At 47.0% G+C, this 133473-nt stretch overlaps 1 protein-coding gene, 1 long non-coding RNA gene and 1 pseudogene across 2 annotated transcripts; 1 reads left to right on the forward strand and 2 right to left on the reverse strand.

The window, feature by feature from the left end:
• Nucleotides 1–5732: 5732 nt before the first annotated feature.
• LOC129528718 (NADH dehydrogenase [ubiquinone] 1 alpha subcomplex subunit 8-like) lies at nt 5733–72894 on the reverse strand (annotated as a pseudogene).
• Nucleotides 72895–73155: 261 nt separating this feature from the next.
• On the forward strand, nt 73156–80056 carry LOC134757713 (uncharacterized). Its single transcript, XR_010132094.1, has 3 exons — nt 73156–73180; nt 78865–78964; nt 79911–80056. It is a non-coding gene; the product is annotated as an uncharacterized lncRNA (long non-coding RNA).
• Nucleotides 80057–103376: 23320 nt separating this feature from the next.
• Nucleotides 103377–126174, reverse strand: LOC101142376 (double C2-like domain-containing protein beta). The gene is made up of 7 exons (XM_055370915.2): nt 125767–126174; nt 120377–120451; nt 118280–118389; nt 117614–117740; nt 111885–112042; nt 104334–104415; nt 103377–103487 (listed from the first exon to the last, which is right to left on the reverse strand). Exons 1-7 carry the CDS (start codon nt 125884–125886, stop codon nt 103377–103379), a joined length of 783 nt encoding a protein of 260 aa, XP_055226890.2. The 5' UTR covers nt 125887–126174.
• Nucleotides 126175–133473: the final 7299 nt, after the last annotated feature.

Below are 133473 nucleotides of genomic sequence, written 5' to 3' on the forward strand. Positions count from 1 at the left end.
CAGGAATGAGCACATGATGATGCCATTTACAAAAACAAGGAAGATGGGCAAAACAGTTTTTGGATGTGTGAATTCAACAATTTTTGTGGATCTTCTCAACTTGAGATGCTTGCAGAGGAGGCAGAGGCAGATAGATAAATGAACCTAGAGTCCAGGAGTGAAGTCAGGGCTGAAGCTACAGATGTGGTCATTATTTTGCAAAAGGAACACTTCCTAGAGAGAAGGGGCAGAGAAGGGGAACCTGGTAAGAGACTGAGGTGGAGTGTGTGGGATCCTGGAATCCTGGAGAGGAAGGCATTTCAAGCAGGAAAGAGATGATCCATGCTGAAGGTGTGAAATAATGCTGACTCCTGCAAGGTAGTATTCAAATGTCAACCACAAGGGACTCCTTGAAATGGGAACTGAGTGGATGGCACAGCCAGGAAGGAGTTCCAGAAAGCAAGAAGCTACACAGAACTCCAGGAGAGGATGCTCAGCTGTAAGTTCAGGTATCATCAGGGGTGGAAGCCCAGGACAGTGTCTATAATCCAGTGGCTGAACCATAAGCCTGCCCTTCTCTTCTTACAAAATGCTGAGGCTCTTCCCCCTTCCTGCCAGGATTCAGAGACCTGGGGAGACAATTCTGGGGAGAGGGAGCTGCCTCTGTCCCCAGGGCTTTGAGAATGGGATGTCTTAGCTGAGCCTGGGCCTGCTGAGTGAGCCTCCCTGGGCCGCCAAGGCCTGGAAGTCCCTGGGAGACAGCTTCTTCTTCCTCCAGGATGGCCATTTCTCCATAATAGCCCAGAAGAGAAAACTCTGGACCTGTGTGTGATGCACCTCCAGGCTCAGGTTTCTCAGTGGCTTTGACTTCCAAGGCAAGCTCACACTGCCTTTCTCCTCAATCCCAGGTAAAGCAATTATTGTCCAATGGTGGGGAGGAGCTATCTCTTTTCAAACAAGTTAAAGTGGAGCAAGGGGAACAGAAAAGGTGATTTTGGCACTGGTAGGATCTAGAACATGAATTGATCAATACAGTGAGAGAACAGAGAGCAAGAGTGGAAGAGGAGTGAGTGATGTTTGCACATGTCAGCTTTCTCTACGTACCCAGCAGGGGCCATATGTCCTGGCAGGTGCAGCCTTGGAGCCATCTTGTAAATGGTGTTGAGGGCATAAGGGTCCTTGCTTCAGTAATCAGAGCAGGCCATGGGCTGGGAGAGACCCCTCCCCTCCACTACACTGACGAGACCTTTACACTCCTGTGGCAAGAGTCACCCATTGTCTTCGTCTGCTCTGGATGCTATAACAAAATACCATAAGCTGGGAGGTTTATAAACAACAGAAATTTATTGCACACAGTTATGGAGGCGTCAAATCTATGACCAAGTCACCAGCAAATTCGGTGTCTGGGGAGGATTCACTCCCTAGTTCATCGATGGTGCCTTCTTACTGTGTCTTCACGTACTAGAAAGGATGAAGGGTCTCTCTTGGGCCTCTCTGAAGAGGTCACTCATCCCATCCATGAAATTTCCACCTCCATGACCTAGTCAATTCCAAAAAGCCACAACTCTTAAACTCATCACTTTGGAGGGCATTAGGTTTCAACATCAGTTTGGGGGAAACAGGACCATGGTACCCATCTTTCATAGCTACAGAAAACCTAGACTGAACTCCCCTACCACCTCAACCTCCACTGTTTCAGATCTCTGCCCTGAAGATGTGGAGAATCCATAACTATGAGGGGGGAGTTCTGAGGGGAAAAGGAAAAGGGGAAGGAAGTTCATGCTGTTGATCACTTCACTGTGGCATGTACTTTAAAAAAGTATTCAGCTTTAATCCCTCAAACTGTATTTTTTTACAGAGGAGGGTATCAAGGCTTAGAGATTCAAAGTAACCTGCAAGATCACCCAGTTATTAGGAGAAGGCAGCGCTGGAGTGCACACTCCTGTCTTCACAGCTAAGCCAGTGCTCTGGGTGCCACCCCAATGTCCAGGTTGCAGGAGGTTCAGAGCAGCAGAGGGGTGAGGTTTAAGTGATTTCCTCCCAGACCTCATCCCTGAGTCGGCCTTCTGGGCCTTGATGCTGTCACTTTAGATGCTTTCATTCCCCCAGGCACTAGGATTCAAAGACTTTTCCCCAGGAGACTTCACGCAGGAAAAATAGCCACTTCCTCTAGGCGTTTGAACAGGCAGGGCTGAGGCAGTGGTCAGGAGACAGGAGGGAGAGGTCACCATGGACAAAGGAATCTGCTGGACATCAAGCCTCCAGTTGCTCTTGTGAAGGCTGCCTGGGGCCTCCTAGGGCTTCTCCTTCACCCCTGGGGTTCATTCCACGTTGCTCTTCGCTAAGCTTAGAAACACGCCGTTCATGGTGTTTTCTCATCTGATCATGAAGAACAGACTACATAGAGTGTTTTGAATCTGTGTACCCTCTTCACACTTTTCTTAGAGGAAGGAATTTGAGTCCCTGAGCACCGGGTCCCCCCACTGCCTTGCTGGGCAGCAAGACAGGACAAGCCTTCCACTAAGCCTGTTTCCTCCTGTCATATCAATGAGGACATGACAACAGTCGCTCACGTAGTTACTCTGAGCCTTTGCTATGTCTCCTTTCCACATCAGCGCCTGACCCCCAAGAGAAAAGAGGAGTTTAGAGTTTCACTAATCTGCACAAAGAGACACCAGCTAAGGAGTGGAGGAGCTGGAACCAGCTCCAGGTCTGTCCGGTGCCGCCATGTGTGCTTTCTGAGGCCTCCTATTATCCCTGGGGACAGATGCTAACTCAGCCTCAAAGGGGTGTCCTGAAGGTCGATGGGGCAATGCGTGTGAATGATACAGAGGTGGCTCAGATATTGATATGGTTTGGCTCTGTGTCCCCCCTCAAATCTCACCTTGAATTGTAATAATCCCAACATATCAAGGGCGGGACCAGGTGGAGATAATTGGATCATGGGTGCGGTTTCCCCCACGCTGTTCTCATGATAGTGGGTGAGTTCTCATGAGATCCGATGGTTTTATAAATGTCTGGCATTTCCCCTGCTGGCACTTCTCTCTCCTGCCACGATGAGAACAAGGACATATTTGCTTCCCCTTCCACCATGGTTGTAAGTTTTCTGAGGCCTCCCCAGTCATGGGGAACTGTGAGTCAATTAAACCTCTTTCCTTAATAAATTACCCAGTCTTGGGCAGTTTTTTATAGTGGTGTGAGAATGGACTACTACAGATATGATCCCTGCTTTCAGGAAGATTTACAGTCTAGAAAGGGTGGCAGTTGCTGAGGAGAGTAAAAGTCACCTGGTGACCACTGAACAGAGAATGGAGTAAAAAACTCCTAATTTGCGGAATTTGGAAGGGAGCAAAGACCCCCTGGTGACCATCAAACAGGCCATCCAGAGGCAAAACTCCTTCCCTGGGAATAATAATTAAACTTCTCTAGTATCTAAAGTCGGCATCTGGTTCCAGGCCTCGTTCAACTTTTATAAGTAACTAAAATGTCCATACATCTCTGAAATGCCATGTGGAAACTCATTTTGCAATGCTTGCTTACATTAAGGCACCAAAACGTCTACAAATGTAATCATTATTATAACCTACGTGGCTAATGTGTCCCAAATTACCCTCAAGCTCCCCTCTTAAGCTCCATAAATGCTCCTAAGGAAAATTCACTGCGGCATGCTGAATCCTCTCTCAATAAGGCACCCCACTGCACCCTTTTGCAGTGTGATTCCTTTCTAATAAACTTTCCTTTTTCAAACCTATACTATTGTTGGTAAATTATTTTTACCAACCCATGAGTTGACCACTTCCCAATGCCAGGGCTCTGACTCTTCGCCTGGCAGATGTAAGTTAAACAGTCAAGCAATAAAACGAGGGGCAGACTGTGAATAGAAGAAAGGTGGCCGGGCCCAGTCGCTCACGCCTGTAATCACAGCCCTTTGGGAGGCTGAGGCAGGTGAATCACCTGAGGTCAGGAGTTCAAGATCAGCCTGGCCAATATGGTGAAACCCTGTCTCTACTAAAAATACAAAAATTACCTGGATGTGGTGGTGCGTGCCTGTAACCTCAGCTACTTGGGAAGCTGAGGCAGGAGAATTGCTTGAACCCAGGAAGTGGAGGTTGCAGTGAGCCAAGATGGTGCCGCTACACTCCAGCCTCGGCAACAGAGCAACACTTTGTCTTAAATAAATAAATGAGTGAATGAAAGGTGACCAGTGCCTGGGACTCTGATTGTCAGGGCCACCAAGAACAGAGGGTGACCTCAGGCAGAACCGTGGGTGGTCCTACTGCTTCAACTCCTGCTGAGGGCAGCAGTCCAGAGTCCTGGCAGCTCAGGAGGCTGGAGTGCAGAATTCCAGATCTGGACTTCATCCACCTCCCTCCAGAGCCTCTCTCAGCCCCACAGGCACCCCCAGGGGGACTCTGGGCTCATTTTTTCCTATCACTGATGAGGCTAACTCTCACTGTCCATCAGCTTCCAGATGCAGAGTAGCTCTAGGCCAAAGCAGGAGGTGGGTTGCCACTGTGGAATGCATGTCGGCTTTGCAGCCTGAAGATTGGGGTGAAAATCCAGCCTCAATGCTGGTTACAGCACAGCTGGGTCTTCAACCAAGCTCTGGTCACCCAAGTGGGTGTGTTCCCTGATGCTCCCAAGTGGCTCTGAGTGTACTCTGGGGGCCCCACACCCTCATGTGGGACTTGGTTCACAGGTTATGCCTCAGTGGACATAGGTGCAGGGCCCTTGTGGGTTTCACCTGCTTCGGTGCAGGCCCTTGGGACAATGGGAGCCACCAAGCTGGGAGTTCCTTTGGTCACCGTATGCGTGGGCTTGACCCCATGTTCGTGTCTCTCACTGTGTCTGTGCCATGCTGCCAGGGTTCATGTGTGGTCAGGCGTGTAGTTTAATCTTGCATGTCTCTTGATTCTGTGCTGCGGCCTCTCTGTGTGTTTTTTCCTTGCGGTAGTTAGGATTTTGGAGCAATGAAGGAGCCGGAAGTTGAAAAGTCAGTGGAAGGTAAACATACCTGACCACAAACCCTTTTGCCTGAGACCGTGGGGGTGGAGGGTAAACATACCCGACCCCAAACCCTTTCGCCTGAGACGGTGGGGAGTGGAGGGTAAACATACCTGACCCCAAACCCTTTCGCCTGAGACGGTGGGGAGTGGAGGGTAAACATACCTGACCCCAAACCCTTTCGCCTGAGACGGTGGGGAGTGGAGGGAAGTATCCTACATAGGTGTATCATTTTTCATCTTTTATACAGTATTTTCCCCTTTCTATGTTTAGATACAAAAAAGACTTACCAATATTAAGTCCAGTACCATGCTATACAGGTTTGTATCCTAGGAGTGATAGGCTATACCATATAGCCTGGATGTGTGGGAGCCTATACCATCTAGGTTTGTGTAAGCACACTCTATGGTGTTGGCACAATGATGAAATCACCCAATGACACTTTTCTCAGAATGTGTGCCCGTCAAGTGACTCATGACTGTAGTTGGATGCAAAGCTGGGAAGGAAAGGTATTCCACATAGCAACAACAGCATGAGCAGAGCCACAGAAGAGAGACATTGGGGGGGGGGTAATTATGAGGAACAGCTGAGAGTTATCTTTTAAAATTAACTTTATTGAAGCATAGCTTGCATACAATTAAATGCACCCATTTTAAGTTAATAGTTCGGTGAATTTTAAGCAATGTATATAAACCCATGTGACCACCATCTCAGAGAAAACTTCCTTTAAAAATTATCACTTCAAGCTGTTTTTGTGTTTAGTAAATGATAATTTTATTACAAGTTTTATAATTCAATATTAAAACCAAAACAATACAGAGGCAATAAAATAGACTATAGAAAGCATATGCCTTGGAAATAGCTCTAGGTTTTAAACCTTACTTCTCAAGCAAGTTGCTAAATTTTTCAAAGCCTCAGTTTCCTCATCCATAATATGGGGATAATAATAAAACCAGCCTCACAAGATTGCTGTGAAGATTAAAAGAAATAATGTGGGCTGGGCGTGGTGGCTTATGCCTATAATCCCAGCACTTTGGGAGGCTGAGGCGGGCAGATCGCATGAGGTCAGGAGTTCGAGACCAGCCTGGCCAACACGGTGAAACACCATCTCTACCAAAAATACAAAAAATACAAAAAAAAAAAAAAAAAAAGAAAGCTGGTGTGGTGGCACCCGCCTGTAGTCCCAGCTACTCAGAAGGCGGAGGCAGGAGAATGGCTTGAACCCACGAGGCGGAAGCTGCAGTAAGCCAAGATCGCACCACTGCACTCTGGCCTAGGCAACAGAGCAACACTCCATCTCAAAAACACAAAAATAAAAATAAATAAAAAATGTTAAACTTCTAGCACAAAGCCTGGAACATAGCAGGAACAGTAAATGGTGTTAGCCTTATCACAATTAGACAGGCATTGGTTGTATAGTTACCCCAGAGTTATGGGACAGACTGTGAAACTTGTACACAAAGGCTTTGAAGGGATCCTAAATGAAACTGTTAAAAGGCTAACAAAAATGGCAATTCTGAGTTCCACTTCACAATCAGTGGTGAGGGCTCCAGTGTATTACATGCTCAAACCTGGTGCTTCGAGATGGAATGGGTCACTTGACAATTGATTCTGGAACAAGTTTAAAGCAAAACACTTAAAAGGTTCCCCATGAGTTTGTCAGACCTGCTCCCTGGCCTTTAAACAGAGCCTGACCTCCCACATCTCAGGCCACAGGAAGCCGGCGAGGCCACGGCTCCAGGATTCCCCCAGCGGCCCCATCCTACCTGGGGGCCCAACCACCTGCTCCGGCTCCAGCTCCCCGGCTCCCCAGCGTCCTGACTCCATGATCCAGCTCTGATATCCGCCTTAGGGCTGTCTCCTTGTGTCAAGACCCGTTTCTTCAGTTTACCTACCTGTCACCCTACTCGTTCAACTCTGCAAGCTGTTTTGATAGCCGCCAACACCTACTGTGTACTGCTAAGATGTTCCCTTAGTCGCAGCTCCCTGGGACCCCCTGTCCCAGCTCCCAGCACACAGGACCCAGGACACAGTTGCAACAATAATATAATTCAGGGGTCATGGGGACGGAGTGCCATCTACCTGAGCAACAAAGAGCTGGAACTCGTCAGGCAGAATCCATGAGCGAGGGTAGAAGTTGTACTCCTCAGGAAAGAGATTCTGCATGGTTCTCACTGCTCTGCTCAGAGTAATTTTACGCACCATCTCCGTCATGCCTGGGGAGAAGAGACGCTGTGAGGTTTTAACAACAGTGGGCTACTAGCTATAAAACAGCCATTATTCGGGACTTTTAAAACCACCCACCCGACATATTCTCTTTTTCAGGCAGGATTTTTAAAAAAGGTCTGAGTTGTTCCCCACAGCGGTGACTCATGGTTTGGAAAGAACTACTGAGTTAATGAAAAACTTGAGGTAACGGACGGGTGTTCTTTTCTCTTTATAAAAATGAAGCATCAGTTTGAAGGAATGAGTTTTCACCTAGTTTATTCTTTTATTCTTTGTCACCCCCTTAGGTAATGAATAGGGAAGCATTTATATCTTGCACTTAAAATTTAATACCTTCTTTAATTTGGGGCCACCTTACGTGCTTCTGGGATTCCTTCCATTTTGTACCCTAGAGAATATCATCTAGTGGACTCTGGTTACATTATGAGAGGTTTAATTAAGTTTATTTCTTTTACTGTTTCATGAGTATTAAAGGCATGGAATAGGAAAATACACATCTTTCAGCATAAAATCTGTCTCCTTGAATGAAGGACAGGAAATAAAAAGAATACCATAATTTATACTTCAAGGGAAAAAATGCAATCTGTAGGAGTTCCTCAGTTATAAGGACTGACACTGACATTGATCCTATCTCATTAATTTGCCCAGAGGGAATTGAAATGTCTCACTGTTATAAAACATTAAAAGAATGGTGGGGGCGTGAACCTGGGAGGCAGAGCTTGCAATGAGCCAAGATCGAGCCACTGCACTCCAGCCTGGGCAACAGAGCAGGACTCCGTCTCAAAAAAAAAAAAAGGTTGGTGGATTTTCTTTCTTGTAACATCATTAGTAACTCTGACAAGAGAAGAAACTGAGTACTATATATTGTAGCAAATTTTAAGCAAATAGGTAAAAATTATTATCAATTTTAGCATGTTTATTTCATTTTTTCTTTTTTTTTTTTTGAAACACAGCCTTGCTTTAATGCCCAGGCTGGAGTGCAGTGGCATGATCTCAGCTCATTGCAACCTCCACCTCCCAGGCTCAAGGGATCCTCCCACCTCAGCCTCTCGAGTAGTTGGGACTACAGGTGTGTGCCACCATGCCTGGCTAATTTTTGTATTGTTTTTGTTTTTGTAGAGACAGGGTCTCACTATTGCCCAGGCTAGTCTCGAACTTCTAGGCTCAAGCCATCCACCTGCCTTGGCCTCCCAAAGCCCTGGAATTACAGGTGTAAGCCACCATGCCTGGCATCATCCTTATTTCTTTTTCTTTTTCTTTTTAGGCAGAGTTTCGCTCTTGTTGCCTAGACTGGAGTGCAATGGCATGATCTTGGCTTACTGCAACTGCCGCCTTCTAGGTTCAAGCAATTCTCCTGCCTCAGCCTCTTGAGTAGCTGGGATTACAGGTGTGCACCACCATGCCCAGCAAATTTTTGTATTTTTAGTAGAGAAGGGGTTTCACCATGTTGGCCAGGCTGGTCTCGAACTCCTGACCTCAGGTGATCCACCCACCTCGGCCTCCCAAAGTGCTGGGACTACAGACGTGGCCACCGCACCCGGCTATCATGCTTGTTTCTTAAGACAAATATCATTGCCAAAAATGGCGGCTACAAATGGCCTTTACCCTGAAAGAGACCAAACAGTTCCATTACTGATACTAGAAATGTGCTTGGCAAAGCTATTTTTAATAGAAAATACAAAGTTCCATGTCAGCTTGGCATGCCCAAATTATCACACATTCCAAATGGGCAGTCAGAATGAATGAGTTTCCTCTAAATTCCCACGTTCAGGAAGAAAAGGGTAAACATCTGGGAAGGAAAGTTTTAAGAACCAACTTCTTGCTTCCATCAGCATATTAAAAAGTGCAATAAATCTAAAGATCCCAGCTTCAAGACATCAGTGCCCAGGTCTTAGTTGTTGTTTAGAAGGATGTAGGGAAGGATTAAGTAAGAAATAAAGGAGCTTAAAAAGCACTAATAAACTGTGCTCTAACACGGACTGTTCAATAGTCAAGAAAACTCACTGAGGACACTGTTCTGAGCTTCCCAAGAAGGGAGTCTGGAAAATCACAGCTATTTCCTTTTATTCTCCCTCAAAATTAGAATTGTTGCATTATAAACACTAGAGCTGACCATAAAGTAAACAAAGCAAAACTTCAACTTTTTTGGAATCCTTTTGCTTGAGGTTTACTAACATTTTAGTTACCGTATTGAACTTAAAGCCTTCATAACTAACTGTAATACAGCACCTTACTCCACGTAGAGGATGCCTCCTGACCAAATAGTGTTGTGGTATTTTCTGCACTTTAAAGTCGTTGTGCCGGGGGAATGTTCTCTTCCAAAATCCCTCAGCAGGTCAGAAGGGCTCACACAACACAGAGAGCTGTGGGTACTTGAGGGCAGTCTGGGTGCTCCAGAAAAGTTTTGTGAAAATCTATGTCCAGCAAATTCAGTCAATATTCATTTACTATCGGCAATGGCTCCTTCTGTAATGTGCATCATCAGGCCCCACACCAGCTAATAGATGTTTCCAAGTTTACCTTCATGTCTCCAGGCAGTTTTCTACTGAAAATGGCCAACTTAAGAAGCACCCCTGGAAGCCAGGCACTTCCTGCCTGCAGGCCGGAGGCAGCTCACTCCAAACCTGCCTGAATGTCTGTCTCCAGGAGGGACGCGTATAGACTTCTCTCAATCCACTTAGCACCAAACCTTTGCTCCTCCATATCTAAGCTGTACTCCTATCCAGTGCCACCGGGGAAAGAGTTTCTGGCCCCTCACTAGAACCCACATGGAAGCTTCTGGCATCTCCACCTCTGGAGGTGGCTCAGAGACAAGTGTGGGAGTGGCATCTTCTCCATTATGACCCTGACAAGCGTAGCAGGGTTTCTAGCTGATCCAGGGCATGCGTTCCCAGAGTAAATCTGTGAGAAGGAAGGTCATGGCCAGCTCTGCTGACTTCAGGCCCTACTGGCTCCAGGCCCTGTCCCCTTTCCCTAAGCAGCTGCAGCACCTGACCCCTCATCACCTGTGTCCCCTCCCTGGGCTCTAGGACCAATTCTGAACTGAGATAGAAGCTCTAGGTCTAACCCCCAGCTCCCTTCTGCTAAAAGTCTGACCTAGACTTTGTATTCCAATCAGATAAGAAGGATTTTACCCATTTTTCCGGTGTTCTATTGCTTGTATCCAAATATTGGTGACCTTATCTTTTGCTCCTGGAGCCTGAGTGGCTGCCTTAGCAATGCAGAGCTGCGTCCTTTTCTCTGTTCTCTCCAATGCCCCTCCTCTCTCCAACCTCTCCTCTGTTCCCCTCAAGCCCACCCTGCAAGGGCTGGAATCCTCCTGTCTGTGACTTTCGCCCAGTGTCTGGGGTCCTGCTACCTAACAGCTCCTTTTGAGGTTGACTGCCCACCTAGGTTTCTCAATAAGGTCTATCCCTAGATGTCCCTATGAGGGCAGTTCCCCTATCGATTGGGAAAACCTCCTAATTCAGGTGGGAGTTTCTGACACCAAGGGCTTACCTCCTGCCCCTCCTTCTGAGGCCTGGGCTTTTCTGTCTGCTACGCTGGAGTCTCAAGGCCTGGTGGGTCTCATCCCATTCAAGTTAACTGACAGCATAACAGTTCAATCTCAGGTTTGCCCATGCAGCCCTACTTAACCCAGTTAATGTAAAACAAAACAAACTAAAACTGAGCTATACTTGGAGCACTATTCAATCAAAATATTATTTATAACAATAATTCTTGGCAAAAACACATTAGAACCACCAAACAACAAATAAATCATTTCAGATCCATCCTGTTCTCTCTATTCTGATTGCCACTAATTCATTCATCTCTTGGGTGGATGCTGCAGCAGACTCTGAGCTACATCTCTGTTTCTTCTCTGAGCCATCTCATTTCTAATGTGTCCCTCTGGCTGATCTTGCTAACATGCAAGCTGATCCGTGTCACTGTCTGGCTTAAAAATTCCTCAGTGGCTCCCCATGACCTTCAGGCTCTAACAATGCTGTAGTTGGGTTCCTACTCATCACCCCTCCCCTGCCCTGCTCACCTGATGCCCTCTAACCATGGTGGGCCACTTGCCCTTCGCTGAACGAGCAATATGCTGAAGGCATTCTGTCTTTGCACCAACTCTGCTCCCTTGTTTGGCATGGGGATCAGGCCCATCCATCCTGGAGGCTCAGTTTCCATGCCAGTCCTGTTCTCCAGGAGCTCTCACCCTGCTGCTCCCTGGGCAAATCTGGGTTAGGTTGCCTGCCCTTGCTCCGGACCCCCACAGCATTCCAGCTTCCTCCAGCATAGCCCCTAGGCTGTACTTGTCTTCTCTCTTTACATGCCTTTCTCTGTGTCTTTATAGCCCCAGAGCCCAGACCAATGCTTGACAGATGGCTGTCCCCACAGGTTCCTCACTGAAGCTCCCTCCCTCTCCAGCAGAAAGCCCCCTCCTCAGGTGGGCTCTCAGGTACCACCTGCCATGTGATGCCATACATCTCAGACCCTGAAACTCAGCAAAAGACCTGCTCAGAACCTGAGAATGGACAGTTTTGGACTTTCTTAAAGCTAAATCTGATATGTCTAATCTGACATGTCTGATTTAGATACATCTAAAGAAAGTAGACATATCTAATAATCTACTTTCTTTAGACGTATCTAAATCAGATTATTTTCATAGAAAGTCTTAATTCATCAGCCAAAATATAATAATGTAATTTGAACCAGGAAATTACCCACAGAAAAGTGACTAAAATCTAATGTGCTGACACAAACAAAATTAATCACTTCCATCTGTATATATCCGTTCTCAGTTGACCCAGCACATAAAGCGTTTATACTTGCCTGGGATATCCACTAGAACTTACCCTAAGTAATATACAATGCATAGAAAGTGCATTTTAGAATAATGAGATATATGAGAGACAGAAGATAAGCTTGGACACAAACTGGTATCAGAGGACAGACTGTTCTGGAATTACCGCTCTGCTGAGGATTACTACCTTTCACAGGGTAGAGGGTGTGGCAGCACTGTTCCTCTGCCTAGAGGTTCAAGAGCCTGCTTTGTCATTAGAACTAATTAATTTCTGTTAGTAATGTGGAAAAGTCTATGTTCCAATCACCGGCATGTGGAATATGGGATGGGGCAAACTTGCTTCTTTGGAATGAATATCATTCTATCACCTTTATAAAATTAATCCTTTGTGGGTACTTCATTCTATATTTCTAATTTGTATTCCAAATGTAGATCTATAGCTACTTCTTTCCTACTCTGAGCCACTAGATGAGGCATGAGCAAATGGGGAAAATGTAAATGAAGCCTCATTTGATGATTCATGTCTTAGGAACTCTGTCCTCATTCAAAGCGTTTTCTCTTCCAAACTGTATTCTCCCAATATCCTAATAAGTCCTTTAAGTGGCATCACAAAGCATCCTTTTCTGAGCAGCAAGACACAAAAAATAATAGCTATCCCATTAAACTGTTGGGCAAGAACTCTGGCTGCAAGAATTACTCTTGTTCTGTAACAAAACCCTTTCTCCTTCTCTAAGGATAAATTTGACCTTGGGTTAACTTTCTATCTCAGTTCCCCTAGAAAACAATGAAGGTAGAATGTTAGCTGAATTACTAGGCAACAAAGCATATGGTTAAAATGATCCCTGATTTGGTAAATTGCATAAATATCTAGTAGAAAGTCATAGCTCTAGGCTTTTCTGAGTGCAATGATTCTTGTAACTTAATATGACCCTTGCTGGGACCTTAGAAGGCATACTATGGAGCAGTTCTAAGAGATACTGGCTTCTTTGGGGCATCTAAGCCAAGAAAGACTCATATCCACCAATGTGGATCTTGTCCTTTTGCACCCGAGCTTTCACTTGAGGAGCCAGAGACTAGTCTCTGGAACTCTTGCAAATACTCCACTGAAGAGAAATGCTTGACACTGACTGTCCAGCAAGCCGTGTTTCCTGCCCTGTATCCTTCTAAGGGAATCTGAGCCAAGTGTGGCCTATGGTAGTGAACTTGTAAGACTGCATGCTTAGGTGAAAACCCCTAGTGGATGTGGCATAACTACCACCCCGTGTATAACGTATGGCTATTGTGTTTTCTGCAATGCGTTTTCTTAAAGATGTGGGATAGAATTTCAAGGAAAGAGTAAATTGATTCTCCCTTTAAAATAGGTAAAATTGATAAAATACTAAGAGAAAACACCGTATATTTAGGCAACTACACCAGGACTGCAACCATGCAAAAAGGATGAGTAAACTTGCTTAAGGTTTGGGAGGAAATATAGAAATATTCATATTGCTGTTTTGTTAAATGAGATATGGGATTCAGGGTGATGTTCTTTTTAGAAAGTATTTATTATGGCATTATAATATGGTCTGTGTAATATATTAACATTTTAAAAAATAAGTGGAAGGCCCTTTGACTGCATCATACCCAGCTTAATCCAGTGCTCCTTCTCCCTAAGCTGTCCTACCATCTTAAATATCCTCTTCATTCAGCCATCAAAAATAATGAAGAGACCCAGTACAGTGGCTCACGCTTGTAATCCCAGCACTTTGGGAGACTGAGGCAGGTGGGTCACTTGAGGTCAGGAGTTCGAGACCAGCCTGGCCAACGTGACATGGCAAAACTCTGTCTCTACTAAAAATACAAAATTAGCCAGGTATGGTGGTACAGGCCTGTAATCCCAGCTACTCGGAAGGCTGAGGCAGGAGAATTGCTTGAACCTGGGAGGCAGAGGTTGCAGTGAGCCAAGATCGTGCTGCTGCTCTCCAGTCTGAGTGACCAAGCGAGACTCCATCTCAGAAAAGTGGTAGAGATTAAAATGCAAAACAAAAAAGTTGTACTGGGAGGTTGGTAGTGGAGTGAGAGGGATATCTTAGTGCTGGCTATGATGCTTTTCTAGCACTAAGATTTCTCCTTGCAGGATAAGTCTTGCTGAGATAATGTCATTAGGTAATAGGCAGAGGCTGTGTGCAGCCTGTAGTACTTAATATGGAGACCAGTATATTTGGTTTTAAAAATGGTACCTCCAAATATAATACTTAAAGAAAAGGGAAGCTGATACCCCATTTCTATGACATATGCCTAGAATTTTGGTGCTTTTGTTTCCCGCAAGAATGAAATGTTCTATTATTTTTTCATTTTCAGAATATATTCCTCTCATTAGAACCCCATATTATATGTATAACCCAAAAAGTGGAAACCATGTTCTTCCACCAGTGGCATTAGACCAAGAAAGCCTGCCTTTGAACCTTTAAAAGCCTGTCTCCAATCCTTAAACCCTTAATGGCTAGTGAACACAGCAATTCCCAATTAAGAGTCCTCAAATCTGATCTCAAAAATAACTGTCATGTTTTAGTAGAAGAGTGTACCTGAGACTTGGCCCTAGAAACATGTTTAAATGTCAACAATAACAGCAGATACCTGGAAACTTGTTCACTTGACCGGAGAATATGTCATTGTCATGAAATGAAACTCCATGCCAGTAGATGTCACAAGGCAAGCGCCGGCCAAATGGGAACTAGAAGAGAAAAAATGTGACTCACAATAAGAATAAGAAGAGCAGCGACCACACTGAGTATCCATTATGTACAAATTCCTGGCACCCTGGTGTACTTACCATGGTTTAATCCTTATAATACGCATATGAGGTAAGTGATATTCTTTGCCATTTTACAGATGAGGAAACAGATTCAAACCGGTTTAATAACTTGTTCCAAGTGGTAGAGCTCTGATTACATGTGGCAGATACTACACTCCTGGCTTTGCAGGCACCATTTCACTTTAATCCTTATAACTACCCTATAAAGGATTACTCCCATTTTGCTGATTCAAAACTTGGGGCTGACAGAGGTAATTTAACATGCCCAAGGGTCACACAGAGCTGGTAAGGGGAGGAACCATGATTAGAGTCCAGGTCTATCCAAATTCCAAGCCCATACATCCCTTCCTCTGAAAATTACAACCCTCAACCGAGCCCAAAAGAATAAGCTTTCAGAGTCCCTCTTCCTTTATCTCTCTCTCTCTCTCTCTCTCTCTCACACACACACACACACACACATACACACACACATATGCTCCATGAGGGTAAGATGAATCCCAGTGCCTGAAACAGTTCCCAAAACTCGTAAAGTCTTCCTGAATTAATAAATGAACAAATCAGAAGTGGTCATCTGACTCAAGATGAGATAATCAGATTCTCTCTTCCAGGAATCTGGAAATCAGAGATGCCAGGCAGCCTCTGCTGGCCCTTGAACTGGCAGGGATAAAAAGCCAGGGCAGGGCAGCTGTGCTTGGCTATGTGCACAGGAGCAGAGACAGCCAGTCTGCTGAGAGACAAGAAAGGAGCAGGTGTGGGAGGGAAAGCAGAGATGAGACAACATGGCCCTAGAAACTCAGAATGAGTGGCCTCAGACCTGCGTGAGCCTGTAAGATAGCCTTGTATCCTGAGAACACATTTTTGGTCTTCTAAAATCTTGTTTGGCACAAGCTATAGAGTTTCAATTATTTGCAGCCAGAAAATTTCTCACCGAGACAAAAGGGCCTGTTCTTTCCACTACATCCTGCTGCTTCTCAAAGTTATCAACAAGCTCTGCATTTAATGAACATATTTTTTAAATCTGTAACTCAGATGACCTTGTTAAAGGAGAAAAGGGAGGCCATGTTAGTTCATATTCAGAATTTGCTTGTTAAAAGTGCACACGAATAGATATGCCAACATATTAAATAAAAACCTTTTGATTTTCCCATTCTAGGACTATAGGTAATCAGAATTTTTATCTACTTCAAGTTGAGGGACCAAGGTCCAATGGAAGAACATAGCCTTACTAATGAAATGGTGGTGACTCAATGCTTTCCATCCATTCCACATTAAAATGAAGCCAGCCTCAAGTCATTTAAATCAGTCACATTATTTCAAAGCCGTGCACAGTGAGGCATATGTTGTACACTCTACTCACATTAACAACTTCTATCTATAATTTACAGCATTTTGCTCATTTTCTTTTTATGCAATGGGCTGTAAGTTATTAATTCAGTACTCATAAATACAATGAGATACAACATATGTTATTTTCTTCTAGCTGTTAAGTGCTAATATAGAGAAGGAGAAAATAACCAGAATTAAGCAGGCTATCCAAGCAAAGGGTAAAGTGGCTTTGCTTTGTTGCCCACAATGAGGAACAAACACCTTGTCAGTGGGCAACCCAATGACTCTTATCTCCTTTTTCATCACTCTTCAATGCTTACCACCCTCATGAATACCAAATTGCCCCTCCTTTTAGAGGCACCTGTAGCTCATTCAGTTTTGAGAAACTACCATTTTTTAAAATGTGTCCATTCACTCAGTAATTATTATATGCCAGACTAGGTGCTAGGAATATGGGGGATATAATTTTAATTAAGTCCCAGGATTTCACAATCCTACCTCTTTTTAAGCTCCTTTAAAAACTGTCCGCTTACACAGCTAACATCATACTCAGTGGTAAAATACTAAAAGCTTTAAAGCTTTTCCTCCATGATCAGGAATAAGACAAAGATGCCCACTTTTATTTAACATCAACATAGTATTATAAATTCTAGCCAGAATAGGCAAGAGAAAGAAATAGAAGGTGTCCACATTAGAAAATAAGAAGCAAAATTATCTGTTTGTTGATGACATGATCCCATATGTAGAAAACTCTAATGCTTCCACAGAAAAATATTTAAAGTAATAAACAAATTCAGCAAAGTTGCAGGATACAAAATCAACACATAAAAATCAACTGTGTTTCATACATGATAAGGAACAATCCAAAAAGGACATGTTTTTAAGAATTCCATTTATAATAGCATCAAAAAGAATAAAATACTTAGGAATTAACCAAAAAGGTGAAAGACTTGTACACTGAAAACTATAAAATATTTGTAAAAGAAATTAAAGAAGATATTAATACAAATAAACAGAAAGATATCCTATGCTCATAGACCGGAAGAGTTAATATTGTTAGGATGTCAATACTACCCAAAATGGTCTACAGATGCAATGCAGTCTCTATCAAAATCCCAATAACTTTTTTTCAAAATAAAAAAATCCATCCTAAAATTCATATGGAATTACAAGGGACCCCAAATAGCAAAAACAATCTTGAAAAAAAAAAAAAAAAGAACCAAGTGGAGTTCTCATACTTCCTTTTTTTTTTTTTTTTTTTTTTTGAAACAAGAGTCTTCCTCCGTCACCCAGGCTGGAGTGCAATGGTACAATCTCAGCTCACTGCAACCTCTGCCTCCTGGATCAAGTGATTCTTTCTCTTCCGCCTCAGCCCCCCGAGTGGCTGGGATTACTGGCACATGCCAGCGCACCCAGCTAATTCTTGTATTTTTAGTAGAGGCTGGGTTTTGCCACGTTGGCCAGTCTGGTCTCAGGCCATCCACCTGCCTCGGCCTCCCCAAGTGCTGGGATTAAAGGCGTGAGTCACTGCGCCCAGGCTGGAGGTCTCACATTTCCTGATGCCAAAAACAAAGCTACAGTAATCAAATAGTGTATACAATAACAATGAGATGCCACTAGACACCTATTACAATGGCCAAAGTCCAAAACACTGACACACCAAATGCTGGCAAGGATGTCGAGCAACAGGAACCCTCATTCCTTTCTGGTGGAAATGCAAAATGGTAAAGCCACTTTAGAAGGCAGTTTGGCAGTTTCTTACAAAACTAAACATACTCTTATTATATAATCCAGCAATTAGTTCTCCTTGGTATTTATCCAAATGGGTTGAAAAACTTATATCCACACAAAAATCTGCACATGAATGTTTATAGCAGCTGTATTCATAACTGCCAAAACTTGGAAGCAGCTGAGATGTCCTTCAGTAGGTGAGTCCTTCTGTAGGTGAGTAGATAAATAAACTACAGTATATCCAAACATTGAAATATTATTCAGTGCTAAGAAGAAATGAGCTGTCAAGCCACAAAAGACATGGAGGAATCTTAAATGCATATTACTAAATGGAATAAGTCAATCTGAAAAAGCTACATGCTGTATGATTCCAACTAAACTACATTCTGGAAAAGGCAAAACTACAGAGACAGTAAAAAGATCAGTATTTGCCAGGGGCCAGAGGGGAGGAAGAGATGAACAGGTGAAGTACAGAGGATTTTAGAGCAGTGAAAATACTCTGTGTGATACCATAATGGTAGATACATGTCATTATACGTTTTTCAAAACCCATAGAATAGCACCAAGAGTGAAGAGTAATGTAAACTATGGACTTTGGGTGATGATGACATGTCAATGTAGTTTCATCAGTTGTAAAAAACACACCACTCTGATTCAGGATTTTGATGGTGGGGGAGGCCATCAATGCAGGTGGGGGAAAATCTCTGCACCATATGCTCAATTTTGCTGTGAACCAAAAATGCTTTAAAAATGAAAATAAAAACAAATGAAAAAAATCAGTGTGGTACTGGCATAAAGACAGATATAGAGGACAGTGGGATAGGATAGCTCAGAAATAAAGCCTCTCAGGTGTGATCAAATGATTCTCAACAAGGATGACAAGACTATTCAATAGAGAAAGGGCAGTCTTTTCAACAAGTGGTGCTGGGAAAACTGAATATCCACGTGCAAAAAGAATGAAGTTGGACCTTTACCTTATACCATATACAAAAATTAACCCAAAATAGATCAAAGGCCTAATCATATGAGCCAAAACTATTAAATCCCCTAGAAGAAAATATAGGAGAAAAGCTTCATAACACTAGAAATATAGAAAACATAGGAGAAAAGCTTCATAACACTGCATTTGGCAATGATTTCTTGGATATGACAACGTAAGCACAGCCAACAAAAAACAAAATAGGTAAATCAAAGATAAAAATCAAAAACTTTTTTCATCAAAGGACACTATGAACAGAGTGAAAAGGTAACCCACAGAATGGCAGAAAATATGTGAAAATCATATATTTGATAATAGATCAATAGTCAGAATATATTTTTTTCTTTTCTTTTTTTATTTTATTATTATACTTTAAGTTTTAGGGTACATGTGCACAACGTGCAGGTTTGTTACATATGTATACATGTGCCATGTTGGTGTGCTACACCCATTAACTCATCATTTAGCATTAGGTATATCTCCTAATGCTATCCCTTCCCCCTCCCCTCACCCCACAACAGTCCCCGACGTGTGATGTTCCCCTTCCTGTGTCCATGTGTTCTCATTGTTCAATTCCCACCTACGAGTGAGAACGTGCAGTGTTTGGTTTTTTGTCCTTGCGATAGTTTGCTGAGAATGATGGTTTCCAGCTTCATCCATGTCCCTACAAAGGACATGAACTCATCCTTTTTTGTGGCTGCATAGTATTCCATGGTGTATATGTGCCACATTTTCTTAATCCAGTCTATCGTTGTTGGACATTTGGGTTGGTTCCAAGTCTTTGCTATTGTGAATAGTGCCACAATAAACATACGTGTGCATGTGTCTTTATAGCAGCATGATTTATAATCCTTTGGATATATACCCAGTAATGGGATGGCTGGGTCAAATGGTATTTCTAGTTCTAGATCCCTGAGGAATCGCCACACCGACTTCCACAATGGTTGAACTAGTTTACAGTCCCTCCAACAGTGTAAAAGTGTTCCTATTTCTCCACATCCTCTCCAGCACCGGTTGTTTCCTGACTTTTTAATGATCGCCATTCTAACTGGTGTGAGATGGTATCTCATTGTGGTTTTGATTTGCATTTCTCTGATGGCCAGTGATGATGAGCAGAATATATTTTTAAACTCCTACAACTCAACAATGAAAAAACACTTACAAAATGGACAAAAGTCCTGAATAGACATTTCTCCTAAGATATACTAATGGCCAATGAGCATATGAAAAAATATTTAACATCATTAATCATTTAAAAAATTGCAAATCAAAATCATAAGAAACTGCTTCATACCCATTAGGATAACTATTATCAAAAACAGTCTGGGCGAGGTGGCACACACCTGTAATCACAGCACTTTGGGAGGCTGACGCGGGAGGAGTTCAAGGCCAGCCTCAGCAATGTAGCAGGGCCCCCATCTAACAAACAACAACAGCAAAATACCTGAAAAATTAGCTGGGCATGGTGGCATGCCTGTAGTCCCAACTACTCGGGAAGCTGAAGTAGGAGGATTGCTTGAACCCAGGTGTTTGAGGCTATAGTGAACTATGATTGCACCACTGCTCTCCAGCCTAGATGATAGAGACCCTATCTAAAAAAAAAGAAAAAAAAAATCACAGGACCTAAGTGTTGACAAGTATATAGAGAAATTGGAACCCTTGCACATTAAGAATATAGAAAGCTGTGTAGTTTAAAAAAAAAAATTACTGGCTGATCGATCTAGCAATTCCAGTTCTGGGTGTATCCCCAAAAAGAAATGAAAGCAGGCTGGGAGTGGTTCCTCACCCCTGTAATCCCAGCACTTTGGGAGGCCGAGGTGGGCAGATCACCTGAGGTCAGGAGTTCAAGATCAGCCTGGCCAACATGGCGAAACTCTGTCTCTACTACAAATACAAATATTAGCCGGGCGTCGTGGTGCGCCTGTAATCCCAGTTACTTGGGAGGCTGAGGCAGGAGAATCGCTTGAACCCAGGAAGCAGAGGTTGCAGTGAGCCAAGATCACGCCACTGCACTCCAGCCTGGGCGACAGAGTGAGACTCCATCTCAAAAAAAAGAAAAGAAATGAAAGCAGAAACTCAAACAGATATTTATATACCAACATTCATAGGAGCATTATTCACAATAGCCAAAATGTAGAAAAAGCCCAGGTGTGCCCATTAGTGGATGAAGAAATAAACACAGTATGGTATATAAATACAATAGAAAATTATCCAGCCTTATAAAGGAAGGAAATTCTGCTACAACATGGATGTACCTTGAAGATGTGATGCTAAGTGAATAAGCCAGACACAAAAAGACAAATATCGTATGATTCTACTTATCTGAGGAACCTAGAGTAGTCAAATTCATAGAGGCAGAAAGTAGGATGGTGGTTGCCAGGGGCTGAAGGGAACAGAAATAGGGAGTCAGTGTTTAATGGGTACAGAGTGTCAGTTTGGGAAGATGAGAAACTTCTGGAGATGCATGACGGTGATGGTCGGACAGCCGTGTGATTGTACTTAAAGCCACTGAACTGTACACCTAAAAATGGTTAAAATGGTAAATTTTATATCATGTATGTTTTACCACAATAAAAACAAAACACCATCTACTTAAGCCCCCTGATAGAGTTTGGATTTGTGTCCCCGCCCAAGTTTCATGTCGACTTGCAATCCCCAGTGTTGGAGAAGAGGCCTGGTGGGAGGTGACTGGATCATGGGGACAGACTTCCCTCTTGCTGCTCTCGTGACAGTGAATTCTCACGAGATCTGGTTGTTTAAAAGTGTGTAGCACCTCCCCCTCTTCTCTCTCTTCCTCCTGCTCCAGCCATGTAAGACACCTCCTTCCTGTTTGCCTTCTTCCATGATTGTAAGTTTCCTGAGGCCTCCAGAGCCATTCTTCCTGTACAGCCTGCGAACCATGAGCCAATTAAACCTCTTTCCCTTATCAATTACCCAGTCTCAGGTAGTTCTTTATAGCAAGAACAGACTAATACGCCCCCTGCAGCTGAGGGGCCATTTGTGGCTCTACTCTGAGCTGTCTGCAGCGTAGAATGCTGTTCAGATTGTCATGGAGCATTGAAAGCTGACAAATGGTTCTCAGATCCCCATTCTCCATCTTTTTCCAGTCCTGACCATCCTCCCAGTTTCCCAGGTTCTAAATCTGGTAGTCATCTTTCCTTTTCTCTTCTTCAGACACTTTTGGAAAAAGCACTGGATTTGGGATCAGCAGACCTGAGAGTCCTAGACTTGTCTCTGGCACTCACTGTGAGATTGTAATTAAGCCTCTATCCTCAGGAGATAGAGATGAGGAAACGTGGCAAGACAGCGAGGAGAACCAACCAAGATATGGAAATGGAAGGGCTTAGTACATGCCACAGAACAACAACACAATCTGAGTTCCATCATTGATTCAGGTACTCATTAGGTGTTGATTAAGTACCTCCTACGCACCAAAGGGTCTCAGGAGCCAACAACACAATGGGAAATGTCTGCCTTTGGAGTATACGGTCCACGGGGGAGAAGATGATAAGCCAGATGGTGCTCAAAGGTATCACTATAAACCATGGTAGGGGCTGTGGAAGGAATCCCAGAGAGCAACGAGGGCACAGGAAGACCCAGTCACATCTGGGGAGCCTGAGAAGGCCACCCCGTGTCAGGTGACCACCTGTCCATTTGTCCAGAAGGTTCCAGCGTATGCCTGTTGTCCTGGTGTTATTATTCATAACACCCATTGCACTTTCAAATGTATCCCAGTTTGGGTAATAAATAAAATGGTCAACCTTTTCCTGAGGATGGGCAATTTGAGCTGAGATCGGAAGGAAGAATGGGAGTTGACTAGGAGATGAGGGAAGAAGGGTGTTCAGACAGAAAATAAATGTGTAAAAGCACAGAGGTAGGACTGTCATTGGCTCAAGGCAAAGCCTGATGGAGGGTCAGGGTGGCTGCAGCAGAGAGGACAAGAGGGAAGTGGTGGAGATGAGACTTCAGCAGGGGGCAGCTCAGGTAGGGCTGCACCCTGTGCTGGAGCATGCCCCCGCCCCCTCTCCCCAGAAGAGAATGAACCCAGCGAGCCAGCTGGGAAAGAGAGACCACAGAGAGAGAGAGTACATGTTGTAAAAGCAAGGGAAAAGTGTTTCAAGACTAAAGGAGTGGTGGGAAGCTGAGAGATCAGACAAGATGAACATTAAAAACTGCTCATTTGATATAACGCCACAGAGAGCTTTGGAACCACTCCAGTTCACACCATCACCTTCCTGATTCCCTTACTATGCTTAGGATGTGCCTGTGCTGTTCTTTAGTTATTTCATGTGTAATCCTTATCTCCCTCATTAACACTATGCACTTCTAGGGCTAGGGACAATTTGATATGCATGTCTCAGGTCTCCAGTGGGGTGTAACCAGGTATCTGGCAGGTCCCAGGCCCACAGGAAAATTAGAAGCCATAATCCTGAGAATCACCCATGTCACCTTCTCCCTCCTCAACATCCACTGGTCAGCAAGCCCTCTGGCTGATCTCCTAGCTTATTTTTAATTTCCTCTCCTTCCTGAATCCCCACTGCCTCTGCCTTACTTCAGGGCCTCATCTCTCACCAGCCTCCTCCCCCATCTCCCTTCCTCCAGGGTCTCCTCTTTAGTCTACCTGACACACAGCAGGATGAGAGACTTTTATTTTCATTATTTTTATTTTTATTTTTTCAGAGATGGGGTCTCACTCTGTCAGCCAGCCTGGGTGCAGTGGTGTGATAATAGCTCACTGCAGCTTCAAACTCCTAGCCTCAAGTGATCCTCCTGCATCAGCCTCCCTAGTAGCTGGAACTATAAGTACATGGCACAGCACCTGACTATATCTTTTACTTTTTGTAGAGTCAGAGTTGCGCTATGTTGCCCAGGCTGGTCTCAAACTCCTGGCCTCAAGCAGTTTTACCATCTTGGCTTTCCAAAGTGCTGGGATTATAGATGTGAGGCACTGAACCCAGCCCAGATTTTTATTTTTAAACACAGCTCTGACCATATCGCTCCTTTGCTACAACTCTTCAATGCCTCCCCGTGGACCGACCACAGGATCAAGGCTAAGCTCCAAGCCTCATCTGAAAGACACTTCACAGACTCCCCTCTGCCAACCTGCCCACCTCAAGTTGGGCCACTTAACTCTTGGGCACTTGCACTGTCACTGTGACTACTTTCGATCCTTTAAGGATACAGCACTTTATTATTTGGTGGCCTGGGTTTCTTCATGTCCTTCCGCCTGGGATCTCCTGACTGGGCTTGCCCATCCACTCCCCCTCCATGATGATGATCTCTCAGCTCTCTTTGTCTGTGGCCTCTGTCGCTACACCCATCACAGGCCATTCTGCAACATCTTGTCTGTACATCTGTCCACCTGGCCACTTTGCAAACTCCTTAAGCACAAGGAAAGCCCATGATCATCAGTGTATCCCTAACACCAAGTCTTCAGCACCCTGTAGGCTTTGTTTTTAACCTTTCTGAGGTCATAAATTCCTTTGAGCTTCTTGCCAGAAAAAAAAAAAATGCACGCACATGCACAAAATCTTCCACATGAGCTTAGGAGATTCAAAGACTCCCTACAGCCCCTAGTTGTTCTCAGATACCAGTGTTAGCAATGCCTGCAGTAATGTTTCATGAATAAATGAACTCACAAAGAGCAGCCACTCAAATACATGTCATCATCATCACCACTAACATTAGCATTTAGGTAATGCTTGTTCCTATGTCTATGTGTTAAACACTTTACATGTATTACCTTATTTAATCCACAAACATGATAAAAGTGCTATTAACCCTACAATAAAGATTATGATATAGGTGCTACTATTAACCCTATTTGCAAATGAGGGCACCAAGTGCTAGGAGAGTAAATAACTTTCCCAAGGTCACAGAGGTATTATATTAAGGGCAGAGGCAGGATCAAATCCAGGTCTGCGCAGTTTCCAGGCCCATGCACTTAAGCACTACAGATGTCTTTTTGGAGACTGCTATAGTCTTATTTACTAGTCACGCGTGAATAACTGTAACCCTCACCCTACATGCTACCATCTTTGTCACAAAGAAAGTTCCTCCCCCAGAGTATACACCTGGATGGACCCGAAATCTTTTCCCTCTTGACCAGAAGAACTAAAAACAAACTTGCAAAATAGTCACGCTCAAACGAGAACCGAAGCTGTTAAATGTTCTTTGAGCAAATCTGTGTTTAAGGAATTGATGTTCGGGTCCCTCTTCTAATGGCCCAAAGAGAAATTTCAAGTCCCCCGGGGGACTTTGCAAAATGAAATTTTACAGTGAATGCTGATGAAAGCACAGTTCACATTTCTGTACTTTGTGAATGATTTTCTTCATAAAGCTTCTCTATGAACAGAAAGCATTTCAACTGACTGAGGATAAAGGTGGCAAATAAGCTTTGATATAAGCAAGTCTGTGTGCAATGCATCTGTAGGGGGGAAATGGTCCAAATGGCTGCTCTAAGATGAGGGGTCCAAAGTACTCAAAGGAAACACAGGGAAGGTGCTGTCATGGCTAAGGTACCAAGCGTGGACCAGCGAGACCTCAGCTCAAGCCCCAACCCACCACACCCCACTCAGAGACTCCAACAGTGACTTTGCTTCCGCAGCTCAGCTACAACTGAGAAAAACAATAGTAATAAAACCTGTCCACCTCCCAGGGCTGTTATGTGGACTGCGATAACACATGGGAAAGCATTTTGTAAACAGTACATTGCTGTAATATGAGACAAGTTATTATTTTTAATGTCCAAGGAAATCACCTCAACAAGTAACTTCAATTTAAAAAGACGCCAACCAAATATCGTGTGTCATTAGGACAGCTCTTGAGTAAGGACACTGCGGTGTGCGTGCACTTGGGCAACCTTCCATGATGCCTTCAGGCAGGTTAATAGAGTTCTCTCCAATGTTCCCCTGGCATTCTGTTGGTGCCAGTAATATAGCCACTGTCTTACGGGGCATTAATGTTTACATGACGGCCTCCCTCACCTGACAGGATGCTTCAGGGGAGAGACATTTTATTCTTCTTTCTATCCTCTCCCCTACCTGTGGTCTGCAGCCTCCAAGATGGTCCCCAGTGATCCCTGCCTCCTGGAATTCAATCCCTTGTGTGTCCTCTCCCACATTGTCACAGGCTTGGTCTAGATGACCAATGGCATACAGCGAAAGTGATAAGCCGTCACTTCTGATATTTAGGATATTTTTATAAAAAGACTACAGTGTCTGCCTTAGTCTCCTCACTCCCCCTTTCTTTGGGAATGCCTAGGGAGACACCCACGTGGTAAGCAACCGAAGTCACCTGCCATCAGCCATGTGAGTGAGCTTGGAAGTGGATCCGTCAGCCACAGTCAAATACTCAGGGTCTGCGGCTCTGCCCAACAGCTTGACTGTAGCCTCATGAAAAAGCCTAAGCCAGAACCACCCAGCTAAGTCACACTCAGATTCCTAACCCTCAAAAATGGTGTAAGATCATGGATGTTTTTTTTTTAAGCTGCTTAGTTTTGGGGAAACTTGTTACACAGCAATAGATAATGAATGCACCATTTCAGTTTCAGAGCAAGGTCCCAGAGAAAGAACATGTTCTGAGAATGCAGGAATTTAAGATTAATATATCCTTATAATATAATGAATATAGTAATTACTATTGAGTACTTAACAATGTGCCAGGTATCTTACATAAATGCCTCCATTTTGCAGATAAAGAAATATAATCCCATTGCTAATAAGTGACAAACCCAGAATTTGAAGCCATGTTGGTTTATCTCCAAAGACTGCACTCCTTCAATTCGACTAAGGGGGATGGATGGATGGATGGATGAAATGAGCACATACAGCAGAGATTTGTGACAAACACTTCAAAGAAGATATCATAAATTTCTTTAACATACCCTGCAGTTTCTGCCTTGACATCCATTTTGTGGTCTAGCATAAGTTATTTGAAACCCAGTCATACCACATCGCCTTTGGCCTAGTTAAAACTTTTCCTCCCATGTGGTTGTTTGTGATACTGCCTGCTTGTTGCTCATCCCACGGACCCAAAACCCAACACACCCACAGCTGCTGACCACAACAAAACCTAATCACCAACACCAGAGTCTGTCTGTCTCTCTTCTCTCTCTCTTTCTCTCTCTCTTGCTCACTCACTTGCTCTCACTTCCCACTCGCTGGTTGAGCTCTCTATCCCCTCCAGACTTCCAGAGAGTCCCCAGTCAATGCCCCTAAACTCTCTGGATCCTCTGAGTAATAAATTTCTTCTGTTTCACCTCCTCATTGTGTCTCATCTGACACACACCCAAACCTAACTTTCCCCTTGGTCAGGGCTCTCCTGGAGACTGGCTATCTTGGCCTGTGGCCACGCTCAACAGAGAGACCTCGAGACCAAATTAGAAAGAACCCATAACAATAAAAATCATAAAAGAAAAAACATAGCACAGAAAAGTCCAGAAGAGGCCAATTAAGACAAAGAAAGAACTAAGCAACTGCCCTTCGAGAGTGGACAAAAAAAAACTATCACTCTTCCTCAATCGAGAAAAAAAGCAGACTAAGAAAATACTGGTGGAAATTGATGAAATCCTGAAGGGTGTGACCAGATGGAACACAGTTCTATCTGCCAAATGTAAGCACATCAAAAGAAGGCATGTCCCTTTCAGGCCTGAAAGAGGGAGGCCCGCTCACTTCTCTGCCTTGCTGCTCACATCTCAGTGAACAGCATTGCTCCCCAGGCAGAGGAGAAATTCCACCCCAACTGAGGGGCTCAGGACGATTCCAGGCTCACTCTTGCCTATGGAAAATGGAGCTGGTGAGAAAAGGTTTCCCCATGCCAGCGAGGGACCAGACAGCTTCCCGACTGCAGTGTCTTTGGATGGGGCTGGTGGGGAAGCCCACCTGTGGGAGCAACTCCAAGCCTGTTTCCTCGATGGGAACAATAATGTCGACTTGATTGGGTTATTACAAGGATTAATAGTATGTTTGGACCACCTAGCACGGGGCCTGGCACACAATGCTTGATGCATAGCAGGTGTTCAAAAACTGCTGGTTTCTTCTTCTCTTCCATTCTTTCCTATCATTCTTCACCTCATACTTATTGACTGATAAGATTTTTAAAAACTCTTCCTTCATCCATCTTTCTGTTACCCAAAAGAGCTAGGAGATGGGGGTGTTTTGCAGGACTAGCCTAAGTTTAAATGTGCACATGGTACAATCAGGGTATTAAAGCCATGTGAGTCTTCATGGGTAGGCAAGTAACCTCTGGAGAAAGCCCACAAGTGCAGAAAGGCTCCTTCCCTCGAGTTCAGGAACTTGGATTCAAATCTCAGCCCTGCCAACTATTAAGGGCCTGGGTTTCATCATCTGAGAAAGATGAGTAGCAGAGCCTCCCTCACAGGGGATGTTGTAAAGGTGAAAACAACCGCATAGGTGAAAGTCTGTTTGTGAATGGCCTGGCAGACAGTAGGAGTCAAATTAGTCCAATTAGAGAATATTGAGAGCAAGCCTCCTGGATTATTCACCTAATTAAGTCCCTTGGTGAGAAAGGCAGAGAGGAAGAGTCCCCAGACATGCCTGCTGGCAGAGAAAGCAGAAGCTGGCCCTCCACAAACCCACCTCAGGAAACACAGTCCATCAAGCATGGCTCTGGTCCACCAGGAATCCAGGAGCTGGGTCGGGGTAGAGGCAGATGTGTCGACAGATCTGCAAATGCACTCTGCGTGTCAAAGTGCTGTGTGAGAGCCCAGAGGGAGGAGCAGTGGTTTACTGGTCTAGATGAGAAAAGCTTAACCAAGGAGGGGCCACTGGAGCGGGGCGTGAAGTAGGCCTTCGCAAAGGAAGAGACAAAGGGAAATCAGGCAGAGGACTATAGGACAGCAGAGACGTCCCACGTGCCTGGAGCCTGGGGGGCAGGGGAACAGCCAAAGTTGGAGAGGTCCACGCAGCCCACACAGCCCACACAGATCACGGTAGGCTCACAGGGCAAGCTGCGGAGCTGGAGCTTGACTCTGCAGGTGGAGGAAGTGCCCAAGCAGGGCTGTGTCAGACCAGGGCAGAATGGAGAGTGGATGAGGAGTAGAGAGAGACTGAGAGCCGCCAGGACCATAAGGAAGCTGACCTAGGCTGGGAGAAAGGGGAGGGAGCATGGGTGGGGACTGGGCCCAGAAAAAAGTATGCGCAGGGAGCAGGGCTGGGGGAAGGCGTGGGAGAGTAAAGGCAGTCATGGCTCCGCGTGCAAGGACTGCTCTGACAGTTCACACACTTCACAGTGCCCTTCCCTACTGCCCGTGGGCTACCTTCCTGTCTCACCTCCGCCAGGTTCCTAGTCGTTTGGGAATCTGAAGGGAGAGGCTCCCACGGAGATAACTAGCGCTCTGAAGAGCCTTCCCATGTAATAAAGGCGCCGTCTGGCTCCAGTGGGTTTCCCGGGAACACAATAATTACTCATCCTCTAATAGAGCCAATAAATATAGCAAGAGGATAAGTAATTAACAACCTTTTGCTGGAAAGTAGCAATTCTTGTGATCTATGAAGTTTCCTTTTCCTGTTCACTTCTTCTTCATTATTGCAAATATGATACCCCGGGTAAGCGTGCCATTCATCCTTCACTGAGTTAATCACCAAAGCATGTTGTATTTTTTATTAAATCCATTCATTATAATTGACTCATATGAATGGAAGCTGGAAGAGCGGTGGTGAGGCCCATCGTCCGCCTTGCTTCCGCTTGTGATTGCAATACTTTTAATGAGATCAAAATTGTTACCAAACAATTTAACAATGGGGAGGAAAAAAACCCATTAGTAGGAGAGGAAGATAACCTTGCCCCTTTCATAATTTCAGCGTACCATAGCAATCTCCTCCAGTTATTTATTCTGCTATCTAATTTCCCACCCATAAAGAATCTTTATTAGTAGTAATTATATTATTAGGCAACAGAAAAAGAAAAACTTCACAAACTTCTAAAGCGATTTACCTCTTGGCTTGCAGTTTTAATTAAAATTCCAGTTTATTTAGCAAATAGCTCTGAAAAGATTAGATACCAATTTAGCACTATGTTCTCTTTCCACTTTCCAATTCATGAGGGTGATACAAACAACAAAATAATCTCTTTAAATGACTCTTACTCCATTCCATCATAATTCAGCCCATGGAAAAGAGCTCCAATATCAATTATAAATTATAAATGAACTCCATTATACCCTACAAATTATCAACAGTAATCTCCCAGTTCTCTACTTTCTCACAGTTGGTAAATTACATCAATTCACCACTAGGCCTCAAATTACCTAGACTCTTCCACATCAAAACTTTAAATGGTTTATTAACTGAAATGGAAACAACGCAAATCAGGTTTCCGTTTCAGCAACACTTACCTCCCACCCAGGATATCAGACAACTTTATCCAAAGTCGCACCTGACTTCTCTTAGGGCGGCTATTCCCCAGCTATCCAGGAACCCAGTCCAATTCAGTACTTTCCCCAATAAAAAGTCCCACCAGAGCATTGGTCTAAAGGCACCACGGTGTTGTCAGTCCATAAATTCATTTATTCAACACATAAGCTAGTCATGCCTTTGAGCCAGGCAGTATGCTCGGGGAATGCTCAGACATTCCACACACAGGAGCAGAGGGTTAGTGGTGACAGGCAAAGCTGAAGGGGGGATGTATCAGTCTGGGTACTCTAGAAAGACAGGACTAATAGGATAGATAGATAGATAGATAGATAGATAGATAGATAGATAGATAGATAGATAGATAAAGGGGAGTTTATTAAGTATTAACTCACATGATCACAAGGTCCCACAATAGTCTATCTGCAAGCTGAGGAGCAAGGAAGCCAGACCGAATCCCAAAGCTGAAGAACTTGGAATCCGATGTTCAAAGGCAGGAAGCATCCAGCATGGGAGAAAGATGTGGGCTGGGAGGCTAAGCCATTCCAGGATTTTCACATCTTTCTGCCTGCTTTATATTCTAGATGCCCTGGCAGCTGATTAGATGGTGCCCACTCAGATTACGAGTGGGTCTGCCCCTCCCAGCCCACTGACTCAAATGTTAATCTCCTTTGGCAACACGCTCACAGACACACCCAGAATCAATACTTTGCATCCTTCAGTGCAATCAAGTTGACACTCAGTATTAACCATCACAGGGGAACATAGGAAGATGAATGAACCAGTGGACCAGTCAGATAAATAAGGCCTGCAGTCACCATCTAAGCCAAGCTTTTTACCTATGCTGTCAAATTTCCAGTCAGAGCTCCACACCACCTTGTAAATAGCCATCATATCCTCATTTCACAGAAGGAGCAACCAAGGCTCGGAAAGGTTGAAGCCATTTGAACTGACTCTTGATGAAAAAAAGGGAAGTTACCAAAAGACTGGGAGGGAGGGTGTTCCCTCAGGAGGAAGCAAACCGCATGGGCAAAGACTGAGCAGCGAGAAGCCAGGAGCCCAAGTTGCTGGTCCTGTGTGTGGCCACTAACTTGCGGAGCTGCCTCGGGCATTCACAGACCTCTTTAAGCCTATTTCCCCATTTGCCATACGCAGGATATCCCCCATTCTGCAAATCTGCAAGGGGCTGCTCTTCTTTTCCAGCAATCGACAATGACTTGTGCTGAGCCTGATGTATCCACTGCTGCCAAAATAACGTACCCAAGGGAGAGAGAAGAGGTCTCCTAGAGGACTAACTAAAGGTGACTGGGCTCTGCCCCCTCCAAATTCATTTGCTCCTCCTGATCCCAAAACCCAGCCTGAAATTCCCAGAGATGTGCCACTGCCACAAGAGACTCGAGTCATACAATCACATATTAACAAAAATTAATATTGCACCAATAATTTCTGTAATAATGAAAATGGTAGCTAATATTTATGTGCTGTGTATATTACACGTGCTATCTCAATTCACTCTCACAACAACACTACGAAATAGGTAGATATATTATTTTCACTTTACCTAAGTGAAAAACCTAAACTCAGAGCAATTAAATAACTGGTTTATTTAACCCTCTGGTACTGCATCCAGTAAGTGGTAGAACAAGGACTAGAACCCAGCCTCATTAAATCCTTAGGCCCCATGGAACTGAGCCTAGGAGAAATGGATGAGATTCCTTTAACTGTCATAGAACTGCGGTGATGATGGGGTGTGTACTGAGTTCCTAGGCCCATTCTTGGGAGAAGAGTCAGGGGAGGGACCTGGCCCCACCTAGGAGCTCTCCAGAGTGCTGAACAGACTGCCACAGCATTCCCACTCAAAGCACTGCATCTTCCACCTGGGTGTCCATGCCTGTGTCAAGCCTCACCTCCTGATATCAGTGACCAACAGAACCGCTAATGCAATAGTGTTGGGAATGGGAGTATAAACGGGAGAAAAAATTAACTTTTAGAAGAACTGAGCTAGAGAGGATAACAGGACATCAATCAGAGGTATCCCACAGGAACTGGAAATTCAGGAATGGGAGTAGAGAGAAGCCAAGGCAAGAAGGGCACGTGTCTGCTTCACAGAGGAATCATAGAGGAAAGAAGTGCTGAATGGGTGGATGTGTTCTTGGAGTGATTGCTGAGAAACAGCAAAGCCAGAGGTGGGAAGGGAAGGAGACTCCTTTCAGCTGCCCTAGACAGTGGGCACCAAGAACAAATATTGCATTAAACCCCACTATTGTATTAAAGGTGTTCAGGGAGGATGGCATTTTACTGCCTGTAGATTTAAATCGGTGAATAAACTCCCACTACCACTCCTAAACCTCCAGTAAGAAAGAACAAGAAATGACAAAGTGTTCCAGGGAAAAATAGAAAATAGAAAGTGATCTGCTGTAAGGTGACACGATTCAAGCTCAAATCCACTTTTTTTTTTTTTTTAACTGAATCTCACTCTGTCACCCATGCTGGAGTGCACTGGAACAATCTCAGCTCACTGCAACCTCCAGCTCCCGGGTTCAAGCAATTCTCCTGCCTCAGCCTTCGGAGTCAGTAACTGGGATTACAGGCACCCACCACTACACCTGGCTAATTTTCATATTTTTGGTAGAGATGGGGTTTCGCCATGTTGGCCGGGGTGGTCTCCAACTCCTGGCCTCAAGTGATCCGCCTACCTCAACCTCCCAAATTGCTGGGATTACAGGTGTAAGCCACTGCACCCCGCCAATCATATCCACTTTTAATTGAAGTAAAAACATCTTAAAATTTTGAGAAGTCACTTGGAAAGGCCCTGAGCTTCTCTTTGGCCTTGAGACCACAGAACCAAAAGGCTTACATAAAGGGATATTTATAAACACACCTCTCCCTCTGGTGGTAACAGAGGTATTTAAAAAGCACATTTATTCTCTGGCTCCATCCCCACCTCCACCCTCCTACAGACCTTACATAAAAATAGTTATGCCCTTTTATGAACTTAGTCTCTCATTCAAGCCCACTTTATTATGCATCAACTCAGTGTCAGGCACTGAGGGGTTCAGAAAAGAATAAGGCTCAGTCCCTGTCTTCAGGATGGACTTGTAAACAAATGATAATGCAAATTCACCCACGTCCTAGCAGGTGAGGGCCAAAGGGCTACAGGAGCATGAAGCAGAGCATGAGTTATTCTGCTGGAAGGAAAGGTGTGGTTTGGAAGAAATGTCAAAGGTGAGGTAGAATTTGCCAAGTCTAGAAGCCAGGAAACTGGTGTGGGCACGGGACCATGAGGAGCATGATCATAGGTTTCCTCGAGGCAGGAACACCTTCATGATTTCCATACTGCTGGTGCCTAGCCCAGTGCCTGGGAGGGAGTAGGCGTGAAACAGATGCTAGAGGAATTAATGGCATGTAGCTCCATGTGGAGGGAGGAAAGCCTGCCCACGGGGCTTTGCAACAGACAGGGAACTCAGTGGAGACAGAATCCATAAGCCTCAAGACCAATTTCAATGTGAAACTGCTCAAGCCTACAGCTGTCATGTTCAGATTTGGTCCTTCATTTCTCCAGGCAAGGATTTAACAATAACATTCATGTCCACCTCACCACAGGGGAAAGGAAATATATGACTACAGTGGGGTCTAATTTCAAGAGGGATGGGCCAGCTCCCGGCTGCAAGAGGGAGAGTCCACTCTGCTGTTTAGAATTTTAAAAGGTATCATCAGCAATAACTGCTCAAATATGATGGGAGAGGGGACTAGCGCGTATGGGCATCTTTATCAAATTTTGGAGCCTCCTTTTGCTTCTGATGTTGAGCTATAAGTTCCAAATCTTCTCATTTTTCACAGCTCAACACAGCTAATAGCTGTGGCCAAATCCAGTGCTTTCACTAGCTCCTTGAGATGAGAGCTGTTACTCCTCTACTAAGTATTTAAGCAATACCTTTTAATTTACTTAATGAACTCAGAACAAACTGATTGATGGCCCAGCTCAGTGGGCAATGACAGCTGGCATTTCCCTGGTGACCAGATAATGAGGCAGTTGCATTAAGTGTGTGTCACCCTGATCAGCTGGCGTGGTCTATTAAGGCAGAGCTAGGCCACGTACGGCTTTCAGTCAGCATCCACAGCCTGCAGGTCCTTAAGCACTCTGGGACTGGCTCACACACCTCTGCATTTCCATGCTGTGATAAATCTGATGCTTTCTCACTGCACCTTGAAGAAACCAAGCCAGTCAACTTAGCTTTGGAAAAGCCTGTGTCCTGTTGCAAATAATGATTAATAGAAACATTGTGGGATCAAGGCTCAGGAAACTGAGATTCCAGTCCTAATTAATTCATTCATCCACTTGACAAACATTAATCGAATGCCCATCACATGCTAGCTACTGAGCTAAGTGCTGGGATATAAAATAAAATCACTATTGCCACGTTTGCTGAGCATTTACTATGTGCCAGGCATGGCTCTAAGCACTTTCAATGTATGAAGTTACTTAAAACTCCTAACAACCCTACAGGTAAGCGCTATTATCATACCCATTTAACAGATGAGGAAACTGAGGCACAGAGACGTCAAGTAACTTGCCTCAGTTTTCAACCTCATAAGTGACAGAGCCAGGAACAAACCCAGCCAAAATGACTCTAGAGATGAATGAGATGCAGCTCTAGCCCTAGAGAAGCTTGAAGTTTCTTGGAGGGATACACAGACATGTACACATGTGCACTTAATGCTCTGTGATCCAGAAAAAAAATGTGTAACCTGTATTAGCTTTCTCTTGCTGCACAAAAAAATTAATACAAATGTGGTGCCTGAAGACAACACCTATTTATTAGTTCACAGTCCTTTAGGTCAGGAATCCACCATGGTGTAACTGGTTTCTCTGTTCCCTGCTCCGGTTATCACGAGGCTCAAATTAAGGTGTTGCTGGGTTTATGGCACTCATCTGGGCTCAGGGTCATCATCTGTGCTCACTGGTTGTTGGTAGAATTCATCTCCTTGCAGCCACGGGACTGAGATCCTTATTTTCCTTCTAGCTGTCAGCCAGCGACCACACTCAGCAACTAGAGACTGCCCACAGCTGCTTGTCATAGTGACCCCCATAGGTAATTGATAACATGGGTATCTGCTTTCTTCCTGACTGGCTGGAATGCATCTCTCAGACTTCCTCTTCTGCAACCACCCAGAGAAAACTCTTCCTTGAAAGGGCTGGCCTGATTAGATCAGCCCCAGGGATATCTCCCTTTTGCCCTACACTGTAATATGGTCACAGGGGCGATGTCTTATCATAGACACAGGGTCCACCCACACTCAAAGGGAAGAGGATCATACAAGGCAGAGTATCATTCAAGGTCATCTTAGAATTCTTCCCACCACACTTGCTGAGTTTTCACTTTCCTGAGGCTAGACTAGATGACAATGACGATAGCTACTATTTGTATAGTGATTCACAATTTAATAAATACCTTTTCACATGTAGTCTGTTATATGAGCCTTACCATCCAGAAATCCCAGTGCTCTAGGAGAAAAGGTTAGCTTCACTGCTCAGAAGAGGAATATAAGGGTTAGAGAAGTTACATAGCCTGCTCCCTGCCATGCTGGTAGAGCATGGGAAAGCCAAGACGTTAACTTAAGCCTTCCAGTTCCAACATCTGAGCTCCTTCCTCTAGCCCGTGCTCCCATATAGATCCAAAAGGAACAGACACAAGCTAGTGCCGGTGCCTTGACTGAAGTGGGAAGAACACAGGAATCAGACCTTGGTTTGAATCCAAGTTTTGCCGCTTGGATTCAAACCCATTAGTTCCAGGTCTTGTGCAAACCACTTCCTCTTTCTGGGTATCCTCATCTGTAAAATGGGGGGAGAAGTTGGACTACATGGTCTCCAAGGGCTCTTTCAGCCTCAAATCAGGACAAGACTGTTTCAACTACACTGTGGGAGATTATTAGCTCCAACGGTCCATTTTCTTGTTGAAGAAGAACTGTATAACTATGCCCTCTTCCAGGTATTCCTGGGGTATGGGAGAAGATCAGTGTATTAGTTTCCTAAGGCTGCCATAACAAATTACCATGAACTTGGTGGCTTAAAACAGAAATTTATTCTCTCACAGCTCTGCAGACCCGACATCCAGGATCAAGATGTCAGCAGGGTTGATTTCCTCTGAAGACTCCAAGGGAGAATCCATTCCATGCCTCTTCCTGGCTTCTGTTGGATGCCAGCAGCCCTTGACATCACTTGCCTTGTTCACACATCACTCCAATCCCTGCCACCGTCTTCACATGGCCCCCCTCTCCATATGTCTGTCTTCTCCTTTTCTGTCTCTTATAAAGACACTTGTCATTGGATTTAGGACGCACCCTAAAACCAGGATCATCTCATCCCAAGATCTTTAATTACATCTGCAAAGACTATTTCCAAATAAGGTCATATTCACAGATACTGGTTAGGGCTTGGACATATCTTTTTTGGGGGGGGCACAATTCAACCCCTATACATAAATTGATGTATGCATCCCACTAGTGATGGAATTTCAGTGCTTTCCAATTTTTCCATTACACAGAACACTGTAATAAGCATCTTTATTGTATCTCATTGAGCACATGGACAAGAATTTCTCTAGAAGTGGAATTTTTGGGGTTGAAGAGTAGATACATTTTTAACACCACTAAATATTGCTAAATATTTTTGCCAATTTGATGGATGTGAAATGGTAGCTCATTGTTATTTTAACTTGCATTTCATGATTAGACTAGTAAGACAAAATGTTTTTCTTCCTTTTTTTGTTTTCTTTTTTTGAGATGGAGTCTCACTCCGTCGCCCAGGCTGGAGTGCAGTGGTGCTATCTTGGCTCACTGCAACCTCTGCCTCCTGGGTTCAAGCGATTCTCTCACCTCAGCCTCGTGAGTAGCTGGGACTATAGACACCCACCACCACGCCCTGCTAATTTTTGTATTTTTAGTAGAGATGGGGTTTCACCACATTGGCCAGGCTGATCTTGAACTCCTGACCTCATGATCCACCCACCTCGGCCTCCCAAAGTGCTGGGATTACAGGTGTGAGCCACTGCGCCCAGCCGAATTATCTTTTTCAAGTGTCTATTAGACATTTGGGTTTCCTCTTTGAATTTCTTTTGAAAATTCTAAATAGGTGGTTCTCTGTCAGGTAATCCTGTCAGGGAACTAGGAATCTGAATGTTAAAATACTCACCAGGGGAGTCTGAGACACAGCCCCATGGGGGCACACCCTGGGCACATCCCGCTATATTAAATATAGTAGCCAATCTCATGGGCACTTTGTTATTATACCTCAGAGTGCACTGAGGGGCTCGATCTCTTACAAAACCGTGACGCTGCACTGATCAGAGGAGGCTGTTGGAGGATGCTATTCACCACATCACACAGGGGCTCTTTTATGAAGCCCTCTGGGGGAGTTTCTCCCAGCCTCAGTGCTAGGAAAAGCCAAGCTTCTCTTCAACATCTTCTATTTGATCTGATAGATATGACTTACGACTTGGTACATTTCTGTTTTTCCTTGGTAACCAGAGAGCTCCAAACCAAATCTGTATCCCATTATAAGAACTGTGCAAGATCTTTATATTATGCTTTTTTTTTTTTTTTTTTGAGATGGAGTCTTGCTCTGTTGCCCAGGCTGGAGTGCAGTGGCATGATCCTGGCTCACTGCAACCTCCATTTCCTGGGTTCAAGCAATTCTCCTGCCTCAGCCTCCCAAGTAGCTGGGTTTACAGGCACCCACCACCATGCCTGGCTAATTTTTGTATTTTTAGTAGAGATGGGGTTTCACCATCTTGGCCAGGCTGGTCTCAAACTCCTGACCACAGGTGATCCACCTTCCTTGGCCTCCCAAAGTGCTGGGATTACAGGCATGATATATTATGCATTTCTAGATATTAACTTTCCCCAGATTTTTTTAAGAGATGGAGTCTCACTCTATTAGCCATGCTGGAGTGCAGTGGCACAATTACTGTTCGCCGTAGCCTTGACCTCCCAGGCTCAAGCAATCCTCCCACCTCAGCCTCCACCATAGCTGGGACTACAGGTGCATGCCACCACGCCTGGCTAATTTTGCTTATTTTTTGTAGAGACAGGACCCTGCTATCTTGCCCAGGTGGTTTTGAACTTCTGGGCTCAAGAGATCCTCCCACCTTGACCTCCCAAAGTGCTGGGATTACAAGCTTGGGCCACCGCACCTGGCCTGAGTTTATCTTATTATATCATCTTAATTGCTCCTTTGCCCGAATTTTTTTTACCTGAATGTCAAGAAACCAAAAACTTATAACAATGTGTGTCTTTTTGAAAGCCATTTTACATACTTTTGGGGAACAAAATAGGCATAAGTACATATTAAAATAATTTTACATTTTACCTTGTGAGATTTAAATAATATAAAATTTAGGTGAGTTAAGACCCTTACTTCAAAATCGACCTATTTGAAGATCCATATATGATAACATCAGATCTATTGTTGATTTTTAACTGGAAGAAAATACTTCAAACATGAACTATTCAAAACATATCAGTGAAAATTATATTAATGCTAGAAAACAGGTCACTAGCTGTAGCCATTCAGGTACAGAAAAAATAAGATTGCATTTTAAAATACAATACTATTTATTTTGAAATCACTATTATTGAGTTCAAAAATGGTGCAAAAACCATTACATTTATTTAAGATCACCTGTATTTCGTTTAGTGGCTTTAAAAGCAAAATTTATTTTCAAAAACTTTCACAGAATTTCTTAAAGGCAATTTTAACTTCTTATGGTTCCTGTTTTTTTCTTAAAACAACAGAAAAGCATGCTAATGCTTAATTCACTGTTGCTCCAATTCTTTCTCCAAGAACAGGATGGCCAACCAATTCATCCCAGTTTGCCCAGGACTGTCCAGGTTTTAAAACTGAAGTCCAGTGTCTTAGGAACCCCCTCAGTCCTGGGCAAACCAGGACAGCTGGTCACCCTAGCAATGGGGCGGCCTCCTTTTGCCAATGTATGGAAGGAAGAGCCTATTAACAGCAAGTCTTTCTCACACCCTTTAAATTTCAAAGGCAGTCATATATCTGAAAGGTATTCCTAAGTGTTAGGAAACAATAAAATTCTGAATTTAGTTCACTTAATATCAGCCTGGATTTCATAATGGATTAGAGAGACTCTTCACACATCAATGTTCTTATTCTCTTCTAAAGAATTCCAGGAAAAGAGATTCCATAAAGCTATCTTTCAAATCCATTCTGCCATTCATAATCTTTTTAAAATATTAAGTTTAATCTACAATTATATCATTTTCCTTCTCAGCACCAAACTGAATAAAGAAATCTTAAAGATATGCTATCCACAGGAAATCAAGTAAAATTATTAAAGACCTCAAAATGGGTCACCAGAACAAAGTTAGAAGACAGTGAAAAACTTTCTTTTGACTTAGGGGGAGGGGAGGAAAAGAAGGCTAAATTCTAAAATGTTAAAAATACTGGAAACTTTTTAGGATAGCGGGTCAAGCAAAGACCCTCAAAGCCTTGGTTATAATCCATTCTATTCAGCACAATAATCATAAATGAGTTCCTCAAAAGAAGGCAAAAACTAACATTTATTAGATGCCTACGGTATATTGGTTGCTCTCATGCTCAGTATTTTAATCTCCCTATACGCCTGTTGTAAAATAGCGTTTATCCATTTTACAGATGAAACAAATTAGACTCTGAGTCATTCACACTGCACTGTGCTAGGTGTTGGGTGTGCAATAATAAACATTAGAGCCATGGTTTCTGCTTTTGTTGAGCTTAGAATCTAGTGGGGGATGACAGACACAAGAACTCATGACAAAAATAATTACGAGTGACCCAGCTTGGGAGGAATCAAGGAATGCTTTCCTGAAAGCTGAAGAGTAAGAAGACAAAGGAGGAGGGAAGAGGTGGGGAGAGAAAGGAGAACAATTTTTTCTTTCTAGGCAGAGGAAATGGCACACAGAGGTCTTAAGATTAGAACACTCAGTCATGTGTCCAAGATTAACCCAATTTATAAGGGGCAGCTTGGGGTTCTCAGACCTGTGCTTTCTGACTCCAAAATTCATGTTCCCTCCACTGTAAGACAATGTGAGCCTTGGTGCTTCAATTCTAAAGAGGATGGTCCACAAAGGGGACCAAATTCCCAGTGGTGACGCTCAGTGTCTCCCAAACTAGTTGATCAGAAGAATCACGTAAAGGGGCTTGTTAAAAAAAAAATAAATAGTCCCTAGGTCCCATCCCTACTGGGAAATCACATTTTAACAAATGCCCCAGGTGATTCTTAGGATCAGACAAGTTTGGGAGATGCCAAGTTATGGCTTCAGGAAACCTAAAACCCAAAACAATCGTTTACTTAACTGCAATCTCCTGGCCAATTTTAAGAACTGGGTAGAGTTCCTCAAAGTAATTTAGCCTTGCAAGAAGAAAAGGAATGGGTAAAAAATAAAAACCTCTAGAGGTCAATCAGCCAGCCAGTCAAATAAAAATGCTGCCCCTCCTTTCTTCCAGGTTTCCTATGGGTTTTTACAGTCTCTCATTCTGGATTAAGTAATGTCTCCTTAGTATAGGTTATGTGACTTCTGTCAAAACAAAACTGATTCCCACACCAGGAGGCTCAGTAACACACTACTAATTTCCAGTCATCACTAATTAAGGACTTGAGTAGACTCACGGAAGCAGCAAGATAATAAGAAACTACAAGCCTTGGCTTTCAGCTGGGAGAGGTTATGGATTTAGAATCCAAACAACCCGGGTTCAAATCCCAGACCTACCACTTACTAGACAAACATAGATAAATTAATGAACCTCTCTGAGCTGCATTTTCCCAAACTGCACATGGGGCTAATGATTACCTCCATCATAGGCTTATTCTGAGGAATAGGTGAGATAATGGAGGGGGTGGCCTGACACTATCAGGTCATTAACAAATGTTTGTCAATGAATAATAAAACTAGAGTGAATTTATAGCCCAGCAAGAGAGGGACTGTACTAATATGCAATCAGCAGTTAATAAAGACATATTAAATCTTAAAAAGAGACATTCACAGCCACAAAGTACAGATTCTAAGCTATACTGCAGAAAAACAGGCCCTTCCCAGTGTAGAGTGGATTGAATTACAGTTTGGTTCTCTGGGTAGGACGTTCTTAAATGGGGGTGGAGTAGAAGGAGGGGGAGCGTTAATGTGCTAATTTTGTTCTTAGGTAATAGATTTCCTGGAAGCTGTAAGAACTGAATGCATGTTCCAAAAATGATAGCAGACTACAGACTGAAGTGACACCAGCTCAAAGGCTGGTGGACTGGGGAGCAGAGTGTTGTTGTTGGTGGTGGTGGTGGTGGTGGTAGGGTTGTAGGGTTTATAGGTCATCTTAGTAATAATAATGTCATCCAATTTAAAAAGTGCTTTAAATGATTTCCCTTTACTAAGAGAGAGAAGACACAAGAGAAGTTTAATCAAAGCTGCAGGGGGTGGAGTGGGAGACAACAGGGAAGGACAAAAAAAAATCACTGAGCCAGAGTCCAGGGTCATATAGACAGCAATCTTGCCTTAGAACTAAGGGGTGGAGACCATGGAAAGATGGAAACCAGCAGAGCTGACCATGAAGACAGGACTGGTCACCTGAGAATTGCTGGATCCATGACTTTAGGACTAAGCATGCTAAAAACCAAGTTTGGGGCCATAACAGACATGACTCCCTTTCTCCACTAAGCTTAGAGAGGCCACAGAATCTCTCAGAAGCACTGCAAATCAGCAAATGTCTACACAATCGGTAAAACTTATTTGATATCCGGGAATGTTCTGCTGAATCCCCTAATTAAGTCCAGAGTAGTATGGTCCGTTTTCCTACTGTTATCAAGAACTTCCCCAGACTGGGTAATTTACAAAGGAAGAAGGTTTGACTCCCAGTTCAGCATGGCTAGGGAGGCCTCAGGAAACTTAAAATCATGACAGAAGGGGAAGCAAGGCACCTTCTTCATAAGGCGGCAGGAAGGAGATGTACCAAGCAAAAGGGGAAGAGACCCTTATAAAACCATCAGATCTCATGAGAACTCACTCACTATCATGAGAACAGCATGGGAGAAACTTCCCCCATGATTCAATTACCTTCACCTGGTCTCTCCCTTGACACATAGGGATTATGGGGATTACAATTCAAGATGAGATTTGGGTAGGGACACAAAGCCAGCCCATATCATAATGACATCAAGACTTGAGTTCAAATCCTAGTTCTGCATACCTTGGGCAAGTCACTCAAGCTTTGTGAACCCATCCCCTTCTTTGTTTGGAAAACAGGAATAATAATTGCACCTCAAAGGATTTGCAAGAATTAATAAAATAACCTATAAAAACTCCCTAACACAGAAAAGTCCCCAAATGTGTTTGCTTCTCTACCACTCAAAACAAAAACAAAAGAGGCACTTTGTTTCTATTACGGTGAATCCGACTTCTTTGACAGGTATGGGCTTTGGAAAGCTGGTAGACAACTTATTCATGTGGGAAGATAAACTCACTAAGAGTAGGTTTGCATTGGTTTATAAATCTGCCAATATTACTGCTGCAGAATCTGAATCCAAGGCACCATGAGAAGAGGATACAAAACTCTATGTGAGCAAAAGATTTTTTATTTATTAATTTATTTGAGACAGAGTCTTGTTCTGTCACCCAGGCTGGAGTGCAATGGCGCGATCTCAGCTCACTACAGCCAAGATCTTCTGCCTCAGTCTCCCAGGTAGCTGGGACTACAGGCGCCCACTGCCACGCCCAGCTAATTTTTGTATTTTTAGTAGAGACAGGGTTTCACCATGTTGGTCAGGCTGGTCTTGAACTCCTGACCTCACATGATCCACCCACCTCTGCCTCCCAAAGTGCCGGGATTGCAGGTGTGAGCCACCATGCCCAGCCTGAGCAAAAGGTTTTAAATGTAAACAATGTACTTAATTTCCCACTTCTTATGACAAGCCAAATCTCAAGTCCTAATTCTTTCACTCCACAATAGTTACCAGAGTGAAAACATTCCAAATTTTATACCTTAGTTTTGAAGAGAATTAAATGTATGATGTCATTCCTAGATTTTCATCCTACGATATTGTTACACAAGTACACAAAGACATATATACAAGGATATGGTCATTGCAGCTTTACATACGGTGGTAACACCCTGTAAGTAGCCAAGGGTGTGTCAATAGGGCATTAATTAAGTAAATGATGGTACATTTGTATTATGGAATGTGATGTAGCCACGAAAAAGGATGCAGTAAATCAATATATAACGATATAAAACAATAGCTAAGTTATGTTACTAAATTATATAAAAGGTACAGAATCGAGTGGATTATATTAAAACATTAGGTACATAAAAAGGGCTATTTATACAATATATACCTAGATATGTATATCTCTGGAAACAGACCAAGAAAACTGCTCCAGGTGGTTTGCCTCTGAGGAAGGGAACTATAGGTGGGATGTACTGGTCTACTATGTAAATTCATTATCACGTGCATGTTATTAAATTGCTAATCAATAAAACTGGGATATACAGTAATAATAAAGATAAAAGTCCACATAGTATTAATAGTAATAGTTATACTGTTGGATACTTATTATGTACCATTGAGACTGTTCCAACATTATCTCTCAACCCTCCTCTAAGGTGGGGGATATTATACCCCATCACTCAGCTGAGGAAACTAAGGCTCAAAGAAGTTAAATCACTCACCCAAATGCACTCAGCTAGTAAGAAGCAGAGCCTGGGTTTGAAGGTGATTTTGGCCGACTCCAAATCCTGCGCTTTTTCTACACTGCATTGTGGCAGATACTGGGGGGTGTTCACCGAAATCCATTTCCTCTTATTCCTGGACAAAACACTGGGCTACATTCCCCAGTCTCCCTGGCACTTGGGTGTGACCAAGTGCCTGAGTTCCAGTCAGTGGGATGGGGACAGAAGTGACATGCACCACTTCCTGGGCTCACTTATAAAAACCTCCTGTATGTGCTCCTTCATGCTCTGTCCCCTTTTGCTGCCTGGGTGTGGGTGATGCAGAGACCCCAGAGAATGACAGAGCCACAGATGGACGGATCTTGGGCCCCTGAATGATGAACCTGCCAAGGTGAAAGTGGCGCATATCACAAGAGTAAGAAATAGACTTCCAGATGTTGAGACCTTACACATTTGGGCCTACTCGTTACAACTGTTTATCCTACTCAAGTGAATACACACAGTGAACAAAGAAAACAAGAGACCAAGAAATGCAAAACCCCTTTGTGTTCAACAAATCATCATTGAGCAACTCCTGTGAGTCAGGCACTGTTCTAAGGGGCTGGGAATACAGAGATGAATAGCATGGTCCCTACCTGTGCAGTGGGAGACTCCCCAAGTACTTAAGCCCTACCTCCTCAGGCTAGGTCAGAGACATTTCAAAGCAAAGCGTGCGTGTCCAGTTTTCATTTGTTCACTGCTAGTCAGCCAGGGGTTCAGGACAGAAGACAAGAAAGGCTGGAAGGGGCTGGGCATGGTGGCTCACGCCTGTAATCCTAACACTTTGGGAGGCTGAGGCAGGCAGATCACCTGAGGTCAGGAGTTTGAGGCCAACATGGCAAAACCTCGTCTCTACTAAAAATACAAAAATTAGCCAGGTGGGGTGGAGCATGCCTGTAGTCCCACCTACTCAGGAAGCTGAGGCGGGAGAATCACTTGAACCCAGGAGGTGGAGGTTGCAGTGAGTGGGATCGCGCCATTGCACTCCAGCCTGGGTGACAGAGTGAGACTCCGTCTCAAAAAAACAACAGCAACAACAAAAGAAGGGCCAGAAGGGATGGGACTCCGAGGTAGTGCAGTCTGGTCACTCTCCCAGGTGAGGGTAGATGAACACCCCTGCTGGACAGCCCCAGAGAAGACCCAGCAGTGTGACCCCACACAAAAACAGCCTTTCCTGGAAGGAGGCCAGAGGACAGAGAGAGGAGAATAATAGGACTGGACTTGCTCCTGCTCATCATGGCACCGCTGGCCCCACCTTATACATTCTCACATTCTCCTGGGTCACAATCCCTTCCTGAGCACCTACTCTAGGCCAGGCATAGAGAATCTCACACACACACACACACGCACAACAGAACACTATCTCTGTCCTCAAACTTCTTAGGGTTTAGTGAGAGACACGGCTCTTAAGCAAATCATTATCCCCCATGAAGAGCAACATATAGAGGGAGGGACACACCAAGGGCTCTGACAAGACAGGAAGAAGTGGCTCCTTCTGCAGGGCAGGTGAGGCTTCAAGATGGATATCATAACTGAGCTGGATATTGAAAGGGGCTCCAATTCAGCCAGCAGGGAGTCAGGGTAACAAAAGTTATTCCAGGCCAAGAGCTCTGTGTGAGCAGAGGTTGGTGGCACAACTACCTCGGGCTGTTAGGCCACAGCACAACAGGGGGTGGGGGCAGTGGCAAGCCTGGCAGGGGTGAGGCTGGCTAGGGAGGGCTTGAGGTGCTTTTCCAGGACACGAGCAAAAACTGAGTGTGAGAACATCAACTCCACAGCCCTCATCCCACCTGAGATACCTTGTCCCCTTGGCCCCTGCAGACAAAGTTGTCATCCAGAGTCTCCTTTTAAATGTGACACCCCGAGGAAGAATCACAACCTGATTCATCTACCTGCTCATTACTACCCAGCAAAGGTCTTGGGATGGACTCAAAATGATCTTCCAGTAGGGCTGGACGAGTGTCTCTGAGGGGACAGAGGAATGAAGGAGACGGAAGGACAGACAAAAGGAATGTGATGAGAGGGTAGCAAAGGCCAGCGCTCCCCTCCTCAGGGAAGGAAGAACCTACCAAACTTCATCCGGCTGTGTGTGCAGCATCGTGCCAGGGTGTGGAGGCAGACAGAGGGGTTCCTACCTTCGGGCGGTGTACGGTGTACACGGGCACAGGTTGCTGACCTCCCTGCCATTCAGCCTTGGCACGAAAAGCAATCACTGCTTGTCTTATGGAGAGGACAGGCTCCACAGGAGGGCAGCATGGTATCATGGAAGGAGCAGGCACCGTGTGATCAGAGACCAAGGGCTGAGAGGATAGTTCTACCTCTAACTGGCCGGTGTCTCGGGCACTCCATTTCCTCACCTACAAAACTGACAGCACAGTCTCTGCTTGTCAGTGTTGCTGAAACTTTTTAAGCAAGAAAACTAATGTGAAAGCATCTATCCAGTGCCTGGCTTAGAGTGGACCCCATGGCTTGTTCCCTTCCCCTTAGGAGAGGGCATGCATGTGAATAGTCTCTTTAGGATTTTACTTCCACACGGTCTGAATTTGATTTAACTCTGCGTTTTCCTCCTCGGTGAGGTTGAAATATGTCATTGGTTACTTAATGGCCCTTCAAGCAATGAGGCCTTTATTAAATAGCAGCATGATACCCAGGCAATGAGAATGCGAGCCGCACACAAATCTCTCCCCACTGCTTTGGTGAAGACAGCTTTCGGCTGCCCCCTGGGTCTCCGTCTCTCTCTGCCTGGAAGGAGATGCAAGAAAGGGGGCACCACTGCCTGGAGGGGACATGTGAGATGGCCCTCTGTGGCTGGAAACCTGGAGATGCCTCTTTGGGCTGCTCCCTCAGCAGAAAGGAGGAGGGTGGTCCCTAGAGAGGAGAGACACCAGCAAGCCTCGCCCTCCCCAGCACTGCTGCCGCCCCCCAGCCCAGCCCCTAGGTGCAGCACGGGATGAAGGAGAAGGTGCTTGACCTGCCACCCACAAAGATTGTGTGACCAGGGACATGTCCTCTGGTCAGGCCTGATCAGGTACCTGGCCTGAAAAGTGGAACTAATGCTATTCCCCTACTCACTCAGAGGGTTGCGGGAGACTCAGTAAAGTGACAGCAGTGATTCTGCTGCCATTCTGCAATAAAGGACTTTTGAATCCTACCTTGCTGTCTCTGCAGATTGACTCCATCATAAAGCATCACTTCAGTGCTTACTGGACACCAGCTACTCGCCAGATGTTAGAGACTGAGGAGGAAGCAATGCTCTCTGCCCTCAAGGAGGGTGTCCCCACTTCCAGCTCACCACTGCAACCCCTAAATACACTCCACACCATAGCCCGATGGGTCTTTCTAATATACAAATCAGATTTTTCACACACACACACACACACACACACACACGCACACACACACCCCTGTTTAAAACCTTCCAGTGTAGGCCTGCATGATGGTATGCACCTATAATCCCAGCTACTCAGAAAGCTGAAGCAGGAGGATCACTTGAGCCCAAGAGTTCGAGGCCAGCCTGGGCAATATAGCAAAACCCAGCCTCTAAAAGTTTAAAATAGATACCTTCCAATGGCTCCCTAGAGGTCTCTGCTTGCAGCTTAGTTCTGTATGACTTGGCTCCTGCATACCTCTCTGATCCCTTCCCTTCACTCTCCTCCCATATCCTGTGATCCAGCCGGAGTAAAATGTTAGCAGTCAGCCAGGCGCGGTGGCTCACACCTGTAATCCTAGCACTTTAGGAGGCTGAGGTGGGTGGATCACTTGAGGTCAGGAGTTCGAGACCAGCCTGGTCAACATGGTGAAACCTCGTCTCTACTAAAAATACAAAAATTAGCAGGGTGTGATGGCACACACCTGTAATCCCAGCTACTCGGGAGGCTGAGGCAGGCGAATTGCTTGAACCCGGGAAGTGGAGGTTTCAGTAAGCTGAGATCGTGCCACTGCACTCCAGCCTGGACAACAGAGCAAGACTCTGTCTCAAAAAAATAAAAGTTTGCAGTCTTCTAAACACCCAGTGTTCTCGCTTGCCACCATGCCACAATCCATGCTGAGCCCCTGCCCCCTGCTCCCTGGCTCACCCCTCATCCTCCAGATCCAGCTCAGAGGTGCATCCTAGAGGAGAACCCCTCTGACCCTTAACCTAAGCCAGCCGTCCCTCCCCTCCTCCTTCCCTGTAACATCGCGCTTCCTACACCGGATAGTAATAAGCAGAGAGGGAGCTCTCTGGGGAAGGGACACGCAGGGTGTCATTTCTTTGTTTGCCCAGCACTTGGCAGGGTCCATGGCACAAAGTAAGGGCTTAGAAAATGTTTGAGGAATGAATGAGAAAATTACTTCAGCCAATATTTATCAAAATCTGATTATATCATCTATCAGGCACTGTGCAGTATGAGGATCCAATAATAACAATAATGAACAAGACAGATGTGGCCCTTGCACTTGTTGAATTTAAAACCTGGTGGGTGGCCAGGGGTGGTGGCTCACACCTATAATCCCAGCACTTTGGGAAGCTGAGATAGGCGGATCACTTGAGATCAGGAATTTGAGACCACCCTGGGCAACATGGTGAAACCCCATCTCTACTAAAATATGAAAAATTAGCCAGGCATGGTGGCATGCACCTGTAATCCCAGTTACTCGGGAGGCTGAGGCACAAGAATCGCTTGAACCTGGGAGCCAGTGGTTGCAGTGAGCCAAGATTGCACCACTGCACTCCAGCCTGGGCAACAAAGTGAGACTCCATCTCAGAAAATGAAATAAAATAAAATAAAATCTTGTGGGAAAGAAAGAAAATCAAACAAGCAATCACCACAATAAAGTTGATTCATGCTATGATGGGGTCTGAAGGAGCACAAAGCAGGAGCATCAACCCAAGGTGGGGAAGGAAGGAGCCGGGAAGGCTTCTTAAAGAAAGTGAGAATTAAGCTGAGACCTGAAGACAGGGGAAGCTGTAGGCAGGCAGAAAGAAGATCAGACAGTCTATCTAAAGATAGAAACACCTCACCAATCTGGAACACAGCTATCTCATGTATCCAGACAGTAGCCAGAACCAGGAAAGAAGGCTTAAAGGCTACTTACAGCCAAAATATGTTAAAAAGGCCATGGACCTTACTTGCCCAGAAGCCTCTCATTCACACAAGCCTTTCTCTACCTCCAGGCTGACCTCATCTTGCCTTCCTCTGTCACCCACCATATTTGTACATACTTCCAATAGGGCTCTTAGCAGCCCACAGTGGACTCATCAGCTACGTCTGCTTCCCCCAGCACAGAGCATCCAAGGCCACCATGTGTGGCTTTTTAAGTCATGTACAAGAGTGCCATGATGCTGGCTGGGTGCAGTGGCTTACACCTGTAATCCCAGCACTTTGGGAGGCTGAGGCAGGTGGATCATTTGAGGTCAGGAGTTTGAGACTAGCTTGGCCAGCATGGTGAGACCCCATCTTTATCAAATATACAAAAAATTAGCCAGGTGTGGTGGTGTGCACCTATAATATCAGCAAGTTGGGAAGCTGAGGCAGGAGAATTGCTTGAACCTGGGAGGCGGAGGTTGCAGTGAGCCGAGATCGTGCCACTGCACTCCAGCCTGGGCAACAGAGCAAGGCTCCGTCTCAATTTAAAAAAAAAAAAAAAAAAAAGAGTGCCATGATGCTGTTCACAGGTAAACATCTTTAACACTTTAACATATGGAATATTTTTATAATTATAAGCTGTATAACAAATGGATTATTCATGATAACAAATGTAAGTTATTGTATAACACATATTGTCATCATGAAGGTACTTGTTGATTTAAACTGGGAATTGAGAAATATTTTGGTTTTGTAAACTAACATCAGATGATTTTATATTTGGGTGGTTTTTTTATTTACAACAAGAATTTTCTGGCAATGGCAGTCATGTCTTATTTTAATAAGCCAGTATGTATTGTTCCCCTTTGACAAATTCAATAATCAAGAGACCATGTGCTGGGCATGGTGGCTCACACCTACAATCCCAGCACTTTGGGAGGCTGCGGCAGGAGGATTACTTGAGACCAGGAGTTTGAGCAACCTGGGCAATACAATAAGACTTTCGTCTCTACAAAAAAAAAAAAAAAAAAATAGCTGAGTGGGTTGGCATGCGCCTAGTCCCAGCTACTTGGAAGGCTGAGGTAGGAGGATGGTTTGAGCCCAAGAATTTGATATTGTGCCACTGCCCTCCAGCCTGGGCAAGACAGCAAGACACCCTGGTCTCTTAAAAAAAAAAAAAAAAGACCTTGTTGATGTAACCATATCTAAAATAGTCTGTGTTTCTAAATAGGGATCTGCTTTGACATTTGATAGATGATTGATGAGTCCCTTTAAATTTTTTTAAAAACCCCTCATTGGTATCAGATTCACATTCATATTGTAATTCAATAATCTGCTGTTTGCTTACTGTGGCAGAATATTTTTGAATTTCAAGTTCAAATCAACAATGCTACATAAATATTAATAACCAACATTTATCATTAATAATCCATTGTTGTAACAAATTTGCTATTGATATGTAAGTACTATATTGACGAATTTAATATTCTTTCCTTGAGGAATGGTGCCTTTTTCTAATTCACACAAAAGAACACGATGGGCGAGTAGGGATCACAGGGATGGTGTCTGATAGTGATGACCCGTGCCTTGCACAAGCCTTGGGCCACAGCAGACATTCAACACATATTTGTTGAATGAATAATAAAGAACTTCCAGGCCTCAAAAGTTAAAAATCACATATATATGCTTTATTTTACCATACCTTCTAGAAATACTTCTGCACAGTTAATGGAAAAGTGTTGCATACATTCTTAGAATAACAGTTCTTAGTGACCAGCTAAAGCTTATTAAACTGTCACACAGCAGGAACTACTTGCCTCTCCCTTCATTCTCTAAACACAGAGCATTTTTCCAAAAAGAACACCTTAGGAGGAAGAATTTTTCATAGCTGTAATATATCATTAGAGGAACATCTTTGCAACCTGCCTAGAGAGTCATAAAGTTTAGTAATTTCTAAGAAAATGCCATAAAAATCCAGTAAGATGGTAAGGTTTTGTGTAAGTAATCTCAAGCAGAGTCTGAGACTCCTTAAGTAAGGAACAAGTGCACAGGCTAAAGAAAGCTATGTTATCATGGAAAGTAAACCCTTCCAAAACCTAAGGCTTTTGGGCTTACAAACAGCTGGCTCTCTATTTCTGGACTGGGCTTCGCAATGCCAGAGACAGGCATGAGTTCACTGCCTGGAATCCCTTCATGTAATTTCCCTTTAAGGAAAATAGTCATTTAGAAGGTAGAAAAAAATCAGCTCTAGAACCATTATTGATTCCACAGTTCAATTCAATCAGCATCTGTGAATGCCTTCTCTGTGCCAGGCACTGGAAGGACTCAGAGATGAAAAACATCTTTGTGATGATACTCACCCTGAGGCTGGGTATCTTACAGTCTATGGGAAGAGACAGATCATCTTAATCAATAATCTTCCCCATCCACCAGCATTCTGTCTGTCCCAGGGCCAACACCTCTCTCCTGAGGTTTATAATCGCATCCTAACTTGCCTCTCTGCCTCCACTCTTCAAGCCGTCTGTAAGCCATCCTCCATAAGGCAACCAGAGCGATCTTTTTAAAAGTGTAGTTATCTTGCTCCCTGTACATGTTGGCAGTGGTCTGGCCTCTGCATGTGGTCTGGCCCCCGAGTGTCTGCTGGCAAGGCAAGAATTAGACTGGAAATTCCCATACCAAGCCAGGCCCTCTGAAATGCCACATCCTCAGTGGGTGAAACTGGAAGCAAACCTTCTGTGTTTTGGCCTTGCCTCAGGAAAGGGGAAATAAAAGGAATAAGTCTCTGCTCAGAATGTCTAACCATGATACCTTCCTATCCAAGTATGGAGTCAGAATTCATCCTACACCTATAACCAAAAGAAAAGTCTAACACCAAAAAATGTAGTTTTAAGTGTTCTGGGTAGTAAAGCCCCCTGAGGCATCTGTATAAAAGGAAGATTCTAACTTGAAACCTAAGCCTCAAAGAATGATCAGCAAGTAAAGTTCCAAGGAACATAAGATCACCATCAAAAAAAAAAAAAGGCCTAACATCTAAATCAGAATTCCAAAAAGACAGAAGAGAAAGAGTGGATGAGAGACAGTATTTCCATAATTGATAAGATACCAAACCTCAGAGACAAGAATCTCAACAAATCCCAAGAAGAATAAATCAGAAGAAATCCTCACCTAGAAATGTCTTACTGACAGCGAAGACATCTAAGACAAAGGGATTTTAAAAACAGCCAGAAGGAAAGACATTTTACTAGCAGAAGAAAAAGTTAGACTGACAACTGACTTCTCAACAGCAAAATGGAAATGAAAAAACAGTGGCATATCTTCAAAGCGCTGAGACCCTATAGCTATCAACTTAGAACAGTATGTACAGCAACACTATTTTTCAAGAACGAGGAGAAAATGAAGGTAATTTTGGACAAATAAAAACTGAGTTTATTAAAACATACTTCCAAGAGAAAGGAAATGACCCCAGAAGGTAGGTCTGAGTTGTAAAATAGAACAGCAAACAAAGAAAACGGCAAATGTGGGTAACTCAAAAGGACACAGACTATATAAAATACCAATAACGCCTAATTTGTGAAGTTCAAAAAAGAATAAGATAGGACTAAAATATTGGACAACAAATGCATATACGTCAGAAGTGATGTGGCCAAAATGAAAAAGCATACTAAAGATCCTTGCGTTGTTAAAAAGAGAATAAAGACAGTAACCTTAGGCTTTGTGAAATTATACACACATATTAAATTTTCTAGAGTAATCAATAGAAGAATAAAAATAGAATATGTAACTTCCAGACTAGCGCAGGGAGAAAATGAACAAGAAAAAAATCAATTAAAAAAGATATGAAATCACAATCACAGAAGAAATTTTTAACATAACTCTTAATAGATCAGACAAAAATCAGGGCCATAAAATTTATATAACACAATTCACGAGTTAATCTAACACACATATGTAAAATATTGGACAAAAATCAGGGCTACAAAACTTACATAATGCAATTCATAAGTTAATCTAACATACATATGTAAAATATTGCTTTCAATAACTAGAGAATGCATGTTGTTTTCAAGCATACATGGAACATTTACAAAAACTGACCATGTATTAGGCCATAAAGCAAAAACCTGCAAAAAAAAAAAAAAAAAAAAAAAAAGATGGGAGGAAGGAAAGAAAAAACATCCTCTAACCACAATGAAATTAAGTTAGAAATTAATAACAAAAAGATAAGTAGAAATAACCTTATTTGCTTAGAAATGTTCTTGAAACACAAATCTAAATAACCCATGGGTCAAGGAAGAAATCTTCATGAAAATGTAAAATACATAGAACTACAAGGTGATTTTTTAAATACTGCATAATAAAACTCATAGGTGTAGCTAAAGCAGTAGTTAGAGGCAAATTTGTAGTCTTGAGTGCTTTTATTAGCAAAGCAGCCAACTTAATATTGGAAAAAGAATAACAAAATAAACCTCAAAAAGTAGAAGAGAAGAAGTAATAAAGAGCAGCAAGCCATGAAATAGAAAAAAAGATAAAATGGAGAAAAAAAGATACAATGGAGATGATCAATAAAGTCAAAAGTTGCTTCTTTGAAAAAACTAATCAAACTGAGATACATATAAAATACTCTAAATGACCCAAGGAAGGGGACTTAGCCTAGCCTGGGGCATGTGTGTGGGAGTCAGGGAAGATATATGGAAAAGATGAGGTAAAACTTAATTCTTGAAGGATACGTAAAAAGGTAGCCAAACAAAGGGAGGGAGCATTCAGAGGAGGAAAAACATGGACAAAGGTCAAGAGGAATAGCACAGCATGAAGGCTCAAGCAAACCACATGCAGTGTGGTGTCAGTAGTGCATAAAGTTCAAGGAATATGGGAAATAAGCCTAGAGAAGGTTAGGGCCAAGTGTTAATTTTTTTAAATATTCAACTGAGTCTTCACTATGTACCTGGCACTTTACATGATTATAGCTTTTTATGCTGGCAATACATAACTCCATGAAATATGGTTGTATTATGCCCATTTTACAGAAAAAGAAACTGAGTTTCAGAGCAAAATATGCCAAAAGTTACACATTGAGTTGTTTCAAACCCCTATCTGTGTAGGTCTAGAGCTCATGCTTACACCCACCAAGACATAATGCATCTTGGGTTGTGAAAAGCATCATATGGAGCCTTCATAAGGAGTCTGAACTTTGTTCTTCAGGAAAATATTCAAAATTTCCCTGAAAAAAACAAAGGTCATTCTTACGAAGAAAGTTTACAGTACTGTTACAGCTTCCATCAGGTTGCATACTACCTTATGGTGGACATTTGGATTGTTTCCACTTTCTGGCTATTGTGAATAATGCTACTATGAACATTAGTGTACAAGTTGTTTTGTGCACATATGTTTTCGTTTCTCTTGGGTTTCTCTTGGGTATATATCAGGAGAGAACTGCTAGGATGTTTAACATTTGAGGAACTGCCAAATTGTTTTTCAAAATGGCTGCACCATTTTACAGCCCCACCAAGAGTGTATGAGGGTTCCAATTTCCCACATCCCTGCCAACATGTACTATCTGTCTTATTTATTATAGATAACCCAATAGGTATGAAGTGGTATTTCACTGTGGTTTTGATTTTCATTTCCCTAATAGCTAATGATGGCATATGACATTTTAATGCAGCTCTTAATGTACCCCCCCCTTTTTTTAACTCCAGAAATATTTTGACAAAACCTAAGAAATCACCTATCAAAACTGGCTGGGTGCAGTGGCTCATGCCTGTAATCCCAACACTTTGGGAGGCTGAGGCGGGTGGAGCATGAGGTCAACAGATCGAGACCATTCTGGCTGACACGGTGAAACCCCGTCTCTACTAAAAATACAAAAAATTAGCTGGGCATAGGTGGCGGGCACCTGTGGTCCCAGCTACTCAGGAGGCTGAGGCAGGAGAATGGTGTGAACCCAGGAGGTGGAGGTTGCTGTGAGCTGAGATCGCACCACTGCACTCCAGCCTGGGCGACAGAGCAAGACTCTGTCTCAAAAAAAAAAAAGAAATCACCTATCAAAACTTTTGGCAATAAAACTGCCAAAGTATGTGAAATGCTTAAGCCCTACCTCTGGGTAGAAGATCAGGGATGACATAAGGAGTTAGAACTAATGAGAAGGTCAAGGATGAGCCAGGCACAGTGGCTCACACCTAGAATCCCAGCACTTTGGGAGGCCGAGGTGGAAGGATCACTTGAGGCTAGGCGTTCATGACTAGCCTGGGCAACATAGTGAGACACCACCTCTTTTTATTTTAAAAATAAAAAAAAGAAGGTCAAGGATAAAGAGAAAGCCAAGCATGTCCACTGAATACATTATTTGAATGTTAAAAAGAGTGAGTTTACATTGTGATATGGCTGTTTCAAATTAGGCATAATGGCCACACCAAAATAGCCATATCAAAATGCCCCACTTTGAACTATGCACTGATGATTAGAATTAAGTATTTGGTGAAGACAGGGCCCATAGGTTGGAGAAGATTCATTTGTTTCACTCTCTTCTCCAGTATTTGTCATTATATTCTTCAAAAGTAAGTATTTATAGGAACCCTCAGAGCTGAGCATAAATTGCTAAAACTATTTTGGAAAGCAATTTGGCCATATATTCCAAAAGCCTTAAAATGTATATTCCGTGTGGTCTAATTATTTCATTTTTGGAAAGTTAGCTTAAGAAAGTAATATGAAATATGCTGGGTGCAGTGACACACACCTGTAATCCTAGCAATCTGGGAGGCTCAAGCCAGAGGATCATTGAGGCCAAGAGTTCAAGACCAGCCTGGGCAACATATGGAGACCCCATCTCTACAAAAAAATATATATATATATACAAACATTAGCTGGCATGGGGGTGCACGCCTTTAGTCCTAGCTAGTTTGGAGGCTGGGGTGGGAGGATCACTTGAGGCCAGGAGTTCAAGGGTGCAGTGAGCTATGTTCATGCTGCTGCACTCCAGCCTGGGCGACAGAGTGAAACCTTGTCTCTAAAGACAAAAAAAAAAAGAAAAAGAAAAGAACATGAAATATAGGAAGGAAGCACATTCCTGAATAATTTTTAATAGAGGGTTCAATCTAAACATTTAATACCAGGAAAATAAATAATGAAATACAACCCACTGAATGAAATATTTTGCAGCAATTAAAATGACATTAACAAAAAGTTGTATAGCAAGGAAAAATGTTTAAATTATAATGTGGGCATTAATGTTAATGATACAATAAAATTGTATCAGATTTGTAAAACAAAAAAATATATATGCCCAGAAGAAATACTGGAAAGAAATGCTTGAACGTGAAAGCAGTCATTCCATCTCAATGGTAGGACTATAAATGTTTTAAAAATATTTTTTCCAAATTTTTAAGCAATGTACAAGGATTATTTATATAAGTGAGAAATGTGCTTTTTAAATAAAACCAACATCCAGGCTCAAAGCCCAGTCCTGCACTGAAGGACTTATGTAAACACTAACTCTGATGTTCTTATTTCTAAAGGGGCCAGGAACTCACGCTCTCTTCAGAGGAGCAATACAGTCCACCAGAAAAAGACCTGGCCTACAAGCCAGGAGAGCCAGCCTCTAGATCTAAGCTGTGTGTCTCTTAACACCTCTGAAGAGTGGAAGAGTAGAAAGAGAACAAACACTGATTGCGTACTGACTTTGCCATACATGTTACATATATGATTAACATGGAATAACCCCCTAAGTACCATGACGCCCCATGTGACAGAACTAATACCTGGTGGGGATTCAAACCCAAATCTATAGATGCAGGGACATCTGTACAACAGAAATAATGAAATCTACCATACTTACTGCACAAAGTCAAAGTCATGTTAGATAAATCTATGTGAAAGTTTCATATAAAATATCCAGTTCCATGGATATGGAAAACTCTAAGCCTCTCCACACAATCTCTTAATTCACTAGGTATTTCATAGCACCTGAAGGCAGAATTATGTGTTTCTTCTGCCTTCTTGAGCTAACAAGTCAAAAGTAATTAAGGACTGTTTTTAGTGAATGAGAAGAATAAATTTTTTAATTGTAATGTGGATCATGCAAGGCAAATGAATATTTGGTAGACATTTAAATAACCAACAGGGGGAAATATTGACAATGCATATGAGATAAAAAGTAACCATAATATTTACAAACCAATAAGAAAAAACATACACAAAACAACCCAAAAGATAAAATGAACAAAAAATAGATTCAGTCATTTCACAGATGAAGCAAGACAAATGACAAATTAACTTATGCAAAAAGTTTAACCTTGTTGACAATCAGAGAAATGTAAATTAAAAGAACACATTTTTACCTGTCAGTCTGGCAAAGATACACAAGATGAATAGTATATAGTATTGGAGCAGATATGCAAAAACAGGCAGTCTCAAACCCTGCTGAGGGTAATTTGATAGTAACAATCAAAATATAAAGCACATATGCCCTTTCATCCAACAATTCCTAGGAATTTATTCTACAGAAGTATTTGCACAAATACACACTTAAAATGTCTGAAAAGGCCAGGTGCAGTGGCTCATGCCTGTAATCCCAAAACTTCGGGAGGCCAAGAGGGGGCAGATCACTTGAGGTCAGGAGTTCAAGACCAGCTTACCCAACATGGTGAAACCCCATCTCTACTGAAAATACAAAACTTAGCTAGACATAGTGGCACACACCTGTAATCCCAGCTACTCTGGAAGCTGAGGCACGAGAATTGCTTGAACCTGGGAGGTGGAGGATGCAGTGAGCCAACATAGTGCCATTGCACTCCAGCCTGGGTGACAGAGTGAGACTCTGTCTCAAAAAAAAAAAAAAAAAAAAAGAGTCTGAAGGGTGATGTTAATTGCACCACTCTTTGTAATAGCAAAGAAAACACGTAGAAACAACAACTGTCAATAAATTGTGGTATATAAAATGGACTATTAGGTTGTTAAAATGAAATGAATCTATATATACTAAAAGAGAAAGATGTATATGAGGTACTGCTAAAACAGCAGTTGCCAAACACTATCTATATGGTATAACTGCAGCATTTTAAAAAATGAAATATCTGCTGGGTACAGTGGCTCACATCTGTAATCTCAGCACTTTGGGAGGCCGATGCAGGAGAATCACTTGAGCCCAGGAGACTAGCTTGGGCAACATAGCACAATGCTGTCTCTACAAAAAAATATGAAAAATTAGCTGGGCATGGTGTGCACCTGTAGTCCCAGCTCCTGGGGGGCGAGGGTTGCTGAGGTGGGAGGATGGTTTGAGCCCAGGAGGTGGAGGTTGCAGTGAGCCGAGATTGCACCACTACACTCCAGCCTGGGTGACAGAGCAAGACCCTCTCTAGAAAGAAAAAATAAAATATGTGTATATTTATATTTATATACAGCATATATTTGTATCTCTACATGTGATATCATGGTGGTAATTAGCACAGTTTACCAAATAGCCTGATTCTCCTCTTTACACCCTCACGGTGGGATTGCACATCCCCCATCCCTCTGAGGTTAGCCATGGCCCTGTAACTTGCTTCAGCGAATCAAATGTGAGCCGAAGTGATGCATCACTTCTGGGTAGACGTTTTAAAAACCAGTGCAAATTCACCACCACATGCTCTTTTCCTCCCTCAGTGACTCATGAAAGCAGGTGTCACAATGGGAGACCACGATCTCAATAACCAAGATGATGAGAGACCCCTGCTCCCCAACCCCACCAGCGCCCATTGAACCCATAGCATGGGCAAGAAATAAACTTTGGTTGTATTAAGCCACTGCTCTGAACTCTTAAGTCACCTCATGTAAAATGACCAGATTCATCTTCCTAGATGTATAAATTCAGAAACCTTTTATTGGGAACAGAGCTTTTGTGTATACAATCACACAATTATTATTATAACCACCTTATGAGGCATTATTATCTCTAGTGCACAGATGAAGACCAGGGAGGTTGGCATGCCTAAGATAAGATACACACTAATGTCAGAGCTAAAGCTGGAACCTAAGTCTTCAAGTCTACTAGTTTTGTTTGTTTGCTTTTGAAAGTTATCCCACCGCCCTGTCATAAGTACAGATGGTTCCTAAAGATCCACTAGTGGTTCCCTGGTATTTGCAGCTCCTTTAAGGAATTAAAGACATTTATGAAATTGGCTGGGCACAGTGGCTCATGCCTGTAATCCCCGCACTCTGGGAGGCTGAGGCAGGTGGATCACTTGAGGTCAGAGTTCAAGACCAGCCCAGGCAACATGGTGAAACCCCATCTCTACTAAAAATACAAAATTTAGCTGGCCATGGTGGCGGGTGCCTGTAATCCCAGCTACTCAAGAGGCTGAGGCAGAATTGCTTCAACCCAGAACGCAGAGGTTGCAGTGAGCAGAGATCGTGGCACTATACTCCAGCCTGGGTGACAGAGTGAGACTCCACTTCAAAAAGAAAAACAAAAAAAATGTTGCCCAGGCTAGTCCTGAACTCGTGAGCTCAAGCGATCCTCCTGCCTCAGCCTCCCAAAGTGTTAGAATTGCAGGTGTGAGCCATGGCACCTGATCGAGAAATACACTTTTGAAAAGAGTTAAGAGAATTTTTTTTTTATCTCACAGAGTTTTAAAAAATGTTAATACAAAGATTCAAGAATAAATATGCTTTCTTACTAGCATGACTTGTTATTTCTTCTTTCATAAGTCAGAAATGAGAAAAGGTAGTTTTATTTGTTACATGTATAAGTTCTACCACTTTCCAACCTAGAATTATCAACTATTTAAAATAATATGTTCAGTACATCAGAAAGTATCTGAAAATAATCAAGCCAGATATAAAAGACAAAAAAATTGCTAAGTTATTACTTATGACACCAAGCTTATAATCCAACCATTCACAGATGCTATACACAAAGAGAAGGGAACTAGACCGGGTATGGTGACCTGTAATCCCATCACACTGGGAGGCTAAGGTGGGAGGACTGCTTGAGCTCAGGATCTCAAGACCAGACTGGGTAATACAGCAAAATCCTGTCTCTACTAAAATACAAAAATTAGTTGGGCATGGTGGCCTGCGCCTGTAGTCCCAGCTACTTGGGAGGCTGAGGTGGGAGAATCACCTGTGCCCAGGAAGTCAAGGCTGCAGTGAGCTGTGATTGCACCACTGCATTCCAGCCTAGGAGAGAGAATGAGACCTGAGTTTTTTCCTCCATGCCTTGCTACCTGTGCTGCCCCACAGGGAACGGAGGGAGCTGAGGCTGAAGAAGCAGGGATGGGTCAGATCATAAAGGGCCTGCATGCCATATTATGGAGAAGATGCTTTATCTCACCAGCAATGCAGAGTCCCCGTACAGTTTGTAAAAACACAGTGATGTAAGATTTGTTTTCCACACAGATCACTCTTCTTGTGGAGGTGTAATTTAATCCTCAATTCTTCAATTTCATCTAAAACCCACATTGATCCACCCTCCTCTCCCAGAAATTCATGTACCCCAGGTTAAGAACTCCTGTCCAAGAATAAGATAACAGCAGCAGGAACAATGAGAGGATTAAAAAAAAAAAATTCCAGAAGATGCTAATCTAAAGGAAGTGATGACTGCATGGAATCAGTAGGGAATGAAGAATTCAGGTTTCTAGCTCTGATGTTTCAACAGACGGTGGTGTCACAACTAAGATAGGAAATATAGGAGAAAGAGAAACACTTTTAAAACTACAAGAATGTAGTTTTAAAAAAAAAATCTTAGATATGTTCTGAAAAATGTGGCATAAGCCTGATCCTATTTCCCCAGTGAATTCCACAATAACCTCCACAATGTTTTCAACTGACAGTGTTTCACTAATACTTTATCTTTCTCTACTCCCTTCTGTTCTTTAATTAGCTAATTAACTAAAAACAAATCTGCACATGCTAGAAGGCCTAAAGAAATTTTTTTTTTTTTTTTTTTGAGACGGAGTCTCGCTCTGTTGCCCAGGTTGGAGTGGAGGTAGTGGCACAATCTCCATTCACTGCAAGCTCCACCTCCCAGGTTCACACCATTCTCCTGCCTCAGCCTCCCAAGTAGCTGGGACTACAGGCACCCACCACCATGCCTGGCTAATTTTTTGTATTTTTAGTAGAGACGGGGTTTTACCATGTTAGCTAGGATGGTCTCGATCTCCTGACCTCATGATTTGCCCACCTCAGCCTCCCAAAGTGATGGGATTACAGGCGTGAGCCACCACGCCCGGCCAGAAATATTTCTATTTTTAAAAATTCCTTTCTGGATTGTGTATAATCACTGCCTAATATGTTTGGTAAATCTGGTAAGTTCTTACATCATATCTGTATTTACAGAGACCCTTTGCTGACCACCTCCTGCCTTTATCCCACCCAAGTCAGAGAGCGAGACCTCCAGCAGAAGCCTTCCTACCTTTGACAGTTCTCCCAGGTGAGGCCGCACCCAGCCCAGTTTGTCCAGCACAGACTCGTCAAACTTTGCCTGCTGTTTGCATCAGTGATGAAATAACTGCTGGCCAGTATAATCAATGCAAGTCCAATATTCTGTAAAAGGCTCTGCACAGTGACGTTTTATCTGCCTGGAAAAGAAAGCTGGGTTAGGGGCATCTCTTTGCAAAACAATGAAAAACAGAAAAGTGAGAAAAAAATAGGTACAGATCTCAAATACATAGCCTTGCTTTTTGAAAGGTATGTGAGTACATATTCTTACCTCACTTACAAGACAACTTCAGGATCCTCAATTTGAGAACAAGTTAGTAAACAAAAAAGATTTCTGAGGTAGAAAACCTAATTTCTTTATATAGTAAGAAGAAAAGAGCGTAGCCTAATGCACGCCTATTTTACTCAGAGAGGAACTCCTTACTTGGGGCCTATTTATTCTTTTCTTCAGATCCAATTCCTCTAAGGGTATCAGCTTAGCAAATTTAGAAGAGAAGGAGGCATAATTAAATCATGGACATGCTGATAGAAGTCAAACGCGACAGACAACGGCAAAGGAAGAGACAGAATTATAAAAAGCAAATACACAAACTAACAAGCAGAAGATCCTGGGATCATTCAGTATAAAGACCAACTGTACTCCACTCCTCAAAAGCTCAAGGTCCTCATTTTATTTACGCATTGAACAAAAATAGATATTAATCCTTGCTATCAAGAACAAAGTTATATTATATTTGGTATTCTCTGTTAAGAAGCAGGCTAGCACATAATTCATTCTGTGGCCATCAAAAATGGCTAGAGAAAATTTCACTTCTGTGTATAAAAAGAATAAGTTTCAGTTTTTTGCAAAATCCTCCTTATCTTATCATTCAACCCTGCTAGTATGCATGTTCAAGCAAGAATAAAATACCATCATTTTATGTAAAAGCCATACTTGAGGCAGTGAAATTCAGAACACCTCTTTCTCCCAATGAAATAATAATTTTATTATTTAAGTGCTTACCTGTCATACTCCAGAAATCTAGCTACACTCTCACATGAATCTTGTTTAACATGGATCAGGAAGGAAGGATCTCAGAGATGGCTTAAGGAGGTATACAGTGAAAAATCTGCTTTCCACCCTGCCCAATAAGCCACTCAGTTGCTCTCCTAGAGGTCCACCAATGTCACCAGCTTCTTAGGTTTCCCTTCCGGGTATACTAAGCATAACCTGCACCCACATAACTTCTACTCAAGAATCACTTTGGTAGAAAGCAACCATTTCCAATGGGAGTTTTATATTCCTCCAAAACGCAGCAGCAGCAGACGGGCTGCAAGCCACTACTCTAGTAGCACGGATCCCTGTTCTGGACCCTGTTACCCATACCTAACAATTATCTACTAATGCCTAAAACCAGCAACTTCAGCAGTGAGAAATTCCTCTATGGAGGCAGTTAGGCACCTTGGGAATTTGTGAAATCCAAACATTCCTTAAAATGTACTACCACTGGGCCATGGAAAAAATGCTTTGCAAAAGTTCTCTTAGAAAATAAAAATTGTTTAGGCTGGATGCTGTGGCTCATGCCTGTAATCCCAGCACCTTGGGAGGCCAAGGTGGGTGGATCATTTGAGGCCAGGAGTTCAAGACCAGCCTGGCCAACATGGCGAAACCCCATCTCTACTAAAAATACAAAAATTAGCCAGGCAGGTGGCACACACCCGTAATCCCAGCTACTCAGGTGGCTGAGGCATGAGAATCGCTTGAACCCAGGAGGCAGAGGTTGCAGCGAACAAAGATCACGCCACAGCACTACAGCCTGGGTGACAGAGTGAGACTCTGCCTCAAAAAAAAAAAAGAAAAATTGTTTAAATAAACACACACACACACTCAATCTCACTGGCAATCAAATCAATGCAAATTGAAACATTTGCACCTCCCAAATACTGCAAATTAAATATTTGCACCTCCCAAATATTTAAATACTATGCATACCAGAATCCAGCGCTGAGGACAGCATAAATTGATCCAACATTTAAAAAACAAAAGCATTTGCTGGGCACGGTGGCTCACGCTTGTAATCCCAGCACTTTGGGAGGCCAAGGCAGATGGATCACGAGATCAGGAGATTGAGACCATCGTGAAACCCAGTCTCTACTAAAAATACAAAAAATTAGCTAGGCGTGGTACTGGGTGCCTATAGTCCCAGCTACTCGGGAGGCTGAGGCAGGAGAATGGCGTGAAGCCGGGAGGCGGAGCTTGCAGTAAGCCAAGATCGTGCTACTGCACTCCAGCCTGGGCGACAGAGCGACACCCCATCTCAAAAAAAAAAAAAAAAGCGATACAGTTCAAGAGCCATAATGATGTTCAGAGCCCTTTATAGAGTAAACTCACTGTTAGGAAATTTATGCCAAGGAATTATTAACTGATGAAAATGATCTATACACAAAGGTAATCACTGCAGATTTATCCAAAATAATCAAAAACTGAAATCAACAATGATGTTCAATAACAGGAATTGGTCAGGTACGTTATGGTTGGTTTATCCACTGATGGAATAATATATAACCATTAAGAATGATGATCATGGCCAGGTGTGGTGGCTCACACCTGCAATCCCAGCACTTTGGGAGGCCAAGGAGAGCGGATCACTTGAGGTCAGGAGTTCAAGACCAGCCTGGCCAACATGCTGAAACCCCATCTCTACCAAAAATACAAAAAAATTAGCCAGGCGTAGTGGCGCAGGCCTGTAGACCCAGCTATTCAGGAGGCTGAGACATGTGACTCGCTTGAAGCCAGGAGGCAGAGGTTGCAGTGAGCCAAGATCACACCATTGCACTCCAGCCTGGGCAACAGAGTGAGACTCCGTCTCAAAAAAAAAAAAAAAAAAAAGATGATCATGAAGACTACATAGCAACTTCGAAGAATGTTTCCAATAATATCAAGTGAAAAATGAATTTCTCAATGTATACATACTATGATTATAACCACAAAAATATCTTTGCATAGGGACAGAGACAGCAGAAGCAAGAAAGGAGGAAAGCAGCTACTGTGCTAAGGTATCTATTTTTTTTCTCTAACTTCATTGTAGTGGACATCGGTGGTTTCTGCCTAGCCAGCAGTCATTCCCCATTCTTCTGTAACATCCTTCTAATTTTCCTTTGGGAACAACCCCTCCCTTTCTCTCAGCAATGTGGTTTGGATGAAGCTAAGTCCACTCCCCATCTCAGGCCTGACCAATTAGAGCTTTTTATCTCCTGAAGCACAAGTGATGCAATGATATGCATACGAAGTCCGCCAGCCAGGACAATTAGACTCAGTCCAGGAGCTTCTGCTCACTTCTGGATAAAGGGCACACTTTGTCTAGGTTTGCTAAGCAAGTATCAACAGAACAGCAACTCGAGTGGCTGGTGGCCATTTTTGGTACAGCAAGGTGAGAGTCTTTCTGAAATGAGGTCAACAGAGAAAACCAGGACTAAGAGATTGTGAAAAGAGGAGAGGCAAAAAGACATCAAGTAGTTGTGAAATTATTTAAGCCCTTGAATCCAGCCCTGCCTGATACCAGGCCTATTTCTGGACTTCAGAGTTACAAGAGCCAATTTCCTTTGAGTTGACTTTCTCTCCTTTTAAATAGAGTGCTAATATGCTTGTTAAAACATTTTCCTACAATTACACAGTTTAGTTTTTTTTTACTTAAGTATCAAGCACAATGACCTACCTAAAACCTAACTCCGAATACAGTTTTCTTTCCATCATACCTGTGTTCTGTAGTAATGACAAAACCTAGTGAATGCCTGCTTAAAAAGGACTGTGATAGGTTGTTTTATGTGCCTTTTCAAATTTTTCACAGCGAAAAGACTTTCCCCTTGCTGTAGCAAAAATGGTCACGAGTCACTTGCTTAGCAAACCTAGATAGGTATTATTTTACAATTTGGAAACTGAGATTCATGGAGATAAAAGAACTTGCCAGATAATAAAAACAAAACCAAAAATAATTATCATCCTTTGAATGTTTTACCTTGGTCTGATTTCAAAGCCTATGTACTTCCTAATAAAATCCAGATTATTAGCTGGCTGTTCACTTATTCATTTAAACCTTTATGCTTCAACCAAGTAGGCACTGATACCAAAGATTTTTACCTAAAGAAGTCCAAAGCACACTTGTTGACCAGTTTGCCTTCCTCTAAACACCGCCTCGGATCTTTCTCTTCCCAGCGGCAGAGCATAAACTCCTTGTTGGGCTTATCACGTTGAGCTCCATAGTGATGGGCCGCAGCTTTAAGCACAGCAGAACTAATTTTCACCTAGGAAAGGAAAGATGGGACAAAGGCCACAGACTGTGAACCAGAATACCACTTTCTCAGCTTTACCTCATGCGGGTCAGAATAGAGAACACAAAAGTAGCACTGTTCTGACTTTACCAAGAAAATTAAACACTGTCATAATAATAATTTTTTTTTTTTTGAGACAGGGTTTCACTCCCATCCCCCAGGCTGGAGTGCAGTGGCGCGATCTCGGTTTACTGCAACTTCGGCCTCCCAGGCTCAAGCGATTCTGCTGCCTCAGCCTCCCAAGTAGCTGGGATTACAGGCATAAGCCACCTCGCCCAGCGATTCTTTAAAATCTATGGTGATTTAGAGAACACGAAGCTCTTTCACATATATTATTTTCTTCACTTTTACAATAGTCTCATGAAGAGATTAATATTCCCATTTTAGAGCAGAAGAAATGGCACCCCTAATAGAATCTTTATTTATGGTAGAGAGAAAAGGGGTGTAGAGAAGGATGAAGTCTTCTGGGATGCAGGGAGAGGAACCAACTCTGGAGAGCTTTGCTGAGTTTCTGCTGCTGGAATAAAATTAATAGATATATAAGGCTGGGCACAGTGGCTCATACAGGTAATCCCAGCACTTTGGGAGGCCAAAGCAGGCAGATCACTTGAGGCCAGGAGCTCAAGAACAGCCTGGCCAACATGGTGAAAGCTTGTCTCTAGTAAAGATACTAGAGATGTATCTGGGCGTGGTGGTGCACACCTGTAATCCCAGCTACTAGGGAGGTTGAGGCATGAGAATTGCTTGAACCCAGGAGGCAGAGGTTGCAGTGAGCCAAGATCACACTACTGCACTCCAGCCGGGGTGACAGAGCAAGACTCTGTCTCAAAAAAAAAAAAAAATTAAATTAAATTAAATTAAATTAAAGGATAAATAAAACTCCCAGAGGACTACGGAGTCACAGAAGATGAGGCTGGAAGAGATCACAAAGAGCATCTAGTCCATCTAGTAATAACTAATAATAAAGTACTAAAATCTACAAATTTTTTAAAAATCAGAGCGTATCCAAGGTTGCCATCCCTTTATGCCCACCAGTTTCGCTCAATAGTATTTTAGTGATATTTTCTTGAGAAGATACACAGTGTAGATATAGCCAGCTCAGAGAGAACTGCAAACTGTCCAGGGCCTACAAACAGCTGCTTAAGCAAGAGACCTGTGGTCCCTTTTCTGTACTACCTTTTCTTATACCAATACCACAATGTTTTAATTACTGTCACTGAAGATAACATTTTGTTATCTGGGAGAACCATCCTCCTCATTCTTCCTTTTCAAAACTTTTTTGGCTATTCTTTCAGATGAACACCTTCCCCCAATAATTTGCATTCAAATTGTATTAAATTTAGTTATATGTTAAATTAGGGAACAATGGGCACTTTTTATAATACTGGGTGCCTGCTCAAACTTCACATCCTCAGAGAGCCTCTCTCTAATCATCTTATATAAGCTATCATCAGTGGTCACTCATGTGGTCTGGTCTTAGCATTCATGTGCTAAGTCTGATCAATTCTAGACATACTTGTTCTTTCCTCTCTGTAAGCACAGTTTCTGTATTAAGCACCAATTACACTGGGGTCATTAACATCTTTCTCAATAATTTTAAGAGCCCCTGAGTGGTCTGTGTATGACTAGAACATAAGCTCCCAGAGGGAAGGGATTTTGTTTTCAACAGAGATCCACTACTGTAAAGATATCAATTCTCCCTATATTAAGCTATGGTAATTAAATATAATGTTGACTACGGTACACACCAGGCACCCAAAATAGTGTCTAGCACAAGTAGCTGTTGAGCACCCACTCTTTGCTAGAAAATGGGGATACAATAATTAGAAAACAGATATGAATACATCAATCACACCTTCTCATCCACAACACAGTATTTCTCTCCATTTATTCATAGTCAAGTCATTCTTGTCCTTTGGTTAAAACTAGTTTCCTTCATTATAGGGACCTTGAACATTTCTTTATTCCTCAGTATTTTAGCACTTTTGATACTATCTAAATAGGATAGTTTTTCTATTAGACTTTCAAACTGTTTACTGCTTGCTTGTATACTGTATTTTCTCTCCAGCCATCTTACTGAACTCTTGTTAGTTCTGACACAAAACTCAAGAAGATTAACAGAAAAACTGCCATTTACAAATAAAAACTGTCTCTTTCCCTTCTGCTACTTTATTTTTTTCTTCTTATTCTCATTTCCTATTTTATTGCTTTAACCAACCCCTTCAGGACAATACAGATGAAGAGCAATGACAGCAGACAACCTTCCCTTTTTCTAAAATTAAAAGCCAAGTTTGGTATAATATTTGCTGTTGGTATCTGGAATATAGTTGTTTGGATATTCCTTGTTAAGAAAGCTTCTTTCTAATTCTAATTAGTTTTGCTTTACTGTTGTTTTCTATACCAGAAAAGACTAAAATTTTTAGGCTTTGTTTTCATTAATTTATAAATGTAACATAGAGCATTAACAGATTTTGTAAAACTGATCCAATGTATTTCTAGAATAAAATCTAGTCTGTCACAGTGTACTATGCTTTAATACACTACTGAATTTGATTTGTAAAATTAAAAATTGTTGTGTGAGAACAGTCTGTAATTTTATTTTATTATTTTTTTGAGACCGAGTTTCGCTCTTGTCCAGGCTGGAGGGCAGTGGCGCAATCTCGGCTCACCGCAACCTCCACCTCCCGGGTTCAAGTGATTCTCCTGCCTCAGCCTTCCTGAGTAGCTGGGATTACAGGCATGCACCACCACACCCGGCTAATTTTGTATTTTTGGTAGAGACGGGGTTCCTCCATGTTGGTCAGGCTGGTCTCAAACTCCCGACCTCAGATGATCCTCCCACCTCAGCCTCCCAAAGTGCTGGGATTATAGGCGTGGGCCACCACGTCCAGCTGTAATTTTATTTTTTATGCACTTTATGTAGCTAGGTTATTAATAAAAGGCAAGGAAAGATGACAAGAGTAATTAATCTATACACTATAGAAAGGAGAATAAAGTTATGACTATGTCTATTAATAGTGCAACTGTTACAATTATCAAAGATAAAGTTATGACATAAGTGAAATCTGCCATGATGACTCTAATAAATTTATGTTTAAAATCTGTAAAGTTTTTGTATTAAAGTTTTTGAAAATAAAAGAATTTATTTAGGTAAACTGGCACACATTTGCTTGTTTTATTACCTATAAACAGCTAGGAGAATAAAAACTAACACTCAAACTTTTCTAAAAGCTTAATATATTTTAATAATTAAGTTAGTTATATTTACTTGTCATATGCCTTAAAAGAGCTTTAACTGGCTGATTCAATTATTCAAAGGCCCAAAACTATACGGCCCAAAAAGCCTGACACATTATTTATTTCCCTACAAATGTGGAAATCTTATCAAAATGAAGGTATACACATGTTGCTGAGCATATAAAACACCATCCCTGTCACAGGAAAATAAAGGAAGACATTGAGTCTGTTTCATAATTAATGAAAAAGAGGGATGTGCTAGAGACAACACAGTGAGTCAGTGGCAACCCCAGAACTAGAACACAGAGATTGTGACCTCCAACCAGGCTTCTTCCCATTATATCACCATCACTGAGGTGGATGAGCCTGAGATGTCACCATATCCCCTCACCTGCTTCTTCACTGAGACTGATGAATTCCAACAGAAACAACATCCTTTCACAGCTGTTTACCATGAATATCGTCTCAAATTCACTCAGATCTCTTTGTCTCAAACAACACAGAATTTTAACATCCTTCTCATTTATTCTCACAACAGCCTCACTGCACAGCAGGGCTACACAGTCTGCAGGTGTGGAAACTGAGACAAAGTCACCATCTAGAGCCAATCAACCTTCTAGTCCTGTCCTTGTCTCCTTAAACTACGTCTGTACCTCTTTTTATAGTACTTTATTTATACCATGCCTTGAGTTTTCCTAAATTTATGTAAAACAGAGAATAGTACTTAATAGAACTGTTATGAAGATTAAATGAGTTAATATATATAAAAATAATAAGAACAGTGCCTATCACATCGAAAGCACACCATAAATATTAGCTATTTTTATTTTTACTCAAAATTATCAAATGTGTCCAAGGACTTTCCAGTCCAAAACTTCTGACTGCTTTTTCAATGGGGATGTGTCATAACTCCTAAGCCAATGAGGTCCAAAATGTATTTAACTCGCTCTCCAAACGGGCTCCTTTTTCTGGCTTCACCAGTACTATTGCCACGCTGCAAATCTGACTTTGATTCTTCAACCTTCCCTACCTCCAATATCTAATCCATTGCTAAGTCTGATCAATTCTAGATATACTTGTTCTTTGCTCTCTGTAAGCACAGTCTCTGTAAGCACCAATTACACTGGGATCATTAACATCTTTCTCAATAATTTTCAGAGCCACTGAGACCAGTCTCCCTGCTTTTTTCTTTTTCTTTCTTCAATCCATTCTTCACACAGCTGCTACCGTGATCTCCCTAAATGACAATTCTTATTTTACTCTGCTGTTATATCAGCAACCAAACTCTCATTCAGCCTTAACAGCAGAATAAAGCCTAAACTTCTTAACGGGTACCGAAAGGCTTCTGGACCCAAACTATCTTTCCACCCTTCTCACCCACAACATTTCAAAAAGGGACTGACTATTTACTGTTCTCTCAAAACACTGAACTCCTTTTTGACTCTCTGCATTTTCCCATCTCCTTACTTTTGCTCGGACCCTACCCTCACTTAGAGGGGTCTTCTCTTCATCTCCGCCCATAAATGCCATTCTTCATATGCCATTTAGTCATGTCTTACATTATGCCCAAAAAGTGCTTTCTCTATTCCCTTTATAGTTTCAGAGAATTTTATAGCTGGGATCACCTCATCTTACAAATAACCGTGTCTGCAAATGCTAAAATCAAGTAATCAAGGTGACCGGCAGGTAGGCCTAGAATTTAGATACAACTTCAAATCTTTTCCTAAACCACATCTTCCCCCTTTCATAGTATTTAATCACACCTTGTCTTGTATTTTAGTTATTTATGTAATTATTCGTATGTTCATTCAATTGTGTGAAGAGTAAAGGCAAATGTATTTCAGATACATCAGTTGTATGAAGTAGAACTTCAGATGTTTGTTGAACCTAATAAAAATTGCAACAAGAAATACAGCAACTCAAGATTAACCCAGCTACATGGGGTGGGGGCAGGGGGGTGGTTCACCGGGGGGAACAAAAGAGTGGGGGCCACATGGCAGCTCCCCTCTGCCACCTCAGAGTAAATGTCACTTTAATATAATAAAGTCCCTGAACATAGCTAATAATTTCTTCCTCTGAGGAAAATAACAGTTGCCACTCTCACAGGCATCTAAGATTAAATGAAGCATTGCAGGTAGAAGACTTAACATATGGCCAGGCGCGGTGGCTCACGCCTGTAATCCCAGCACTTTGGGAGGCCGAGGCAGGCAGATTACGAGGTCAGGAGATCGAAACCATCCTGGCTAACACGGTGAAACCCCGTCTCTACTAAAAATACAAAATATTAGCCAGGTGTGGTGATGAGCGCCTGTAGTCGCAGCTACTCGGGAGGCTGAGGCAGCAGAATCGCTTGAACCCGGGAGGTGGAGGTTGCAGTGGGCCAATATCGCGCCACTGCACTCCAGCCTGGACGACAGAGCGAGACTCTCAAAAACAACAAAACAAACAAACAAAATACTTAACATGGTGCCTGGTATATCATTGCTGGTACATCATTTCTAGTCTTGGCCTTCCTCTCCTTTAATACAGCCTGTTCTACTATCCAGCCCGGCCATGACACTCCTCTGCCTTAAAACCTTCCACCTCTTCCCACCACCTCCCTTACTGGATCAAGTCCAAACTGTTTGGTCTGGCCTTGTAGAAGCTGCTTCCAAGTCCTATCTCAGCCCGAGTTGCCTCTCCAGGCTCAGCACCTGCTGCTTCCCACCACCACCACTAGGGTCACATCAAACTGTACTTGGCTCCCTAAACACACAAGTTCTGCTAGGCCGTCTCATTCTTGTGAGTTTTCACCCATAATATAGTGGAAAAGCACTGGTTTTAAAATCAGACCTGGGTTCACTTCCAGCTCTATTACTTACGAGCTCCGTGACCTTGGGCAAATCATTTCTACTCTCGGGGACTAATTCCTTATTTATAACGTTACGACCAATTGTGTGTGTGTGTGTGTATATATATATATATGACCAATTGTGTGTGTATATATATATATATGGTGTATATATATATATATCCTACCTTATAGTGTTGCTGGGAGGATTCAATGAATTAATGCATGGAAAGTAATTAGCATCCTGCCTGGTATCTAGAAAGGACTTGATCATGTTAGCTATAATTAGTAGGGTATGTTTCTACTTCACTTCTCACAGCACTAACTACATTGTAGTGTGACTGCCTCTTTATGTGTCTGTCTCCCTACTGGATTGTAAAGTCCATGAAAGCACGAAGTACATCTCTTCCAGCGTTACGTGCACACGTTAATTACTCAAATGATATCTCTTGAATAAACGAATGCTTTAAATGGGTCCTGTTACCAAACACCTTCCCACGGCTGTGAGTAGATGCACGCTCCAATACTGTCTCATTTTCCCGCGGCTTCGTCACCCCACTCTATGCACTCTGCACCGGTGATACCACTTTAAGGTAGGTGACCGTCCCCCTCGACTGTGAGCCCCTAGAGTTGTATACTCACCTCGCATGCAAGTTTGAGGATTAAGCGACATAAGCTAAGGAAAATGACTGGTTGGTGCTTAATAAAATGTATCACTATTATTCACGGAAGGAGAAACAGGTCGCTGTGGAGGGCGAAAGGGGGAGGATTCTAGAGCCACTGCAGGATGCGACAGGGTGGGGTAGAGAGGGGAGGCGACTCCCAAAGCTGCGGAGGGGACCTCCGGGGGTCGACCTGTATATGCGTTGGAGGACTGGGGAGGGGGGCCCGGGTCCCAGGATCCGCGGAGCCCAAGCGGGGCTAGGCCCAGGCCCGAGAAGCCGCAGCCCCATGTCTCCCTTGCCTGTCCTCCGGATAGCCTCACCTCATCTACTTTCAGCTCCTCTAGAGTGGGCAGCTCCACTATCCCCGGCATGACGGCTGCAGCCCCGACCCCGACGAGAAGAACTCAGCCGCGTCGCCCCCGTCTCCTCGAACTCCCCTTTCGACCGCTGAGTGCCACACGGCGCCTGCGCATGCGCATCTGGCAACACGCAGGCGTATTGCCCTGCCCAACCACGAGCGAGGGAGCGTGCGCAATACCAAGAACTTTTCAGCCTCCAGCGGGGTGGGGCTTCGACTCGGCTCCGCCCACCCCTCCAGGTTGTCATAGTGATGCCGTATCCACTGAGACTCCGGATCCTAACAGCTGGAAGCTAAAAACAGGCGCCATGGAGTACACAGGGAGCATATATATCGGGGAATATGTAGATGGGAGGTAAGGGGCTCATTTGATTCACTTACTATACCTTGAATAGCTGTGACTGGAAAAAGACGGCTTTTTGCTTCTGCGAAACACCTTGTGCCAGGCACTTTCACAAACTTGCCCGAGTAATTTTTTCAAGGACCGTATCTAACAAGCAGCAAAGCTGAGATGCATTCATTCCATATATACTTATATGTGTGTGTGCATTGACTGTGTGTGTGTGCTATCTGCCAGTTTTAAACATAGGAATATTTAAAATGTCAAGATCCTTGCTCTTAGGGAGTTTATAATCCAGTTGGAGATGTATTGCCAATAAACAAATAAGTGATAAAATAATTACAGATAATGGTAAATGCTATAAAAACAAACACGAAGATTAGGGAAGAGAGACGGGCTAATCTGAATCTACACGGTCGCTTCCTTCCAGGAGGAGTTCACGATCTAGGGATTATTATAGAGGATTTTATACACAAATCACTGTAGTGGACTAGTAGTAAAAAACAATTCAACAGTTTTTTTTTCTTTTCTTTTCCTTCCTTCCTTCCTTTCTTCCTTCCTTTCTTCCTTCCTTCCTTCCTACCTTCCTCTCTTTCTTTCTCTCTCTCTCGTTTTTGTTTTATTTTCAGACAAGATCTCGCTCTGTTGCCCTGGCTGGAGTGCAGTGGCCTGTTCACTGATTACTGCAGCCTCGACCCCCTAGGCTCAAACAATCTTCCCGCTTCAGCCTCCCAAGTAGCTGAGACTACCGGTGTGCACCACAACCCCCAGCAAATTTTTCAACGCCTTTTGTAGACACGGCGTCTTGCTATGTTGTCCAAGCTGGTCTCATACTCCTGGGCTCAAGTGACCCTCTTGCATGAGCCACCGTGCCCAGCAATTCAACAATGTTGAGTGGCTACCAAGTACCAGGCCCTGGAATTGACTCTGGGCACAATCCCTGTCTTCAGAAAGTTCATTCAAACATGATGCGACTAGTAGACATAACAGATAACTGCGATTCAGTGTGATAAGAGCTGTAGTAGAGAGAAGCAGAGGAAACACAGAGGTGGCCACTCTTTTTTGCCAACCACCCTGGATGAAGAAAGTGGAATCTCTGTTTTTATAGCTGAGGAAACCAAGGCTGGACGATATGAAGTGGTTTGCTGAACCAGTGCTAGTTGTCGGGACTGTGAAGCACTCCCACCTTGGGGCTCTGTATTCACAAGTTGGTGGAATTCCAGGGCATTTTGAGTTAATAGGAAAGAGGGATCTGTGGTCTGGACAGGGATAGGAGATAGATTCCTAGAGAGGGTGGTAGGAATGCTATGGGATGCTATCTCTCTAATCATTACATCAATTTTGCAAGGAAGATGTTATTATCTTTCCAGGTAACAAAGGTGACCCTTACAGGGCTTGAGACACTTATCCTACTCAGCAGGTAAGTGGCAGAGGTGCTTGGTGTGTACTCCCTCTCACTATTCAGTGAGATAGTTCAGGCTGACCTTGCAAATAAAGGAACAGAAGTTACGAGAAGCAAAATGACTGGCCCACCATTATGGATACATAGCTAGGAAGTAACAGAGTCAGGATTTGAACCCAATCCTCTGTCCAAACCACATTCTTACTTTTCACAAGGCCCTGCTACAGTGAAGGTGGTAGAATTTTGGCAGATAGAGGTGGGGTATTGGGCATTTCAGGCACAAAAAGTTGAGAAACTACATTAATTTTTGATGGGCTGTATATGGGTGAGAGAGAAACACACAGACAAGGTAAAAGAGGGAAGGCTTTCAACCATTTGCCTTTGGCCTTCTGTGTATTTTCATTGGGTTTTTGTGCCAAATCAGCCATTTCCATGCTTTGGCCCTAGGAATTTGGGCTTTGCTTGAGGTTGTCTGGTACCTCTGTAACCACAATAGGGATTCCCAGACCTGAACAGGGCTTCCCAATTTCCCATAACTAGCAAGAAGTCAGCAGTTTTTCACTTGTTATACTTCTTTTCATAAGTTGGACATGTGTTATTCTGTATTGATTTTGTGTTTTTAACAACAGTTAACTAGAATTCTATTTGGGGCATCCCAAATTTCAGCATGTAATGAGAGCATGAGACAGGTCTGGGCTCAAGTCTGCCATTTGCTTGTTGTACACTTAATCAACCATCCATATCTCAGTTTCCTCATCTGTAAAATGGGAAAGCAATGCACATTCAGCAGCAGTGTTTCAAGGAATATGTAATGATCATATATGGGTGTTATTTACAAATGGTAGATACTCAATCGATTTTTTTTAATTTAGGGAGGGGATATTTTCCTCTTGGAGTTTAAATGAATAGAGTAACCTCTCTATACAGTAGGAAGTTGATATTTAACGTTTGGTTTAAAAAGTTTATGTAGACTCTCCATGGCTGATAGGAACATCAAATGGTACGACTGCTTTGGAAAAGTTTGGCAGTTTCTTGAAAAGTTAAACAGCCATTCCACTTATAGGTATTTACCCCAGAAATGAAAGTGTATATCTACACAAAGACATGTATACAAGTACTCATAGCAGCCTTATTTATAATAACCAAAACTAGAAACAAACCCAAATGTCATCAACAGGGGAATGAAGAAACTACTTGTGGTATATCCATTCATTGGAATACTACTCAGCAATAAAAAGGAGTGAACTATTGGTACACAGAACAACATGAATGAATCTCAAAAAATTATGTTAAGTGAAAGAGGCCAGACAAAAAAAGAGTAGATACTGTATGAGTCCATTTATGTAAAATTCTAGAAAATGCAAATCTATGGTGACAGAAAGTAGATCAGTAGTCACCTAGAGATGAGGATTGTGGGCAGGGGCAAGGAGGAAGTATTACAGAAAGGCATGCAGAAACTTTTGTGGGGAGTAGATATTTTGTCTTGATTGTGATAATGTTTTCCCAGGTGATGTCAAAACGTGTCAAATTGTACACTTTAAACACGTGGCCTATTGTATGTCAATTACACTTCAATAAATCTACTTAAAAAAAAACCTTAAAAGAGACATGATTTCCCTGTACCACGTGTGAATATTAAAAAAAAAAAAAGGTTAATGTAGTATCTGTCTGACCTCAATATTATGGTTTCTTTGGAGTAGTCGCACAATGGAGTTCTAGATAACTCCACTCCAAAGCACCACAAGGTAAGTGCCAGAAGAGACCTACAGACACAGGGGAGGAAGGGACGCCCATAGCATTTATGTAGTAACTACTGTGCTCTGGGTGGCTTTGCCTGCATCTTCTCTTCACAGGGACTCTTTGAGATAGATATCGTTATCCTGTTTTACAGATGGGAAAAGTAAGGCTCGGAGTAAACTTGCCCAAAGTCACCCAGTTAGCATTTGGCAGAGCAGGTATTAAAACCCAGGTCGATCAGACTGTAAAGCCCACGTGCTTCCTACAATAGAGCCCTGCTGCTGGGGCCCTTCAGAGGCCACATACAGTCGGAGCCGTCCTTAAAGGCTTCGTGGAAGAGATAGTATTTGAAATGGGCCTTGAAGGTTGGGTAGGATTTAGGTGGTTGGAGATGCAAGGTGAAGAATTCTTTTTCTAGAAGTTTCTAGGCAGAGGGAACAGCATGAGCAATAGCCCAGAGGGCACGTATGGAGTAGAGCTGGCAGTTCAGTTTGGCAGGAGAGTGGGTTGTGCCCAGAGGAGTTATGCAAAGGGAAGCTGGACAGGCAGTCTGTGCTCTGGCAAAGAAATTTCAATACCGTGCACAATTCTGGTGGTGGAGGAACCACTGATAGATCCTGGTAGGGCCAAGCATCAGGAAATAAAACTTATTTCATCTCTGTAACTCTCCTCATAATGCATATGTGTGGTAGAGACTCAGTAAATGTTGGCTGAATGAATGAATGAATGAATCATAGGTTTTGAGGGGTTTGTTTGAGACAGGGTCTCACTCTGGAGGGCTCTGGCTGGAGTGCAGTGGTGCAGTCTTGGCTCACAGCAATGTCCACCCCACCAGACTCAAGCGATCCTCCCACCTCAGCCTCCCCAGTAGCTGGGACCACAGATATGCGCCACCATGCCCAGCTAATTGATAGGTATTTGAGATCTGGAAATCATATCCTTATTATGGATTGAAGCCTTCACTATAAAGTGGTTTTTTTCTTCTTTTTAACTTACTTTGAATTTAGAAGGCAGGCTTTTCGCCTTGAATGAATTTTTTAAAATGGAAGAGAAGGAGGGAGAAAGGAAGGGAAAGAGAGACAGAGTGAAGGAGAAAAAGAAGAAGGGAGGAGAAGGAGAGAAGGAGGGACAGAGAGGAGGGAAGCAGGAAAAGTGAAGATGGGGAGATCAGCTCAGAGCTCACTGCAGTTGTCCCAGTAGGAGGCAGCAGAACCCTGGGCCAAGGCAGAAGCAGTGAAGCCGCAGGAAAGAGAAAAATGTAGGAGAGGTTTGGGGATTTTACTGCCAGGAGTTGGCAGCTGATTGGCTCCAGTCCCGTCCAGAGATGGCTTACAGCCCCAGCCCTGGGCCCAGCTCCTGGCCTTGAACCAGAGGATTCTGATACCATTCATGGAAATAGAGAACTCTAAGGAGGTGCTGCTTAGGGGAGGAGGAGATGATTCTGTTTTAGGCGAGTTGGGGATGTCTGTGAGAGGTCTGAACAGGGATGTCCAGTTCGAGGTAAGAAAAGGGGTGGGGTCTAACCTCAGAGAAGGGTGTAGAACTTGAATATGGAGATGGTGCTTAGAAATGATAGATGTGAGCTCAAGCAAAGAGTACAGGAGGGAAGGAGAAGAGGAATTCTCCCTTCCCCCCATGTCTTGCACTAGAATAAAAGTGAAATAGTTTTCAATTTCTTGTTCTATGCCGGGCATTCTGCTATAGTTTCACAACCATCGTCTCACTCAGTTATCTCAACAACTTTGTCATCCACTCTGTTCACTGACTACTCTTTCTGTTTCCTTCATTCTTTACTCAGGAGACGTTTATGAAGCCCCTGCTTAGTGGTTCTAGGAGCTGAGGATACCAAAGTCTTCCTTTAAAGAAGCTTTTCTTAAATACCGGAGATAAGATATCTAATTACAAAACAAGATAGAAAGTGTTACGCATCCCGACAGAGGTACTAGCAAAAGCCTTAAAAAGGTCAGAGTTAGGAGAGGAGCCTTCAGCTTGTTAGGAGGAATGGAGAAGGAATGAATGAAAGCATATTTATTAAGCACTCACTATATGTCAGGTCCTTTACTAGGAAAATCGTTATATGTTACCTGTATTAATTGCAGCCATTTCACCCATAAAGAAACTGGTCAGCCCGGTGCAGTGGCTCACACCTATAATCCCAACATTTTGGGAGGCTGAGGCAGGAGGATCATTTGAGCCCAGGAGTTCTAGATCACCCTGGGCAACATAGGGAAACCCCATCTCTACAAAAAAAAAAAAAAAAAAATTAAATAAGCCAGGCGTGGTGGGGCACATCTGTGGTTCCAACTACTTGGGAGGCTGAGGTGGGAGGATCACTTGAGTTCAGGAGATTGAGGCTGCATTGAGCCATGATCACACCGCTGTACTCCAGCCTGGGAGACAGAACAAGATCTGGTCTTGGGAAAAAAACAAAAAACAAAACAAAGAAGCTAGTCAACTGGTCAAGCTGGTGTCCCTGCCTTGTTCTCCTGTATGAGCCTGTCTTCCTCCTGCATAGCACTTATCACACATTGTATAATTACTCAATTTTGTCGCCCACTAGACTGTGAGCCCCCGAGGACAGGGACTGCATCTGCCTTGATCACTGTTGAATCTGTGTTGTATTCAGCAAGTTGGACCATCAGCATAGTCCCTGACAAAATGTAGGTGCTCTGTAAATACCTGTTTGGAAGGAAAGAAGGAAGGGAAAGAAGGGAGGGAGGCACAAGCAAAGAGGTTTGGGAAAGTATCTGTATTAGTCTGTTCTCATGCTGCTGTAAGGACATAACCAAAGACTGGGTAATCTATAAAGGAAAGAGGCTTCATGGACTCACAGTTCCACATGGCTGGGAAGCCCTCACGATCATGGTGGAGGCAAAGGGGGAGCAAAGGCACATCTTACATGGCAGCAGGCAAGAGAGCATGTTCAGGGGAATTGCCCTTTATAAAACCATCAGATCTCATGAGACTTATTCACTATCATGAGAACAGCATGGGAAAAACCCACCCCCATGATTCAGTTACCTCCCACTGAGTCCCTCCCATGACATGTGGGGATTATGGGAGCTACAATTAAAGATGAGATTTGGGTGGGGACACAGCCAAACAATATCAATATCCACGATTTTATATATATATATGTATAATGGTGGTAAGCTTCAAACCCTTACTCCTGTCTCTAAATTTCATATTTTCCCTAATATTCCACTTGTGGCATAATAGTCAAGGATGGATTGGTCATGGGGGACAGAGAAATCACAGAACCAGCTGCCAGAAAACCTGGGCTCTAGTGTCCACAGTTTTTACTGTGTGTGGTTTTGGGCACATCTCTACACTCTCTGGGCCTACTAAGGGGGTTTATTTCAGGGAGCAGTGTGAACTCCAAGGTGAGAGTGAGCCTCTAGGTGAAGGGGAGAATTAACAGAGCAAACTCTATTCCCCTCTTTTCGTTTTTGAGCTTTTGAGGGAAACAAAACAAAAATTTTGTTTTCAGCAGAGTACTGCTGGGATGAGAATGCTGAGAACGGGGTTCCTGCTCACTCTGTTGCCTGCCAGCTCTGATCCTCCAGCTGTCACACAGGGCTCAGTGATTTCCCTGTGTCTTTACAGGATGGAGGGCAAAGCCAAGTACATCCTCCCTACCGAAACAATATATGTTGGGGAAATGAAGGATGGCATGTTTCACGGCGAAGGAACCCTGTACTTCCCCAGTGGAAGCCAATACGACGCCATTTGGGAAAACGGATTGGCCATAAAGGTGATCAGCTGGGGGGGCGGGTGCAGTGGAGGAGAGATCCTCGGGCAAGAAGAGCCTCACCCTCTGGCGCCCCATCGTCCCTGTCTGGTGCCCACCTCGTTCCATTCACTCTTCTCTTTGCTTCTCCCCCACTCCCCCAACTTTTTTTTTTTTTTTTTTTTTTTTTAGTCTCACTCTGTCACCAGGCTGGAGTGCAGTGGCACAATCTCGGCTCACTGCAACCTCCACCTCCTGGGTTCAAGCGAGTCTCCTGCCTCAGCCTCCCGAGTAGCTGGGACTACGGGCATGCGCCACCATGCCCAGCTAATTTTTGTATTTTTAGTAGAGATTGGGTTTCACCATGTTTGCCAGGATGGTCTCAATCTCTTGACCTTGTGATCCACCCACCTTGGCCTCCCAAAGTGCTGGGATTACAGGTGCGCAGGTGCGAGCCACCACACCTGACCTTTTTTTTTTTTTTTTTTGAAAACGAGTCTCTGTCGCCCAGGCTGGAGCATAGTGGTGTGATCTCAGCTCACCACAACCTCTGCCTCCTGGGTTCAAGCTATTCTCTTGCCTAGGCCTCCTGAGTAGCTGGGATTACAGGTATGTGCCACCATGCCCGGCTAATTTCTCCCTGCTTCTGGATCTCCCAGGGCTCTAGAATCCTCTCCCTCTAGATCTGGAAGGATCTGTGGAGAGGCCATGATGAGTTTGCATCTGTTACACCACTTACTGCCTGATCTTAGGCCCACGACTTCACCTCCCTGAGAGTTCTTCACCTATCAACTCGGGACAGTTAGTTGCATTAGTCATGTGTTGCTACTATAACAGGTTACCACAGATTTAGTCTGAAATCAGCACAAATGTATTATCTTACAGTTCTAGAGCTCAAAAGTCTGAAATAGGTCAGCAAGCCTGCATTCCGTCCAGAGGCTCTATGGGAAAACCTGTTTCCTTGCCTTTTCCAGCTTCTAGAGGCTGCCTGCATTCCTTGGCTCATGGCCACGCATCACTCCAACCTCTGCTTTCATCATCACGCCACCCTTCATCCCTCTGCTTTCATCGTCATCTCATCTTCTCTCACCCTGACCTTACTATTTCCTTCTCATAGGAAGCTTGCAATCATATTTGGCACACCCAGATAATCCAAATAATCTTCCCACTTCAGGATCCTTCATTTAATTGCATCTGCAAAATCCCTCTTGCCATGTAAAGTAGCATACTCACAGGTTGCAGCAGACAGGGACATCTTTGGGGGACCATTATTCAGCCTACCACAATAGTACAAGGCACCTCAATATATATATGTGAACACTTTGCTAAGTTCCCAGCACACAAGAGGCACTCAATAAGTGTTAGCTCTTATTACCACCATCACTGCTACTATCATTATAACTTACCTAATCCAAGGATTCTTACCCCCTGGTATTTGTGAGTCATGAATAGAATTCAGGGAGTCACTGAAACCTCTTGATTTATATACAGAAATTTCTGTGTAAAGGGGACTAAGTTTTTCTCCAGGAAAAGCATCTATAGCTTTCATCAGTTTCACTAAGAGCATCTTGGGGCCTGACTCATGACCTAAAAAAGGTTAAGAAATGCTCCTTGTTTTATAGCTTGGAGAGTCTAAGCCCCAGGAAGGGGATGTGACTTTCCCGAGGTCACACAGTGAATTAATAGTATCATTGGAATTTCCACCCGTGTTTCCTGATGCCCAGGCCAATGCAATTTTCTACATCCTGAGGCTTCCTTTAGCAGTAAGGCAGCAAAGGCAGATTGTATGCGTTTGGACAAAGGACCGTGGCTGATGGCTCTGACCTTTCCAGCTATAATAATAATAAAAGAATAATAACATTTATTGAGGGCTTACTTTGTGTCAGTGTGTCAGTCAGGGTTCTTCAGAGACACAAAACCAATAGGATATACAGAGATGTATGGAAAGAGATTTATATTAGGGATTGGCTCACAAGATTATGGAGGCTAAGAAGCCTCCCAATCTTCCCTCTGCAACCTGGAGGCCCAGGAAAGCTGTTAGTGTAGTTCCAGTCCAAACCCAAGGGCCTCAACCAGGGGGATCAATGGTGTAAGTCCCAGTCAGAGTTCAAAGGCCTGAGAACAAGGAATGCTGATGTCCAAGGGCAAGGAAGACGGATGTCCCAGCACAAGCAGAGACAGGGAATTGGCGCTTCCTCTGCCTTTTTGTTCTATCCAGGCCCTCAACGGATTGTATGGTGCCAACCCACTTTGGTGAGGGTGGAACTTCTTTGCTCAGTCCACTGATTAAAATGTGAATCCCTTCTAGAAACGCCCTCATGAACACACCCAGAAATGTTTTACGAGCTATCTGGGCATCTCTTTCACTTAACCCAGTCAAGTTGCCTCACAGAATCAACCATCACAGCCAGGCACTGTGCTAAATGCTTCAAGTGTGCTATCTCATTGAATTTTCAATCAACCCTATTTTATGTACACTATCATTAACTTAATTTTACAAATGAGGAAATGAAGGGCCAGAGAGAGTGGGTCATCTGCCCAAGTTCATCTGCCAAAGTGAGTTCACCCACTTTGAGCGGCAGGGACAGGGCTCGGCACTTATACCCATTCCCTCTTCTCGTCACAACCATAGTAATTGTGATAGTTACCACTTCTTTACTGCAGCCATCAGAAAGGCCCCCACTTCCGTTGATATCTGAACCTCTTGGCCAAAAGCCTTCAGCTTCCTCAGATGCACATGTGTGCTCCTTGTCTTCCAGGGCACATATACCTTTGCAGATGGGCTGCACTATGATGAGAAGAACTGGCATTACTGCGACGGCTGTGATCGGAGGTTTTACACAGAGATCCTCAATGGCTTGAAGCCTGCAGGTACCCAGGCACCCACCCTTTCCTTCATACCCAAACTGAGAGGGAAACTAAGACAGTTTCGGATAAGTGGACTGTGTCCTACTGAAGTAACTTAAAGGGGAAGAGGAACTGAGCAGGCGTAGAAGAATACAAAAGAGCCAGGTCCTGGAGCCAGGAAGGCCAGTCCTCATATCTCAGCTCCACTGTGCTAGCCAGAGGACCATGGGCAAGGGACTTTACCCACTGTGCCTCAGTTTCTCCCCTTCAAAATGGAGTCAATCAGCTGGGCGTGGTGACTCATGCCTGTAATCCCAGCACTTTGGGAGGCCAAGGCGGGTGGATCACTTGAGGTCAGGACTTCCAGACCATCCTGGCCAACATAGTGAAACCTGTCTCTACTAAAAATACAAAAATTAGCCGGGTATGGTGGCATGCCTGTAATCCCAGCTACTCAGGAGGCTGAGGCATGAGAATCGTTTGAACTCACGAGGTGGAGTTTGCAGTGAGCTGACATCACGCCACTGCACTCCAGCCTGGGCGACAGAGCGACACTCTGGTCTCAGAAAAAAAAAAAAATCAAAATGGGGTCAACAGCATCATCTACCTCCCAAGATTGTTGTAAATAAGATAATTCATGTCAGGTGTTTAGAACAATGCCTTGAATGCATGTGGGTGCACGGTACATGTCAGCTGTTCTTATTCGTGGTACCTACTATAACACTAAAATTATGTAAATATTTTAAAAAGAAAGAGTTAAGGACGAAAGCAGTACTGACAGAGCATGTGCTTTGTGTATCAGGTGCTGGGGGAGGCTCTCTGTAATCCCTGTCTCCCTAATGTCCAGATGACCCTGCCCAGTCAGCCTTCCTAGTCCCATGTCACTCCAGGTTGAGGCTGTGGAGTTCAGACATGGTTCCCTGTGGCAGAGCTCACACTGGCAGCCCAGTCTTCCTCTCTGAGGTCCTCTGTATCATGCTACCTCCCTGCAAAAACCGTGTTTCATCACGGAGGGCTACATTTGGACTATAAGTCTGGATTCAGAGAGTGGCACCTTAAAATTTTGAGACGTGTTCCAGGTCAGGTGAGCCTCAAGATGAAGGGAGGGGAGGGATAGCATTAGGACAAATACCTAATGTAGATGACAGGTTGATGGGTGCAGCAAACCACCATGGCACGTGTATACCTATGTAACAAACCTGCACATTCTGCACATGTACCCCAGAACTTAAAGTATAATAAAAAATAAATAAATAATAAAAAAATAAAAAAAGAAGAGTGTAGTTTTTGGCACAGCAGAGATAATATATCCAAAATGACAGATGGGGAAACAACTCTGTATACTATAAAAACAATCCCAACTTAGCTTGTGAGAGACCATGAGCTGTGGTTGACAGAGCATGGAGCCAGAAATTGTGGGTTTGAGTCCTAGCATTCTCTGTCTATAGCTGGATGAGCCTGCACAAGTCAACCTCCGTCAGGGCAGAAGCCTCCAGGAAGCACCCAGGCACTGGAGTCAGGCAGACCTGAGCTCAAACCCCCATCTCCTTCCCTTCCCAGCTTCATGACCTTGGGTCAGTTAGTTGACCGGGTGAGCCGCCTTCTCTCCCTTTGCCCTCCTGACACTTACTCTGCTATTTTCCTCCTATCCCCAGGCTTCTTTGCCACTGCCTCTTCAACATCCCCCCACCCCCAGTTATTCACGTTGAGGTTCCCGGGGCTCTCTGGCTTAGGCATTTTCTGTTTTCATTCTATATGCTCTTCCTGAACAAGTTGATACACTTCTAAGCCTTCAACTACCATCGGCTTCTAAACTGAAATCAGAATCCCTGAGCCTAAGATCCCTGCATCAAGCTTCCCTGACACCTGTATTGGTCGTTCTCAACTTGTTTGCACTGAATTCATTGTCACCCCCACCGTGATGGCTGCCTCACTGAATGTCATGCCCATCCACCTAGGTAAGCCTAATCCTCCCTTCCCCTGCCCCCTAAGTGCAATGGTCCTATGGATTTTACCTCTGAAATATAGACTTTATTTGTTTATTCAACAAATATTTATTGAGCACTTCCATGTGCCAGGCAGCATTCTCTTCATACTCTTTGCCACTGCCCTGTTCCAGCCCTCCATCATCTTTCCCCTTGATGACCTGAGTCCAGAGATCCCCACTTGGCCCCCTTGAGGTCATTCTCCATTCTGCAGTCACTTCCATCTTTTTTTTTTTTGAGACAGAGTCTTGCTCTGTTGCCCAGGCTGGAGTGCAGTGGTATGATCATAGCTCACTGTAACTTTGAACTCCTGGGCTCAAGCGATCCTCCTGCCAAGTGATCTGGCCTCCTAAGTAGCTGGAACTACAGGAATGTGCCACCACTCCTGGTTAATTTTTTTTTTTAAGTTTCTTGTAGAGATGGGTCTTGCCATGGTGCCCAGGCTCATCTAGAACTCCTGGCCTTAAGCAACCTTCCCTCCTTAACTTGGGATTACAGGCGTGAGCCACCATGCCCGGCCGCTTACATCTTTTAAAGTGTGAATCTGATTGCCTCCCTCCCGCCCCGCCCCTTGAGTGCTCCCTATACCCTCAAGATAAGGTTTCAAATTCTCAGAAACAGTGACATTCTCTGGCTCCTGCTCATGTCCCAGCCTCATCCTAGGCTACCCACCCTTCTCGGTTTTTCTCTCTCCCCTCTTGCCATGCTTGCTTTCTCTCTATTTCTCAAAGAGACCACACTTTTTCCTGCCATTCTCTCTGCCTGGAATACTTTAACCCTCTTACTTCACCCAAATAACTCCTTCCCGTCCTTCAGGTCTCAGCTCAACGTCCTGAAGCTGGGAGCCCCTTCCCTGAATTCCAACACTAGGTAAGGTCTCCCTGTGGCATATCACAGCAGCCATGACCTCCTCCCAGGGCTTGGATAGTGAGTGTTCAGCTCGTCTTCCCAAGCTGTGAGCAACATGAGGGCAGGACCCTAGCACATTGTCTGGCATACAGTGGGTACTCGTTAAAGAGTTATTGTCAAACAGGGATAATGATATTGACATCACAGTGCAGGGTGAAGTGTGTGCTTAGGGGAGTTAAGGCAATGACATTAAGAAATATTTCCTAAGCTCCTACTGTATGTCAGACACTGGCTGGACCCAGGGAGACCAGAGTTAAGAGGACATCATCTCTCCCTTCAAAGAGCTGCCAGTCTAGCTGCAGCTTGAGAACCTTGCAAATCACTCCTCCCGGATTAGTTATGATGGGAGGCCTGGACTTTGCCATGGGCTCTTCACCCCAATTAAGGCTGTAGGCAAAAAGCCCTCAGCCTTAAGCCTTAGCTCTCACACAATGGCTGGTTTTGCTAAAGCTAAGCCTCTGCCAGTCTCGTGGTGGCTTTTCCCGAACCTGCCTGGCTCTCCCCGAACCTGCCTGGCTCTCCCCTACTTCTCCTGTGACCCTCAGAAGAGCAGCTTGATTCTAAGTAGCTACTTCCTTCCCTTGTCACTCCACACTTTGCCTCTCGGGGCTGGCATTGTTAGGGCAACTCGCCCTGCCTGCAAGGCAGGGTGAGGGTTAAAAGTGCCCCGTGACCTCTTGGAGCATCTGTGAGATGGGCATTGGTATGAGGCTTTGGTGAGAGAATGGCTGTAAAGTGCTTGACATGGAGTAAGTTCTCGGTAGTCATTAGCCAGTACATATGGGGTTAGGTTTAGGATCAGGGTCAGTGTCAGGGTTACGGTTAGGCATGTCATTAAGCAACACAAGAGTTCCTACTGTGTGCAAGACTCTGGGTTGTGGGCGTGGTGCTGTGTGCTCAGTGGGCATCCAGCTCTCAGTCTAGAGAACAAGGAACTATAGCAACTATAGTTAGAAGGAACCTGAGAAGTTATTTATTCCAACCTCTCCCTTTACTTGAGCCATGGCGTTTCAAGATACACATACCTAGCGTGCATGACCTAAAAGGTGCACTCAATCTTCTTTCTCTCCCAGAGATCTCAGTGTCCCTGGTCCTGTGGCTGCACCTAGGCTGTCTCCTCTCCTGATGTTGGCACCTGAACATACAGGTTCCAGAGCTGGACTGCCTCCTAGCTGGATAACCTTGGGAAAGTTACTTTAACTTCTCTGAGCCTCAGTTTTCTTATCTGTAAAATGGAGCCACAGAGTTGCTCTCAGGATTAAATAAAAGAGGAGCACAATGCCTGGCACATAATAAACATTCAATGAGTGGCAGCCACCGTGGTAATTTTGGCAAGAGTCAAAGTTCTCCACCACCTGCCCCTTGTCCACCTGATCCATTTCTTTTCTGCTGTTCTCCTTCATACGTGCTCTGCTCTACAAGGTTTCCAGAGTGGGGCTTAAGGATCCATGCCTCTGGCCTCTGCCCACGCTTTGAATGCCACCCCTCTTCTGGATCTGATGCTCTCCTATCCATTTGCCAACTCTGACTTACCCTCAGCATCTGTCTAACTTCAGAACCTGTGCCCTTTGTCATGGTATCCGAAGAAATGGAGGAGGATGGGGTCAAAGGAAGAAGAAGACAGAGGGTCTCGTTCCCAAGACCCTGTTCCCAAGAGCCATGTTCAGAAAGTTCCTTTGGGGCACCGTTTCTGCTGGGTTTGCTTCTTGCCCTGAGTAGGGGGTATTTAGTTCAACAGGGGAGCCAGATAGTCACATGAGCCACCAGCCACAAGTGGACCTTATGGGAACACTGGGTTTGGATTTGACCTTGATGGTGAACTAATTGCCCATTATGTTCTTTCAAGGTATGGCTCAACTCACCAATATGGACCCACCTAGAAAAATCCCCAGGGGCTATTACGATTGTGGAGATGGCTTCTATAACCCAGTCACGAGGGTAGTCAAGGACTATAGGAACCGCTTTCTAAGAAACACAGGTAGGTTTCTTCCGACACTGCAGCACGTTTTCTCTTCACCCACATATAAGTATGTGCATCTGTATGTACAAATGTATGCACACACTTGATGAGAAAGAAGCTTTTGCTGATAGAAGATGAAAGTTGATTACCTGGATGTTTTATTTTTTGGACTTCTCGTGGCTGGCAAATCTGTACATAGTCCTAGAGTGAGGTAAAAGGACATTCGTGGTCTAGCTGTGACGGCACATAAATGTCGCACAGAAAGGATTAAGGTACTTATTTTTGTATGCATTCCTTCGATTTTAATGGGCACTTAATATATGCTAGACACTGTGCTTGGTGTTGGGGGAAAAGCAGAGCAAAGCTGGACACAGCCCCCCTTCCTTGTGGAGCTTGCATTCTAAAAGTGGCAGAGAAGTACTATAAACAGTTAATTGTATCATGGAACAGACACAATGAAGGGAAAAACATGGTCCTGTGGGAAGGGAAAGTAGGGGCCCCAGAGAGGTGGGACAGATGCTGTGGGAGCACAAATAAGGGCTATCAAATCCCGAAGCGGTTAGTCAGAGAAGGTTTCAAGGAGGAAATGACTTCTAAGCTGAGACCTGAAGAATAACTGGGAGTTGACCACAAGGCCTGGGGAGAGGGTTTCCCAGCGAGAGGAAATGGCACAGGCAATGGCCTAGAGGGGAGTGATCCCTTGAGGTCCAAGAAGGTTGGTTCATCCTTTAGCCAGGGGAGTAGGTACCTTGGAGGATCCAGAACCTCAGTTTGGTGAGTCAACACAAGGCTGATCAGACGAAGAAGAACCCATTTACAGTGACCACACTCACAGGAGATCAATACACAAAAAATAGAACATTTTCCTTTAATGCAGTGATTCCTAAACTTATCCTTTTCTGAAGTCACACTCCCACTAGGAATATCAAAAGATATGGACCCTCTTGCCGGAAAAATGTCCATGCATGCACACACACACACACGTGCGCCCACACGCGCACATGCATACACACACACACACATTTTGCAGATAGTCTTAAGGGGTGGATGGTCCCTCTAAAGACCTAGGTCAAGAAACCTTGCTCTATAATGAGAAAGAAACTGCCAGGTAGACCAGAACATCTGTGCTGGTGAATGAGAGCATCCTCTCCCTATAGGGAAATTTACTCAGTAAGTCGGTGATGACCAGAAAGGTGCCTCATGGGGCTAGAGTAAGAGCAAGGAGAGGCCGGGTGTGGTGGCTCACACCTGTAATCCCAGCACTTTCGGAGGCCAAGGCGGGCGGATCATGAGGTCAGGAGATCGAGACCATCCTGGCTAACACGGTGAAACCCCGTCTCTACTAAAAATACAAAAAATTAGCCGGGTGTGGTGGCGGGCGCCTGTAGTCCCACCTACTGGGGAGGCTGAGACAGGAGAATGGCATGAACCCGGGAGGCGGAGCTTGCAGTGAGCCGAGATCGCGCCACTGCACTCCAGCCTGGGTGACAGAGCAAGACTCTGTCTCAAAAAAAAAAAAAAAAAGAAAAGAAAAGAAAAGAGCAAGGAGAATTGTCAGTTGATCCTATGACTGGAATCCTGCAGCTAAGATGCCCCTAACCCACTGGATGCTACTGGAGGAACATGGCAAATGCTCACACTCCAAGTCCCCCAGCTCACATTTCTTCAATGACTTCCCTTTTCCATTTGCACAATGCACTACTATGTAGCACGCTAACTCTGCTGGGTGCTAATAGGTTTACCATGAAGTTTCTTGGTCAAATAAAATAAGGAGATGTTGCCCTAAACAATGCTAACCAGGCTTATTTACTGCAGAACTTCTCAGGGCCTTTAATATGCTAATAAACTTTGTACTTTTCCTTCATGGTACTTATTTCAACATAATTAAATGTAATTATTTGCTTAATATCTGTCTCTCCCACTGGACTGTAGGATCCGTGTGAGAAGGAACTCTGCATTATCTTGTATCACTAAGAGTTCAGTTAGAAAAATGGAAAGAGGCAGGACGCCGTGGCTCATGCCTGTAATCCCAGCACTTTGGGATGCCAAGACAGGCAGATCACAAGGTCAGGAGTTCGAGACTGCCTGGCCAACATAGTGAAACCCCGTCTCTACTAAAAATACAAAAAATTAGCTGGGCGTGGTGGTGGGTGCCTGTAATCCCAGCTACTCAGGAGGCTGAGGCAGGAGAATCACTTGAACCTGGGAGGCGGAGGTTGTAGTGAGCCAAGATAGCGCCACTCCACTCCAGACCGGGTGATAGTGTGATTCTCCATCTCAAAAAATAAAAAGAAAAATGGAAAGAATTTAATATCAGGAAATTGGTGGCTACCAGGGAACTAGAAAAGCAAAGGAAGACATTGAGGTAACAGAGAAAGTAACTGCAGGATGCAGGCACCCCCTCAAGGACTGGGGACAATAGTAAGAGATTAGGTTGTGAGAACCTAGAAGGTCAACAGAGGGACCCCCCAGGACCTGCAACCCAGACACCTGAGCAGAGACCAGCTGGGGCTGGCTCCTGGGAGCTCAGATCAGGGCTTCTGCAGAGCTGGGACCCAGACCTCTGGCAGGGGAGCACTGCCCAGTGGAGCCTCTGAAGAGAGAGATGAAGCTGATTCTAGGAGTGTGGAAAAAACTGGAAACTGGAAGTGAAATGACACTGCTGAGATGACATTGGCATGAACAACAAAGACAACAGAAAGGAGTGTATCTTTGTCTGCCTGACAGCCCCTAACAAGGAGCCGGCTGACAAAACTAATGTAATTCAGACAGTTCCAGTCCCACCATTGCCAAGTTAAGTATAGAAGGCTCAGTTTGGAGCTGAGAGTCAGTAGCTTCTCTTTTTTCATTTTGAGATGGAGTTTCACTCTTGTTGCCCAGTCGGGAGTACAATGACACGATCTTGGCTCCCTGCAACCTCTGCCTCCCAGGTTCAAGTGATTCTCCTGCCTCAGCCTCCCAAGTAGCTGGGATTACAGGCACCTGCCACCATGCCCAGCTAATTTTTGTATTTTTAGCAGAGGCAGGGTTTTGCCATGTTGGCCAGGCTGGTCTTGAACTACTGACCTCAGGTGATCCATCCACCTCGGCCTCCCAAAGTGCTGGAATTACCTGACACTGCACCTAACCAGGTGTCAATAGCTTCTCACTGGCCCAGCCACCCCTTTTGTTGCTCAGCATCCACACACATTCTTCTACAGATATTAAGTCTTCTGTACTACATTAATAAATGTATATTTTTTGTATAACAAGTTTCAATGCATCCTTCATATTAACACAAGGCCCTCTCCCCTTCTCCCACAGAGGGAGATAGGAAGCCCCAACAGACATTGCACCCATCTTTTGAGTGAGGTTATTCCTTGGCAGTTCTGCCTGAAGAGTTTATAACCTACAAGCTCCTGCCAATAATCCTTCTATAAAATAACAAGGATAAAAGAGGAAACAAAAGAAAAAATTAGTTAATAAAAACAAATATGCTAGCCAGGCATGGTGGCTTGTGCCTGTAACCTCAGCTACTTGGGAAGCTGAGGCAGGAGGATCTCTTGAGCCCAGGAGTTTGAGGGCAACCTGGGCAACACAGCAAGACCTTATCTCTTAAAACAAAACAGACCAAGTGCAGTTGCTAACACCTGTAAACCTAGCACTTTAGGAGGCTAAGGCAGGCGGATCACCTGAGGTCAGGATTTCAAGACCAGCCTAGCCAACATGGTGAAACCCCATCTCTACTAAAAATACAAAAATTAGCTGGGCATGGTGATGCATGCCTGTAATCCCAGCTACTCAGGAGGCTGAGGCAGGAGAATTGCTTGAACCCAGGAGGCAGAGGTTGTGGTGAGCCGAGATCCGCCACTGCACTCCAGCCTGGGTGATACAGCGAGACCCCCTCTCAAAACAAAACAAAACAAAATGTGCATATAGGTTAATAAATAGAAAGATAGATGACATAGATACAGATAGACATACACATACAAACAAGGAGAAAAAACTGTATCACTACTATAGTTCTCTTTCTGTAACTGGTCACAAGGCTGTAGTTAATATTCATAAATTCCTTCTTACATTATTCATCCCAGGTTCCATTTGCCTTGAGCCCACCCTTCCATTGTTCTGGCTTTTTACCAGTAGGGTGATCAAAACCTTCATCCCTGAAGGGTCCAAACCCTTAGTGGTCCTGACTTGGTTGGTTATTTAGTTGGTTGGGTTAGTTTTTTATGAACGTTTACTGTGGTCAGTGGAAGTACCAAGAGGTGTCCTGGAGAACTGCTGGGTTCCATACAGCGTACCCTTTCTCCTAATGGATGGCAGCATTATCTTCTATATCCAGCCTTCTCTCAGGAGCCAGGAGAAACTGGTGGTAACACAGATCATAACAGCATAGAGTTGCTCCCAGAGAACTCAGTAGGGATTACTTTACCCTGGAGGCCAGCAAGCCAGAGAGGTTACCTGGAAAAAGAAAGAACTACTCGGTAACCTAAAAAAGAACAGACAAATGCAGCAGGGTTGGTAAGAGTGTTAAAGGCAGAGGGGACAGCATGTGCAAAAGGATTACAGTTGGGAGAAGACACGTCATAAATAGGGAGCTCCAATTAATTCAGGAGCATGAGCTAACAGTATGAAAGGAGACAAAGGGCAAGAGACAAAGCCCAAGAGGTGGGGGGGTGAGGACAAAGGTTATGGTTGTCTTTCACCCTAAGGCAGTGGGGAGCAAGGGAAGGCTTTAGGCAGGTAACATAGTAACTCATCTGTTCTTTAAACAGACTTCTTTGATTACATATAGAGAAGAGGCCAAAGGAGGTCAGATTAGGTAGGAGATACTTCTGGTAAGATGATGCGAGAGATAAGCATGTGAAGGACATGGGCTCAGGGTGATGGGATAGGTGATCTGGCATCCTGGTCCTGGCCTAACCCTAACCCGAACCCTAACCCCTAACCCTAACCCTAACCCTAACCCTAACCCCTAACCCTAACCCTAACCCTAAACCCTAACCCTAACCCCTAACCCTAACCCTAACCCAACCCTAACCCTAACCCTAAAACCCTAACCCTAACCCTAACCGTTACCCTTACCCTACCCGAACCCGAACCCTACCCTAACCCTAACCCCTAACCCTACCCTACCCCTAACCCTAACCCCTAACCCTAACCCTAACCGTAACCCCTAACACCTACCCTAACCCTAACCCCTAACACCTACCATAACCCTAACCCCAACCCTAACCCCAACCCCTAACCCGAACCCGAACCCGAACCCTAACCCTAACCCGAACCCTACCCTAACCCTAACCCTAACCCTACCCTAACCCTGACCCTGACCCTGACCCTAACCCTACCCTAACCCTGACCCTGACCCTCACCCTAACCCCTAACCCGAACCCGAACCCAAACCCTGACCCTACCCTGACCCTGACCCTGACCCTGACCCGGACCCGAACCCTCACCCTAACCCCTAACCCTCACCCTAACCCAAATCCCTAACCCGAACCCGAACCCTGACCCTACCCTGACCCTGACCCTGACCCTCACCCTGACCCTGACCCTGACCCTAACCCTCACCCTAACCTAACCCTGACCCTGACCCTAACTCTGACCCTAACCCTGACCCTAACCCTGACCCTGACCCTAACCCTAACCCTATTGCCTTGGTTTTCTTCTAGGGTTTTTATGGTTTTGGGTTTTACATTTAAGTCTTTAACCCATCTTGACATAATTTTTGCATAAGGTGTGAGAAAGAGGTCTAGTTTCTGTTTTCTGCATATGGCTAGCCAGTTTTCCCAGCACCATTTATTAAATAGGGAATCCTTTCGCCATTGCTTGTTTTTGTCAGGTTTGTCAAAGATCAGATGGTTGTAGATGTGTGGTGTCATTCCTGAGGCCTCTGTTCTGTTCCATTGTTCTATATTTCTGTTTTGGTACCAGTACCATGCTGTTTTGGTTACTGTAGCCTTGTAGTATAGTCTGAAGTCAGGTAGCTTGATGCCTCCAGCTTTGTTCTTTTGGCCTAGGGTACTCTTGGCTATACGGGCTCTTTTTTTGGTTCTATATGAAATTTAAAGTAGTTTTTTCTAATTCTTTGAAGACAGTCACTGGAAGTTTGATGTGAATAGCATTTAATCTATAAATTAGTTTGGGCAGTATAGCCATTTTCACTATATTGATTCTTCCTATCCATGAGTATGAAATGGTTTTCCATTGTTTTGTGTCCTCTCTTATTTCCTTGAGCAGTGGTTTGTAGTTCTCCTTGAAGACGTCCTTCACACCCCTTGTAAGTTGTATTCCTAGGTACTTCATTTTCTTTGTAGCAATTGTGAATGGGAGTTCACTCATGACTTTGCTCTCTGTCTATTGTTGCTGTATATGAATGCTTGTGATTTTTGCACATCGATTTTGTATCCTGAGACTTTGCTGAAGTTGCTTATCAGCTTAAGGAGTTTTTGGGCTGAGACGATGGGGTTTTCTAAATATAAAATCATGTCATCTGCAAACAGAGATAATTTGACTTCCTCTCTTCCTATTTGAATATGTTTTATTTCTTTCTCTGATTGCCCTTGCCAGAACTTCCAGTACTATGTTAAATAGGAGTGGTGAGAGAAGGCATCCTCGTCTTGTGCCAGTTTTTAAAGGGAATGCTTCCAGCTTTTGTCCATTCAGTATGATATTGGCTGTGGATTTGTCATAGATAGCTCTTATTATTTTGAGATACGTTCCATCAATACCTAGTTTATGGAGAGTTTTTAGCATGAAGGGATGTTGAATAATGTTGAGTAACTGAACACCAACATGGCTTCATCTCCAACAGTGAAATTGCTCATATGAAGGTCACCAGTAAGCTCAAAAGGTCCCATCTGCCTTCATTATTTGACCTCTCGGCAACTTTTAAAGTATCAGATCATGCTCTATGATCAAGACATTTTCCTTTCTCACTTCTTGATGACACCACATAAAACTAGTTTTCCTCCTTCTTCACAAACAAACTTTTTGGGTTTCTTTTTTTGTTTGAGACAGGGTCTCACCCTGTCACCCAGAAAATACATCCAAAATGATAGACTTGAATAGGAATAGTAATTAAAAGTCCAAGACTTCAGATCTGTCCGTAGACTCAAGCCTGGCATAGGTCACTTGCTAGCTGGGAGTCTAGGCAAGATATTTTATCTTTCTAATTCTGTTTCCTCATGAGCAAAATGTGGGCACTATAGTTATCAGTTGGTAAGGATTAAATGAGCTGGTACGGTCATAGCTTAGTCACATCACACAGTTCTCAGAATATTTTATTTTAGTTTAATGAATACGGGTCCTTAGTGTACAAAGATAAATTTATAGAATAAATAAATTTTCTAACTACAACTTCTCACCACCATATAGAGTTTTTAACCTCCATGAGGAATATGAGTTCAACATCTCTGTAACTCTTAATATAAAATATTGAACTGATGATACGGTTTGACTCTGTTTCCCAACCCAAATCTCATATAGAATTTTAATCCCCACCCTAACCCTAACAGTCATAACCCTATGCTATCTCTAACCTAACTGAAAATGATTAGAGCCTAACAGTTGACTGAATAAATGATGATTGATCCTAAAGGAATTAAGTAAATAATTCATTAGAGAATTATTAAAGAATTAAGAATTAATATTCCACAAATACTCACTGTGTCTCAATGGTGCTCCTTGATGCTCCTAGGCTTTGGCTAACCACCCCCGCTTAACCTTCGCAACCACCCCATGGAAGGTCCTAGTACCATCTCCATTTTACAGGTGAGATGTTTGAGAACCTGCCTAGGGTCACACACCTGGGCAGTATCAGGCCTAAATATGAGCAGGCACAGGTGGTCTCAGAAGAGACGCTGATGTCATAACAGTACAAGGAAAAGAAGGAGCAGAAGTGAGCATGGTGTGATGGCCAAACATGCCATGGGCTGACCCCACGTGGATCCAGCCCCACAGCTGGCCAGGATACACTTTCCCTGTCCTTACATGAAGTTTTCACTTCATCATAGGAAGAGCACAGAGCGCAGGGAGAGTGTTCAAACAGCACTGGTACGTACTAGGAACTAAAGACGTTGGCTATCACTGACTCACTGAAAAGCAATCAGACAAAATACTAGAAATAAACCACAGGGACAGCTGGCTTTCTCTTTAGGTGTCAGGCCTGCATGTGTTTCCTTCGAAGTCTGTCCCCTCATTCTGCAAAACAGACACGAACTCAGGTGATGAGTCAGGGTGCAGGAGCAGTGTGGGGTCAGAGGAAGCCCCCAACCCCAGTCCCTGACGTGGGCTCCTTGCTGGTGGCTTCCCCATCCCTGGGGTCTGACCTTGTCCCCGTGTCGGGGCCCTGGCACCGGCACACCCACTCCACGCTCCAGTCTCCATCTGAGGAGAGAAAGGAACTGATCACGAGCTGGTCCCATGGCCATGGGATGATAGTACCTGGCAGCCAGTGGCTCTGAAACTGTCTCTGCTCCAGGAAAGTCCGAGGCTAAGGCCGGCGGCTCCCACGGTCCTTGGATTGTCTCTGGGGATTGTGGAGGCCCCTTTTCCTCACGTCCCTCTGCAAGCGATGAGATGGGAGGGGAGGCTTAGTGAGAGTCCGTCCGGGTGCCAGTCTCCTTCCCAGCAAGCAAGAGCAGCCCTGCTGGCTGCAAAAGGCTGTTGCCACGGGGCCATCCAAATATTCTTGCTTTCTTCGCAGGTCTTTGGTCTGAACCAACAATCCATTACTACTAATCCAAGACACCCCAAATCCTGGTGCTTGGTTCACCTCTCAAATATACTCACTGAACCCTCCTCTTGCCACACGACACCCTCGTCTCCAGCTCAGCTCCTGGCCCTGCCACACAGTGACCTCGGATTGCAAATGAGCAGCCACAGCTCCGCCTTCCAGCCGGGCTGGAGGTTTTGTTGTTTGGGGGTCTGGGGACTTGTCCTTCAGATGAGCTTGACAGCTGAGCAGGTGTGCAACCGGTTTGCCAGTCGCTGGTGGCGCCAAACACCCTTTTCCCGGGGCATGGAGCCCAGCTTCCATTCCTTTAGCACGGGAGTGCGCAGAGGCGGCTCTGACAGCTCATTCCACCGAGAGAGGGAGCGGGAGCCCAGCCGAGCCCCTGTGCGCACAGCAGGTATGGCACTCGGTGCACGGTGCCCTGGAGTCCGCAGCGAGTGCTCGGGGAGGCAGAGAGCGCTCGGCGTGGGCGGCACCCGCAGGCGCTGCCTCCCCAGGCTGCCCCCATACCCGGGCCCGCGCGGTGCCGGCGGGGCCATTTGCGCAGCCGCCCGCACACGACCCCTTGCTCCACCCGGACAAAGCGCCCAGGGCCATCCTGAGTCCCTGCAGGGTCAGGGCCTGCGGAATCGCGCGGCCTTTGCCCCACAAAACCACTGTGTGCTGGAAGAGCGCTTTGTCCGCTTTGCCTCGAAACTGGACCCGCACATCTGAGCCTGCGTTTCCGTTTCCCCGAGAGACCCCGGACTCCCTCCCCAAAGGACAGGAACGCAACGCACTGGCAGAGCTCGCTGATTGGATGGGGCAGAGAAGTGGGCGGAGTGAGCACTAGGAGATCCTGTCATTGGATAAGAAAGAGAAGTGGGCAGGGTGGGCACTGGTAGAGTCTCTACTGGTTGGATAGGAGCGAGAAGTGGGCGGGGCTAGCACTGAGATCCTGCAATTGGACGGGCATGAAGTAGGTGGGGCGAGTACTGAGGAGACCCTGCCAATTGGACAAGAGAGAGAAGTGGGCTGAGTAAGCATTGGTAAAGCCTGCTGATTGGACAAGAGACAGGAGTGGTAGGAGCAAGGACTGCGGAGAAGGCTGCTATTGGATGTTAGGGAAAAGAGGGCGGAACAAGAAGGTGGCGAGCTCTGCAGATTGGACAGGAGAGATAAGCAGGAGGAGCGAGCAATGAATGGAGCCAGCGGTGAAAAGAGCCCTGATAATTAGACAGGGGAGAGCAGTGGAACCAGAATACAGGTTACGGTCACGGTGACAGCCAGAAAGGAAATTCCAGCACGGATGCCGACCGCACCAACCCAAAACTATGACCCGAGTCCTAACCCACCTAACCCGGCCAAAACCGAACACCAAACCCTGACTAAATGCGAAACGCTGACCCGGACCTGGACCCGGACCTAGTACGAACCCAAGCCTGAACCCTAACCCCTAACCCCTAACCCCTAATCCTGATCCTAGACCCTAACCCCGACCCTAAACCCTGACCCTGACCCTGAAGGGGGACATAGAGGAAAGAGATTGAGAGGTTTGCATATTCAATGACATACATTTTCTTCGTTAGTCGATGTTAGAAAGCAAAGGCTTTTATCTTGAGAAATTTCTGACCTAAAGAATGATGTACAATAAACTGTATTCAACAATTGATCGACATTTTCTAACAAGGTGGAATGAAAATATAAAGTGTGGGGATTGCTACTAGTCCTAATACACTAATCTGTGGTTAGGAAGGTTTATTTTTTTCCCTCCAAACCTAAGCAGTACATGTCTTAAATTACCTTCCAAAATGTACGACTCTTGGAGCCTCAGACGGGCTGGCGTTAGTCAATACTCCACGGCTGTTTGTTGGATGAGTGGACAACAGCATGGTCGACAGGTCCTGGTGCAAAATGTCTTGGGCTGCCTCAGTTTGAATCCTGCTTCTGCCATCGACCAGCCGTGTGATTCTGTAAAAGTATTTTAACCTCTCTGGGCCTTAGTTTCCCCATCTGTAACTTGAGGGCCTACCTCAAATGGGTTCCCGGTGAAGAGTAACAAGACTATATCCGGAGTAGGTTTCAGTTGCCTTTTCCTCCGTCTTTCCACCCTCCCCTCCTACCCTTCCAAATCTTTTTTTTTTTCTTTTTTTCTTTTTTTTTTTTTGACAAGGTCTCCCTCTGTTGCCCAGGCTGGAGTGCAGTGGCGTGATCTCGGCTCACTGCAATCCCCACTTTCCAGGCTCAAGCGATCCTCCTCCTCCTACCTCAGCCTCCTGAATAGCTGGGGCTACAGGTGTGTGCCACCACGCTAGGCTAATTGTCATTGTGTGTGTGTGTCTGTGTGTGTAGAGGCGTGGTTTCTCCATGTTGACCAGGCTGGTCTCGAACTCCAGGCCTCAAGCAATTCTCCCACCTCGACCTCCAAAAGTGCTAGGACTTACAGGCGTGAGCCACCGCCCCCACCCCCTTCAAATCTATTAAAAGGTGAGAGTCTCGCCAAGGCAATGAGATCGCAATATGAAGTTTCCATTTACTTTGGATTATATGTCATTATAAATATTAACAAATAAGACTTAAAAAGGACACCTTCGGGTAGGTAAGACCAAAATACAAAACTTGTCTGTGGGACTGCAGTTTGAGGACAGTGTCTGCAGCTGTCACATGGCAGCAAAACGGGGTTAAGCAGTGCACGAGAGTCTGCGTCGACGACAGCCAGAGTCCATGCATCGGGAGGTTCACTCGGCTTGCGAAGGAACAACGGGCAGGGCATGCACGGCCCGGGCTCAGCGGGCGGACGGGCCGGGGCGCAGTTCCCCGCGCTCGCCACTAGAGGTCAGGAGGTGACCGCTTCGGCGCAGGAAGACGGGCCCGTCGGGGATTGGCGCAGGCGGCGGGCGGGGCGGCGGGCGGGGCGGGGCTGGAGGCAGCGCCTGGTTACTGACACCTGGAATGACTTTTTTTTTTTTGGCATCAGATTTCCTGTCTTTGTGGGGATGATGGACCCGAGTAAAGATGCCCATTCGGGGTCAAAGGCAGAGCCGCTTCTGCAGCTTCTCAAAGCGTTTTTTGTTTTTTTTTTTCTGAGACGGAGTCTTGCTCTGTCGCCCAGGCTGGAGTGCCATGGCGTGATCTTGGCTCACTGCAGCCTTCACCTCCCGGGTTCAAGCGATTCTCGTGCCTCGGCCTCCCTGAGTAGCTGGGACTACAGGCGTGCGCCACCACACCCGGCTAATTTTTGTATTTTTAGTAGAGATGGGGTTTCGCCCTGTTGGCCAGGCGGGTTTCAAACTCCTGACCTCAGGTGATCCGCCAGCCTCGGCCTCCCAAAGTGCTGCAATTACAGGCGTGAGCAATCGTGCCTCAAAACGCTTTAACAGAAAGACAATCTGCACGGGATCTAAAAGGGTGCTGAGATCCTAGCGAAGGAAGGTTTCCAAACTTCCTGGGGAGTTCCTGCCCGAGTGCCTGTGCTGCCCCTGGGCTGGCTGGCCAGCAAGCCCGCCTCCCAGCCTGAATGTCCCCATCTTTCGGTCCCAGCCCCATTTGCACAGCCTGGGCAGTAGAGGGCCCTGGACTGGGGGCTGGAGTTCTGGGTTCTTGTCCCAGCTGTGCCCCTTCAGGCCCCTCTCACCCAATGGGCCTCACATTCCCCATGTGCCTAATAAGGAAGTCATGGTAGGTGGGGGGTACAGCCTCTTCTCGCTCTGCCATTCACTTCTGTGTCTTCAGAGAGGCTGTCAAATCTCCTCTCTGAATGAGACCCCCAAAAAAGCAAAGCTAAGAAGATACCCAGAGCTTAACTAGACACCAGGCCTTTTAGAAAGAGACCACCTCTTACCTTAGGCCCTCAGAGGGTGCCCATTCTGTGTGGAGAAAAGAGGAGCCCTTGCCTCAGCCCCCAGAGGCTAGGGTGGGGTGGCTGAGTTTTGGGGCCAGGTTAGACACCTCTGGGGAAGCCTGAAGTAGCACGGATGGTTTCAAAGCCAGCGGATGAGGTGGCAGGACAGTGACAAGACCCCAGGTCTCCATCACGCACCTGAGCTTACTGAGCCTTCACCTGGTGTCTCTGCTGAGTCTCCGACAGACCAAGAGGGAAGGGACTGGGGGTACCGACCCCCAGAGAGAGAAAGTGGCAGTCAGAGGACCTGGGTTTGAGTCCTGGTTCACCCCTTCCTGGCTGTGTGGCCTTGGCAAACTACTCAGACTCTGGGAACCTGTTTCACCTGCAAGATGGGGATGAGAATCAAACCCACCTTGCAGGGCTGTGAACATGCGTTCAGACCAGTGCATGCAAAAACCTTCACATAGAAACCCTTCCTAAAGGTGGGGAGACAAGTCTCCATGAGCAGCAGGTGGCCAGGGACTGTGTGGGGGCTGGGGTCCTGTTTTCCCTGCAACCTGGGAAAGGCCTGATGGGCACTTGGTAGGATTCAAATCACAACCCTGGACCTCAGGTGGCGGTATGCTTTGTGTCTGCAGTTGGAAGGTCCCACCGTCGTGCCTGTGAGTCCCTCTATCGGTGTTGAAGGGGTGGGCAGCAGGCGGGGGAGCCCCAGGCTGGCAGCTAGCAGGACCTCTCTGGTGTGAGGTCAGCACGCCAATTCCCCTGAAGTGTGGTGTCCAGCACTCTGGGCTGGGGGCTGTGGATCCTGGTCCCAGCTGTGTGGGGGCTGGAAGGCCCTGGGCAGGTCACCTGACCTCTCTGGGCCTCTGTTTCCATCACACACTGATGGGCTGAGCACACTGGGACTCTGGCTGTGCAACTCCTTGGCTCTGTATTTGTTCACCCAGCGTTCCTGAGGGGCCCTTGGTAGGCAGAGAAAGTTTGTGGGCTTCAGGCTTGGGCCCCAAGATTCAGATACTCTCAAGCCTCCTGGGGAGTCTCACTCAGGGGAGCAGACAGGCCCACCAGCCAGGGTGATTCTTGCTCAGCTCCTGGAGGGTGGACAAGGCCCTGGACTGCCACTGATTACTCCCAAAAGGGACATCTGTGGCGGTAGTGGGACCAAGATGCCACGAGCAAGCACCCGGAGGCCCCCAGTGTGAGCCAGGGAGTGGAGGGGAGGGGAGGGGAGAGTCAGGACGTGTAGGAATGCTTGCTTTTTTCCCAAGCACAAGGGACCCTTTTCTCCACCGCAGCTGACCTGATGCTTATGCCGGGAAGGAGGAGGGGCGGGCTCCGCCCTTGAGGCCCCTCAGGAGTAGAAAGAGATCAGAGTGGGAGACTTGGGTCTGAGGTCTGAACTTGAGCCTACACCAGTTTCTCCATGGTGTTTCGATCACGTCCCCCACCTCCTGCCTCGAGCCTCACACCTTCCTAACAAACCCTCCCCTGGAGAGGAGACCCTGGGTCCACAGCATCCCGGCCCCATTGGCTTTCTCTCTCCAGGCCGTTTTAGACCACTCCCACTGCCTGGACTGCTTTTAGAAGCCCCCACTCACCCTCCATAGGCCTTACGGAAGCACCGCCTCCTCCAGGAAGCCTTCCCTGACCTCCCGGCAGAGTCAACAGAGCCCACGGTACTTGCAGACTGGCCAAGCTGGTCTTGGTATTTCTCACCCCAGTTGGAATGGTTTGTTCCCAGCTTCCTGACTAGATGGGAACTCCCTGAGGGCAGGCCCTGTGTCTCATTCACCCCCAGGGCTTGTGGAATAATTGAGTGAAGCATGTGCCAATTTACCCGTCATCAGGAGCCTCTGGGAACTCTGGCAGACTTTCGGCCGGCAGGCCAGCTTCTTCCATCTGCCCAGCAGCGAAGGAGATGAGGGATGCAGTCAGGCTTTCTTGGGCTGGAGCAGCCAGTCTTCAAGGTCCCATCCTCCACCTGTCTGTCTGCTCACCACCTCCCTCCTCTGTTCCCACTGTCTGCCAAGGCACCCCCACACTCCTGTCCTCTCAACCAGGGCTGGCCTCTAGAAGGGTCTTTGCTCCCAGATGGGTGTGTCCCCTTCCCCTGGGCAGGTGCTGAGGTCTCTTTCCACCACCGGCCTCTTGGGCGCCAGAGGGCTGAGAGCCCCCCACCCCAGCTCCTTGCCCTCCCTGTCCCAGAGTGGCTGAGCCCTCCACATCCTCCGAGCGGGGACTGCAGTGGTTTTGTGTCCAAGCAGGGGTTCTGGATCTCCCCCAGTGTGGGGGCCACAGGCCTTGGTGGCTGCTGGGGAAGCCCGGGGCCGGCCGTGCTGGGCGCAGGTGGTGGCAGGGGTAGCAGTGGCGGGTGGGCATCAGTCGCTGAGCACGGCCCCTGGGAGCTCGCTGGTGAGCGTGTGCCAGGGCTCGATGCGCTTGTCCTTGTTCTTCAGGCAGTCAAACCAGTGCTTCAGGCGCTCCCCCTTGGCGTGGATGCCCAGAACCACACCACCTGCAGGAGGACAGGAGGGGCAGCTGGGGCACAGGGACCCCCAACTCCCAGGCATGGGGCCCATGCCCCCTCCCAGGTTCTGTGCTCGAAGGCCAGCCTCTCCCACTGCCCGCTGGGTTCTGAGCATGAACAGGACCTGACCTCCATGCCACACTCTGGCCCCGTCAGGGCCCAGCCATCCTGTCTCTCTTCCACCAGGGCAGGGATAGGGGCAGGGTGCAGAGGCAGCATCAGGGGTCAAGGAATGGGGGCCTGAAGAGGGGAGAAAGGGCCAGGCAGCCCCACTATGCGCAGCCACCAGGCCCACTGGGAATTTGGGGCCTCTAGGGCTCAGAGTCCAGCCCGAGGCACTGCCCATCATTGTCTCTTGTCTGTGCTCCACCACAGAGTGCTGTGTGACCCTCCCAGAACTCCTTCCATCTCTGGGTCTGTCTCTTCCTGGGGCACAAGGGTCAGGCTGGAGAAGGTCTGAGGCCCCTGACCTAGGGGCAGGTGGTCCGTGGTTCCAACTTTCCCCATGGACCAGGAAAGAGGGGCTGTGGCCTGATCCAGGACAGGCACACAGTGAGACGGTGTTCCCACTATGCCCCCTTATCAATGAAATCGTTGGATTTTCCAATGTCGTAATCCCAAACGGTGACCTCCAGGGACTTCTTGGCCAGGTCCCCATGCTTGATTTCGTAACAGAACTCCTGCTGGCAAGAAGGGAGTGTTAGGGCTGATGCCACGAGGCCTGGGCCTCGGCCGGGGGCCAGGAGGGGTATGAGGTGTAGGGAAAGAGGAGGGACGGGGGTGATCAGTGCTCAGAGTGGATGAGGGGTGGATGCTCACATGTCTTGCCCACTTCCCCCTGAGCTCCACTGGGGTCTTCAGGGCCCCTGTCCCCTCGCCCACTTGCTCCTTGTCCCTGAGCCTGCTCTCCCCACACCCCGGGAGCCTCCTGACTGCAGAGGCACTGCACGCCCCACAGTCCTTGTCATCCTGGGCCTCTCTGGGGCCTGGCTTTGCTGACCCCTCCCTTCTCTGTGGGACCCTCCCTTCCATCCGGGGTTCCCCTCACTCTCTGGAAGCATCTTCTCGACCTCCCCTGCCTGCCTCTGGATCACTGGTGTGGCGTGGGCTCTACCCAAGGCCCCTCTGCTCTTCTTTCCTTCTTGTTCCTTGGGGGGAATCCGCATTTCCAGCCATACTTGCCGCCTTGGGCGGAAGACTTCCTGGGGCCCCAGGGTGTCTCGAGTCCCCTTGCCCCACACAGAGTTTCTCCCCATCTTTCTCACCCCCTCTTTGCCCTGTTGCCCCCATGAGGAACCCAGGACTCCCCTCAACACTTCCCTCCCCCCAGCCCTACATCCGACAAGTCCTGCCAAGAGCTTTCCAGGGGTCCCCCAGCTCCCCTGTGTCTGTGGCTTGGTGCGGCCCCTCCCCACCGTCTCTGACCACCCTCCCCATCCCGCCATGACCTTTTGAAAACCCAGCCACACCCTCACTGCTGTGGGGCAGAGGAATGGCCTTCATGAAGCTTCACCAGCCCCTCACACCTCATTAAACTCCGGGTTCAGGGTTTTTTTCTTCACCGCTGTCTTATGTTTGGATTTCTTGTCCACATCTGGCCTCAGGTATCTGGAATTACATCCAATGGACAGGCAGAGGATGGGGACATGCTATGGGGTATAGATCAAGCCAGCAGGTATTCAAAGAGCTTTCTGTCCCTGGAGAGAGATTCCTGGGCCCTTCTTTTGTCCTAATCATTGGATTTTCCCAACGCTATTTTGTGGCAAAGGCGAGACGTTGTTTTCGAGAAGCAAGTGGTCCCTTCATCCATCACACTTCTGTTCACACACACATTCCTGAAGTTAACCCTGGGGGGCGCCCTCCATCCCCCTAGGAAAGGGGTTTTTCCTCATTTCTGGAAGTCTAATTTTCATAAAGCTCACGTTTCCCACCAGAACAGAGTTTTTAGCAGAGTTGGTCTCTTGTTCAAACTTCTTTTTTTTTTTTTTCAGATGGCTGACTGCAACCTCCGCCTCCCGGGTTCAAGTGATTCTCCTGCCTCAGCCTCCAGAGTAGCTGGGACTACAGGCATGTGCCGCCATGCGCAGGTAATTTTTGTATTTTCAGTAGAGACAGGGTTTCACCATGTTGGCCAGGCTGGTCTCTAGCTCCTGACCTCAGGTGATCCACCTGCCCTGGCCTCCCAAAGTGCTGGGATTACAGGCGTGAGCCACCACCCCCAGCCTCAAGCTTCTTTTATAAAATAGCAGATTTATTGAGATATAATTCACATATCATAAAATCCATCCTTCTGAAGTGTAAAATGCAGTAGCCTTTAGTAGGCTCCCAGAGTTGTACAACCATCACCACTACCTCCATTGGAGCTTTGAGGAAGGACAAGACCTTTTGTGCAGTCACAGGGAGGCCACCTAGATGTTCTTCCCTCCACAGCCACTAAGGCCTTAGACTCTGATGCAGAACAGCTGTCTTCCTCTGAGGCTCAGAGAGGGGGAGTGACTTGCCCAAGGTCACACAGCCTGCAAGCACAAGTGTGGTGCTTGAAAGCCAGGCTCAGACTCCTTTCTCTATGACAGGGAGGTCATATGCAGGCTGGAGAAGGGGACAAGAGGTCCCCAACTTCTTTGCAAAGCTTCTCACCCTGTTCCTGCATAGATAATTGCATGACAATTGCCTTGTCCCTGCTGAATGTGCTCTGGGGTCTCTGGGGTCTCACCCATGACTAACTCCCTGGGCCTGGCACCAGGGAGCTTAACAAACATCTGTCCAGCGAATACCTGCATCCCTAGGAGTGAAGCCAACGCCCAAAGACACGCCCATGTCCAGCTTAACCTGCATCCCTAGAAGTGAAGGCACCGCCCAAAGACACGCCCATGTCCAGCTTATTCTGCCCAGTTCCTCTCCAGAAAGGCTGCATGGTTGACACACAGTGCCTGCGACAAAGCTGAATGCTATCATTTAAAAACTCGTTGCTGGTTTGACAGGCAGAAAATGATATCTCATAGTTGCTTTACTTTGCATATTTTAAAATTGTGACTTTCATGGCATAAATAATACTGGTTTATTACAGAAGCACTAGAAAATGCATGTGGACAAAAGTTGGGATTAGGAGAGAGAAATGAAGACATATGTCCACACAAAAACCTGTTCGTTGCAGCTTTCTACCATCACCAAAAATTGCAAACAACCACACGCCGTTCAACTGGGGAACTCATCAACAACAAACTTGTGGTGTACCCACACAATGGAAGACCACTTAGCAACAAAAAGGACCAAACTCTTGGTACATGCAACTGACAGATGAATCTCAAACGCATTCCTCCGTGTGAAAGAAGCCGGACTCACAGGGCAACACACTATCTGACTGTTTCATGGGAAAGTCTGGAAACCGCAACACTATTGAGACAGAAAACAGGTGAGTGGTTGCCTGGGACCAGGGAACTTTCTGGGGTCATATTCTCTATGTTGATTCTGGTGGTGAAAACAAGACTATACTAGCCTGGGTGATACAGCGAGACCCCATCTCTACCAAAAAATTAAAAATTAGCTGGGCATGGTGGTGCATGCCTGTAGTCCCAGCTATTCACAGTGCTGAGGTGGGAAGATGCTTGAGCCCAGGAGTTCAAGGCTGCAATGAGCTATGATTGCACCACCGCACTTTGGCCTGGACAACAGAGCAAGACCCTGTCTCTAAAAAAAGAAAAGAAAAGAAAAACTCACTGGATATGAATGATACAGGTTGAGGATCCATTATCTGAAATGCTTGGACCAGATGTTTTGAATTTTGGATTTTTTCATATTTCATAATCTTTGCAGTATATTTACCAGTTCAGCATCCCTAACTCAAAAATTCAAAAATCTGAAATCCCAAACGCGCCAATGAGCATTCCCTTTGAGCGTCATGTCGGTGCTTGGAATGTTTGGGGTTTTGGATTTACAGCTTTGGGACGCTCAACCTGTACCTCAATAAACCTGATTTAAAAAAAGTTTGGGGGGATTCCCCTAAGCCCGCCACCCAGAAACAGCGGATTTCCTTAGTTACTTACTATGCTCCTTGGCCATTTCTCTACGTATTGGTATTGTGTCTGCTGTGAACTGTCCTTGGCCTGTTTGGTGACGGGTGAGGAGCAGGGACAGAAGGGTCCTGCGTGCCCTGCCTTCACAAGCCCCTGGAAGGAAAGTTGTTTTGGGATCTCTGCACCCTCAGCCTGGACAACTTGTGCCCATCTGGTGACCCCTCACTCAGCCACCAGACTTCCACGACAGGCTCCAGCCTCGGCACCTTCAGCCATGGACAGTTCCGCCAGCGTTGCCCTCTGTTCTGCTATTTTCTCTACCAGAAGTGCCCTTCCCTCCTCATCTGACCACTCTGGGGAGATCCCTCAGCACCCTCCCTGAGCACACCCTACTCTGGCACAAGCCCACCCTGCAAAGCCCCTGAGGCCCACCCTGTGGCGTCTCTCCCTCCCTTGCTGTCAGGACAGTGGTCCTGGCCACCGGGGCTCACAGAGCCGCCCTGTGCCGTGTACCTCTGAGCCCTCTGCACAGTGCCTTCTGCTTGCCTGTGGCTTTGAGAAGAAACCCCTTCTGGTTATACATAAGACAGCCAGAGAAGGGAGTTGCCCAGGGTGGCACAGCACGTTGCTGCCAGTTACTGCCATTTTCGCTGGCATGAAATGGAGATAACAACAGGAGCGACCGCACAGGCTGCTGAGTGCGTCACACGCAGCCATCGCGCAGCTCAGGGATATTACGTGTAACTTGACATGTCAGCGATTGTCACAGGCACTGCTACTCCTGGGGTTTTTCATCAAACCCTCAAGAGCTGGGCCTGGGGTCAACTTCCAGCCTGGGGAAACTGGGGCAAGTATCACCAGAGATGAGCTTTATAAAAATAATGGTGCTAGCTGGGCATGGTGGCTTGCACCTGTAATCCCAGCACTTTGGGAGGCCGAGCTAGGAGGATCGTTTGAGTCCAGCAGTTTGAGACCAGCCTGGCCTATACGGCAAAACCCAGTCTCTACAAAAAATACAAAAAACAACTAGCCAGGCATGGTGGTGCACACCTGTAGTCCCAGCTACTCATGTACCCAGCTGTACATGTAGCTGTACCCAGCTACATGAGGGGGAAGGACTGCTTGAGCCCAGGAGTTTGAGGCTGCTGTGAGCTGTGATCGCATCACTGCATTCCAGCCCGGTGACAGAGTGAGTCACTGTCTCAAAAAAGAAAGGAAGAAATAAAGAAAACAAATAAAAATAATAGTGCAGACAAAAGGCCTTGACCCATCTAGCTTTGGCCCTCAGCATCAACCGCTAGATACGTCCCTCCCTTTCTTCTGGGGCACAGGTCACACTCTCTTCCAGGTCTAGGATGCAGCTGAGGGGTGCCCCTCTTACCATCTAATCTGTGCCCTTATTTCCTCTGCTTTAGTGAGGAAGAGGCCCCTGGTCCATGAAGGGGCCTTTCAGAGATGGGGACCCCTGAGGAGCCCTGAGCAGCAGCCCTCGTGTCTCACCCAGGGTGTCTGAAACAGACGTGGAGGTCTCAGGTGAGGCGTGGCTCAGATATAGGGAGTGGCCCACAGGTCGGCCTGTCTTTGAAAGGCCACGTGACCTGGCCCACGGCTGGCAGGTGGGACTTAGCCACAGGGGTCCAGCAGCACCCACAACAGCCACCTGTGGCAGGGAGGAGCTTGTGGTACAGTGGACAGGCCCTGCCCAGATGGACCCCCACCTGCCTGTGGAAGTTGACCAGACCATCTGTCACAGCAGGTAAGACTCTGCTTTCTGGGCAACCCAGCAGGTGACCCTGGAATTCCTGTCCATCTGGCAGGTGGGCATTGAAACTGGTTTAAAAATGTCACACCATAGGCCGGGCACAGTGGCTCACGCCCGTAATCCCAGCCCTTTGGGAGGCCAGGGTGGGTGGATCACTTGAGGTCAGGAGTTCAAGACCAGCCTGGCCAACATGGTGAAACCCCGTCTACTAAAAATACAAAAATTAGCCTGGCGTGGTGGCGCATGCCTGTAATCCCAGCTACTTGGGAAGCTGAGGGATGAGAACTGCTTGAACCTGGGAGGCAGAGGTTGCAGTGAGCTGAGATCACGCCACTGCACTCCAGCCTGGGCAACAGAGTAAGACTCTGTCTCAAAAAAAAAAAAATCACACCATTTTGGCTTCAGATTGCATATCCTCCTGCAAGGATATATACGCATGAGACTCAAGTCAATGACAAGTCAGAAGAAAAAACACATATATACGCAAACCAGTATCCTACTGTGTGTGTCGTTTGTTGTGTTTTTGACAGCTGTCCATGTTACAATAATTCCTCTAGTTCAAATGTATTCATTTTTAACTTCATAGTACCACATTCTACACACTGCCCATGTCCCCTCAAGCTTCCCCTGGCTCCTGCAACCACAAATCTAGTCTCTGCCTCTGTGGGTTGACCTATTCTGGACACTTCATAGAAATAGAGTCCTGCAACACGTGGCCGTCTGTGTCTGGCTTCTCTCGCTTAGCATCTTGTTTTCAAGGTCCTCCCACCGTGTAGCATGCACCTGCTACACTCCTTCTTAAGGCTAATATTCCACACACCCGCTACACTCCTTCTTAGGGCTGATATTCCACACACCTGCTACACTCCTTCTTAGGGCTCATATTCCACACATCTGCTACACTCTTTCTTAGGGCTCATATTCCACACATCTGCTACACTCTTTCTTAAGGCTAATATTCCACACACCTGCTACACTCCTTCTTAGGGCTGATATTCCACGCACCCGCTACACTCCTTCTTAGGGCTGATAGTCCACACACCTGCTACACTCCTTCTTAGGGCTCATATTCCACACACCCGCTACACTCTTTCTTAAGGCTAATATTCCACACACCCGCTACACTCCTTCTTAGGGCTGATATTCCACACACCCGCTACACTCCTTCTTAGGGCTCATATTCCACACACCCGCTACACTCTTTCTTAAGGCTAATATTCCACACACCCGCTACACTCCTTCTTAGGGCTCATATTCCACACACCCGCTACACTCTTTCTTAAGGCTAATATTCCACACACCCGCTACACTCCTTCTTAGGGCTGATATTCCACGCACCCGCTACACTCCTTCTTAGGGCTGATATTCCACACACCTGCTACACTCCTTCTTAGGGCTGATATTCCACGCACCCGCTACACTCCTTCTTAGGGCTGATATTCCACTGCAGGGACAGACTTCATTTGTGTATCCATTCATCAGTGGACGGACGCTTGGGGTGTTTCCACTTTTGGCTGTTGTGGATAGTGCTGCTATGAACATTCCTGCACAAGTTTTAGGATGGACATGTTTTTCTTATCTCTTGGGTATATAACTAGGAGTGGAATTGCCAGATCAAATGGTGATTCTGTGTTTAACTTTCTGAGGAACTATCAGCTGCTTCCCAAAGTGGCCATCCCATTATTGTCATATTATTTTTATTTGTTTATTATTATTTTGAGACAGTGTCTCGCTCTGTCACCCTGGCTGGAGTGCAGTGGTGTGATCTCGGGTCACTGCAATCTCCGCCTCCCTGCAATCTCCGCCTCCCAGGTTGAAGTGATTTTCCTGCCTCAGCCTCCCAAGTAGCTGGGATTACAGGCGCCCGCCACCACACCCAGCTAATTTTTTTGTTTTTAGTAGAGACGGGTTTCCCCATATTGGCCAAGCTGGTCTCAAACTCCTGACCTCAGGTGATCCGTGCGCCTCGGCCTCCCAAAGTACTGGGATTACAGGCACGAGCCACTGCACTCGGCCTAATTTATTACTATTTTTAACTGTAGAGACAAGGTCTCAGTATGTTGCCAAGGCTGGTCTCAAATTCCTGGGTTCAAGCAATCCTCTCAAGTAGTTAGGACTACAGGGACATGCCACTACACCAGGCTAATTTTTAATTTTTTTGTAGAGATGGAGGTCTCACTATGTTGCCCAGGATGGTCTCAAACTCCTAGCCTCAAGCAATCCTCCTGCCTTGGCCTCCCAAAGTGTTGGGAATGTAAGTGTAACTCACTGCACCTGCCACATACAATTTTTAAAGTGACAGAAATATGATCATGGCCATGGGAATGGTGCCCCTAGAGCTGTGCCACGAGGAGTACTGGCCTCTTCATGGTGCCAAGATGTCCCTGAGGCCTTAGTCACCTGGGTCCTTGGTGTCCCCTAGGTCAGGGCCATCCCTCTGTCATTCCCCCTCCCTGAAGCACCTGCCCCTCCTTTCTGCTGAACTAAATTCCTCCCCAAGTCTCACTTTTCCAGAGTCTCCCTGTGAGTTCACACTCATACCTACCTAGTTTCTGAAGAGCCCCGAGCACTGACGGTAGTCACTGTGGCACCTGTAGCACCCTCTCCAAAGGGTCGCCAGCTCCTGCCTGGCTCTCAGAGCTACACAGCCTCTCCTGACCAGGCTCACAGCTCCACAGCTCTGTGGCCCAGGCCACCTGGCATGGCCCCCTGAGTTAGTGTCTCTCCCCGGGCCCACCATCAGCCCTGTTGGTAGAGCTGGGTGGACTCTTATCCGCATCTGTGGCCCCAGTATAGGGCTGGGCAAATGTGGGCAGTTGCAAAGGCCTGGCAGAGTTCCTCTGCATCCTCCCTCAGCCTCCTGGCTACCCCTGGCACTGGCCCCACCTTCTGTCCCCTCCTCCGACTCATGGCCCCTCCTGGGCCCCTCAGTCACAGAGAGGCCTGGACATAGCATCAGGTGATAACTAATATCTGCATGACCCTGGGAAGCCACTCAGCTTCTCTGTCCCTCAGTTTCCCCATCTGTGAAATGGGCTGGCCATGCTTAACCCCTGGAGTTGCCAAGGTAGCCCATCAGGGAACACGGCGCCCCTGTACCTCAGGCACTCCCTGGGTGCCTGCCACCTGGGACCACAGAGCCGGCACACGGACCCCCGTCCTTGGAGGTGAAGACGTGGCAGGCGCCCCTGTACCTCAGGTACTCCCTGGGTGCCTGCCACCTGAGACCACGGAGCTGGCACACGGACCCCCGTCCTTGGAGGTGAAGATGTGTCAGGTGGTCACATGCACGGCACACTCACGTTTTCACGTAGGGGTCCGAGTAGCCATTGGCGTCCATGGCGGCCAGGTGGGTGCACTGCACGACGCCTACCAGCAGGCCCTGCTTCTGTGAGCTGTACTTGAGGGAGATGAGGATGCGGCCCCGCTCCTCCAGGGACTTGTCTTCGGTCTTGTCCACCTGTTGGACGGGACGGTCACTCAGTCCTCACCTGCTCCCACCCCTCTCTTGGCCGTCCTTGGCCTCCTCTTCCTGAGCCCGCCCATCCAGCTGCTGCAGCCAGGCCTGGTCACGGTCCCTGGTGAGTGGCCTCACTGTGAACTCACAGCCCTTCTGTCATCTCTTCCCTCCCAAGGGCTCTTTCAGGGCTGGATCTCACCCACACCCTCCCTGTTCTTGGCTGCATGTGGCCTACGGTGGCCTTCACAGCCCAGCAAGGGCCAGCCCAGGGGTTGGCAACTGCAGCCCGGGGGCCAGATCAGGCCCGACGCCTGGCTCTGTGTGGGATGTGAGCTAAGCATGGCTCTTACCCTTATTTTAAACAATTTCTTTTTCAAAAAAATAGAGACAGGGGTCTCACTATTTTGCCCAGGCTGATCTCAAACTCCTGGGCTCAAGGGATCTTCCCACCTTGGCCTCCCAAAGTGCTGGGATTACAGACATGAGCCACCACGCCCAGCTGGTTCTTACTTTTTGGAATAGCAGAAAGAAAAATGAAATGAAAAATATTTTGTGACACATGAAAATGACATGAAATTCACACTTCAGCTTCCATTAACACCATGTTGTTGGAACGCAGCCTTGCCAGCTCCGTGATGCTTCTCTATGGCTGCTTTTGCCCTAAGGACAGAGCTGCATGGTGGCCACAGATTGCGAGGCACACAGAGCCTAACATTAGTGCTAAGCGGCCCTTCACGGGTCTGCAGCCCCCGGCCTGGCGCGCTCGGCTTCCACGGACGGTCTTCCACCAGGTCCTCCTCACAGCCCGCCCTGACTTTCCCTTGGCTTTGAAGCCGGGTCCCACCTCCACACCTTTGTGCACCCTTAATCCACAGCTCCAGCACCCTCCTCTGACCTCCTCAGTGTTCACCGTTGATAAGTTCCTGGTCCTTCTGGGCCTGGGGGGCTTTTCTGACCCTCAGGGTGGGTTGGCCGTCCCCTCTGCGTGCCCACTGCCTCGGGTTTATCCTGTCATGGCCCGGTGTGGCCCCCTGCTTCCTCAGGGGTCTGCCCCAGCCCCTAAGTTCCTTGAAGTTGGAACTCTACCTGTAAATTTTGATTTTGACAGAGTCTGACTCTTGTCACCCAGGCTGGAGTGCAGTGGCACGATCGTGGCTCACTACAACCTCTGCCTCCCGGGTTTAAGCGATTCTCCTGCCTCAGCCTTCTGAGTAGCTGGGACTACACAGTCTAATTTTTGTATTTTTTGGTAGAGACAGGGTTTTGCCATGTCTGCCAGGCTGGTCTCGAATTCCTGACCTCAAGTGATCCACCCACCTCAGCCTCCTAAAGTGCTGGGATTACAGGTATGAGCCACCGCATCCAGATAATACCTGCATCATCTTTAATACCTCAGGGCTGGGCAAGGGCCTGGCACTAAGGGCCCACTGGAGGCTTGTACTAGTGAAGGCAGGAATGGAGGGACAGATGGTCCCCTGTGCATTCAACCTCATACAAGCAACTCCAGCCTGGGGGTTCAAAGAAAGGCAGAAAGGTCTGCCCATGACAATGGAGCCTGGTGGATGGAAAAGGGTCACCATGGCCCCAGTTCCCTGAAGGTGCTTCCTGGAGCCTCTCAGGGTGCTGGATGTGGCTCCCTCAGGAGAACCCCGAAGACAGAGTTCTGGTACATTCCTCACCCTGGAGAAGCTGGGAGCCAGGTAGGGAGCCCATCCAGTGCCTTCCCTGCCTCAGCAGCTGCCAGTGCCTGCCTCTCAAGGCAGATCTCAGCTCCAGGCCTCCCCATCCCCAGCCAGCCTGATGCTTCTCCATTCCTTGCCCTCCCGAGACTACCCGGCTTCTTCCTTCTGGCTGCTGCACACCCCAAACCCTCTCTCCTAGGCCCTCAGCCCACCCAGACAAACCCAGCTTGAGCCCACTCAGACAAACCCAGCTTGAGCCCACCCACACATGCCCAGCTTGAGCCCACCCAGACATACCCAGCTTGAGCCCACCCAGACATACCCAGCTTGAGCCCACCTAGACATACCCAGCTTGAGCCCACCCAGACATACCCAGCTTGAGCCCACCCAGACATACCCAGCTTGAGCCCACCCAGACATACCCAGCTTGAGCCCATGCAGACACGCCCAGCTTGAGCCCACCCAGACACGCCCAGCTTGAGCCATGCAGACACGCCCAGCTTGAGCCCACGCGGACACACCCAGCTTGAGCCCTGTGTCCCCCTGGATCCCCTTAGGACTCTAACAGGCTCCTCTCCTAAGCAGCCCCAGCCACCTCCTTTTGCTCACAACCGTGCCCCCTAAGCAGCCCCAGCCACCTCCTTTTGCTCACAACCGTGCCCCCTAAGCAGCCCCAGCCACCTCCTTTTGCTCACAACCGTGCGCCCCAAGCAGCCCCAGCCACCTCCTTTTGCTCACAACCGTGCCCCCCAAGCAACCCCAGCCACCTCCTTTTGCTCACAACCGTGCCCCCCAAGCAGCCGCAGCCACCTCCTTTTGCTCACAACCATGCCCCCCAAGCAGCCCCAGCCACCTCCTTTTACTCACAACCGTGCCCTGCCTAACACCAAAGTGAGTCCCTCTGGCTACATCTAACCCTTTCTGGAGATGAGACTCCTGTGAGGTGAGCAGGGATGTTGAGCAGGGAAGACATACATGCCCCACCGGCCACCTTCGCCACCTCCCACGCCCAGAGCAGACATGGCTAATCGATCCTAGCATTTGCCCTGGGCTCCAATGCCACCTCAGAATCCTTTTCAACACAGTGCTCAGGCAGCCATTCCTGGTGGATCAGGCCAGGCCTGCGAGATCTCGCTATCTGCCGCTCAGGCAGAGCTTTGTGTGTGAGGGCCTCGATGCCCTGTGCTGCTTGTGTCAGTGTGTGTGGTGTGAAAATTAAACAATATAAACCAGCAGGGGCCAGGCACAGTGGCTCACGCCTGTAACCCCAGCACTTTGGGAGGCCAAGGCGGGCAGATCACCTGAGGTCAGCAGTACAGGACCAGCCTGGCCAACATGGTGAGACCCCGTCTCTACTAAAAATACAAAAATTAGCTGGGTGTGGTGGCGGGCCCCTGTAATCCCAGCTATTGGGAGGCTGAGGCAGAAGAATCACTTGAACCCGGGAGGCGGAGGTTGAAGTAAGCCGACATTGCGCCACTGCACTCCAGCCTGGGCGACATAGACTCCATCTCATTAAAAAAAAAAAAAACCAACCAACCAGCAGGCATATTTTTAGCTCTTTTTTCAGGGGTGGGACATTGTACTTCGGGTTGTTTCATATGAAGACCACTGGGTCTTGCTCAGTATTGCCTTAAAACAGATAATGTTCGCAGACTGTAAATTCTAAAACCTACCGCCAGAGGCCTGGCACAGGGGCTCATGCCTGTAATCCCAGCACTTTGGGAGGCCGAGGCAGGAGGATCACTGGAGGTCAGGAGTTTGAGACTTGCCTGGCCAACATGGCGAACCCCCGTCTCTACTAAAAATACCAAAATTAGCCAGGCGTGGTGGCGCACACCTGTAATCCCAGCACTTTGGGAGGCTGAGGCAGGTGGATCATTCAAGGTCAGGAGTTTGAGACACCTGGGCAATATGGTGAAACCCCATCTCTACCAAATATACAAAAATTAACCAGGCGTGGCGGCACACGCCTGTAGTCCCAGCTACTCGGGAGGCTGAGGCATGAGAATTGCTTGAACTCAGGAGGTAGAAGTTGCAGTGAGCAGAGATTTTGCCACTGAACTCCAGCCTGGATGACAGAGCAAGACTCAGTCTCAAAAAAATAATAATAATAAAAGTACCACCAGAATGTGGCTGTACTGCCAGGGGTGCATCCCCAGCTGCACTCCTGCGGTCACTGTGAGTCCCCGAATGGCACCAATGAGCCGGTAGCGCATCCAGCAACGCCCTGATCATGGCCATGCACAGGGACGCACATGCTTTCACGAACGCACGCCACACATGTGGACACACACACTGTCGCACACAGACACGTACTGACATATGCTCTTACACACAATTCACACATGAGCACACACACACACACGCTGACACCCCACGTACATACCCACGTGGTTGTTTGTTTATGCCAGTGATGAAAACTCAGGAACACTAAGGCAGGGCTGGTGTTGCTTTTTTTTTTTTTTTTGAGACAGAGTCTTGCTCTTGCTCTTGTCACCCAGGCTGGAGTGCAACGGTGCAATCTCGGCTCACTGCAACCTCCACCTCTCAGGTTCAAGCAATTCTCCTGCCTCAGCCTCCTGAGTAGCTGGGATTACAGGCATGCACTCCCACACCCGGCTAATTTTTTTATTTTTAGCAGAGACGGGGTTTCGCCATGTTGGCCAGGCTCTCTCGAACTCTTGACCTCATGACCCACCTGCCTTGGCCTCCTAAGATGTTGCCTTTCTTAAGTGACATAGACCATGTGGAAAAACCGGGTTACCTGTGGTTAGTGACTAATAATAAAACAGGAAAAGTTATATCCATCACACAAATGTCTGAGGGGGAGAGAATGTGACAAGGAATAAATTTGGATCAAATTCTGCAAAAGTAACTGGGATTCTAGGAAGAAGCCGTGGCCTCAGGCTGACTCGCCCCCGGGGCTTGACTTGGGCTAAGCTCGAGGTGAGTCCACGTCCCCGGGCCCCACTGGGGCTGGGTACACTGGGGACAGCCACCGGGCTCTGTCCTCCCAAACTTGCCCCTTGCCCAGTCCTCTTAGGGGGACAACGTGCCATCGAGGGGACCGTGCCTCCGCCTGTGTCCTGAACACTGGGAGGCTGAGGCCCCAGGATTTCTCTTGACCCCAGTGGCACGGGGGACTCCTGGCTTCACCAGCCCTATGAACCAGGTGAAGGTGAGGCCATAGACAAGGGAGGATGGGGGAGGGAAGAGGGACATAGAGACCAAGACTCAGAGGGTGTAGCTGCTGGAGCAGGCCGGGGGCAAATCTGTTCTGACATAACGTTGAGACAAATGCCATTTCTAGGAAAGGATACTCTGCTGTCTCCTCTGCGTATCTCACAGGCACTCAGGTCTAACATGTTCCAAGCGTGCTCCTTGCACGTCCTGTCCACCCATGGTCCCTGCTGAGTCCTCTGAGCGCAGCAAACAGCCCCTCAGGCTTCAGTGGCTCAGGCCCCAAACCTCGGATCTGCCCTTCCCTCACCCAAGGACGTCCTATCTGCTGCCTGCACATCCGGTTCAGAATCAAGCCCTCCTACCGCTGCCAAGGTCAGGCCAGGGTTGTGCCCATCTCTCCCCATCTCCCCAGGCCTCCTGCCCTCTCCTCCCTCTTCTTCAAGCCATCCTGAGCCCAGGCCAGCGAGCCTGGTAAAATGTCATCCCCCGTGATCCCTCAGCTTAGCACCCTCCCGTGGCCACTCAGAGTGAAAGCCAGGGTCCTTCCTCACCTCCACCCCCTTGACTCTCCATGCTCACCTCCCTGGTCTCCCCTCCCCTCTCACTCTGCCCCTCATGAGTCCCATCACAGGCAGGAAGTTCTGCCTTCCCAGCACCTGCCACCGAGCCAGGTACACAGCAGGTGCTCAATCAATCCTCTCACCGGCAGCGGCTTCTCCAGGCAGATGCTGAAGGTCTTGGTGTGGTTGGGTTTCAGCTTCTTCAGGGGCACACGTGTCTCCCCGATGAACTCATTGTGCCGGAATTTGTCCTCGTCACACACAGAGATCCTAGCGGGGGCGGTGGTGAGGGGCACAGCCAGTGCCTCAGATGCACTGGGCATGGTGGAGATGTGCGCAGGTAGGGCCAGCCCTGGCTTCTCCTGCCCCAAGCCCTGCCCTGGTCTGGGGTGGGAGACGCACAAGATGCCTGGGCCCTGACAGGGGCAGAGTGTGGCACGGTATCAGGCACTGTCCTCATGGACAAGTGTCCTCAGGTTGGAAGAGGGGACAGGAGAAGGCAGAACCAGTGCCAGGAGTAGCCAGGAGGCTGGGAGAGCCGGTTCTCTGGAGGGAACCACCTCCAGCACCCTGAGAGGCCCCAGGAAGCACCTTCAGGGGACTGGGGCCAGGGTGACCCTTTTCCACCCACCAGGCTCCATTGGCATGGGCAGACCTTTCTGCCTTTCTTCAAGCCCCCAGCCTGGAGTTGCTGGCATGAGGTTGAATCCACAGGGGACCATCTGACCCTCCAGTCCTGCCTTCATTAGGAAAAGCCGGGTGAGAGTGGGGGTTGGGGAGGGAGCAGGTGGCCTGGGGCCCTCACCCACCGCAGGGTCTTGCGGATCATGTCTTCATCTGTGATCCCGTAGTAAGTGAGGGTCTCGTTCCATGTGGGGTTCAGAGTGTTACGGAGAGTTTTTGTTCTGAGCTTATTTGCCTGGAGAAGAGAAAAATGATCTTATTAGCATCAAAGTGTGTGTCAAACAGAAAAATGGCCCCCAGAGATGGCCACATGCTCATCTTGGAGCCTGTGAATGTGTTATCAACATGGCCAAGTGGACTGAGGCTGCAGGTGGACTTAGGGTTGGTAATGAGCTGACATTAGAATAGGGAGATTATCCTAGATTGTTGGCTGGCCCAACGTGGTCACAGGGTTCTTAAAAGCAGAAGAATGGACAGAGAAGACAGTCAGGGACGTCACCAAGGAAGGGGGCCAGAGAGATGCAATGGGGCCCCCTGTGAAGGTGGAGGAAGGGGCCACAATCCCAGGAGGGCCGATGGCCTCTAGAAGCTGGAAAGAGCTAGGAAACTGTGGGCTCCCCGGGCTCCAGAAGGAATGCAGCCTTGCCGACACCTTGATTTTAGCCCAGAGAGAGACCACTGTTGGACTTCTAACCTGCAGAGCAGTCCGAGAGTAAACGCGCTGCTTTAAGCCACGAAGTTTGTGGTCATTTGTTGGCAGCAGCCATAGGAGGCTCATCCAAGGAGGACCCCACCTCCAGCCCGATGCCACGGGGTAGGTTCTGCAGGAGGCCTGTGTGGAACTGGAGTCTCCTTCCCAGGGCATTCCCTGCCTTTGTGGACCGTCCCCTCTGCCTGGAACCCATCCCGTCCTTGGGTCTGCCTCGGGGGTGGCCTCTCCGAGCTGGAATATTGCTGCCACTCCCTCCTCCTGTGCCAGCGGCTCTGAGCTCCTTGTCTGAATCGGTCTGATGCCTGCCACACCCGGCCCAGGCTGGGAGGTCAGACAGCCTGGGCTTCCAATTCCAGCTCTGTGGCAGCATCAGGTTCCCCACTGTGGAAAGAGCACAGGAATCCCTCTCTCCCATTGCTTTCAGGAGCTGTTTGTAAGGAGACTGCTCTTTATAAAACACTAGGGAAAGTCCTGGGGCAGCCATGCACTGCCGGCTCCAGTCCCACAAATGAAGGGTCACTGAGCACACTTCCCTGGTCATACTCGCCCTTGGCCCTCACATCCCTGAGCCCTTCTTGCAGCATAAGGGCATCAAGACCCAGTGTGGGGAGCCCATTTCTTCCCCAGGAGTAGGTGGTGGGGCACTGCCATTTCTCCTACAGCCCTGCCTTCCCTAGAGAAGGGGGAAAGGCCCCTTCTGGGGTGGTCCTCCTGGGCTGCTGTGGGCCCCAGGCCTACCCATTTAGCCCCCACGTAAACTCAGACTCTGCCCCATGAGATTAAAAATAAAACAGCACTGAAGTGTAGGATGCACAGAAGGAAGTCTAATGAAGTTCTGACTTTCCATGGCCCAAGGTCACCTTGATGCTTTTATTTAACAGCCATTTTTCTCTCTCCTGTCTGAGATGCACCTGTTGTGCTGGTGCCCTGAGCACATGTGTGGTCGGACGCTTGGGTCATCCGGCGTAGGAATGAGGGGCAGATTCTGCCCACTTCATCCCCCTTACGGAGAGTCAGGGCATCCTGTGGTCAAACACATGGGGCAGATTCTGCCCACTTCATCCCCCTTACGGAGAGTCAGGGAACAGCCCATCAACACGTTAGATGCTCTGAGAAGTCCTGTGGTACAGAAACCTGTTTAACAATGTTTCCCCATGTTATTTAACCACGGAGTCCTTTGTTTGCACCTAATAGTAACTTCCAGCTGAGAATGCTTCTTATAAAATGCTGGCCTGGAAATTCTCCTGGGGTTTCCCCAGATCAGCAGGTAGGTAACGCTGACTCGTGAGGTCCCCAGGAGGCAACAGGGTGTGGGGCAGACTGGGTGCTCTGTGTGCAGTTGAATGGCTGAGGTCCCATCAGCTTGCTTGGACTCTGAGGGGAGTGGCAGCTGTGGGCCTCCCTGGGTGCCCGCAGCCCAGTCCAGGCCCCAAAGCAAAAGGACCAGAGTGCATTGCCTGAGGTGGTGGGCGGGTGCAGCTGGTGGGCAGGCCTGGGTGGAACCCCTCACCTTACTGGCTCCTGGCAGCAGGTGCAGCTTGACGTAGGGGTCTGCCAGCCCATTGTGGTCCATTGGCTTCAGGCCCTGGGCAGAGAACAGCAAACGGTGTGAACTGGAAATCGGGGAGATGGAACTGACAGGGCCTGCAGATGCCCTTGTCCCCTGGGTCTCCTGGCTGGGTCCATTCATGGCCCGTTTCACAGAAGCCCCCGGGCCCCACACCTCCAGATGGAGGGAGTGAGGATGGCTCAATGCTGATGCAATCTCCCCTCCCCAAAACATCCTGGCCCAGGGCAGCTGTCATGGGGTCTCTGTCAGGACAGACTTTCTCTTCTCCTCATCCTGGAAGCCAGGTGGCTCCCCCTTCTCTGAGCCTCCCTCTCCACCCCGCTTTGCTCAGGCCCTGCCATCATCCTGACTCCCGTCCCCCATCTACCAAGCATGGCCTCCTGAGTGGCCACGCCCCTCACTGACCCTAAATCCACGTAACCCCGGGACACAGTCCGAGACTAGGCCCCATTTCTGGCCATATTTGCCACAACTCCCAGTCAGTCCACAGAGATCACACAAGCAGACTGGCCACAGAGGGTCCCTCCACAAGATGGCACCCCTCTCTCACTTTGGTTCTTTTAGAAAACCCAGCCACGCGTGCACAGCCAGAGGCACACAGAAGCATGGACAGAGAGGGGCTTTGCTGACCTCAGCAGGCTCTTGTCTCTGAAAATTGCATTTGTTTCCTTCTGGGATGGTCCACAGGGATGCAGGGAGGCAGCTGTGGCATCTGTGGGGGTGCAGCCGGCAACCCCAGGATAGTATTCAAAGGGCTTCTACCCAGCCAGGCCGGGGAGGCAGCTCGGTGGCTCACACCAGGCCCATCTCCAAGGGAAGGCTGGGGCTCCCTCCCAGGCCCACCCCACCTCGGTTTGACGGAGCTCTGGGGGATGCGGCAGGGGCTTCCAACCACCTACTTCCCTGCCACTGGCAAAGGGCAGAGGTTTGGGGGCCTGGCTGGCTTGGGCTCCAGGCTCAGCTCCTGTTCACTAGCTGGGAAGTGGATGAGTTACTTTGCATGCTAAGCCTCAGCTTTATCATCTGTTAAAGGGGTTGGCCGGGCACGGTGGCTCACGCCTGTAATCCCAGCGCTTGAGCCCAGGAGTTCAAGACCAGCCTGGGCAACACAGTAAGACCCTGTCTCTTCAAAAAACTAAAAAATTAGCTGGGTGGGGTGGCATGTGCCTGTGGTTCCAGCAACTAGAGAAGCTGAGGTGGGAGGATCGCTTGAACCTGGGACACGGAGGCTGCAGTGAACCGTGATCGCACCACTGCACTCCAGCCTGGGTGACAGAGTGAGACCCTGTCTCAAGTTAAAAAAAAAAAAAAGGGCAGGGGTGTAATACTCCCACCTTCCTAGGGCTGGAGTGAGAGGGAGGGAGACCGTGTGGACACAGGGCCTGGCAGGCAGGGTTTGCTCCCTTCCCTGCACGCCAGGCCCCCGTGAGACGCCGGAGAAGTGGTTGAGTTCTGCTGGGTGCATCTGAGCTGTGCCCTGCACTGTGGGGCTGCCTCTGGGACAGGGCCTGGCTCAGTGGCCCAACACGTGCTCAAGGTGACAAGGCTGCTCTTCCAAACCCAACTCCCTCACCCTGCCTTGCACCTCTCCCACCAAGTGCCTGAAGCGCAGAGTTCTGGGAATCTGGTGGCCTGGCCTGACCAGGCGGTGCCTGACTGCTGTGTCTTATTCTTACAGTCCTTATACATTTGTTTGTTGTAGCTTAAAATGTTCCCATTTGGGCCACGTTTCCCGACACGTTTCACTTACAAACCTCTGGGCCACCACATGTTCTGGCGTATGTCTTTCCAGTGGCTCTCGTGGTCCCACCTCCGTGCCCCGAGACACCCGTGGGAGCTAGGCTGGGTCGAGGGGCGCTGTCATGCTGGGACGGGAGTGATGCCTGCTCTGTCCTTCAGACCCCAGGACTGTGACGAGGCCCCTGCTGCTGCTCTCTACTCCTCCACCCGGCAGTTCCCTGAGCACCCTGGGCAGCCACACATTTCGCCAAAAGCAAAAGGACCAGCAGGCACTGCCTGAGGCCCTGTCACTGTGCTGCCACCAACTTCTGTGCCCAAACAGGCAGCTTCCCTGGCCCTGACCCGGGGTTCCGCCAGTGCCTCCACCTTCTGTGGGGCTGGCCTCCCATGAAGCCTGACCTCTGTCCATGGAAGGGGAAGGTGGGGAGGCTGTTTCCAGGGCAGGGAGCTGCTAGTGGGGCCCTTGGGCACATGCTCCCCAGCTTGGGAGTTGGCAAGAGACATAAACTGATCCCATGGTTTAGGGGTGGGCCTCACGGGAGGTGACGTGGTTTGGCGGTGTCCCCACCCAAATCTCATCAGGAGTTGTACTCCCATAATTCCTACAGGTTGTGGGAAGGACCCAGTGGGAGATAACCGAGTCACAAGGGGAGGTTTCTCCCAGACTGCTCTTGACGTAGTGAATACGTCTCACGAGATCTCATGGTCTGACACTGTCCTTGAGGTAGTGAATACATCTCACGAGATCTGATGGCCTGATAAGGGGAAACCCGTTTTCCTTGGCTCTCATTCTCTCTCTTGCCACCAAACATGTGAGAAGTGCCTTTCACTTTCAGCCATAACTGTGAGGTCTTCTCAGCCGTGTGTAACGGCAAGTGCAATAAACCTCTTTCCTTTATAAATTACACAGTCTCAGGTATGTCTTTATCGGCAGCATGAAAATGGACTAATACGGGGGGATGGGCGGAAGCGGCCCCGGGGGAGGCCCTGGCTGGTACTGGCACTGAGGGAACAGATGGGGGGTCTGGCTTTGAGAGGAGAGCCTCTCCCCAAAAACCTAGCCCTGCCCCGCCCTGGGCCTCTCAGAGGCTGTTGCTGGTGAAGTGTTCAGAAGAGGAGCTTTCTAGTCTGAAGTATCATTCAGCCTGAAAAGGAAGTTTTGACACGTGCTGCAATGGGGATGAAGCCTGAAGACATTCTGTGGAGTGAAAGAAGGCAGACTCAAAAGGACAGATCCCGGGGACTGCAGACTCAAAAGGACAGATACCGGGAGACTGCACTTACATGAGGTCCCTAGAATAGTCAAATCCATAGAGAAGGAAGCCAAATGGCAGCCTCCCCAGGGGCCAGGGGAGGAGGAAGGGGGAGCTGTTGTTTAATGGGCCCAGTTTAGTTTTGCAAGCTGAAGAGGGCTCTGGAGATGGGTTTCACAGCAGTGTGAAGGTGGAAGGTACTTAGCACAACTGAACTGTACGCTAAAAATGGTTGAGCGCTGAGGGAAGAAGTAAAAAAAAGTGGTTGAGGTGGGAAATGTATATCTGTGTATTTTACCACAATAAAAATAAAAAGTCTCCCAGAACTGGTAGTGCCAGGGGCCGCGTGTTAACTCATTTAATGCTCATAACAGGCATGTAGGGCAGGGACAACCAACCCTATTTACAGATGGGCAAACTGAGACTGACCCTTCTAAGTGGGGACAAGCAAGGGTGCACCCCAGGGTGTCCAGCCCCCACCCTGGCCCTCCAGAGGCCAGCCCTGCTTCAGCTCACCCACCCTGGGCCCCTCCCCACACCCCAGCCCAGAGCCCCAGCTCTTCCCCAGCCTGCACCACCCTTTCCCTACAGAACTGGATTTACACAGAGAAGGAACTGGGCCTCCCACCCCCACTTCTGATACCTGAGGGATACAGCCCAAAGTGGACACACACTTACATGTGTGCACGCACGGTACCACACATGTACACACAGAGACACACATACAGCCATGTATGTGCATACACACAAACGCACCTGGAGCTGGGAAGGGAAGGCCCTGGTGTCTGGCATGGAGAGAGGAAGGGGTGGGCTTTGGCCAGAGTGGCCTGGCAGCCGGCACCTCTCCAGTCCCCAGGCCTGGACCACCTCTACAAAGTTGGACAGAGGGAAAGGAGGAAGGGTCTAGCTTGGTCTCTACCTTGGCACAGCTGGGGTTTGACAAATGCTCAGTTCTGCTCCTAGGGGTGGGCTGGAGCCCCCGCCAGGCAGGGCTGGACATGCCCTGAGTCATAGCATGGGTGGTTCTAGAGGAGAGGGCAGGGGTGGGATGGAGCGTGCAGGCCTCTCAGTGCCCTACCAGGGCCCTGAGGCTGGCGTGGATGGCACTCACACCTACCCATGGCAGTCCACATGTGGCCCAGGCTGGGCTGGGGGACAGCCTGAGGTGGCACGCAGTAGCCTGTCCTGCTGGGTGGCCATGGTGCCAAGGACACCCCTCGCTGCCAGGCTGGGAGGAGGGGCAGGGGGCCTGCAGGTTGGGAGGCTGGGTGGGGCTGGGCCCAGGCAGCTCTGTGGGAAGCCGCTGGATCTGAGCTGGGCTGGCTCAGGCCCTTCCATGGCACTACTAGGGAGACTCTACTGGCCATGCAGGCCCTTACCTTGCGAGAGAACATCAATTTTGGCACCTTCCTCCCACAGGGAGCGATGGGGTGAGGGGAAGGGAACAGGACAGTTGAGAACATGGAGCTGACACATGCTTGAGCGGCAGAGCCAGAGGGGAGCACCAGGGGCCAAGCCAGGCTGCAGAGGGCAGCACCAGGGGCCGGGCCAGGCTGCAGAGGGCAGCACCAGGGGCCGGGCCAGGCTGCAGAGGGCAGCACCAGGGGCCGGGCCAGGCTGCAGAGGGCAGCACCAGGGGCCGGGCCAGGCTGCAGAGGGAAGCACCAGCGGCCGGCCCAGGCTGCAGAGGGCAGCACCAGGGGCCAGGCCAGGCTGCAGAGGGCAGCACCAGGGGCCGGGCCAGGCTGCAGAGGGGAGCACCAGCGGCCGGGCCAGGCTGCAGAGGGCAGCACCAGGGACTGGGCCAGGGTGCAGAGGGGTCCACAGGCACCCACAACCCCAGCCCACATAGTGAGGCTCAGAGGGCCTCTGGGCTCAGGCCCTGGACACCCTGCCTGGAGTGGCATCGGCCTCCTACAGTGGCTCGGCTTCCAGGGTGCAAAGTGGGGTCCCCACTCCTTAGGGCGTCTGGGAGGCCTGGAGGCACCAGCACCCAACCCGCCCTCCCTTGGCCTGCAGGACAGACATCACCCTGCCCCTCTCTTTGCCTATCAGCAGCCCCTCCCCAGGCTCGAGGGTCCTCGGTCCAGGCCTTCATCTTCCCATTCTCATCTGTTTCTTTGCTCCCCGCAATGCCTGACTGTCCAAGGCCTTTCTTGGGGATGGGTATTCAAGAAGGTTTAAAGAAGAATTCCTTCCTGGCCCCACACCCCACACAGCGCAGACATCCAAAAGCCTGGACAGGAACCTGGGGAGTGGTGTGGTCTGGCCTCCCTGACCTAGGCCCTCTCGAGGACCTCGGGCCAGGGAATTTGGGGGTAGGCTGGCGGGGCCTACCTTGGCCTTGGTGATGGTGCAGTGGAGGGCGTTGTTCTCCTGGTCATACAGCAGGCTGAAGTCCAGCGTGCCCAGGGCAGCTGCGGACAGAGGAGGGCACAGGTCCCACCCTGGCCCCATCTTGGAGAGGCTTCGCCTGCCCCTGTGAGACCAGATGAGCCTGGCCTGGGCAGGTGCCACCGTTCCATGGCGGCTGCCACCAACCAAGCACCTGCTCTATGCCAGCCCCTCACCCATCCTCCCAGTCCCACCCAACCCTGGGAAGTCACAATAATCTCCCCACTTTCCAGAGGAGGAGCTGAGACCCAGAGAAGTCAGGTGGGTCACTCCAGTTCCCTGTCTGGCCCAGTGCGTGGCCCACCTGAGCTGGGCACCCAGCCAAAGGAGTTCCTGCCCTCCTGGTGCAACTGCCAGTCTGGGCCCTGTGCCTCAGTTTCCCTCACCTGTGAAATGTCACAAGGATCACACAAGGCGGAGGAGACGAGGCTTTGAGAGGGACAGGCCCTGGCCAGGAAGATCAGCTGATTTGCTCAACAGTCCCCCAGCCAACACACAGGACTGCAGCTCCTCTGTCTCTCTGGCCCATTGGGAACCCCGAGCAGGCCGTGAGGAGCCAGCTGAGTCCTCATACTGCTGCCCCCAAGTCTCTCAATGGCAATGGTAACTCCCAAAAGCCGGGGGGAGGGTGCAGCCATAATTGGGTGCAGCTGCCTCCCTCCCCGGGGGCAATCACTCATAGCAGCTGTGGCTTTCCATGCAGAAGCAGCTCCCAGCATGAAGGCCGAGGTGATGGTGGGGGCAGAGCTTGGAGATGATGGTGGGGGGCAGAGCTTGGGGGCAGTCCACAGACAGCAAGATGCACATTCACAGATGGCTTCAGAAGCCCAGAGCCTGCTCCCAGGCTGCAGGGCTGGTCAACTGGTGTCACATTCCTTCATTATTTACCAAGTGTTTACAACATGCCAGACTCTAGGGGATGGACATCTGTGAGGCAGAGTCCCTACCCCAAGGAAAGCACAGCCTAAGGGGAGGAACAAATGGAAATAATTTGCCGCAGTAGAGTCTGGTGAGCCGGGAGCCATGGGGAGCCCATGTGAATTGGGACCACCAGGGAAGGCTTCCTGGAGGAGGTGATGCTTCACCTGAGCCATGAGGGATGAGTAGGAGTTGGCCAATGGCAAAGAGGGGCTGGGGGAGGTGACGATTCCAACCACAGGCCAACCAGCAGGTGCAGGCTTAGTGGCTGGTGTGATCCTGGGATAAGGGAAGGCCAAACTTGAAAGACTGTGCTCTTCAGGCTCTGAGCTAGGCTCCCAACATGGATCTAGATCCAATTACGGCCACACCTGACCAGGCCCATCATGTACATCTCGTCTGCGGCTGCTTTCCTACTTCAGAAGCAGACCCTATGGCCTGCACAGCTGAAAATATTTACTATCCAGCCCTTCTTTATAGAACAAGTTTGCAGATCTCTGGGTGAGTGCTGGGCCCAGGCATAACAAAGTTTCTTGGGTCTGCAGGGAAATTGGCTAATGAAAGGCCACGAGTGTGGAGTGTCCTTTATTCTGAGCTGGTGATGGGAGTGGCATTTGTCTAGATCATCCCCTTCTAACACGGATCAGGCACATGTCTCTGTCTTTGCAGCAGTGTGGGGTGCAAGACCTGCCCTCTGACATCAGTCTCCTCGGTTCAAATCCCAGCGTGCACTTCCCTGCTGTGTGGCCAGCTTATCTAACGTCTTTATGCCTCAGTTTGCTCATCTGTAAAATGGAGACAACGGTAGTATCCACCGCACAGCACAGTGTGCCTGGGGTGTAGGAGGTGCTCAGTAGATCATTATAGAAGGAGCAGATCCCTATGGTGGATTTTCTAGCTAACAGTACTGGCTTCTCTAAGACCCATTCTGGAATGAAACTGTCCTCAATTGGCTCATTTCCCTCCCTGCCTTTGGGAACAGAACATACAAATAGTCACTTAAACTTTTCTGAATAACCTGAGTCATTGCTATGGCCACGATGACTCTTCCGTATGTCACGGTCATGGTCCAGAGGCAAAAGGGGACACGAAGCAACCCCTGCACCAGAGGGTCCCGGGTGGCCCTCTTTTCGGTTTTCTTCATGTTTCTGCCTCTTCCTTTGACATCAGCCTGAAACTCCTATTAGATTACTTGTCTGTGTTGGCGCAGACAGCTCTCACCTATTCAATAATTGTTTCTCCCATGAGACCAGGTGATGATACTTGTTGGAACTGTGTGCAAACTAAGAGACAACAGGCCTTGAGTGGCTGGTGTGGTGCTCATGCCTGTCATCCCAGCAGTTTGGGAGGCCGAAGTGGATGGATCACTTGAGCTCAGGAGTTTGAGACCAGCCTGGCCAACATGGCAACAAAAACTACAAAAATGGCCGGGTGTGGTGGCTCACGCCTATAATCCCAGCACTTTGGGAGGCTGAGGCGGGTGGATCACTTGAGCCCAGGATTTCAAGACCGGCCTGGCCAACATGGAAACACCCATTTCTACAAAAAATACAAAAATAGCCGGGAATGGTGGTGCATGCCTGTGGTCCCAGCTACTCGGGAGGCTGAGGTGGGAGGACCGCTTGAGCCCAGGAAGTTGAGGCTACAGTGAGTGTGACTGTGCCACTGTATCCAACCTGGGTGACAGAGCGAGATCCTGTCTCAAAAAAATAAATAAATACTAGGTCTTGAGTGAAGCCTGAGGCACGTTCTCCTGAGCAGGGTATGTGTGCAGCAGCAATGGCTATAGCTGGCCTTCAGCTGCCCGCATGCTAGCTGCCATCTCCACACCAGGCAGGTGAGGCTGCAGGAAGGGAGGTATATCCCACTGCTCCTGCAGCAATGAACACAGCCACAGCCCAAGATGCACCAATCTGTTATTCTCTGAAGCTGTTGGCTTTACATGAGAGTACATGGATCTGCTGTTCAGGTCAGGCCTACCTGGGGTTTGTTCCCCCAGCGAATTAGCCCCCTGAGCACAGGGACCATGCCTTGGCCACACCTGTGAGACCCACAAACAGCAGATGCAGACACACATGGCTGGTCCATTCAAACCAACTTGCCCTCCAGGTGCTCCCAGGAGCTGGGATCTGGTGTGACACCCAAGTGTAAAAATGCACATTCTCATTTCTGTCTGTTTCCCAACCCCAGAGAAGGACAGCCAGAAGACAGAGCAGCTGCCTGCTCCCCCTGGGACACCCAGCTCCTGCAGGGGAGGAGCCCCTGCACTGGCTCTACAGAAACCCCTGTCCAAGGAGGGCAGCGATCTTCTCCAACTGCCTGGGGGGAAAACTGACACCTGTCACCACCTCCTGGGAAGGAACAGCACACCCAGTGTGTCACCAGGAAGGGACTGATGAATTTCTTTGAACTCCACTGGAAGGTCTGTAAGAAATGATAGTTCATAAATAGAAGCTCAGTCACAATTTTGAGAGGCTGGTGAAGCTCTCTTACGGAGCACATGGCCCAAACTCTTCATTTCCCTTTAGAGAAATGAGGCTCAGAGAGGGGAGGTGAGCTGCTCAGTGTGGCCCAGCAGACCCAGGCACAGAATCTAGGCCTCTTCACTTCCATCCTGATAGTTTCTCCCTTAAAGCCTACTGGCTCCCAAGAAGTTTTTTTTTTTGAGACAGGGTCTTGTTCTGTTACCCAGGCTGGAGTACAGTGGTGCGATCACAGTTCAGCCTCCCAGGCTCAAACGATCCTCTCACCTCAGCCTCCCAAGTAGCTGGGACTACAGGCGCCCACCACCATGCCCGGCTAATTTAAAAAATATATTTACAAAAAAAGAGACAGTGGTGTGTGTGTTGGGGGGGGGCAGAGGGGTAGGTCTCACTATGTTGCTCAGGCTGGCCTTGAACTCCCGGGCTCAAGCAATCCTCCCGCCTTCACCTCCCAAAGTGCTGGGATTACAGGCACACACGGGCCACTCTGCCCTGGTCCAAAAAGCTTTTTTTTTGGCCACTTTGTTTAGCTGAAATCTTAGGAGGATGCAACTAAGAAACAAAAAGAGAGAAAAGCAGAGTTGCTCTAGGGGAAGGAGAGTGGGGGCTCAGCCGCTGCCCTGGAGAGCCCTCAGAGTTGGAAATCACCTTGGGCTTGTGCTGGGCGTGAGGAGGGCCCTAAGGGCAGGAGAAGGTGCTTCTCTGTGAGCCACAGTGCCCTGCCCTTGGGGCGCTCCAATCACATGACCCCACGGAAGTTTACATCTTTGGAAAAATCATGAGGGTTGGTCACTAATGGGCCTTTGAGAGTTGTCACCCGCTTGTCGATAATTACAGAGCTTTAATGGGGCTAATTCAGAGAAAATCAAGCTCAAGCGCCTGATGGCTCCTCTAAGGCCGAACACCCCCTGCTTGGCTGATGGAGACCTGACAGCATCATCATAACCTTGGTTTGCGCCTGGACTTTCCTGACACCCTTGGGAATAGGAAATCTGCCCTGATATTTTTTTTTTTTTTTTAAGAAAAATGTCAGGCTCTCAAATAGTTTAAAAAACAAAACAAAACAACTGTGGCAAGGACCATAGAAAATCATCAAGCTTGTGTTGAAAGCATTTTATAGTTGGGGAAACAGCCATTCAGCCAGGCCGGCACTGCAGGGGGGACAGAGAGAAACGAGCCATCATCCCTGCTTCCCAGGAGCTTAGAGACAAGTGTTAAGATTTTTATAAACATCTTCATTCATCTGCTTTAAATTGTTGAAAGGTTCTCCATCAACTCCTGGACTCAGTTCAGCCTCCTTGGTGTGGCATTCAAGACCTTGTGTGATATGACCGCTTTGGCCTCCTCATAGGTCTCTTCCCCTTCTTTGAGCCACTTGGCTCTATTGTTTTGCCTACACTGGGCTGAGTTTCTGACACTTCAGGACCTGTGTACACAGCTGTCCCTCTGCCAAGAGCACCTCCCTTTCCTCTTTTCCGTCAGCCCACCTCCTCCCTCCTCCCAGTCTTAGGGCTGAGCCCTCTCTGTGAGTGACCTCCACCAGCCAGAGCTTTCCATCTGGGTTCTTGCCTCCCTGTCCCTCGCTGTGGGGTCGCCTGTTTGTCTTGGTTTTGATGAACACCCTCAGGTCAGAGGTTGCCTCTCAGCATTCTTGTTCTCTGTGCCTAACACAGAGCCTGCCACATAGTTGGTGCCGTAACATCGAGTGCATTACAAATATCACAGGTCCAGGTAGAACATGACTGGGGCCAAAGAGGTTCTGGGCTCAAAGGAAGGGGCACCACAGCCCATGGGGGCTGGAATATGCCCCCTAACACGGAGAACCTTTGTGATGGACTCAACGCCTTGTCCTTGCTCCAGACCTGCACAGGCATCAGTCCTGACCCGGTCCTGGGTGAACCACACAGGGCAGGTTTAACACGGGCACATGATCCAATTCTGGCCAACGAGACAAAAGGACAGGTCTCCTGGGGACTTCTGGGAGAGGTTTCCTCGCTCTTAAACTGAGACACGAGAAAAGGAATCGGTCCTTACCAATTCCTTACCCAGCCAAGGACCTTATTGTTACATGTGATGCCTGGACCTGCAGCAGCCACCTTGGACCTGAGGGTCCTGCTTGGCTGATGGAGACTGACAGCGTCATTCTGACCTTGGTTTGCACCTGAACCTTCCTCACCCAGACACCCTTAGGAATAGGAAACGGGACTTGATTTTGCTCTACAAGGAAAAGCGCACAGCCACAAGCAAAGATGGAGAGAACCATCACCCTAACAGTGCTGAGGGGCTACTGCATTGGTGCACCCTGGTGCAGCAAGACCTCAGCTGTCCTCATTGTTTAAGCCACTCTGAGTTGGTTATCTGTCACTTGCAACCCACGGCACTCTAGTGATTACAGCTTTGAAGAATGGACTGGGCTTCCACAGGTGGGTGCCGGGCAGGAGGGCCTCTCAGGTAGGGGCAGGCTCCCGAGGACAGGCTCGGGGAACCGGAGACCGAGAAGGCGCTGTCCTCTTCACGGCACGCACCCTGGACCAGTGCCGGCCCTGATCATGCAGCTCTTCCAGGCCCACTGCTTCTTCCCGTCCACTAGGCCACAGCCGCCCTCCAGGCCCACTATGCACACATCTTCCCCTCCAAGGTTTGTTCTGCCCCTGCCCTGACTCCCAGCCCTGTGGGGGTCCTGACCGCACCTCACCTGGCTCAGACTCTTGACGCTGCCCTGGGTGCCCCACCACTGCCTCTGCCTGAGAGTCACGTGAGGCTGAGAGTAGGGGCAGGGGCAGCAGTGGTGCCAGAAGGGGGGCGGTCAAGTGGGAGGAGCCTCAGCCTCGTGGGCTGCTCCGTAGGACTGATGACTACATGATATTCTGGGCACCTCACGGATCTTCAACTGCAGGTGAAACGGATACTGGTGGTGGGTGCAGGGCCGCTGGGAGCTGCTGCATGGGTCCCAGAGGCTGGACTGGGGCAGGTGCCAACTGAAGCTGCTGGGGCAGCATGGGCAGGAGGTTCTGCACACAAACCTTGGAGAAGAAGATGTGTGCATAGCGGGTCCACTGCTGCTACCCCTGCCCTGACTCCCAGCGCTGCCTGGCCCCACCTCACCCTGCTCAGGCTCTGGTGCAACCCTTCCAAAAGCTATTTTTAGAAAATAGCTCCTGTTGGGGCTACAAGATGGAGTGTGAAGAGGGCCTTGGGCCACAGGGAGGTGCCTGCAGACTAGGGGGAGTTCATGCACCCCTTCTTTCTCCAGAGGGGCTGGACTCAGGTGAGTATGGGGGTGGGGGCTCCTGCACTTCGACACAGGCAGCGGGAGGGTTTTCTCCCCATTCCCTCTGCACTCCCAACTTGAGCTATACTTTTTAAGAAAGTGATTCACCCTGCCTTTGCCCCCTTCCCCAGAACAGAACACGTTGATCATGGGCGATATTTTTCATTGTGCCAAACAGTTGCCATGACCGTCATTAAACCTGTTTAACACCAAATAATAAGGAAAATAAAATAAAAAATTCGGACTTGGTGCAGAAACTCACTCCAAATAAATCACTTACCAAAATATTTACATAATGGTGGAAATATTCCAAAATTCAATATTTTGGGATTTATACACAAAAGATAAACAAATTAGAGGCCAAGAGGCTGCCAGAAGGGAAAAACGGGGCCTGGGAAGGCCGTTGTGAGGAATGAGCTGGGCCTAAAGAGGCCACTGGCAGGCGGGAGCTGGGCCTGCCGAAGCGGCCGAGAGGCAGGAGCTTTGGACTCGGGAGGCCGCAATGAGGCGAGAGCTAGCTGGGCATGGAGAGTCGGCTGTGAGTCCGCTGTGAGTCCAGGCCCGTGCAGGCCTTCGAGAGGCAGGAGGCCGGGCCTGCAAAGGCCCACTGGAGGTCAAGTTCTGGGCCTGAAGAGGCCACCAAAAGTCAAAAGCGGGGCCTGGGAAGGCCGCCAAGAGCCATGAGCTGGTCTGGGCTGAAAGAGGCCACTGGGAGGCAGGAGGAGCGGGGCCTGGAGAGGCTGACTCGAGGAAGTTTTGCACCTGGAGAGGCCGCCGAGAGGACGGAGCTGGGCCCGGGGAGGCCGACTTGCTGCTCTTCCGGGCCCAATTCCAGGCCGACTTGACGACGACTTGGGCCTGCTGGGAGCTGGGTAGGAGCTGAGTCCAAAGACGTTGTTGGGAGGCCAGAGTCAGGCCTGGAGACGCAGCCGGGAGGAAGAGCTGGGCCCGGAGAGGATGCCGGGAGGCTGCAAGTGG

The sequence above is a fragment of the Gorilla gorilla genome, chromosome 20 (genome assembly GCF_029281585.2).
Source record: "Gorilla gorilla gorilla isolate KB3781 chromosome 20, NHGRI_mGorGor1-v2.1_pri, whole genome shotgun sequence".
Taxonomy (NCBI): domain Eukaryota; kingdom Metazoa; phylum Chordata; class Mammalia; order Primates; family Hominidae; genus Gorilla; species Gorilla gorilla.

Bases quoted from the DNA above. Each gene is read 5' to 3' on its own strand.
- LOC101142376 (XM_055370915.2), bottom strand. From the start codon at position 125,886: ATGGGGCCAGGGTGGGACCTGTGCCCTCCTCTGTCCGCAGCTGCCCTG. The intron at 117,741-118,279 runs GTGGGTGAGGGC...CGCCCCCGCTAG, and splicing joins ATGATCCGCAAGACCCTGCG to GATCTCTGTGTGTGACGAGG. The intron at 112,043-117,613 runs GTGAGAGGATTG...CCCGTCCAACAG, and splicing joins GCCTGGAGAAGCCGCTGCCG to GTGGACAAGACCGAAGACAA.